General features: G+C 34.6%; 3 protein-coding genes across 6 annotated transcripts; 1 reads left to right on the top strand and 2 right to left on the bottom strand.

Moving 5' to 3' along the window:
* Positions 1 to 17821: 17821 nt before the first annotated feature.
* Positions 17822 to 19190, bottom strand: LOC149786173 (uncharacterized). The gene is made up of 2 exons (XM_089975899.1): positions 19014 to 19190; positions 17822 to 17965 (listed from the first exon to the last, which is right to left on the bottom strand). The coding sequence occupies exons 1-2, from the start codon at positions 19188 to 19190 to the stop codon at positions 17822 to 17824; spliced, it is 321 nt and encodes a 106-aa protein (XP_089832025.1).
* A 12484-nt stretch (positions 19191 to 31674) lies between these two features.
* Positions 31675 to 47310, top strand: LOC149786172 (uncharacterized). The gene is made up of 5 exons (XM_089975898.1): positions 31675 to 31808; positions 33052 to 33143; positions 40462 to 40685; positions 41407 to 41657; positions 47173 to 47310. Exons 2-5 carry the CDS (start codon positions 33127 to 33129, stop codon positions 47308 to 47310), a joined length of 630 nt encoding a protein of 209 aa, XP_089832024.1. The 5' UTR covers positions 31675 to 31808; positions 33052 to 33126.
* An 8530-nt stretch (positions 47311 to 55840) lies between these two features.
* Positions 55841 to 101113, bottom strand: LOC149786171 (uncharacterized). Of its 4 annotated transcripts, none has more exons than XM_089976525.1 (13): positions 101051 to 101113; positions 100161 to 100500; positions 97578 to 97737; positions 95999 to 96169; positions 78077 to 78168; positions 75841 to 76067; positions 72986 to 73236; positions 71688 to 71910; positions 70893 to 70982; positions 64648 to 64859; positions 61858 to 62058; positions 60793 to 60967; positions 55841 to 59982 (listed from the first exon to the last, which is right to left on the bottom strand). In XM_089976525.1, the coding sequence occupies exons 2-13, from the start codon at positions 100472 to 100474 to the stop codon at positions 59867 to 59869; spliced, it is 2232 nt and encodes a 743-aa protein (XP_089832651.1). In that variant the 5' UTR covers positions 100475 to 100500; positions 101051 to 101113; the 3' UTR covers positions 55841 to 59866. The 4 variants fall into 4 exon arrangements, with proteins under 4 accessions (XP_089832651.1, XP_089832652.1, XP_089832654.1 ...); XM_089976526.1 differs by having other exon boundaries at positions 100161 to 100495; positions 101051 to 101106; XM_089976528.1 differs by lacking the exons at positions 97578 to 97737; positions 100161 to 100500; positions 101051 to 101113 and adding exons at positions 96725 to 97189; positions 97230 to 97523.
* Between the last annotated feature and the right edge of the window lie 12999 nt (positions 101114 to 114112).

Genomic DNA, 114112 nt, shown 5'->3' with positions numbered 1-114112 from the left:
ACACATTAATTTTAGTCGTGAAAAAAGAATCGTTTATCTGAACCACTCTCACAATAGGTACTGATCATTTGAAACATGCTATTTTGAACATTTATAAATGGGTCATTTTTAGTTGAACATTTTAATTCTTGTGCCACTCGATGAAAGTGCACACAAAACAACAACTAAAGTTTATTTCACTTCTCCTTGCAAAAGGGATAGTAACTATAGTGTAATCAAAGATTAATCCTTGCAAAGGCGATGATAACTATAGTATAATCAAAGATTGCTCCTTGCAAAGGGGATAGTGTAATCAAACATTACTCTTTGGAAATGATATAGTAACCATAGTGTAATCAACTAATCAACGATTATTCCTTGCAAAGGGGATAGGAACCATAGTGTATTCAAGGATTATTCCTTGCAAAGAGGGCAGTAACCATAGCGTAATCAACGATTACTCCTTGCAATGGGGATAGTAACCATAGTGTTATCAACTAATCAACGATTACTTCTTGCAAAGGGAACAGGAACTATAGTGTATTAAAAATGACTCAAAGAGGACAGGAACAATAGTGTAGTCAAAGATTACTCCTTACAAAGGGGATAGTGTAGTCAAAGATTACTCCTTACAAAGGGGATAGGGTGATCAAAGGTTACTCTTTCAAATGATATAGTGACCATAGCGTAATAAAAGTTTTCTCATTGCAAAGGCGAATGGTAATCATAATGTAATCAAAGATTGCTCCTTGCAAAAGCGATAGTAACCACAGTGTAATCAACTTATCAACGATTATTCATTGCAAAGGAATAGTAACCATAGTATAACCAAAGAGTATTCCTTGCAAAGAGGACAGTAACCATAGTGTAATCAAAGATTACTCCTTGCAAAGGAGATAGTAGCCATCGTGTAATCAACTAATCAACTATTAGTCTTTGCAAAGGGGAAAAGAACCATAGTGTAATCAAGGAGATAGTAGCCATAGTGTAATCAACTAATTAACTATTAGTCTTTGCAAAGGGGAAAAGAACCATAGTGTAATCAAGGGGATAGTAAACATAATGTAATCAAAGATTACTCCTTGCAAAGGAGACAGCAGCCATAGTGTGGTCGACTAATCAACGATTACTCTTTGCAGAGGGGAAAATAACCATAGTGTAATCAAGGGTATAGTCACTATAATGTAATCAAATAATCAAAGATTACTCATAATGTAATCAACGATTACATATTAGACTTTCACTCGTCTCAGGTAGCCCCGATAGTTCAAGGGTTAGCGTGTCGGATTCACTACCCAAAAGATGCGGATGGGGAATTCTACCTTCGGACTAGCCTGGGTCAGCTACTGTGGTGTGTCCTGTTGGTTTTGCTATGCCGTAAAGCACCAAACCAAACCATGGCTAGTCTCCAGTAGCCATTTGAATTATTATCGTGCAGAAATACTTGCCGACTACGGTGATCTTAGCAACTTTTCTAGCAAGATTGTATTGCAGACTTTTGTCTATACATTTAAACTTCTAATAATTTTAATATTTAAAATTTTAACTTTTAATTGGCGCTATATAGCCAGCATTGTGTTGACATATAGTGAAACCATCTATCTACCCACCAATCCAACTACCTATCTACTTACCTTCCTACCCATCCAACTATATATATATATATATATATATATATATATATATATATATATATATATATATATATATATATATATATATATATATACACATACATACCGTGATAGGGCACAAAGACATAGAAATACTTTTAAAGAATATTTTCTATCATAATAAGACGTCACAAAACAAAACATTGTCTTGTTTTTGTATTTATTTTTAAAAATCATTATTCTTAAAATCTTAAAATATGTTTGGAAAGATATTACCAGTGTCCACCCCCAGAAGCCAGATTAAACCCCTAGAAGAATGTTTTTAACCCAAGAACGATTTTAACCCTAGACGCCATACTTTACCAGGAGAAAGAGATATCATCATTGTCCATCCCTAGAAACCCAATTTTACCCCTAGAAGCCATATTATTCTGGGTGAAAGATATCATCATTGTCCACCCCTAGAAGCCAGATTTTACCAAGTGGAAGTCGCAGGCTTTGAGTAACCCTGGAGTGACAACCCAGTACAGTCGACCTCAATAATTACCTTGATTAAACGTTACACGTGAGGCCTCACATGAAAAACACTAAGTTCATACACCTAATTCCTACATCTAATCCCATAAACAATACAAATTTAACCTGATGAGGGCAACACATCAGTATATACAAAGCATAGTCATTAATATGGAAAGTTTACCGTCGAATAAACATATTTATTTCTACTTACAACTTTACTTGTCAGAAAGAACGTTCTGTGTAGGCTAAAATGAACCAAGAACTATTAGTAATGTTAGACAATTACAATAACAATTTTTTTTTATCACACTCAGATTTTAATGCGCAACATATGAGGTAAAATATTTGTATCTCACATGTATTTGTGTACATCAGCCATAGACGATATTTTACATTGCATGCGTGTACATCAGCCATGGACGATATCTCACATTGCATGCGTGTACAACAGGCATGGACGATATCATTTTTTGACATTAATTGCTTAGATAAATAGCAATATCACAGTCAATATTCCAGTGGAATACGAGCATGTACAAACTTAAACACATGGATGTTGACAGAAATAGAAAGCCAGGATATAAATTACGATAAATAAAACACAAACTGATCTGTAATAAACTGGTGACTTTTACGATGATGAACCGATGGTAGTTTTCTCTTTCTGAAATAAAATGGAAAGAAAAACATGCACATCGTCTAAAGACAACTAGAAATGAATGAAAACGAGATAAAATAATATACATAATGTTACAAACTGTTATTAAAACATAAACTTTCTCATAGTATAATAGTTTAAACTTGGGAACATTTTGTCTCATGGAGGAGTGTTTGAGTAATAGTTGCTTTCTTCTTGTTTCTCTGAAATAGCTGCATTCAATAAGATAATGAAATTCATCACCCACACAGTTTACACGCCAAGTTTGCAGATATTTCATGTCTAGGCAATTTTTCACATCATCCCTTCTTTATAGGTCAAAGGTGATTGCATGTTCGAAATTTTATTATATTTGCACTATATTTATTGGATGGATCTTTTAATAAATAATGTTCTAATTTTGATATTGTTTTAATAATTATATATGTATGGGCTTGTGTCGAGTTAGTAATGAATGATTCCCATGTCTGTATAAATATCGTTTCATAAAGACTGCATCTAACCAGGATCGATTGGGAATATGTTGATTAAACAAAATAAAGTGAAACTTGGTTTACGATGAGATCTTATCAATGATCCCATTCTACTTACTTCTATCTGGGCTATTATTATAACCCTGCAATAGCCTCAGATCAAAGGATAGAAGATAGGTTAGTTTTTTCATTCATTAATGATGTTTACCCAATAGCCATTGTACATTTTATTTGTAAATGTAGACGAATTATATCCATCTCACAATAAATCATATAAGCGGGGGGTGGGGTGGATTTTCAACTTTTAGCACAGATTTCAGAAAGTCTAAATGAACCCGTTCGATAATCATTGATTTTTTAGATCCCCAGATCTCAGCTGCATGTGTAACAATTTGAATCATTGTAGTACCGAAAAGTTTAAGCTGAAATTCAACATACAAACTAAGACTTGATATTCTTTTAGTAAAAAGGGTTCAGAGCTTTCTTGGCTTCACCAATTAGAGCCTTAATTCCAAACAAATATCCATCATTCTTCTCAAGGATAATTTCTGACAATTTCAAGTTCTGAATCTTCTAACTTGAATTTCACATTTTGTCTATTTTTATATTTGGCAAAATAAAATCACAAAGTTTTTGTTATGCTTGTGTTAATTGCAAGTTTATATCAATCTGGCTCATATGGCTGGCTCCTCATTCATGGGCTGTTTTACCATCAGCATCAAGTCCAAACGGCTGGCTCCTCATTCATGGGCTGTTTTATCGCCAGTATCTAGCCCGTATAGGTGGCTCCTCGTTAATGGGCTGTTTTAGCGCCAGTATCTAGCCCGTATAGGTGGCTCCTCATTCATGGGCTGTTTTACCATCAGCATCAAGTCCATATGGCTGGCTCCTCATTCATGGGTTGTTTTACCATCAGCGTCAAGTCCATATGGCTGGCTCCTCATTTATGGGCTGTTTTACCATCAGCATCAAGTCCATATGCCTGGCTCCTCATTCATGGGTTGTTTTACCGTCAGTATCAAGCCCATGCGGCTGGCTCCTCATTTATGGGCTGTTTTACCATCTGCATCAAGTCCATATGGCTGGCTCCTCATTCATGGGTTGTTTTACCGTCAGTATCTAGCCCATGCGGCTGGCTCCTCATTTATGGGCTGTTTTACCATCTCAATCAAGTCCATATGGCTGGCTCCTTATTCATGGGTTGTTTTACCGTCAGTATCTAGCCCATGCGGCTGGCTCCTCATTTATGGGCTGTTTTACTGTCAATATCAAGCCCTTACGACTGGCTCCACATTCATGGGCTGTTTTACCGTCAGTATCTAACCCATACGGTTGGCTCTTTATTCATGGACTGTATTGCAGTTAGTATCTAGCCCGTATAGCTGACTCCTTATTCATGAGCAGTCACCGATTTGATTTTACAAGCTCTTCTGAAGGTGATGGAGTTATTAGTTTAGCACACCACTTATTTTTGTCTTGCACAAGTCATCTATTTTCCCTTTTCTATAAAATATGATTTCTACAAATATTTGTTCTGAAATTATATCAAATGTACACTGGTGTATGTGTATATCAATGATGGAGACGTGCTTATAATATTAATAATAGACATGGTTAACAATTCATGCACAATTAGTGATGATTGTTGTAAATTTTGTTTAAAGTACTTACAAGTATTGTATTACACTGGATTGAGATTAAAAATTTCTTAAAGTATCTAAAACTTTCAAAATACAATATTTCAATATATTTTAATGTTATATATTGCTCAAAATCAGCCTTCGTAAGCTTACTCAATAAACACTATCGCATTGAAATGGATGATTGTTGTAATATAAAATTATCTTTCATTTGCATTTTCACTTTGATTTTTGCACTGAATAATTTTTCTTACTTCAGATGAGACACTGGAAAATTAAGATTATTAATGTCTTAATTGTTTTCAATACACACTCCACCAACACAATTTTTTCTTTTTCAGTCCAATTTGCACACTTTGTTTTCTTTTCCTCCATTTCTTATAACACACACACATTACACACTTCTATTTCTTATAACACACACAATACAAACTTTCTTCTATTTCTTATATAACACACAACACACTTTCATCCATTTCTTTTTCAACACACAATACACTTTCATCCATTGCTTTTTCAACATGCAATATACTTTCATCCATTGCTTATAGAATACACACTACACTTTCATCCATTGTTTATACAACACACAATACACTTTCATCCATTTCTTATTCAACACACAATACACTTTCATCCATTTCTTATTCAACACACAACAAACTTTCATCCATTTCTTTTACAACACACAATACACTTTCATCCATTTCGTATTCAACACACAATACACTTTCATCCATTGCTTATGGAACACACAACACACTTTCATCCATTTCTTATTTAACACACAATACACTTTCATCCGTTTCTTATGGAACACACAATACACTTTCATCCATTTCTTTCTCAACACACAATACACTTTCATCCATTTCTTTTTCAACACACAATACACTTTCATCCATTTCTTTTTCAACACACAATATACTTTCATACATTTCTTATTCAACACACAATACACTTTCATCCATTTCTTTTTCAACACAATACACTTTCATCCATTGCTTATATAACACACAATACACTTTCATCCATTTCTTATTTAACACACAATACACTTTCATCCATTTCTTATTTAACACACAATACACTTTCATCCATTTCTTATGGAACACAAAATACTTTCATCCATTTGTTGTACAATGCAACTACACTTTCATTCATTGCTCATATAACACACAATACACTTTTGTCCATTGCTTATATAACATAAAATACTTTCATCCATTTCTTTTTTAACACACAATACACTTTCATCCATTTCTTATGGAACACACAATACACCTTCATCCATTTTTTGTACAACACACAATACACTTTCATCCATTTCTTATTTAACACACAATACACTTTCATCCATTTCTTATGGAACAGACAATACACTTTCATTCACTGCTTATATAACACACAATACACTTTCATCCATTGCTTATATAACATAAAATACTTTCATCCATTTTTTATTTAACGCACAACATACTTTCATCCATTTCTTATTTAACAAACAATACACTTTCATCCATTTCTTATGGAACACACAATACATTTTCATCCATTGCTTGTACAACACACAATACATTTTCATCCATTGCTTGTACAACACACAATACACTTTCATCCATTGCTTATAAAACACACAATACTCTTTTCCATTTCTTATAAAACACAAATTCGGAAATGGCCCGAGGATGTGCAGGGCCCAAGGCAGCAAGCGATGAGTGGGGCCCCAAGCAAAAAAATTGCATTCCAGAGTTAATTTAAGTCAGCAGCACAGGGCTCCTGAAAGCGCAGATCCCAAGGCGGTTGCCTCGTTCGTCTTGTTCTAGGGCCGGGCCTGCACACAACACACACTATTCAAAACCATATTCAGATTATAGTTGCTATGGAAGCTTGTGAGGTTCTCCTTAGCAATAATCATCTTTCAAACTCTCATTATTGAAGATCTTGATAAACAACTTAATAATTTGAGTATTACACCATCCCCATTGAAATTAACTCAGATCTGATTATAATAGTGTTCATAAAAAATACATTGATTGGACACTCACATGAAGGATAAACTTAAACTTGGGTATTTGGAATCAAGTTTCTCACTCAGCTTGAGAAGTTTCATAAATATAGATCCTGGTCTTAGAGAAATCACAGCTGAGAAGGAATTCCTGTGTGGTCTCCAGTTAGCAAAAAGGAGAAACCAGAGAGGGCATAAGTATAGTCTTCTTTCGGGAACCAAGCTGCCATGGAGTTCAAGGACCCTATGAGAGGTAAAGGCAATCCACCAAGGTCTTGGCTGGAGGAGCTGCAAAAGAGCCAGGATCCAGGTTTAATATCCTGTCCAGTGAAACATGAACTTGCCCTGAAACATAAACTTGCCCTGAATTGGTGAGGAAGTTCATCCCCACATAAATGAAATCCTGGATAAGGATTAGCTCAATTTCTTTTCATTGGAATAAGTCCTAGCTGGGTAACTATGGACCAGCAGCAGGACAGAACTTGCAAAAGGGACTCTTTGAGACTCTTGTGTAAAAAGCAGTCACTGAAATACTGGAGGATGAGGAATTCCATAACCTCCAGTTGAGTGGCAACTACAACATCCACTCTGAGAGTGCAGGCTAGACAGAACAACTGGGTTTTAAATAAGAAAACCTCATCCAAAACAAAACTTGACCTACCTACAGACAGGCACTGAGTACTTGCGTCACACATCAAGGGAGAAATGTGGTACACTTTTTTATCAAAAGACCAGAACTCTTCCTCATCTGCCACCTGAAATGACAAGTGGCAGGAGGAAGGGAACCTGAATGGAGAGGATCCTGTTCTTTGGCAAACTCACTCGAGTCCATCAAGACTGACAGGACATACTCATCCTGGTCTCATTCATGAGAAGCAGGACTATCAAACCCCATGTCTGTCTCTTGAAGGGGATACCTGTATGAAAAGGTATGATCTTGCTACTTTTTCTGAAGAGTGATGGTAACCAAGTTTGCAGGTGGGGTATGTATCCATGGGTCCTTTGGCGCCCACAATAACATTAATTCTTGCAAGGGAAATTGTTAAAACACAAAGTAATAAAAAAAAGTACTGATGTTCATAACAAATGGTCCAAGATCTCCATTAAAGAAAATGATCATGAGGGGTGTGAAACCTCTTTGGTGTGTTTTATAGATTCATCACATCATATCTGTCAGGGAGTGGTGTGAGACCTACAAAACACAATTTTATGATAATGAATTGTGTGATACCTCCCATAATCATCGTATAGATTTATCATGTATTAGTTAATGAGTGGTGTGAGACCTCCAAAATACACTACTGATGATAAATAATGATGTGAGACCTCCCATAAGCATTCATTTATATTAGTGAATGAGTGGTGTGAGACCTAAAAAAAACCCAACAACTATTGATAATTATGAATGGTGAGACCTCCTAGGACTATCTAATAGATTCATAGTATAATATTTGTTATTGTTGTTGCTGTGGGGTTTAACGCCATTTTGCAGCACACAATAGGCTATGCATTGCGGCCAGTATTAATGGTAGAGGAAGAACCCAGGAAAACCCCGCGAAGAACCATTGACCCACGAGAAGCTACTGGCAAGCTTTCTCACATACCCACAGTGGCCGAATCCTAGACTCGAACCCACACAGACAGAGGTGAGATGGCAATGATCCATAACGGAGAGCACTTTAGACCACTCGGCCACTCGGGGCCCCTTTATATTTGTCAAAGTACCACTTCAATGTATAGAGTCAAAATATATAGGTAAAAAAAGATTAAGCACATGAATGAGAAAATTACCCTAGAATTCTGGTATTACAGATGCCTTAGAAGGGTCCTAAGACCCTGATTAGGTTCTAGCGACCTTGAACAAATTTTTAAGATCACAAGATGACAATTTATACTAGAAGAGGATATTCACTTATAAGCAAGACTTATTGGAATTCCTTGATCAAACGTGACTGAATTTGACATGACAATTTGCCAAGATGGTTTCTGGACCTGATTAGGTGACTTTGACCTAAGATGTCTAATCTGATATTAACAATAATTTGCTCATCAGCTGATGTCCTTCATTAAAAGTCACCCATATCCTTGAAAACTGGATCAATTTCACTATAACCTACAACATTTGCATATTATATTAAGTCAGGTTTGTTGCTATGATACAGATACTATCTTGCTTTAAAAGCTCACATTCTTTTCTTGACATATAATGTCACCATTTGACCTTGAAACGTTTTGTGGTCATCTGAAGGCATACACATATCCAATTAGGTTTGTTTTGGCTGAATAGCAACAGACAGAAAAATTGACATACAGCATGAAAACATGTCTCCTGCCCTTATATGGGGATTACAAACTTATCATTACAATCTACCAACATACATGTACCATCTACATGTATACAGTGACCATACATATCTATGTGGGGTTAATATAGACCAAAAAGGACTCACTGTCTCTTAATGTTTTAATACAAAAGCCACACAAAGGTAATCAAAAAATACATGTATAAAAATGTAAATACATGTACATAATATAAAAAAGCTATAGTAATAAGATCTGAGAGAAGATACATCATTTTAAAACACATCAGAGTAATTTCAATAGCATTATGCTGGAAAGAAAAAGTACAAGACTTCTTCAACTCTCTCTGTATAACTCTAGCTCTTTCTCTGTCTTTCATTCAAAGTGATTTCTGTACATGGATTTTAGAGTGCAAATTCACTAGGAATTCATGCACTATTAAGCTTCTCATCAAAGTATTGCAACTGATGACTAAAATACATACAAATGACTTGTAAATAAAGACCTATTGAAGACGAAACACTGTCCAAAGACCTACTGAAGACAAACCATTGTCCAAAGACCTACTGAAGACAAACCATTGTCCAAAGACCTACTGAAGACAAACCACTATCCAAAGACCTACTGAAGACAAACCACTGTCCAAAGACCTAATGAAGACAAACCACTGACTGAACATTTATTGAAGACAAACCACTGACCAAAGACCTATTGAAGACAAACCACTGTCCAAAGAGTTCCAAAGACCAATACATCATTAAGAGCAATTAAAATCAACTACACGCAATTAAAAAACCAATTAAAATCAACTACAAGCAACTAAAAACCAATTAAAATCAACTACATGCAACTAGAAAACCAACTAAAATCAACTACATACAACTACCAACCAATTAAAATCAACTACATGCAACTACCAAACCAATTAAACTCAACTACATCCAACTACAAAACCAATTAAAATTAACCAACTACCAAACGATTAAAATCAACTACATGCAACTACCAAACCAATTAAAATCAACTACATACAACCACCAAACCAATTAATCTCAAGTACATGCAACTACCAAACCAATTAAACTCAACTACATGCAACTAGAAAACCAATCAAAATCAACTACATGCAACTACAAAACCAACCAAAATCAACTACTTGCAACTACAAAACCAACTGAACTCAACTAAAAAACCAATTAAAATCAACTAGATATGTGTCTGTAAGACAAATATGCCTCCAATGCAGACCAAAGACAAAAAGTGCAAAAACTTAAATAACTTTTTTAGAACAATTTGAAAAATAGATATAATGGCCTAAAAATTTACATAGGTAACATCAACATACAAATATGCATACCAAATTTCATTTGTCTGCCTCAGTTAGTTTGGTCTAATCTTACTAACATGATATTTTAGCTCACCTCTATTAAATAAAGGATGTAAATGCCCCATTATCAGTGTTGAAATCTGCTTCGGTGTCCGCTCACTTCCAAATAAGTCTTTTGTACCCTGTGGACAGTTCTGTCTAGAATCATGAAACTCGGTTAAGGGATACATTTTGATTAGTACCAGCTCATCACAAAAATAGGTAAATGTGACCCATACATTTGAAACTTCAATGACACTGGTTTATGTGTGTGTTTTAAGTTTATTTCTCATGAGTTATTCATCTTCTGATCATCAACCCAGATGATTCTATGTATCTCTATGGAACCACACCTTTACAACAAAAGACCAATGTGACCTACAGTTTACATTTTAGTAATTCAAATGATGCTTTTGTGCTTAGCTCATTACCAAATAGATTTGTGTGCATCCTGAATACGTATATTAAGGTCATTACCAAACAGATTTGTGCGCATCTTGAATACATGTATTAAAGTCATGACCAAATAGATTTGTGTCCATCTTGAATACATGTATTAAGGTCATGACCAAATAGATTTGTGTGCATCTTGAATACATGTATTAAGGTCATGACCAAATAGATTTGTGTGCGTCTTGAATACATGTATTAAGGTCATGACCAAATAGATTTGTGTGCATCCTGAATACATGTATTAAGGTCATGACCAAATAGATTTGTGTGCATCTTGAATACATGTAGTAAGATCATGACCAAATAGATTTGTGTGCATCCTGAATACATGTATTAAGGTCATGACCAAATAGATTTGTGTGCATCCTGAATACATGTATTAAGGTCATGACCAAATAGATTTGTGTGCATCTTGAATACATGTAGTAAGATCATGACCAAATAGATTTGTGTGCATCTTGAATACATGTAGTAAGATCATGACCAAATAGATTTGTGTGCATCCTGAATACATTTATTAAGATCATGACCACATTCACATTTTGTATCCTGTAAAACTTGGTTAAAGAATGCATCTAGTTGAGTAATATATCTTAATCATAAAAATAGGTCAATGTGAGCCATATTTCATGCTTCACAAGCTTGGGTTCAATTTTGTGTTTTAACTTTTCATGATTCAGTCTTTAAAATGGTTCATACAATATTGTAAAAGCCTTGAATGTGATGGGTTGTCTTGAAAATTCTTGTAAAACTGAATTTTGCCATAAAAGCCTAGAATTTATTTGTGGGAATACAAAATGTTTAGATGTTTTGTTTTATCTTTTGTCAACAATATTAAATAAACAAAATAAAACAGGGAGTAACATCTGACAGATCAAAGACAAGACTAGCAGATTACAATGTAATTTATGGAGAAAAGTCAAAACACTAATTGAAAACTTCAAAATTCTAATAGAAAACTTGAAAAATCCTTAAAAATGGCTTGACAAAAATTCTCCCTGACTGTGTGAACCATGATCAAATTAGATAACTATATACATCTCTATTAGTACAACTCCATTGCCAAAAAATGTCATGGTGTCTTAAATTTCATAATTTTGCATCATTAGGTCAAGATTTTGTTATTATCTGATGACCAAACCAGATTTCTATTTGCTTAGGTGGAATTTTTATATATTATATCTTGACCTTAGGACTTTTACACGCTATGTATACTGCACAGAGTACATTTTAATATGCACGACTTTTAACTAATTTTTGGGGGTTCTTGTGCACTATAGCTTTCCAAGTCTGTGTAATCAGAGGTCATTGTAGTCAATACTGTACACTTCATTGGACTGGGTTTGAAACACTACTGTAATGGCATGAAAATCTACTCAGCTCATCTACATAACAAAAATAAGCTAATGAAATATCATTTCTGTATGCTGAGTGGTCTTGCCGCACTCTAAACAGCAAGCTGCTTGGGGTTGATAGCTGAATGGACAGAAGCAAATTAAGATGAATGAGTGGGAACATAAACACAAAGACAAGCAACCAAAAGCATGCATAATACACAACTTAGGTATAATAGAGATATTAATTATTACATCTATTTACATACAAAAATTATACACTTTTGCCAAGTGTCATATTGTTATAAAGACAACAATAGTTAGCAAAGAGTTTATAAATTAGTGAATCAAAAATATACCTGTAAACTCATCTATTTTCACTAACTTCTAACAACCGTTACTGTGAATGTTAAAGTAATATACACAAATTAGCCAAAATTGGCCAAAAGATCACAAGTGAAAGATGAATGATAAAAGTCATGCCATTCATTGCCAATGTAGGTGATATGTACATTACAGGTGTGAACGGGAATGTTACACAAAAAATGTTTTAAGAAAAACTCTAAATAGGAATGTTACAAAAAAGTTGTTTAATCCAAGCTGTAGATGTAAAAAGGAATGTTACAGAAGATATGTTTAATAAAAGCTGCACTGCAACATTACATGAAGCATAGGATGTCAAATCTCTTCTTGACTGCACTCACAAATATCTAACATTTTGAATGGCTTTCTTGATTTGCAATTTGGTATTCTTGACTTGCAATTTGGTTTTCTTGATCTGCAATTATACAGTTAAACATATTGCTTGAAAACCAATCATACTTTTGAATCAGCAGCCATAAAATGATCCCAACATGTGTAACAGGCAGCCAAATACAACAGCAGCAATTCAGATCTGATGTAGGATAATGCGGCAGCATCTGGGTACCTGCTATCCATGTGAAATCGGCAGCAGACTAAACAGTGTGTATTTTGATTTACCAGATCATTATGCAATTGTAGCCTTGTTCTCTGTTTGAAGCTGGATGTAAGGTAAATACAACATATGTCAGATTAACAATAATGTCTGCAAGATCAGCTAATACCAGCATTTAATTTTTTCTATTTTTATCAAAAACCATAATTATCGTTTGAAAATAAAATTGTACTAATCATCAATTTTAATATTTTCCAATATAATCATTGCTATAAGAGATCATATCCATACTCTGAATAAATCCATTCTGCAAACTATTGGGGCATTTGAAATTTCCAGCATGAAAATGCCAACCAGTTCAGAGAATAACTTCCACCTGCATGGGTAGTCCCTGTAGGTAGCAAGACCAAGAACATAACACATGCATGCAACCAGTACACCCGTTACAGTGAAGCATGAATGAAATTCATCATCATTTTTCTCGCAGACTCTAAGAAATATTATGTAGCTTGACCAAGCCTAGCATTTCCAAGTTATTATTTGAGAGTAGATTCTATAAGTGATGTTATTTAGGTATGCCATCTTTATTACTAAAATACCATCTTATATACATAATTACTGCATAACAACACAGTATCAGACTATTTTCTACCAACTAAGGATTGTACATTTGCTCTTGATAATCAGGTCTCTCCTCAAAACCTGCTCAGCACTTTCGAACCTCTGATGACAAACTCGCCTGTGATGACATTAGATGGGACTGTTTTCTTCTGTCCAGGTTGTTGACCACCTACAGACAAACCTATCCTACCTGTAGAGATAAGAAACAAATAATTCATGTATAAAGCTGATAACATTAAAACTTTTTATAGATGAAGTCAAGCACCATTTACCAAGTATTTGCTGATCTAAGGCTATAATATGATACCATGGGTGATGATCTAAGGCTATGATATGATGCAATGGGTGGTGATCTAAGGCTATAATATGACACAGTGGGTGATGATCCAAAGTATGATATGATACAGTGGGTGATGATCTAAGGCTATGATAAAATGCAATGGGTTATGATCTAAGGCTATGATATAATGCAATGGGTGGTGATCTAAGGCTATGAAATGATGCAATGGGTAGTGATCCAAAGCTATAATATGATGCAATGGGTAGTGATCCACAGCTATGACATCATGTGATGGGTGATGATCTAAGGCTATATGATGTGATGGGTGATGATCAAAGGCTACGATACAATGCAATGGGTTATGATCAAATACTATGATACAATGCAATGGGTTATGATCTATGGCTATGATATGATGTGATGGGTGATGATCTAAGGCTATGATACAATGTAATGGGTTATGATCTAATACTATGATACAATGCAATGGGTTATGATCTATGGCTATGATATGATCTGATGGGTGATGATCTAAGTCTATGATACAATGCAATGGGTGATGATCTAAGGCTATGATATTGTTGTTGTTGTTGTTGTTGTGGGGTTTAATGCCATTTTTCAGCACACAATAGGCTATACATGGCAGCCAGTATTAATGGTGGAGGAAGAACCAGGGAAAACCCCGGAAAGAACCACTGACCCATGAGAAGCTACTGGCAAGCTTTCTCACATACCCACATTCGCTGAATCCGAGACTCGAACCGGCACAGACAGAGGTGAGATGGCAGTGATCCGTAACAGACAGCGCTTTAGACCACTCGGGGCCCCCCTATGATATTGTAATATCTAACTCAACATACCAGAATACTAGGCACAATCAAGAACTAAAATCATGTTCCAATGATTATAATAATAATAATAATAATAATAATAATAATAATAATAATAATGCAAAAACATGAAACAAAGTCAGAAAAACATGATGCAGTTCTCTATATAGTGTAATTCTTTAATGGTATTGCAAATGGAGTTTTGCATGCACAAACATTTTCCACTTAATGTGCCAAGATTATTTGATGTTGAATGTTGAGATGTGAGATGAAGTTTGACCTAAAAGACTGGCATATTTGATCACGTCATGTTTATCCATCGCTGAAAACATCTACCACATGTGCATTGTTTCTTCCATTCCTGAACATATGCCACCCACCCAGTGTTCTTTAGATTGCTGTCTGCATCTCATATAAATGTGTACTCTGTGTTTTATACTAAATGTGAGTATAACACCTTGCTCTGGTCCTCTTAATGTCATGCTGTTGTCATGAGTATTAATGAATTCATCAAGGAATTCATCTAAAGACATTGACAGTTCTACAAGCCCTGGAACATCAGCATTAAGTGGAAAGAAGTTTGCATGTTAGTGGTTATTTTGCCCTATTCATTTCCATGTTGGCCCATGCGTGTGCTGTGCTGGAAATTCTCATCAATAGTTTAGGAAGTGAATTAACTTACCTTTCTGAAATTTGGAATATCAGAGCCAGAAATATGAGTACAGTCCATAAATTAGTGACTTCAACCATCCAGTGGAGTTTGTTACCAAAACAGCGGAGACGCAGGATAGTGACTGAATCAATGTGCCCAGCCGAAGAATCACATTTCTCTTGTCAGACTTTTGTTGAACGATAAGTTAGAACTAATGTAAATGTTCATTATTGTAATTTCTTGGCTATGTAGAACATATTTTACTTTAATGTGCACAATAGTATGCATTTGATAGATAGCCCGGCTATTTCTAACTGTATTACGACTCATTGCATCATTGGTACATTGCACTCTTGCTCGATTTGCATTGAAATTCACTTGTCCATTTTATTCAGTTCTACGTAATCATAGGTATGAATATATAGATCAGATTACAAGTAAGAACACACACCACAGACACAGAGAGGAAAACTTAATTCTGTCTAAATTTTGTGTTCAGAGTGATTTTCCCATACAGTCTGAACTGTTGACTTGGTTATCACCATGGCTAGCCCTGAGAAGGATAAACAATGACTGGCTAACTAAGGTCATGTGATGTGAATAGGAGTCTATAAATATGAGTGCAGACAGTGCACCAGCAGATAGCTGTCAGAGTGGCAAAGTATGAACATATAAGTAGAAAAGAATTTGGCCATAAATTCTAAATCCAATCAAAAAACATAAATTATATTTTTTTTTACATAACGAACATTAACTTTGATACTATAGAATCTCAAAATTGAATCAAATTGTTATATAAAATTTTAAGTAGATTTATTACATCATTGCTATAGAGTTTAAATGCTTTATAATTATCATATAATTCTTTATAAAGCCACTGTTATCTCCCACCACACTGCTCAAGTACACAAGTACTAAAATTATCTTTTTCATTGAGATACTATATCAGAAAGTGCTACAGTCAATCTAATAAATTTATCTGTTAATATGCACAGGAATTTTTGGTATTTAGACAAACCAGACTGCTCTATATTATCACACGTTGATAGTGTTGTGACAAACACTGTGTTGATGTAAAGCCACTATGCAATATTGAAAGGCATGTTCTTTCTCACCTTTATTATTTATAAAAAGTATTTTTAAGTCCTGAACTCTGGTCTATTCGATATATAACACATGGGGTGTTACAATATAATGCAATGGGTAATGATCCATGGCTATGATGTAATGCAATGTGTGGTGATCCAAGGCTATGATATGATGTGATGGGTGGTGATTAAAAGCTATGATATAATGCAATCAATAGGCAATAATCTAGGGCTATGATATGATGTGATGGGTAATGATCTAAGGCTAATGATACAGTGCAATCGGTTATGATCTAAGGCTAATGGTACAATGCAATCAGTTATGATCTAAGGCAATGCAATGGGTGGTGATCCAAGGCTATGACATGATGCAATGGGTGGTGATTAAAAGCTATGATATAATGCAATAGGCAATAATCTAGGGATATGATGTGATGGGTAATGATCTAAGGCTATGATACAATGCAATGGGTTATGATCTATGGCTATGATACAAAGCAATGGGTAATTATCTAAGGCTATGATACAATACAATGAGAATGATCTAAGGCTATGATATGATGCAATGGGTTATGATCTAAGGCTATGATACAATGCAATGGGTGATGATCTAAGGCTATGATACAATGCAATGAGTGATGATCTAAGGCTATGATACAATGCAATGGGTTATGATCTAAGGCTATGATACAATGCAATGGGTGATGATCTAAGGCTATGATACAATACAATAGGTGATGATCTAAGGCTATGATACAATGCAATGGGTGATGATCTAAGGCTATGATACAATGCAGTGGGTGATGATCTAAGGCTATGTTACAATGCAATGGGTGATGATCTAAGGCTATGATACAATGCAATGGGTTATGATCTAAGGCTATGTTACAATGCAATGGGTGATGATCTAAGGCTATGTTACAATACAATGGGTGATGATCTAAGGCTATGATACAATGGAAATGCAATAATTTTGAGTTGGATTAATAAGAGTACTGATATTTGTGTGAATTGTGGACTAGTACTGAAGACACATGTATGTAAATTTGAACTGTATACCTGGTTGAATTACAAATCCCTTGTCATCTGTTTAGACAGCCATAGTTTCTGGTTGAATGGTAAATTTAAACTGTAGTGAGGAGAATCTAGGGATAAAAAATCTGTCAAACGCAGCCAGTTGTCTTTGAGGCATCTGCTCTCGGGTGTCTGGCCACCAAATGTACACCTGTACCACCTGGTGAGAAGAAATAAAAATACAGCCATCTGCTTACTCCCTCCATCAATAATTAATGTCTTAAATTTCCAATCTCTAACCTCTAAGTCATATAATGTATGCTAAGCAATATTTGTCCTTTTGGGAATACTCAATGAAAAATTGCCATGGCCATTATTCAATCAAATTACAGTAGCATACACAATATATTCTAAGTAAATCTGAGTTCAGATGCTATCATTTGCATTACCTGGAAATACCCAAATCGGCTTGGTTTTAAGATAAAAATTTGTCAGAAATCTGGAGTAAGAGAGAGAAATTATATAAGCTGGATGAAAACCTTGAAACTGAACTTACACCAAGTAACCTACAAGAATATGGTTTTTTGTAATGGTATGTGTACACTTTCCTTGGGATTTACCTAGTGTTTACATAATCAATAATACAATAACAGCAAAGCAGCTCTCACCAACACAATATAGTGTTAATAAAAATTCATACTGTTTCATATTGTTAATAAGGAGAGTGACTACAAAGATAAAACTCTAACAAGAAAACATACATCATTGGAGCCTGAATCCATTATACAAATTATTATATCCCTTGCAGTATATATTATGATTTTTTTTTATTGTATGCTAGTCTGTCAATTAGTGAATTTTCCAAGAGAAATAATTCTTTACTAGAGTAAATTTTTTATTTTTTTTTCACTCCAGTCAATAGACATTCATATAAATTCCATCTATGTGTGACTAATCCTCGTTGAAAGTACCTTCCCTGGGTCCAAAACATGGTTACTGGAATAACCATTTGTTTGAACAAAAGAGAAGAAAATCGGAGTTTTATATGTGAATAATGGATATATTTCCTCAAGTGGGTGAAAAACTCGAGTATTTTCACCCATTCAATGAAATTTGTTATTCACTCGATACAAGTAATATTCTCTATATAATTCAATACAATATCAATATTTTAGTCATCTCCAAAGTGAAGATACTAATATGTTTTGATAGGTACCTGATGTGGTCAACTTCAATCAAACAATTAAAAATCAATCAATTTCACAGACCTCCTCCCCATCAATTCCTGCTAAATTGGTAATTTCTCCATTCACTACTAGGGATTCTCCAGCCTGTATAGAACCCACAAAGCTGATGGAATCATAGTGGAATTCTGTGTAGGACAGTCCATAGCCAAAAGGATAGAGTGGGTCTCCTTTGAAGTACCTATATGTTCGGCCTGTCATGGAGTAATCAGTTATGTTGGGAATCTAAAACAAATTTTAGGACAAAATAAAGTTGATGAAATGTTCTCAACTGATAGATTATTAATATTAAATGATGATGATGATCGTTATTATTATTATTATTATTATTATTATTATTATTATTATTATTAAATACAATTATATCTTTGAGTACATGGTCAGTTGGTCATTAGGATAACAAAATATCCTAACTTAGTGCAAGTCTGATATTGTGATGGGTTCTTTTGTGTTTTTTCCTAATCTCGCTACAGACCCTAAATGAGAGGCCACATGATAACTGATTTTTTTTCTGATTAAATACCAAAAAAACATAACTTTCCCCCAAACCATGAGAATTCAAACCCATAAAAACCATAAATTCACATTAATAAATATATAAATATATATTACTGCTGTGCTCTGACATCTTAAATAAAGCCACTGTGAGATTAAAATTAAAAAAGCCATACAAATACATGTATGTACAAACACTCACATGATCACAACCATACTGACATCAAAAACATACACAACGTTTCTATCCTTAAAGATGATTGGATGGCAAAATATAGGCTTAATAAGATGCTGTCTTTGCTGCTGTCAATAGCTCAATAAGGGGTTTGATGGTAAAGAAAGTGTCATTTGAGTTCATCACTACACTCACTAGAGACTGGATGAATGATGTTGAAACTTCTCTGCTGGATTCTCTGAATCATGGTCAGAACAGAGTTGTTTTGCATGAACATAATTTTTGCAATGTGAAAACTATCTGATGCAGTCTGATCACAGATATGCTTGTCTTTACAGAAAAATGAATAGACATCACATAATCCAAGTGTTTAATTCAGCATGTCAAATATGTTACATACAGGTGGTACTCCTATTTCAACAGATATGTTACACACATGAATGATATATGTTGATATTTTGTTTTGCAGGATGTGCAAAGAATGAAATTCCTCCTCTTACTGGTGTGCTTCATAAAGTAAAACTCCATCATAGCTGATAGCTAATTGCTTCCTGAATCGCCTTCAAAAATGAATCACATTTGAACACTATTCTGTCTTCTGAAATAATCATGCTTTGTACTTTATATGGAGTAAAATCTGACTTCAATGAAATGTTGCCACTGTTCACAAACTTGTCAATAATATTTAATAAAAATGGCTTAAAAATTCTCATTCAAGGCAATGATATGTAACAACTTGTGTTCTTCAACACACATCTAGCATCTCTTTGATTTACCTATACTGACTTGTTTCACTTTGTGAACTTTACCTATGCAAATTAGCAAAATGGGCTCAACCACACAAGTCTTCAAAGTACTTAATAAATCACACTAGCTATTGTCAGCCAATTAAGTAATACATGAAATGTTGTTTTATACCAGACCTCTTTGCCTTTTAATTGCTGCTATTTAAACTGCCCCAATGATAGTTTTACTTCAGCTCCAATCATGACTGCTGTTTATGACTGCTGTTTATATATGCTATCGGTACTTACTGAAGTTTATATATGCTATCGGTACTTACTGAAGTGGTGGCTTTTTTCTTTTACTGAAGATTAATGACAATCATGTTTTTAGCATGACAAGTCTTATGGCAATCATGTTTTTAGCATGACAAGTGTTATGGCAATCATGTTTTTAGCATGACAAGTGTTATGACAATCATGTTTTTAGCATGACAAGTGTTATGACAATCATGTTTTTAGCATAACAAGTGTTATGGCAGGTAAGCAATTCATAACGTGGAGTTTCACTCATACAACACACATGCTACAGTTCAGAAAATAAGTATGTATTAAAACACGATATGAACGTTAGAACATCTTGAAATAACAGGGGGTATTATAAATACTGACCTAATTATTATGGCAGTCATGTGATAAACATACTTTCTTTAATGGCATGTGAAACTCAGTTCCAATTTACAATTAAACAATTTTGAAATTTAAATCATATAAAAATTATACAAAAACTGTTGAGAAGCCAATTATAGAATTAAGACCCCATTTATCTAAATTATTTGCTATTTGATTTGCCGATCACTATTTCCTAGCTGGCATGGAATGATAACTAATTATCATATATACACAGGTATGATGTATAGAAAAATCTTACTTGAGTGCTTATTTCCATCTAAAATTTTGAAACTTTCAAAAATATTTCATTCTTATTGGAGTCTTTGCGAGCTAAGACTGCAAATATTCAATGAGTGCTATATATATATATATATATATATATATATATATATATATATATATATATATATATATATATATATATATATATATATATAATAAGACTGCAATTATTTAATAAGTACTATACATGTCATAGGAATGCAATTATTCAATGAGTGCTATACATGTCAGAGGACTGCGATTATTCAATGTGTGCTATACATGTCACAGGACTGTAGTTATTCAATGAGTGCTATACATGTATTATAAGACAGCAATTATTCAATTAGTGCTATAAATGTCATAGGAATGCTATTATTCAATGTAATGTTGGAGGAAGAACCCGGGAAAACACCAGAAAGAACCACTGACCCACAAAAAGCTACTGGCAAGCTTTCTCATGTACCCACATTGGCTGAATCCGAGACTCGAACCCATGCAGACAGAGGTGAGATGGCAGTGATCCATAGCGGAGAGTGCTTTAAACCACTCGGCCACTCGGGGCCTCCCAGGTTATTCAATGAGTGCTATACATGTATTATAAGACAGCAATTATTCAATTAGTGGTATATATGTCATAGGACTGCAAATATTCAATGAGTACTGTAAATGTCATAGGACTGCAATTATTCAATCAGTGTTGTAAATGTCACAGGACTGCAATTATTCAATAAGTGCTGTAAATATCATAGGACTGAAATTATTCAGTGAGTGCTATAAATGGCATAGGACTGAAATTATTTAGTAAGTGCAATAAATATCATAGGACATTTATTATGCTGGTTGTGTTGTCATCATTACTGCTAGAGGAATAAATACATCTACACTGATCTGAAAATGACATGTTTAGATATAATTCTTGGAATACTTGATGGTAATAACCGGCAATTGTCTCATCATGTAAATTATATTTCAAAGAAAATAAACACTTATCTTTGGCTCCTTCATTCTATTATATTACAGAGTAACATTTTACAAAAGTTACATTCAACCACATCTTGACTACTGTAATATAATTTGGGGGAACAGAACTGCTAGAAATATGAGAAAAATTTCCAGACTCCAGGAAAGGGCATGTAAAAAACTTGCAAATATTCAAAGTGTTACCAATACATGAACAAATATATTTTTGAAAAAGGCCAAAATAATGTACAAGGGTTTTACAAATCTGTCCCCACTTACCTAAACACCATTTTCCAGGAAAGAGATCTACTGGCACCCCAAATCTAAGGTCATTAAAAGAGCAAAATTTCAAAATACTGAAGCCAAAAAAGAAGCTATTCAAAAAGGGTTTTCAATTTTCAAAAGTAAAAATAACTTGCTGGAAAACTCCAGACATAAAATTTGACCCTTGATCAGAATGGACAGATTGAGAAGGCCAAACTGAGTGAAAAACTTTATCAAAGCTTTTACAATTGTTTTAGTTTTAATATTCCTCAGAGGAATTGCCTCTGGGAATCTTGTTGATGCACACATTATAGTCAACAAGTATTGGTTATCTGACTTGGTCTTAGGTTGTTGTTGTTGTTGTTGTTGTGGGGTTTAACGCCATTTTTCAGCACGGTAGGCTATACATGGCAGCCAGTATTAATGGTGGAGGAAGAACCCGGAAAACCCCGGAAAGAACCACCGACCCAAGAGAACCTACTGGCAAGCTTTCTCACATGCCCACATTGGCTGAATCTTAGACTCGAACCGCCGCAGACAGAGGTTTGGTCTTAGGTAAGGGACCAACACAATCTACTATAATTCTACTAAATGGTTTGTCAAATGCAGGAACAGGTTACAGATGAGCCTTAGGTATCTTCTGAATGGGTTCTCCTACCATTTGACAAGTATGACAAGATCTACTATATTTACAAACATCACCTTTAATTTCTGGCCGATAGAAGTTATTCAAGATCTTGTAATAAGTCTTAATAATCCCTAAATGACCAGCCAAATGAGTTTCATGGTCGAGATTAAGTATTTCCTGTCTGTATGATTTTGGAACTACAATTTGATAGCTCACTGACCACTCATCACCAGCTGGTACCTCGGCACGTCTCCATTTTCTCATAAGAATCCCATTTTTAATGAAATAACAAACAGGTACTTATGTGGCTTCAGTTTCACTAATTGCCCTTTGAAACAAACAGGTGGTCTCACGATCTTTTTCTTGTTCAATGACAAGTGATTGTTGTTTGTCACCCTGATTAGAATAAAGAGAATGAGTAGTTAAAAGAGGATCCCTGTGATCAATACCCTTTGACTGATCTAAACAAGGAGTGAAAATTACCTCATCAAAAGTCTGACCAATACATGTGTCAGCTAAAGGAATACTTTTCTTATCAACATCACTGTCAAGAGCTTTCTTTGCCATAGCTCTAGTAACTGCACAAGCTGAGTATAAATCAGGGAATTCTTTTTCAATAGGATCGACTTCTTTCTGATCCAAACAAGGCTTGTCAGTTACAAATGGATTAACCACAACCTTATCTCCAGCTAGGTCATTGCCTAGTAATAAATGAATTGCCATCCATGGGTACAGAAAACTCTGTTCCGACTGTCATGGGTCCTGAGACTAAGTCTGATGATAAATTTTCACAATGGAGAAGAACATTAACAAAGCCACACTCTACTCCCTGAATAAGAACACTCTCATTAGAAGAAGACTTCTCAGAAAAAAACAAAGTACCTGATAATAAAAGACTCTAAGAAGCTCCTGTGTCCCTTAAAATTTTAATAGGGATGGGAATGGCTGAATCATCCAAGAGTGATATAGAACCCTTCCACATAAATGGTTAATAATTCTCCATAATAAAATCAGACTGGGACTTATTAAACCCAACAAATGTATTGCTTTCAATACATGACTGTGACCTTGACCTCTTAGAAATAAGAACATTAGGAATAGGTCTGTCTTGATTCTGTTGCTTATTTTTCAATTTGTAGCAATCAGAAATAATGTGTCCTTTCTTCTTACAATAAGTACACATAGGAAGAAATAAGGATTTCTGATCATTGTTATCAGAAACTTGATTTACAAAAATTGTACCAGATTAAAATTTAGAAGGGCTAGTATTTGGCTGAAATTTTTCTTTACCAGAAGACTGCTGAGTGGAAGACTTGCTTACAAAAGAAACTTTATGAGCTAAGGAATACTCATCAGCAGCACAAGCAGGATTTTCCAAGGTTTCAACCTTATGCTCATCAAGATAAGTCTTAATGTAACTCACTATGGACACATTTATTGAACTCTTCAAGTTATACAAGTTGTCTTAGATTTTTGTAATCTTGATCAACTTTCTTGGCTAAGCACCACCTATCACATAGCTGCTCTTTTTCTCTTGCAAATTTGACACGAGTTTGTCAAGTTTCTTTTTCATAGTTCCTGAATTTTTGCTGATAAGAATCTGGGACTAACTCATAACCCATTAAGATGCATTTCTTAACCAGATCATAGTTAGCACTCTGCTGTACTGAAAGCGATGCACAAATGTCTCAGGCTTTGCCAAAAAGTGCACTCTGTAATAATTGAGTCCAATGTTCCCTTGGCCATTTCGAATTTTCAGCAATTTTTTCAAAATGAGGAAAATATTTGTCTAATTTATTTTCTCTTAAAAGGGGCACTAACCTAATATTCTTTGTAACATCAAAATTTGAATTATATGTAAAGTGGGAGTGTGCTTTTCACTTGCCATCTCTAATTCTCTTAATCTAAATTGATATTCCCTTTCTTCCTTCTCTCTTTCTCTCTGCAATTCTAGTTGCATTTGCATTTGTTCCTCTTCTTTCTGTAACTGCATTTATTTCTCTATCTCCTCTTTCTCCAATAGCATTTGTTTTTCTTCTTTCTGTAACTGCATTTGTTTCTCTCTCTCCCCTTTCTTCAACAGCATTTTCCTCTCTCTTTCCTCCTTATTTAATTGCATTTGCATTTGTTTCTCCTCTTTCTCCAGTTGCATTTTTTTCCTATTTATCTTTCTAAAGTTCAAGCTTTCTTAACTCGAATTCCATCTTGTATCTTAATTTTAATTCCTTTATTGTTATGTTAGAGTCTGATACAGACTTACTGAACAAAACCAAAGCACTTTTATCCAAAAAAAATTTTTTCCACCAAATACTGGATCAAAATGTTTTTTATTTCTTGCTTTGTTAAAGAAGCATTAGCCTCAGAAAGATCATATTTTCTGGCAAGCTGAATTAATTCATCTTTTTTCAAGAAGTCTAACTGTCCCTGGGTAGGAATTGAAATAATGATCTCCACTTTTGATGGCACTGTAAAAAGCTTCCTGATTTCACTAAAGATTTCTAAAATGTGAAATAATATTTTGAATTTTAAAATTCTGAAACTAGAGGCATTTAAATTTCAAAAGCAAAGTTTTCAGAAATATTTTAGCAAAATTTGTATCCCAAGGATGAGCGCCCAATTTTCTGTTATGAGGATATGCTCCTAATATAAGAAACAGAAAAGAGTGAAGACAACAAGCATTGTAAAATTTAACAAATAATTTATTTCCCTACAATAGAAAGTGAAAAATGAGAAGAAAAAAAAATTATGGTATTGCAAATTAAATCACAAAAAAATCCAAGAATTAAAAACACAAGACCTAGTAATAAAAAGTCCTGAATGAAACTCAGTTCAAGTCCCGAATAGATCTGAAATTGAAGGTGATGATGTCTGTAATAATTTACGAAGTGCAGATGTGTCAACAGTCTCTTGTTGAATCACAGAAAATATTATTCCACTTATGACTTCAGTATAAATTCCAGTGAATGTCTTTGTCCAAGAATTTTGTCAGAACACTTGTATTTCCAGGGAAGAAAACAAAACCTGAATTCAATAATCTGAATAAAATAAAATTCAGCCCAAACTGGTCCCAACATAATACAACTTAATGTGTCAAGTGTTTTAAGCCCAACAAAATGTATCAAAATATCAGTTATACAACTAAGATGCAAAACAGATTCCTGGATGAGGTTCAAAAGTTCATTCTTCTGGAAAAAATAGAAGTTTGTTACCAATTTGCACACAATAAATATCATGTAGTCCTGATATGACCTTGACTCAACTTAATGATTCTTACTCTGAGAAAGATTAAATGAATATTTAAAAAAAGTTGTTTATCAAAACCGTCACTAATTTTGGAACAATTCAGCAAATAGATACAATGTTTCATTACCCATAGTACACTACTCCCTCGATAACTCGCGTACATCGGGGTCCAGAAACATCGACCGCACTATAAGTGAGGCGCGAGTTATCGAGGGACCTATAACATAAGCCCAAAACCAATAAAGTGATTGACGACATAACGGAGAAATAAGGCGGGTGGGTAGGCAGATTATACTGTTGAATACTCACTTTATAATCGTTCTGAGATTAACTGTTAATAAATATCTCTTCATAACGGTGTACTTTATTATTTCCTCATAGTTCAACATTAATTCCAGGATGAATTACAGTATATTGAGGCGATCATCGAAAACATTATTCCACGTGGTTTCCGTTCGCTTAACATGTGTACCACTTCACACATTGTGTACTACGTCACTAATTTTTATGCTGAATTGGATACATTCTAGTTTTATTGTTTGATCCAAATTAGACGTTTTTTATATACAAAAGGTCGACTCTTTTCGAGAAACAGTGTCGATCGAACGATAGATAGATAGATAGATAGATTTGAATGTGATAGAAGTAAAATGAAAACAAAAAAAAAACACAAGGGTTAATCAGTACTAACATATTTAATTGGTCTACAAATTTAAAACAATGTAAATTAGAACAAGTTAATACTTGCTGTTTGTACCAAGCTTGACAAATATCAATTCACTTTTTGAAAAAATCAGTTATTTTTTCTGTGTGTGTTACTCCTTGGTTTCTCTGCCGCCGAGCAAAATCCCTCAGATTTCTCAACTGCATAAGCCTTACGTAGTCAACATTTTGGGTATCCAGCCACCTTATGGCAATATCAAAATATTTGATTACTTCCTTTGCAGAGGGGTGGGGGGTGCAACATCTGTGTCTGCATCACTTTCAACACTTGTGTTACTCCAGTTAGAATCGTCTTCTGCTGCAAATTTGTTCGCTATAGAAATAATTATAGTTTCATCTGACATGTATTCGGCTGTGGGGCAATCATTGTCAGCACAAATTCACTCCTCCATATCATCAAGAGAAACGCCCATCTCAGGACCATGAGTATGTACGAATTTCTCTCAAACAGCCTTGGCATTAATGACATCAGTTTCACTGAAACATTCGAAGTCACTATTATCGTCATTGTCTCTGTTACTGTTTTGCTTTATGTCAAAGGCAGCTCCAAGACCCTTAATCCAGCACCTGAGGTCTCTTGTAGTCGATTTTTTTTAATGCAACAAACACTTCCCTAAGTTGTTGATCAAAACAAAGCTGGCATGTACATGTAATTAGGTTCTTACAGAAGTACTCACAGGTTTCGATGTGACGGTCAATTGACTCTTTTCATGTTTTCAATGAACAGAATATGTTGTGATTATAATGTTTACACTGAAACGGAATTAAAGGATTAGAACGTGACTTTCACACAGGAAGACGTTTAATTGGTGTTTATTTCATTCTCTGCTGCCACCTGTTAGCATTTACCAGAAGTTTTCATTGATCGCTATTTCACCAGACTGTTTATTTACAGTATACTGACAACTATTTATCATAAAAACTTACATAATATATGATATCTTTAAACAGAGGTCTCGCTAGGTTTTAAAACTGGGTCTTTCTGCCTCTGAATTCAATCACTAAATATCAGTACATTTTCTCACTCGGCCGCCAGTCAAAGCCTTTGAACTAGCCGCCTAGCTGTATATAACAAAAATAATATTAAAAACAAATTAAATTAAATTAAATATTCATAATATGTATCATATGTATATTTGACTAATATGCAAAATAAAGCTTTTATTTTATGAAATCTTTTTCTTTATAAGGGTAGGTAGGTGTTATGTAAATTTATTTATATTGTATGCTTCACCTTTTCCATGACTGAGGATAGTTTTTTTGTGTATCTGAGTTGTCAAGTTTGTACATTATAAGTAAGTTGTTTACTGACATCTGAGTTCAAAGTCTTCTTTTTAAAATTAGAATGTTCCGGAAGTGCATTTGCAACTGACATCATGCACATTGTATTGTCTTAGGTCTAATCAAATTATTATATACAGGATAAGGTAAGCAAAATTATTCATTCTGTTTCAAGTTCATTTTATGGAATCAGTTACTGTTGCATTCAGATATAAATTGAGAGGAATCATTTATTTAAATTATCGACTGGAATTACAAATTGCTCATTGACTTTGAGGACTAAAACATTATTTGGGATAATTGTGAATTCATTCAAAGACATTCTGGATTATATCATCATGATACATCAAGACTATTGGTGCTTTTGTTTGTCATCACATTATGTTGAGCACTGTATAATAAATCAACTGTAGGTCACTGTGACATCCATTCCATGCATTAATGAATTTGATTAAGTTATTCTATCAGGTTGGTTTCTCGTGCACTGTTACTTATTGGGTTATGAACTTATGTGTGTATGACATCATCTTTCCAAAAATAGGTAACTGTGATCATTATTTCACACTACATTAGTTTCACTTAGTTTTTTTAAATCAGTGTCTTGTGCACTATTGTATGTATGTATGTATGTATGTATGTATGTATGTATGTATGTATCTATGTATGTATGTATGTATGTATGTATGTATGTATGTGTGCATGTATGTATGTATGTATGTATTCATTTCTTCCTCACTAAAATTGTCTTCATGGTATCCATATCAAATGTGTCACCTTATAGATAAGGTTGTCATATACTGAAGTATTTTGTACATAAATTTCATTATTGAATATCATAGTATGATCCATGCCTTATAAAGGGTTCACCTTGCATTGAGATGTCTTATAGTGAGGGAGTATTGTACTGTACAGTGAGTTACACTAGGGTACATCGTACATATTATTAATATTACCTGATTTAAGGTATCCGTGACTACCTACCTTATAATGGGTTTGCTTTATACTGAGGTACTTTTAGTGAATGAGTACTGTACTGTACAATGAGTTATCTAGAATATATTATACACAGTATTACTATTACCTGATATAGTGGGATTTATACCTTTACCTGCCTTATTACAGTTCATGTCATGCTGAGGTATCTTATATCGATGGAGTATTTTCTCAGAGGAAATGAGCTAGGTTGGTATTTTTTAGGTCAGTGTAACAGTTTTAATTGATGTTCATGATTTACATTACATGCACCTTGAAACTACACTGTCATAAAAAAATGACTGAGTTCAAAATTTTTGCAATCTATATTCAGAGCCTCTCTTTAGCATAAATGATCTCTGAACTTGCTGATGCATTTGGATTGCATGTAATATCCAATATGCAATGAAAATATTGTATGCTAGATGATTTTTAACAATATTCATATTATTTATTTGTGTGTATCAGTTGCAAACTAGAACAAAATCATACACTGCCAGAAGAAAAAGTAGAGTAACTCCTGAGACAAGTGGCTTTTTAACACAAATAATTTCCTGCAATACACTCAAGCCTCATTTTTCAGCATGTTTATTTGACAGTAACTTTTATACGTTACCACAAATGGGAATGATTTTATTTAAAGGTCATTCAAAATTTGATTCTTGTATCAAACAAGCAGGAGTTAACTACAAATTAAATACAACCAGTGATGTATGTTTGACCAATGATGGGAATTTTGGCAGATGTTGTGATATAATAAAACTATACCTTTGATTTTTTTAATATTGTGATTGGGGCCCATTTACTTTAGGATTATGGTGTATATTTTGTCTCTGAGGACCCTTGAAATATCCCAGAAGAGTGCTGTGGTTTTTGTTTTGTCTGATGGAAATTAATATTCCCAGCTTTGATTGAATGCACTATTACTTTGTTCAGTAACCTTTGCCTTCATTTAGTATGGATTGTTTTGATACATTTTGCATTTCTGGATTGTTGAAGTACATAGTGTTACAGGTCAATGCTCTTACAATAAGTAACAGAAAAGAATGAAAGACAGCAAGCTTTGTACTGTTTAACAAAGTATTTATTTCCTTAGAATACAAAGTGAAAATGAGAAAAAAGAACTTATAATATGGTATTGCAAATTAAATCCCCAAATAATCCAAGAAATACAGACACAAGTCCTAGTAATATTAATTTCTGAATATAATTCACTAAAAGTCCCGAATAAATAAAAAAAACTGATGGTGATGACATGTCTGTTATAGCTCCTTGTGTGTTGATGTGCCTGCAGTCTTTTGTGGAATCACATAAATATAATTACAGGTTTGAATACACTATAAATTTCAGTGAATGTCTCTATCCAATAATTTTATCAGAGCACTTTTGTATTTCCAGAGAAAATAATCACTTGATTTCAATCATTTGAACAAAAAAGATTCCAGCCCAAAACTACTGGTCACAACATATAATATACAACTTGAAATTGATAGATGTTAAAGCACTAATGATAAAATCCTTTCAGTTACAATATTCATATATAGTTCTCTACTTGACCTCAGGTCACAATTAGCATTATCTAAAAAATCATTACCTAATGGAACATAACCTTCTAGAATGATCCTGATGTTTACAAAACAATAGCCTCAGTTATATATAATTCACTTAGGAAATTCCAAATAAACATATTTACTTCTATTAATATTAATACTTATTTTAAACCCATACATATAGAAACTAATTTAGCTATGTATTAGCTGTTTACAATGAATAAAATAAAAATAAATCAACTTGGGTCAAGCAGAAATAAACAAAATTTTGGACAAGGTCAAGTCCAAAAGACAATGTTTCATTATAATAGCATGTAATAAATAAAATTAGAATATAACTAACTAACAAACAATTAAATAAAATATACATAACAACAGTAAGAATTCCATTCCAAAATATGTTCTCAAACTTTGTCATTACTTTAGGGGACATTGAATTTTAACATTAGTTCACTGATGGATTATAATTTGATAATACTTAGATTTAATTATCTGCCTTTTGTTCATTCAGAAGGTGCATGGTGAGGACCCCTGCATGTTTTTAGATTTAATTACCTGCTTCTTGTTCATTCAGGAGTTGTATGGTGAGGACTTCTACATGTACTTAGATTTAATTACCAGCCTCTTGTTCATTCAGGACGTGTATGGTGGGGACCACTACATGTACTTAGATTAAATTACCTGCCTCTTGTTCATTCAGGAGGTGTATGGTGAGGACCCCAACATGACAGTGTGATTGCAACTAGCCATGTCCAGGGTCTTCAGGGAAATCATTCCCGGTACCTGCTGACCAGCTCTGGATGTAAAGTCATTGCTGTCCATGGTGGCCCTGATACCATTCCTGTCTCCAGATTCACCTTTGATGCCAAAGTAATTGTTTAACTTTTTGCATGTCCACCAAAATGTGAACCATACTGTATATTATGTTATGATGTTTGTCCTTCCTTCTGCCAATTACCACTTTTGTTTTCACACAATAACTCAATTTGTCCAACATTTACAAGTATCAAATTTTGTGGCTGGCTTACACTTGGAGTATGGAAGAACCCTATCTATTTCAGGGTCAAAAGATCAACTGTCATAACTTTGTAATCCACTATGTACCTTCATGATTGTTTGCTCATGACTTACACATTTGGTAGAAAAGAAACCTATTGATTTTGAGTCAAAAACTAAAAGTCATTGTGACTGAAAGAGAAAAAAATGATGTTTTGCATTGTAACTTTAATTGTAGACCATACATTGACCACGGTTTGTGGAGGGCTTGAACATAAAATATGGATGAAGCTTGCTGATTTTGGAGTCAAAAGGTGAAGGTCATGGTGCCAAACAATGGGTTTAGCAGAATAAATTTTGTTCTAGAGTAATTTCCTTGACCAAACTCTGTGGCTGGCTTGTACTTATGGTAGTAATGTATTCAAAAGGTTTCAGAATCTGAAGGATAGAGATCAGTGTGATGGTAAGTTTGTTAAGTAAATAATAGTTTCAGAACATTAAGTTTATTTCAAAACCCATACCTTTACTGAATTCATTTAATTGATAGTAGACCCAATGCAGTATTAGACTTGTGGCTCAGTCAAATATTGCGGGGGCCCCGAGTGGCCGAGTGGTCTAAAGCGCTCTCCGTTACGGATCACTGCCATCTCACTAATGTCTGTGTGGGTTCGAGTCTAAGATTCAGCTAACATGGGTATCTGAGAAAGCTCGCCAGTAGCTTCTCGTGGGTCTGTGGTTCTTCCCCGGGTTTTCCCGGGTTCTTCCTCCACCATTAATACTGGCCGCCATGCATAGCCTGTCGTGTGCTGAAATATGGCATTAAACCCCACAACAACAACAACATTCATATATTGTAATAGGATTTTCATCCTCAGTTACTCATTCAAATGCAGTAAACTATCCTTGGTCATGTGGATACTGTCCTGGTCTCATTCAGTAGAGCTATTACTGCCATTGTTAAAGACAAATAATGTTCAATTTAGTGCAAAGTTCATTTTTGATGTAAATTGCTTTTATGATCAATTTTGGAATATTTTCAACTATTTTTCTGAGGAATAATTTGAAGAAATATAACATTACTAAAGTACAAAAATATTTTAATATTACTCTTCTCAAGGTAACAGAGAGAGACCTCAGACTGACTTACCTACCTGCTCATCGAGCATGTGTTAAAGCAGGAACGTACAGCTTCATGTGCAGTTATAACAGGTAAGAGTTGAGATGTATCAGAATACAGGACATCAGATCATATGTTATGTTTTTAACTCATCAAAACCACATAATTCTGATGTATTTTACATTTGATCTTGCCTCCCATTAGTATTATGTGCTTTCTGTATAAGACCCCTCCCTCCAATATTTGTGTTTCCTATTGCACTGCTTTTATATTATAATAATTAGCATATATAATGTACTAAGCACCTCAACTTGAGTCAAGTACTGGGCTAAACCAGCTCAATTAGATGCACAAATCAATTTTGGGAAATTGTTTTGTAAATTTTCTTTTTAACCCCAAGGAAGGGCAGGGGGAGTGATAGGGTTAGTAACAAAAAACAAGGACAGTCAGCTGACCGGGAACACACATTTTTGTTTCGGTCTTATTATGTTGGCTCATGTATAACGTCAAAGAAACTGCAAACGTTATTGACCTAGATCTGTAGTAACATAATGTGGTGGCTAGTTTGGGTCTATTTTATTGTTTAATGAATTATTTTAAGTGACTTCCAGTACTTGATGTGGAAATTGTACTATTTTGGCAAAATCCTCGTTTAGGACACTTTTGCCAAAAACACAAAAAAACATTTGAGGTATAAATACTTATACATTGTGTATAGGCATATCAGCACACTCCTGGTTATTTAGTGGCAAATAAAGGTTAGTAAGCAAAAATGGTGTAAACAAAAACTGTAGCAAAATGCTATTTTTGACTTATAGATTTAACGACAAAACCTTGTTTTCAGTTTTGAGAAAACCATTTGAGGTATGTATTTGTGTGTGTGTGTGTGTGTGTGTGTGTGTGTGTGTGTGTTGTTATGACTCTATGGTCTTAAACTAACTAATAAAAAAAGCAAAACAAACAAGTTTAAGTAAAATTCTATAAATATTTTTTTCTTCCTTTAATACAAAGTGAACATTTACAAGGAACTTACAGTATTGCGAATCAAAATAAAATATCCTAAAAGTTCTATTATCACAAGTCCAAAGTATTGAGTGTTCAGAATTAATTCCAGGCCTTGAAAGTCCTGACTTACCAATAGTTTTGAATATGCTGATATACTAATAGTCTTTATTATCACAGTGATATAATCCAGAATCTCTTGGAATAAATACACAATAATCCCCAAATAGAATTTTAGTCCAAAATGTCAATGAGCACTTTGTAATTACAATGAATAATTTAAATAAATAATTCCTCTCAAATTACATAAAGAGCACATCTAAAATTGATTCTAGAAGGACTGATATTAAAATAGAAATGAATAATTGTCGCTTGGTCTTCTTCATAAACAGACTGTCACCTGACTTATGACACAACACTTAAGTCATTTCTAGTGGAAATCTCCATCAATTTCAAATGGTCAGGTCTGTTTACTTACATTTTAGCAACCAACCTAACAAACATCTTGTGCACCAGGGTTTTTACAAGGGAACTCGGATCCAAGTAAATATGTTGTTTACAAACGATCATGTTAAATTATAATCTACAATCATGGATAAAAGTTGACTACATAATATGCTGTTTACAAATGACCCATATAGTCTGTAATCGTGGATAAAATTTAAATACAATATATATATATATATATATATATATATATATATATATATATATATATATATATATATATATATATATATATATATATATATATATATATATATATATATATATATATATATATATATATACATAACAATGTATGTATGTGTAGATGTGTAGGCACATCACCAGTCTTGGCTAATTAGTGCCAAACAAAAGCTAGGTGAGTAAAAACCTTGCCAAAATCCTTAGGAAGTTAAACCCATCCAACCAGGACTAAATATATACCATAAGGCAAAAGACAAAGTATGAAAGTCTGCAAATACTCTCAAAAAGGCAAAAAAATGAAAATAAAGACAAAAAACACAAACAAAATGCTTAAAATACAGTCATATTTTTTGGTATATTCACCACACTTTAAAAAGTCTAAGATCTCAGACCGAAAATTATCGCAGGACACATTGCATCGTAAATAGGTTGCCATCATTATAGTTGCCTCTTGCCATTTCTGTATCTCTGTACCTCCATTTGAGATAGACAATTCACATTAAAGCTTGTAGGATGACTTGGTTAGTTTTTCATGCCGTTTTGGTAATAAGGCCATGTGAGCGCATGGTATGACAACGTGTTCAACAAACATCCATGAACAACTGCTTGTTAGCACTTTGGAAGGGATGTTTTTCAAACTTGAAAAATGAGCCTGGTTCATAAGATCTTGTACAAGTTCAATAACGAGCAAAGTCTGTGCATATTAAGGATGTGATCTTGCATCTGATTAACTGAGTTTGTTACAATCCTGGAAGCTGTATTTTTCATCTGATTTGGATCAAACTTGAAATATTGGTTTATGTCATCAAGATCATGGTCTAGCTCGATAATATGTAAGATTTATGCATATTAACGAGATAATCTTCTAGCGGATATGCAGGGTTTGCCACCACTGGCTTCATTGCTTGAATTTTGTGGAGTTGGATTATACTGCATGTGAACAGTAAAAATTTGAAAGAATTAAAGACCTTAATTGATTATGGTTGGTTACTAAAGAGCTCTATCAGCATAACAATTAGCATTAGTTTGATTATATCTGTGAGGTATGTTCTGCTTCGGTACTTAAAGTTGTCACGATGGGTAAGCGTCTATCCTATGCATGATCAAAAGTAATTTGAACAGGATTAAAGATGTCAATTGATTTTAGTTGGATTACTCATGGTCTAAAGTGGCATAGGACCGGGTCAGTTTGATTTAATTGTTTACAGTTTGTCAAGATGTTGAGCATAACAATGTCAAAATAACAAAAACCAAGCAACCAAAATATCACAAAATCAAATAATAGTTGGAAATGGGAATTTCAGTGGTTGCAATCACATTCAAAGGGACATGAATATGTAATCTGCTCTTCATATTAAAAAGATTGTAAAGTCTGTTATGGTGACAAGAATGACATCAAACATGTTGCAGAATTTGAATTGCTTTTAATCACATAAAAGTAAATTAAGTGCAACAAATATACCATCGCTGAAATCTTTGTTATGGAATCTGCATCAACTGTGGATAACATAAGACATGCAAAGACATGCCAATTTTATAGCCAAATGTATTACCTCATGAGTGACCATCTTCTAAATGCAATCAGCAATCACGATTTTTAGGCAAATCTGAGTTTGACACTATTATGAATGACCACATTGCAAAAACTGATATAAACATCACTGAACCTAGTTAAATCCTTCATAAACAGGAATCTAAACCAAGCTAAAGTAGGTGTCACTAACTGCCATTGTAATATGTAATGCCTGGGATAACAAAGGTGTCTGCAAATTAGGCTTAAAGTTACAAATAGTGTGATGATACAATGTTTTGTGCTTCATGTGGAGAATCTTACTGATATTAAAACAGCATTAGACCCAGAGAGTACCAGTCTTGAGCAGTTCTGGCTGGCAATCTGCAATCTGAATCTACCCATATTCACAAAGAGGTTGAAACTTCTTGGTGCAAACAGTAAAGTTGTCTTGATATTGTCACATTCCAATGCAGACACTGAAAGGACATTTTCCATTCTGAGGAAAATTCAGACTAACTCCAGAGGAAACCTGGATCTAGTAACAGTGTATCATCTCCTAAGTGTTAAGATTAACGTTGATGAAGTCTACCACCTTTATAATCCATTAATATTCCAAGGAATGCTAAAACTGCTTGTGATACATGCAGGGAGAGTATGAATGACAACAAGTTACTGTGAAAGGACTTACTTGGTGAGATGATGTGTGTATTTTAATATTATAAATGTAAATTTGTATAATAAATGCAATTTTTGTCCATTTGCAATGCTAAATATTGGGTCAATGAAAATCCTTCTTCTTTTGAGGTAAAAACTCCTGACTTGACCTGTCTTTTGTAATACATGACTTATGTGTGGTATCAATTTCTCAGACAGGTTTGATAATAGGTAATATCCATACATGTGACTGAAATAATGCTACATATGATTGGCAGAAATTTTTACTGCTGTGGAGACCATATTTATTCATTCTTGGATCAGCTTAGTGATGAGCAAGATTATTATCTTGCACACGATTGACTGACTCTCTGGAAGCCATATAGTATGATTCAGTTTTTATCAAACTTGGTATATGAGTTTATGTCATCAAGACCTCAGAAGAATGCAATGAGATGATGTGTGTATTTTAATATTATAAATGTAAATTTGTATAATAGTTGTATTTTTTTTTCATTTGCATGCTAAATATTGGGTCAATGAAAATTCTTTCTTTTGAGGTCCTTTGTAATACATGACTTTTGTGTGGTATCAGTTTCTCAGACAGGTTTGATATTAGGTAATGTCCATACATGTGACTGAAATAATGCTACATATGATTGGCAGAAATTTTTACTGCTGTGGAGACCATATTTATTCTTTCTTGGATCAGCTTATTGATGAGCAAGATTTGCTTGTATATTATGTGGTGATCTTGCACACGATTGACTGAACTATTGTTACTTCTCTGGAAGCCATATAGTATGATTCAGTTTTGATCAAACTTGGTATATGAGTTCATGTCATCAAGATCTCAGAAGAATGCAATAAGGAGAGCTCCATATTATTAATGAGGTGATTTTCAATATGAGTAGCTGATCTCATCTCTTCAGCAACTCTGTGTGATCATATTTTTATAAGACTAAGTAAATGGGCTACATAATCAAGATATCCGATCATTTGTTATAGGACTGAGATCTTTGCATACTTATGATGTGATATTGCATTTGATTGGCTGATGGTTTTGCAGCTTTAGAGAATGTTCAGGATTCAAAGTTGCAACTACATGTATTATTGTTGCATTTGTGACTTGACATTCAGAATTGGTGGGTGAAAATATTCAAATGGTCATCCTCTGGAAGACATCCGAATCATAATTTGTTGTATAGAAAATGACATGAATACATTCTTATATCAAATATAGGCCACTTTTTCTGCATTTAAAACACCTGAAGTTTGCAATATAAATTGCAACATAATTCCATTTTGATTTTGAGACTGTACATTCCTATATTAAGTTGCCATCTTTTCAGGTACAAGGTCAGGCTTATTATGTTATTACTTGTATATGCATTATTTTGACATTTGCATAGAGCCAGTGCCATTAGTCACAAGTTATTTGAAACATATATTTGTTTTTGTTATATTTTAATATGGTTTAAAAAATAACCCAGTTTGCTTTTCTCCCAGAACTTTTAAATTTTTTAATTACTTAGAGCTAATAAATGCATTGTCTTTCAAAACAATCCTGAGAAATTCAGTAGCCAATCCAGATCAATCATTGGTGGAAATTGAATTCACATCCTTCTGGCAATGGATCTGTTTCCTTAACCACTGAATCACTATGGCTACTGTGGGTGGGGATGTCAGCAATTTTCAAATAATGACTTCTTGGGGATAATACCTGAACCAGGAATCCATGCTGACTGCATGAATTAGCTCCCTTTGTAGTCCAAAGTAAGTGTATATATTCTTTAAAAGGGTGGGATGATAAACAGTTTGTAAGCTATGAACTGGAGCATGTCCTCAGTAAGTAGAGGGGAGATCCAGAGCCCCATGCCTGTTGTATGAATGATGGCCTTTTCATGCCAAGAAAGTGTATTTAATATTTTTTGCATGTTTTTGGTCAGCAAAAAAATCTCTCATGGTTAAATGCACATTAATGAATAAAAATTAAAATTATTTGCCATGTTGTGTCTGTTGTATTTTTTTCCACAAGAAAATACAAGCAAATTAAAAACATAACTTCTATATTTTAATCTCCTTTATATCTGTTCTAGCAATACCAATAGACAGTGTAACAATTAAGTTCTCCAGACATTTCCTTTTCCACTCAACATTTTCATTAATGTATGAATTAGCATTCGAAAATTAACATTGTCACTAGGTGTGCAATATGAGACCCATTTCTTTAGGCCTCTTGTTTGATAATATAAAAAATTTATGTATGAAAAATTTTGTTAAAAAAGAATTTATGATTTGTATGTATTCACTTATAGGAATATTTACATGAATTACGGTGGTTGGTAATTTGTTCATATTGTGCAAGAGGTTGACAGAAGTTGCAATTGACTGGAATCATAATATGCTGTTAATTACATAATTATAGCTGTTACAGGTTAGCAATTTATTGTACTTTATGCTGTTACAGGTTAGCAATTTATTGTACTTTATGCTGACACCTATGTTAATTACATAATTATAGCTGTTACAGGTTAGCAATTTATTGTACTTTATGCTGACACCTATGTTTTACACCTACTGCTAAATCCAAAGAAGCCTTTTCAATTTGCTTATATTCATCCTTCAGTCTTTGCTCCCACAGAGTTATGCAAACATATTATTAGCATGTCAGATTTTGTATATCCAGATATCTAATGAGATTGTTTGGCATCTTATGTAAATGCTGTCGTCATTATGTATCATTATGTACAGTTGTAATCTTGAAACACTAATGCTTTCCTGTGCTAGCTTATTGGCATTATTGTAGAAAACCACTGGACATTATCCCTTTTTGACCATGAAAAATATTTCTTTCACACTAAGCTTGTTAGCATTATAGCATTATTTTAGAAAACTGATGGGCATTAATTTTCTTTTTGACCATTAAAAAGTAGTATTTTCTGCTGTTATCTTGTTGGAATTATTGCAGGAAACTGCTGGACATTACATCCCTTGTTGAACATGGAACAGTAATGCTTTCCTCAGATAGTTTGTTGGCATCATCACTAGAAAATGCTGGATGTTATATCCCTTGTTGAACATGGAACAGTAATGCTTTCCTCGGATAGTTTGTTGGCATCATCACAAGAAATTGCTGGACGTTATATCCCTTGTTGAACATGGAACAGTAATGCTTTCCTCAGATAGTTTGTTGGCATTGTCACAAGAAAATGCTGGTCGTTATATACCTTGTTGAACATGGAACAGTAATGCTTTCCTCAGATAGTTTGTTGGCATCGTCACAAGAAAATGCTGGACGTTATATTCATTTTTTACTATGAAACAGGCATGCTTTCTTTATGTCAGATGCCATTCAGGCGTAATTTTTCAAACAAAATTTTTCCAGCAATGCAGTGCTGTATGATTTTAGAAGGAAATTTATTATTCGTTGTTTAGTACTTACACAATGTTATATACTAATTTTTTGGAAAGTCAGTTTATAAACAATTGTCCTCACTCATACCAAATATTGATATTGTTTCATTTTCTCTATTCAATCAATAACTCAGCATCAATGGAATTCCCGCATGTGCTAATGATAGGATTCTGACAGACATTCTTCGAAATGAATGGAATTTCACAGGTTATGTTGTAAGTGACCTGGGGGCTGTCGAGTTAATTATTACAGCACACAAGTACCTCAAGACGCCTATCGACACAGCAGTAGCCTGTCTCAAAGCAGGAACAAACCTTGATTTCTCAGGTGAACAGAAATCAGTGTATGATTATATTGGTGAGTTCATTTTCATAGTGGAGATAAGGGGAGATAAGATTGCATTAACCTAATCTTAGGTCAGTTTCAGCATGGTGTAATAGGTACACCCATCAAAAGTTCTGCAAAAATACTTCACTAAATTATAAAGTATAACTATAAACTATAACAGCATGAAAGCTGTTATTTTAAGCAAACAAATGAATTTTGCACTTGATGATGGTTAATGCTAAAGCTTCTGCACAAATGAGCTATGTTGAAGGTCATGATGGTTACCTTTCTGCAAGGTATTGTGGGTAAAACTGCTACTAAAGCATACAGGCATGCACTAAAGCACATAGGCATGTAATAAAGCACACAGGCATGCACATATGGAGAGTGCTATAATTCCCTTGACTATTTTAATGCGATGTATGGTGACGTTATATGGCAGTGATTCATTGTAAAACTGATATTTTCTAAAAGTATTGTACAAGACTATTTAAAGGAGGAATCTATAGTTGTCCTTTTTCTTGCAATTTAGGTTTATCAGATATATATATATATATATATATATATATATATATATATATATATATATATATATATATATATATATATATATATATATATATATATATATACATATATATATAGCTTTATTCAACATAAATGTATACTTTCAAATTCAATTTCATAAAGCCAAAAAAAAGCTGTTGCATATATATGTTACATGAAAAGGATATTTTTTGTTGTTGCTAAGTTGATGCTGTCAAGCAAGGGAAGGTTTCAGAGGAACTGGTCAGAGAAAGTGTAAAGCCTCTTTTCTATACTAGAATGAGGCTGGGAGAGTTCGACCCACCATCCATGAACCCATACTCGCAGTTAAACCTTCCTGTTGTCCAGAGCCTTGAGCATAAAAAACTTGCACTTACAGCAGCCATGAAATCTTATGTCCTGCTGAAAAATGATTACAACATTCTACCTTTGCCAAAATATTTCAGCACAATTGCGGTAGGTACCGGTATATAGGCTTTTGTTCCAAGAATTTACATTTAAGTGCATTCATAAGGACCCTCAGACAGTTTTATGCTTGTATCCATAATACAGATAAAACCCATTATAACGCGATTCATTATAATGCAGTTCTGCTTATGATGCAATGGCAGCATGGCTTCCATTTGTTTTTTAAGGTGACCTCGTTTTTAACATCCTTAATACATGCTCTCGGAAAAGCCGATTATTCATTTCCCTAACATTTTTATTCCCAGAACTATATTTAATGTTGCCTTAACTTCCGAATTTTTCTAAAACATGTTGTGATATATGATCAAGAGGTTAGTTAAAACTGATGACATCAAAATTTCAATGCACATTTTCTATGGGGAAGTTTTTTGAAAAATTTTAATAATGCAATCCCGCTTATATAGCGATGTTATTCTTTGGACCCCAAGCATCACATTATAACTGGTTTTGCCTATATAGGTGCAGTGACTATATACAGGTTCTGGTTGAGAAAACCACAGAGAGTTGTATGGTGTTTTTTATATTTGTTATTGGTTCTGCTTATCAGACAATCAAATTCCAAGTGAGAAATTCCATTGTGATACGCCACTCATGCATATGTACACTTACTGACATTACTCTTATCATCACGGACTGCTTTGGAGGCCTAAGTGGTTTGAGCATCTGCCTTGAATGCAAAAGGACACAAGTTTGAACCCTGGCCAAGTCATACCAAAGACTTATAAAAATGGTTTTAGCAGGATAATGAGACTGGATGCTACATGTCTGCGGCATAATGCCCCCGTGCTAGACATCACTATAAAGTGCCACACTGCAGACATTGCAGCAATATGACTGAATTTGTTTTAAAGCTTTGTTAAAAATCTGAATCACACACACACACACACACACACACACACACACACACATGCAAATGATGGGAATGACATGCAAGACATTGTTATTTATTTTCTGATGGCATTGTCATTAGTGTAGATGTCAACAATAAGTTTTTGAAGACACTTTATAATAAAGTATTTCGTGGTATCAAACATACGCTTATACTTAATCAAGCTGAAAAAATGATTGATGCGAGCTGGTGCTGATGCCAATCCAAATTACCAGTTTGTAATTTCACGACTAGTCCTGTGGATTCCACGAATCGTTCCATCTATCGATAAAGCAATCGAACTTGAAGCGATGTTGACAACATTTATGAAAAATATATACTTTGAACAAAACAAAATTTATCAATTGCAATACCAAATTCGACTGATAACACGAAGAGAATAACAACAACACCATGTAAAAATATCCGGATGCTGATAGTGGATCTAAAATTTCAATCGAAGAGTTAAGAACACTTTATCTGATATTTCACTTTGATAAGCAGTAAGCATAGGAAACGAGCTATTGAATCATATTGTGATGTTGAAGTTACATTGACACGTATTGTGTCTGATAGATTCTACAAAGGACAGGATGACCGTCCAAGTCTGAAGTGCTCTACACAATACATTTGGTATGTGCGGTATAACATTATCAAACAAGCGGCGGAATGTATTGATTTTCTTGCTAGGAAGAGATTGACTACCAGGTGTAAGGTCCTCTGCACTTGAAATGTACAGCATTTTACAGCAGACGTGGATTGATCCACTAACAAGCGGCGGAATGACCGCGGTATAAATTGTATCAGACGAAAGGAAAAAATTGAAATGAAATAAAATATATATGAAGTGAATTTATCGCCGAGACAAGTTAAAACATTTACACAAGCTATTGTTAAACGACAGTCTGTTTCGCTGAGGATAGATTTTGGAACCCCGAGTGCTGGCCAAACTAATGCTAACACAGCGGCAAATCAGTAAAATACGACTGGAAACACCTTTTATCATAAAGTATCAGTAGCGCAAGTTGCTGAAATATCCAGATCGCATGCGATCCTTGGAGGATTTCTGGGAGCTGTATTAGCAATTGTTGCAAAAACGGTACAACCCCAATTATTAGCAGCACTAGGTACCCTGTGGATAGCTGCTGCCTGGGGGAGGCGATATCCGGGGCGACCAAAAGGATGCTTCCGGTGACGGTATCAAACAGTTAATAATCTAGTTATTTTTTCTAACGATTAAAAATAAAATATGCCCAAAACACAAAGTGTTTAGAAACGTAAAACAGCACCAAAAAACGTGAAACAACTAAAGCAAATAGAGAACCGCAAAGACGAACCGGAAAGCAGTCCAAGGTGGATTCATAGCAGGAAGTCTACTTCCCAATCTGCTTGGGATAGGATGTGGGAGAGGATTAATGCTACTTGGTACCAGGCGTTGAAAGCGTCCCCGTTGAACAACTTTGAGATTCTAGATAAACTTAACGATGTTAGCGGATTTCAAGGAATAATTTTAAAACATGAATTCGCAATTCGAAGAATCCTACAGCTGGCGATCCATTCACCACCTAGAGCTCTCTACAGACAAATCAAAGTTATGTTATAAATATTCGAACTTTCAACGAAGGATCTGGCACTCACTGCATAGCTCTTTATAAAAAGAACTATTTTGATTCGTTTGGGTTGCCGCGAAGTGATATTATCGAACAGTACGTGCTATCGTCCAAGTATATATAATCAAAATTACTCTGATCATTTTCAGCCAGTTGGAACTGCAGTTTGTGGATATTATTGTGCTATTTTTATAAAACAAATGCAAACCACTCCGATAGTGATTTTCTGAAAACAAATGCAAACCACTCCGATAGTGATTTTCTGAAAATTATATTACAATTTACACCTAAACCGGGCTTGGAAAACGAGAAAATTGCAATTTTATCTAACAAGCAAATATAAAAATTGCCACGTATTGCTTGAAGTGCAGACGTTAAACGGAAAATACAGACGAAACCATGAAACTACTAGCAATAACAGACTAATGCTGTAAAGTATATGTGCTGCCTGTGGCAAGAAAAAGAGTATGTTTCTCAAACGTGACTCACTATTACCTGGAGATCAAGGAATGCCAAGAATTACTAATACTGTTTTAGTCGACAATTAAATTATACCAAAATGCAAATCCATTTTGCACGCAAATTGTGTACCTGTAAAGCTGACCACGATCTCTGTATAGAGCAGGATAAAATAGTAACTTATTGCCAGTGTTATAATCACCGAGCTGTAATCGGATCTGGCTTCGATATTGACAAGTTAATTGGTAAATTACCGAAACCCAGCAATGGATTGACCCTGCAATTTCACAAGTACACTGGACCCTGGAATCCGTTCTACAAGCAACTTGATGAAAATGGTAATTCATTAAAAGGTCAAGAGTCATACAATCAGGTCGACGAAATTGCAATGCGTCTTGACATATGTTACCGTGACAACGAAAACGATAAATCTGGTTGCGACCGTATTATGCTTGACGGGCTAAGTAATATGAAACCTAGTGGAATAAGAGAACGAACTGATCGTAAGCTAGTACGAAGTGAAATATAAACTTGGGCTTGGTAAAAATGAAATGTATGACAATGGAGTGCGTGCGGTGCGCTCTAACACATGAACTTCACAAACAAAACAAAAATGTTTCCTCGACGAACGGTTGTCGCAAATTCATTTGATGACATATGGGCAATAGATCTCTATGATATGTCGAACACAGCTAAGTACAATGATAATAAAGGGTACATGATGGATGTAGTTTACATTTTTAGTAAATACGCGTTTAGCATACCTGTCACAGATAAAACAGGACAAACCGTAACTGATGCGTTGAGAGAGGTTATAATCAGCAAAGAAAGAAGGCCTAATAAGACGTGAACCTATCAAGGAGCAGATTTTTTTAAATAAGCAATTCAAGCAGTTTCTGGAACAAAATGACATAACCAAATATATAACCGAAAATGAAGGGAAACATGTCAATGTCTAGATATTTGATCGCACGCTAAAATAAAAGATCTACAAGCAACTCACTGTCAAAGCCATTAACTTGTACACAAAACATCAAACACTAGGAATGTCTCCCAACGAAGCAATAATCCAGTACTAGCGAATGAGGATATGTACCAAAGACACAGGTTTAGTGTGGATGATAGAGTTGTAAGTTCACTAGCGAAAAAAAAAACGTTTGAAAAAGGATTCACTCCGAAATGGTCCGAGGAAGTATTCTTTGTGGATAAAATTTTAGCAAAAATACCTGTGACGTTTAAGCTGAAACACTCAGCAGGGGAGGAAATTACTGGAAGTTTCTACAAACAGTAACTAAAAAAGACGGATCAGGATATATTTGTCATCGAGCGAGTATTAGCAAGGAAAGGTAAGAAAAGTTTGGTCAAATGGAGAGGCTACGGCGACAGTTTTAATAGCTGGATACCAGCAAGTGAAATAAAAGCTCTTTGATCAGATGGCTAGCGATCCAATCGTGTGATACATAACATCCGACGATCAAATCCAGTCACAGCAAATTTTCTCGTATTTGAAAATGACAGACTTACATTTCACTGGCCTGTATAATGACATTAAATATTCTCATCGTGTTGTTGCTAGTGCGCTCTCTCCCATCAAGCTAAAAATCTTAACAAACAGAAAATCAAATTGTATCCTTTTCGACGGCCATAAACTTCTAAATGTCCAAGATTCATAAATGGCTTTAACAAACTCCAAGAATATCTGATATTCAGGGACAGTAAAATTAAACATTTTAATCCTTTTTAGCGAGGTATATTTTACATTATACTATTGACTTCGCTGCGATATAAATTTGTTCATCTTCTATACCTGGCTCATCTGCATATTTGTCCTCAATAACAGGGAGCAAATATATTTTTAGATGTTTTGCGTGCTGACTGTTAATAGTATTGGAATCCTTCGAATTCTGATGCGCTGCAGTATTTAGATTTCTAACAACACGGCGATGTTTTTCATGACTATCAGTATTGGAATTCGAAGAATTCTGATACGCTGGCTGATGCATTGTATCACGATCGATATCACAGTAAACCTCTTACATTCTGATCGTGAAATTTGTATGAGACATCTTATACATAAGACTTTTATCTAATTTACTGTAATAAAATGCCGGACAAAATAAGAAGAATCGTCAGACCTAAAATCTTAAACATGAACTTCTTATTCGACGCTGTCACGCTGTTTATGAGCTATCAAACAAAAGAAAAAAGTATGTGAATGTTGTCTTGGAATACGATCCTTACTCTGAGTTTGGTGTGTTACTGACAGATTCTGAGGTATCAGAACTTGAAAAATAAATAAATAAATATATATATATATATATATATATATATATATATATATATATATATATATATATATATATATATATATATATATATATATATATATATATATATATATATTGTTAGATATGATAGGGACACCATCATGAAATGGGTTCACTGCTGTTTGACAAGGGAAGATCTAACAAATATTCTGAAAATGGATCTGTAAGCTACAGTTTTGTGTTAATTATGAAATATGGATATTTTTGTTACTCGTGCTAATGTTATAAATGCTCATCAGCTGGAAGAGGCTGTAAGAAATATGTTCCGTGGTGACAACAACGTGTCAGTCTGTTTTGAAGTAGAAAGAGAAAAACATAATTTGATCTTACGCAGCAGCATAGACCTTGATCTCATACTTCGACATGGAAAATCCTAGTCGAATACGACAAGGAAACCTGAAACAAATATCTCAATTTCTGCTTGACAAATAGTGAAGTCGCTAATATTTTAAATAGCTGGTGATTCATATTGAAAGAAGATTCTATCAAAGGTAATAATGAGAACGGCGGATTTTGTAATACCGTCTGTAACACGTTTGACAGATTTGTAACGCGTCTGTAACACGTTTGATAGATGCTGCACAAATATCAAAATATTTTGCAGCTGCTGAAATACAAGGAAATATTTTTTCTTCTTTTGTCTCCAAGCTAGTTGGTATCACTGGACAAGCTTATTTAAAATTAATCCTAACTCCCTTACCTCGTCATACGTTTCCATTCTGTGAAATAAGATTAAGTTTCTGAAGTCTGTTATCAGTTTTGATTCCGTTTCTGTGATCAATCACAAATCCATTAGGAATCTGACCATGAAATGTCTCAAGCAAAAGACGATGAGATAGTTAATATAACCGGTGTTAATATCTCTGACCATAACCATTAAATAATCAAATTTATTATATGCTCATTTTTTCCCCGTTAACTTTACATTTTCAGAATCGTGCAATATTACCCGATACTGAACTCGCGCATCAATACACATATAACATTCACATGCGTAAAGGAACTACTTTCTATTGTAAACAAACAATGGACGCAGACGCCAGCACTTTTGATTTATTTTATTTGTCTGTGGATGAAGTAAACCAGCCGTTTGAGCCATTTGAAAGTAGAGATGCTAAAGTTGACAATGTGGATGAATTCATGGAATCACAAAACAAAATTTCAACAAAGCAGGAGACTGAACGTGATATCCGAAATGTGCATCGATGGCTGTATGACAACAAACGTGAGACACACTGCATTGAAAATATAATTCCGGATCATTTAAACACGTATTTAGCCGTTACGTTTATAAGGATTTGCAAAGCCAATGGTTCTGAGTATGAGCCATGCTCTTTAGATTCCATAAGAAATAGCACAGAATGACATGTTAAGGCTAAAGGGTACCCAGTATCTCTTAGAGACCGTCCATTTCAGAAATTAATCGAAACACTAAATTCTAACAAAAATGCAACTGAAGAAGGTTGTTTTTGGAAGAAAAGCAAGAGCATCAGAGCCGATAAGCCATAATGACAAAGAAGTTTTATTTTCAGCTGGTGAAATGGGCTCTCACACGCCAGCTGCTTTGCAATTATCCCTCGTCTACTTTTTTGCAAAAATGTTTGGATTTAGAGGCCGAGACGAGCACAGAAAAATTTGTTCAATTGCGCAGTCATTCATAATATGACTTTAAATTTCAATTTCAGATAGAGCAAAATGGTATTTATTTTTCAAATGAGTGACTGAGCGCACGGAGCGCTATGAAGTTAAAAGGTCGGTGGGCGGACCTATGTGCTCATGAATACTGTTATTGTGTATTGAAGAATCTACGGTTGTGAATTTGTTTTGGAATAAAGCATAAATCAGACACACTGTTTCTTGTAATGTATGCCATTATTAAGCCTTAAGTAGTTAAACAAAAACGAGCATATAATAAAATGGTTACTGCATTTGTATGGGAAAATATGAACTCGTTTTGTCGGATGTATATACTCCCAAGGTTCTGCAGTATTTCCATCCAAAAAAACTCGTTCATATTTTCCCATACAAATACAGTAACCTATAATTATTATAGGCTCATTTTTTCTCCGTTAACTTTATATTGTCAAAATCGTTCAGTATTTCACGATACTGCACTCGCGCTCACTTCATATTGCACTCACTTTGCCCAGAAGTGTATTAGGAACTATTTTATAAACAAATCATGTGCACTCACGTAGTATGCGCTTTACATTTTGGTTGATTAAATTTGTTTCTGAATGAACAAAAGCAGATGTTTCGTGGGCTGCCACATGCCAACTGCTTTGACACATTCCGCGTTAACTTTCTCGTTACAATGTTTCGTATTTAGGAGAGATAGACACCATAATTAATTTAATTACTGGGTCCCTACAAAACACATGCAAGTGACAAGGCATATACTGTCTTCTTTAGCTAGTAATAAGAATGGCAAAACAATACTTACAGTTTTACATCCTGAATTTCCTCGAAAAATCCTTTTTTAGTTCTGCAAATCCGAATGAAATGAGCCATGTCTAGGGTTCTCAAGCTTGATTACACATTTCGAAATTGTACTGTAATTTCGACTATATCCCAAGTGCAATTAAATCACCCTTACTGCACTCAAAATGAAATAAACATTATATTCCATAGCGTCTTTTTTAAACTTTCAATTAAAAGACCTCATATTTTTCCCACATTATGATTTCGAACATTAACTGACAGAACAGAAACACACTTGCAGATGTCAACACGCTGCTGAAATCCGAGATACTTTATTGACACAGATAAATCCAGTCCATAATCACGTCATTTTGTAGAATCGACAAAAATACCAAAATTTATTCATTCCAGATCAAATGGAAAAGTTGTTTTAATGCGCATTTATTCACAATATGACTCCAAATTTAAATTTTAAGTAGACCAAGCCGCCATTTTCTCACAAAGTTGTGTCTAGCGCGCGACTAAGTTCAAATGTATCTGGGCGGAGTTATCTGCGCATTAATAATGTTGTTGTGTAATGATGAATCTGCGCTTGTGTATTTAGTTTGGAATACGGCATACATTCAGTTACTTTGTTTCTTGTAGTGTATTTTTGTTTATATAATTAAGCCTTAGTTAGAATAAGAAAATGATCATATAATAACAAGGTTACTGCGTTTGTATGGGAAAATATGAACTCATTTCGTCGGATAGATATACTGCATTCCCAAGGCCGTGCAATATTTCCATCCGAAAAACTCGTTCATATTTTCCCATACAAATGCAGTAACCTATAATTTGCCTCGTAAAAATCATAGACCGAATGTGGATGAAATTCATCTTGCAAAGATAAGTTTGGGATGTTATTATCAGTTACCTGATCATTTACCTGATACACTCTCATCCCCGTTGGAATCTCATCACAAAACAACGAATAAATGAAGTCCTTGATTAACATTTCAGTATATTTATCATCATTCTCCGATTTTACTTTTATCTTATAACCATCCGGAATTCTAATCCCAAACGAAGATTTAGTTTTAAGATTAGTCACCACTCCAAGCATATTTCCTGCATAAAAGTTGTACTTCTGATGAATGTAGAATATCTCCTGCTCACTAACCGTTGTTTCAAGTTCACTAAGCATAGATCTGCTAATGTTCTAATAATTGCAATTTTGTTTCTCTAATTAATATTTTCGTATCGTACGATTAGAGAAATGTAAAAGAGTAGATATAGCGATGTTGAATCTTGCCGATATAGCAAAGAAAATTCTATTCTCGACGGAATGATATCAACTTAGAAAAATTGCAACCGCATTTGCTGGGTTTGATAACAGTTGGCGATTTTATAAGTGTTTACTAGCAAATTTCTCTGCCAAAAAGTTATATCATCTGCTTCTGCCAACAATTAAATCCAAACTTGCCACGCACAAGGGTCTAAAGATTATAGTTCAGTTTTTTATTAAGCTTTCTAAGCTACATATATCTCTGGAATCCCAACAGCAAGCCAATGATATGATTATCTATCAAGCTGCTCAGCAACGTGAGGAATTTTTCGATCCTTATATTACATCAAAATCTAGTCGAATTCTAACAGGGACAGATTTAATATCGTTGTCAGATAATGTATTTCAGGAGATATGGAAGAAAATCGATGAGTACACTGCATCTGGTTCTGGTTGGAAATTTGATGAAATAACAGAAAGAGTTTCACACTATGAATTATAATCCACTGCGAGGTAACTCGTATGTCGAATTGCCAATTAAAATATAAAAAATTCGAAATGTTGTATTAATGTCAAATATTATGGCGATAAAAAATGTTTCCAACTGGCAGTATTATCAGCGTTATTTCCTGCACGAGATCATCCATATCGAGTATCGAATAAATTTGTCATGTTAACAATCTAAACTTTAGCGGGATTGTCTTTCCTGTTTCTGAATATCAAATTCCAAACTTCGAAAAGCAAAATAAACAGCTGTTGCCTGCAGGTGTTAATGTATCTGGTGGTGATGATTAACAAAAGATATATCCAAGATACATGAACAATCGAACATCACAAACAACAGTCAATTTATTGTTTTATCAAAATCATTACGTGTGAGTGAAAACTTTAACGGGCTGGTCGGAGGTCAATATAACAAGCATAAGGAAAAAGGCCTGGTGAGACAAAAAGATATTTCAATTTACAAATTACAGCAATAAGATGAACGTGCCTTTTATAATATATGCAGATTTCGAGTCTATTTTACTTCCAGTGCATGGAGCAGAAAAATAACCCTGATAAATCATCGATATGAAAAATACAAGAGTATATTTCTTGCGGAGTAGAGTATAAAGTCGTTTGTGCTGTTGATAGATCTTTATCAAAACCAATAAATATTTATAGAGGTAAAGATCCTGCTGTCTGGTTGATAAGAAACCGTATCAACGAAATTGATCTCATCATGATGTTACTCACTAAGACAAAAAAAATGAAACCTCTAACAGTAAAACAGGAAGCTTAATTTAATACAGCAGAAATATGTCATATTTGTGAGGGGGCGCTTTTGCCTCAAGATCGTGTAAAAGATCACTGTCATATTATTGGAAAGTATCGAGGTCCATCACATGATAAATGTAATTTAAAATATAGCACACCGGACTACGTTCCTTTTGTCTTTCACAGGGTAATCTGACGGGGTAATCATGCTGACGTCCTAATACAAAATAGGGTTTTGGCTGAGAAACCCCATTACATCACACTACTCATGGGGAAGATTTTCGGTATTGACCTGGTGCGATATGATACGTATGGTCGATTCCGATCGCGTCTGAACAGGGACATTTTGTATCCTCCAAACTGTTATTCATTATGGCACTGTCATGTCTAGAGTGAGCTCCGAGAGTGCATGTACACTGATATTGGGTCGGCTTGCGAGATATGTTGATCAACCTAAGCGGGCCAATAATTCAACATTAAAGGTTTTGTTATTGACCTCGCGCAGTTAGATTTCGATGACAGAGTCCGATAGTAACGTATCAAGACCATCGTATCCTCAATAACTGCGTCAAATAACCTTATGTTGGATCGGTGATGGAATATGAAAACTACAAAGCCAGCCCCTACTTGCACCGTGCAGGACGGCATCTGCTACGTTTACTGACGTGGGCTTTGCTATTAACATGGCCGCTATCTCACTACGATGCTCTCCGAGTCAGCCACTGTACTCGACAGCGATGATAATTGAACACCAGTTGTTTTTGTAGATGAGCATGTCGATAAGTGTTGTAAGTCTGGACCAAGCTGTTGACGAAGAAGGAGAAGAACAACTTTGTGGCAACAAGCGAAAGACTTTTTCGAGTCCACTATTGTCATAGTGAATTCTAGCACAGAAGATGGGGCTTGTGAGCATACTTTGTTATCTGTAGGTGAACGGAGTGACGCTGCTGACGCCTCCTGTTTAGTCTGAGATGAAGCTAGAGAACATTATCCAAGGAGGTGGCAAACCATGCTCGCAGAACGCCCTGATTGGGATATTTATTACTGACTGTATTCTCTCTGGAAAGTTGTAATCCAGTTTAATATTTAATTTATGGTGTCATGTCCAGTTTATAAAGTAGTATCAAAAGCGTTATTGAAGTCAAGACGTATTATAACAGATTAATGGCCGTGTGGAAGGTTTCTTGCTAATTCTCCAACAAATTATATATACTGACCTTAATTTTTCACGAAATCCATGCTTTAAGAAAAATACAGTAAATTATGCTTCCTTAACTCATTCGGCCTCAGAGATTTTTGTCGTTTTCGCCTGAAATGTGGGTAGGAAAGACATTTGGAGGGCTATTTCAGAATACATCGTAATACATCGGCTTTCAACAGATTTTCCATGAGATTAATGCCTAGTTGTATAAGAAACATCATTATCCATTGGTTATTTTGCTTGCGCATGAAAAAAAGGGTAAAAGTTGGATTTTTTTTTTTTTTTTTTTTTTTTTTTTTGCTTAATGAACCCATCATTTTTGTATGGAGACCGCTCTTTATTCCAAATGCCCACCTTATCCTAGTTTTTGCAAAGGATCACCTGTCTCTGTGCAGTTCAGACCGGTCTGCCTGAGACCAAAAGGTCTAAAATCCGGATACAAAATCGCATTCCGACCACGAGCGAATTTTGGATGAAAAAAAAAACCGGGTCCAATTTTGTAGTGCAACTAGAACTTCCAGATTATCTGGTATCATTTTAGAGATATATCTGTCTGCTTTTTGTAATACCACCCACTTTGGTGTATCTTCAATGACCTTGATGCTGCAGAGCTCGGAAATAGGGTACAACCTCATCACGCCTACAGACGGGATCGGGGCCGAATCGGTTAAATGCTTTGTTAATTTATTCGTTAGATATAACTACATTATCCAAATCTTCACATAAAATGCATATGAGTCAAATAGGTATGTAGTTTGATGTATCACTTTCATTACTTTTTATCGTTATTAAGTTAGCAAAACACATTTGTTCTAAACCAATTTGTAGGAATTTGAGTTAAGTTAAGGATTTGTGGTAGATAATCCTTAGAATATATAATATTTCATCATGAAGTAACTTTGCTCATGAAGAGTGTAATTGGTGTGAAGGCTGATAGAAACGTTTTGTTCAAAAGTTCTATTTTTTCTGATTTTCTGTTATGTAATTTTCACTTTGTGCCTTTTTTTCAGAGGAACAACAAAATGAGAGTACTGGCCAGCATTATTTATGAGAAAAATAAGTTTCTTTACTGGAAATTTTAATATTTTTCTCCTTAATGAAAGCTTCTCCACTGGAAATTTTTGTATTTTTTCTCCTGAAAGGATGTTTTGATATTAGTTCTTTAAAAAATAACTATTTGAAGTGGATGTTCTTTGTCCATATCATTACCCTCATCTGATACGAGTTAACAACCTGTATGATTTTAGGCCTAAAACTGTTGGCAATAAGCATATCAATAATGGGCCAACGAACAATGTGTATACGAGACAACAGTCTAGGTATACATTTTATGTTTGTAATGAACGAGTTAAAACATCGGGCGGAATAACTTAAAAGAACAGCAACTAAATATAGCCTGTCAATGATATGTCCGGAGGAGAAAGAGATGCTGAGGGTCGTTATCCTAATCTTGTAAGAAAAGCAAATTTACAGTCCACAGACGGGGTTTGGGAAGAAAAGACACCACCACCACCCCAATCCGGGCCTGCAACAAAAGACAACATATTAATATTTAGGTATCAGTCAAAGATGGTTTCTTTACACGAATAGTTTGTTCTAGTTACCTCGAGGATTTCAATTATTTAAAGAAAATTAATTTCTCAAAGTGTCGTAGACACTAACTAAATAAACTCGTGCACAAAAGCGGAATTTCGGAGCGTGAACATAACGACAATATTAACGTTAGGAAATGCATGACAATTTCATCCTCACCATTTATCAAAACTAGCCATTGATGGATTTAATGGAAAGTCCAAAGCTAGCCATATACGGATTTAAGTGAAAATCCAAAGCTAGCCATAATGGATTTAACAGAGGGTCCAATCTAGTGGTGATGAATTTAAAGGAAAGTCCAAAGCTAGCCAGTGATCGCTCTCTCTCCCTCTCTCTCTCTCATATATATATATATATATATATATATATATATATATATATATATATATATATATATATATATAGATATAGATATATATTAATGCAGGGAATCACGCGGCACAGGGCGAAAGGAACAGCCACTTGACATATGAACTTCACACTTAAATTGAAGGAAATTTGTATTCAAGATCAAGGTCGCAAAAATGTATTAGTGGCTGTGCAGCCTCAACTTCAGGCCTCATTCAAAACGTTTCCTAACTGTGTGAATTCGATGTACTTTATTACGTCCTGGTTATTGTCGAACTCGCTTTGGAGGACAGCTATCTCTTTATCCGTTTGCGCGTCCGACCGTACGTAAGACTAAAGACTTGATTAATGTCAATGTCAGAGGGTTTGAACATTCCTTTTAATTTTAACAAAATGTATTGCACCCTCTTTGGATTTCGAGTATCGGTTCAGTATGCATTTACCGCTATCAAACTATGTAAATACCGTCATTATCGAAGCTCTGGAGGGCTAGACGTACATCCCCTCATATATACATATCTTAATAATTAAATTCAATTGAGAAGTCTAGAAGAATCAAGCGCGTTGACCATGATAGAGTGTAAAACATTAAAATCATCGGACTATGACAATGACTATCTGGATTATATTGTTTTGTTCTTGTATTTGTTTTCTATTTAAAGCAATCAAAGACCGCAATGCTCTTCTTGTCTTGACTGCAAACAAATTATTACATAAGGCACGATTTGAGTTTTAACTGATTAATCGATTTAGATGAAATATTCAATCGTCACTTTGGTTTTGTCACACGGATGGAATGAAATAAATCAATATGTGGGAATAAGAAAAAAATAATTTTATTGAGCAAAGATGATATTTATAACTTACTGCATTTGTATGGGAAAATATGAACAAGTTTTTTCGGATTAATACTGCATGACCTGTGGGAATGGAGTATTTATATGAGAAAACTACTTTATATTTTCCCATACAAATGCAGTAATATTTTTGTTATATACTCATTTTCTTATTCTACCTAAGGCTTAATAATAAAAAATACACTACAAGAAACAAAGTAATTTAATCTATGCTGTATTCGAAAATATAAACACAATCATAGATTCGTCAATACACAATAGCAATATTAATGCGTGCATAGCACCGCCCAGTGACCTTTGAATACAGTCTCGAGCTCGACATCAGTTTAAAAAAAAAAGAGAATTGTCGTTTTGGTCTACGTACAATTGATATTTAGAGTCAACAGGCCCGGCCCTAGGATGTGCGGGGCCCAAGGAAGCAAGCGATGAGCAGGGCCCCAATCAAAAAGTCTGTTCAATCTCACCACAATGATAAAAAGTGTATAGCCAGCAGCGCGGGGCCCCTGAAAGCGCAGGGCCCAGGGCGGTTGCCTCGTTCGCGTTGGCCTAGGGCCGGGCCTGAGAGTCAAATTATAAATGAATATGCATTGCAACAGCTTTTCCAGTTCGTCTGAAATTAACAGATTGTTTTTTCTCGATTATGTTGGAAAACTATGAAGTCTTTCAATTGAAATGATCAAAAAACACGCAGTGGAATATCACATTTATTTCATTTTGATGCTGTAAGGTGAAAGTTACTGCACTTGGAATGTAGTCGAAATTACAGTACAATTTCGAAATGTGTATTCAAGGATTAGAACCTTGACATCGCTCATCTAATTCTGATGTGCAGAGCTAAGAAAGTACATTTTGAGAAAATTCAAGACGCCAAAATATAAGCACATTTTTTTTATAATTCTTCTTACCAGGTAAAGAAGACATGTTTATGCCTTTTCACTTCCATGCTATTTGTACTAACCCCAGCTATGTTATCACCTAGAAGGCATCTATCGCTAGCCTAAATCCGAAACATCGTATCAACAGAGTTAACTCAGAAAATTGCAAAGTAGCTGGTATGTGACAGTCCTTTAAGCCAGCAGAAATAAGAATTCTTCGTTATTTTGGCTTAATGACTCTGAGGCCCTTACTTTTCTACTAAATCCTTCAGTTACAATTTTTCCCCATGACTCTAGTACTTTCACTTATAAAACAGTAAGTCTCTGATAGATATAATATAGCCTTTGCCCTCAGTATGCTTTTCTATGCTATTTTTATATGCCCCAGAGAGCACTGTTCATAGTTTGAACAATCCCGTTAACGAAAAATTACGAACATTTCTCCTAAGTAACTGTTTAAATACTCAGAATGGTATTTCAATACTGCGTCTCTCATGTTTGTTGTGGACATTGCGAATATCACGTTCATTCATTTGCTTGTTTGAAAGTTTCATTTGTGACTCAGTAAACTGAACCACATGATTCACTTTATCATCTCTACTTTCAAATAAACGAATGAGCTGTTTTAGTTCTCTACCCACAAACAAATCTAATAAACTAAAACCTAAATCATCTGCTACATGAGTGTATATGGTTTGTTTACAAAATAGTTCCTAATATAATATAGTATACTATTTTTAGATACATGTGTCGTGTACGTGTGTGCAATAATCAGGGTGTTCAGTATACTAAAATAATGCAAGAGTCTGACAATATAAAATTGACTGAGAAAAAGGAGTATATAATAATAAGCGATATGTATAAATTCCAGCTTCATGTCCGTCACTGAATAAAGGAAAAGTCTATCACAATTTTCAATCTATTATATGATATCAAATAACTATATACACAAAATATAAATGAAGTTCAGATACACTATTGCTCATGAAAATATTTTATATCAAACTATTTTTAATTGCAGCGAGTATACCGTGTGTTTGTTACATCCATATTGCAGAGGACAGTATATGAATGGCAATAAAAACATTAGCGGTTGTATGCATCAAAGTTAAGAAAGTTGTTAGAGTTTAAAATTAAAATAAAAAACACTACACTCAACCGCGAGTTTCGGTTACTGTTAAATCGACTGTGCCTGTTTTGCCAACTAGAACTTGAACATTTGTGATGATCCCCGAGTTAAAGTATAAAAAGATGATGTTGTGATCGCTAGAACTGTGACAATAGATCAATCATGTGATCGCTAGAACTGTGACAATAGATAAATCATGTGATCGCTACAACTGTGAAAATAGATCATGTGATCGTTAGATCTGTGACAATATATCAATCATGTGATCGCTTGAACTATGACAACAATTACATTGTGTGATCGCTAGATCTGTAATAATATATAAATCATGTGATCACTAGATCTGTAACAATAGATAAATCATGTGATCGCTAGATCTGTAACAATAGATACATCATGTGATCGCTAGATCTGTGGCAATATATAAATCATGTGAATGCAATAACTATGATAACATATACATCATGTGATTGATAGAACTATAACAATAGATAAATCATCCCTTACAAAGGCAGAACATTAAAACATCAGTTCCTTTTTTAGCTTCAGCATCATGAATGCCTGACTATCATGTGTTTGATATGTTAGGCATGGAAGTTATATAACCACAGCTGTGTAGTACATGTAGCCATTGTAAAGCACAAACCAATTTTGAGACATGTCTCTAATGGTGACCGATATTTTATTTCGCAGAAATGCAAAAAAAATAATTCCCTTCTGGTGTAAAGATTATTTAAACGATATTTCATACAGACTATATGTAATAAATAAAATGCAGCATGTACTTTCCTTTTAAGACCTTGATGATGTGGTGTGCTCTGATACCATATCATGATAAAACATAAAAATTCGCACATACGGATTACGCTGGCAGGAACCCTATACATCAGGCATGCGCATCCTGCGACCCACAGGCCCGCGACCTGGTTTTATCCGCTTATTTGCATCATTAGTTTTGGCTTTACAAAATAAAAAGCTTTTCAGGCCAGCGTCTTAGAAGAAGTTACACGTGTCTGCTTTGCACTTTGACAGGTTATCTCAAGACATGAATACCGGAATAGTATACACCCTCCGTGTGATCAATATTATTAATATACATTTTATTATGTACAACTCACTTTCATTGGTCATATAGTTGACCTTTTGAATCCAGAATCAACAGGTGTCGTCCTCGTCTTAAACGTAAGCAATCCACAAAAATTAGTAAAAGACATATAACTCAAGTGATTTTGCGGAACCCACATTACTTCTTTCATCTTATTGGCCATGACCATTCAACTTCTGAACCCCGAACCTATAAATCGATGCGATTTTTATTTCAGATTTAAACCATCCGAAGAATTTGGTAATGGTTTTTGGCATATGACTTAAGTTATTTTGTTCAAATCTTTTTTTCTTCTTGGAGTCCTTCTGACCATGACCTTTAACCCTGTCTCTAATGCAAGCCATCTACATAGTGTCCTCAAAACACGTGGTACAGAACTAACGTAGGTTTTGTCGAAATTTTATTTCCTTTTTCTATGGTCTGGAAACTCGTGTTTTTATTAGAGTAACTGTGACCTTAATATTTGACCTTTGATCACAAAATCAATAGATATCTTTCTTACCTTAATTGCAAGCAACTCACAAGGTTTGGTCAAGAAAATTACTAATCAAGTCATTTTGTAGAAATCGTTTTCTTTATTTCAGTCCTGGACATAAACCTTTGAGACTAACATCAGCAGATTTCTTCCTTGCCCAAAAACGCAAACCCTTTACAACATTTAATAACAGCAGATGGTAAGGAAATCTAGTTTTTATTGTGCGGAATCCAAATTAGGAACAGACATACGGACAAACAGATGGTCGGACAACATTATAACGTGATACTCTTTGTCTGGTGGTATTCACATCATTAATTTCCAATTTCGTCAATGGTTATTTGTTTGTAAATACTTAAGGAACAGGATGGATAAATTGTCTTGAATCTGTGGGTCTTCACCAAGCTATATTCTCCCTAACACCTCCGTTCCTGCAATTGTGAATTGCCCTTCCATGACGTTAGAAGGAACCGACCGCTTTTGATTGGGTTGCTGTCCACCCACGTACACGTTGATGTTACCTATAAAACATAAGAATCGGTTAGTACACTTAATACCTGGACAATGGAGCACTTAAAAGCAATTTTTGTAGCGAAAAGTTTCATACATGTTGTTTCTCTTAGGAATAACATAATGTGTCGCTAACAAAAGTTTCAGAATTACGTAAATAATAGAATCAGACATTGAAGAATTAGACTGTTTGCATTCCCAAATATTCTAATGTATATCGGGATATTTAGTGAGTGTGCAGGAATCTGACCAAGTGGCCGCGAGAATGTGCAAATAAAGGTTTTAAGTACGAACAGCTTTGGTCAGGTGGATCATAGACCTTTCGTATTCATGTATGTTCAAGTGATAACCGCTCCATACTTCAACTAAGAGTACTGGCTACACTAAAATTGGGACAGAAAGCCAGTCTAGTTTGAACGAAATTATTTTTGCATAGCTCTGGTGCCCGGCCTAAATTGGCAATAGTCCCGTAACTAGTAAAACCTGTCTCCTGCTTTAGTTATTTAGTTATACGAAACAGGGAAGCAGACTAATGGGCGCAGTGCATAATGGGGAAAAAAGTACAGAGATTCAGTATTTTTACTAAGATGGAGGATGCAGATTCCATGTAGTCTCAGTCACCGAAAATGTAATGCCGTTGTCGGGGAAGTTTCAGTGCGGTTAATAATATGCGCCTGATTATGTAAGAAGATTAAACAATGAAACGAACAAAGTAACCATAGCAACAGTGGTTAGGACGAAACTAGACACCTGATGCATAAATAGTGAATATGTAGAAAACTTTTACAAATAAAAGGTTTATCGAAACTTAATTAAGGTACCTGGGCCTACAATAAATCCCTTATCATCTGTCCACACAGCCATAGAATGAGGTTGTACGACAAACTTGAACTCGATGGAACTCTTCTTCGGAACGTAAATTCTCTGAAAGCCCGCCAGTTGAAGTCTGGGCATCACCTCTTTTGTGTCTGCCCAGGAGATATACAGTTGTACCACCTGCAATCATTGATATATAAAATTGCATGGATGTCAAGAACTTAAATAGACAACCACCGCCCCTACAACAACAACAAAAACAGCAAAACATTATGTACGAATTATAGCTACTGCTTCGGCGAGAGAAGGAAAAATTATGATGAATGTAAACTTGTTATGCAACAAACTTCAGCGTAATCGAATTCTCATCAAAGGTTTTGCTCTTTTGTTTTGATTTTTAAGCTTTGCTCGTTGTTTGGAAAGCTGTACAAATGTACTTTGTACTGGCCTGCTGAAACAACTATTGTTGTCCTGTGTATATGTTACTGTCAACGCTGTATGCTGTGTTTATGGAAAGTATCTTTTGCTGTATACTTTCTATAGTTAATATTCCAAGTCCTTACAACTAAAAGGCTTGAGATTTATTGATTTAAAGTTAATATTCCAGGTCCTTACAACCAAAAGGCTTGAGATTTATTGATTTAAAGTTAATATTCCGGGTACTTACAACTAAAAGGCTTGAGATTTATTGATTTAAAGTTAATATTCCAGGTCCTTACAACCAAAAGGCTTGAGATTTATTGATTTAAAGTTAATATTCCAGGTCCTTGCAATCAAAAGGCTTGAGATTTATTGAATTAAAGTTAATATTCCAGGTCCTTACAACCAAAAGACTTGAGATTTATTGATCTAAAGTTAATATTCCGGGTCCTTACAACTAAAAGGCTTGAGATTTATTGAATTAAAGTTAATATTCCAGGTTCTTACAACTAAAAGGCTTGAGATTTATTGATTTAAAGTTAATATTCCGGGTCCTTACAACTAAAAGGCTTGAGATTTATTGATTTAAAGTTAATATTCCAGGTCCTTACAACCAAAAGGCTCGGGGTTTGCTTGGTACATCCACTTACCTCCTCTCCGTCCACATCTCCCATGTTCTCTACTTGACCGAACAAAAAGAGAGGGTCTCCGGCCACAATCACCGAGTCGAATGTCATCTTGAGGTACTGGAATGTGCTATACGACAACCCGTAGCCGAACGGATACAGCGCATCGCCTTGAAAATAACGGTACGTTCGTCCTTCCATCGAGTAACTTGTCATTGACGGAATCTGTAACGATAAGTCAAAAGTCTTTCAGCGATTGTTGTATTTAAAACTCTCATTATTTCAAGAAGAAAAAATCATTAGGCTTTTAGCAGCTATGGGTGGATAAAAATCGAATGTCAATTCTCCCATTGCAGTTGTAAAATGGGCATACTATTGATTATGCATAGGACATACTTTTGTCTGCCATGAGCATGGCAAAAGGTTTTCCTTTCGCTCAAATACAATTATAAATTTATAGTAAAGCGGACTGATCAGTGGCTAACATTCCGTTTTCAAGAAGATATACACACTAATGGTGACGGGGCGGAAGCTATATTCCACTTAATGTTGCAATTATAATAAATTTTATATTCTAATGTTTGTTTGATTTTTGATAATAAGTCAAACTTTTACTATTCATCTCAATTGTCAAGTGACAAATTTTTCTCATTTCATATGCGGATTCATTTTTTACAGCTCCTATAATACTCCTAATACGATACACACATACAACACACACACACACACACACACACACACGAATAAAGTGAACTCAGCATATACAATGACGTTTCAAGTTTAAATAACGTTTTTTCTATTAGTATTTGCTCTAAATGCTCTATTTTTGACACTGGGCCAATAAGAAGCAATAGTTTTTTAATAACTCTTGCAATATTATTGTCAAATCACACCAAAACTGTTAAATTAAATTATATGGCCGTCACAAACAGCATGACATGGTGTGACCCTTCCTCCCGACGATATGAGTTACTGTCACATCTCACGTTCTATGCGAATACCGTGGTCTTGAAGATAATATTTCCTCAATTCTTACACCACTTAAAATTCAGCATCCTTTGTTGTCAAGTGGTCAATCTGGGGCATATGAATGGTGATTCACGCTGACTGGAAACTGTTATTTTCAACAACAAAAATTCGTGTCAGAAACTAAAACTATCAAGGGTTAGAGTCCAATCAAGGTCAAATAATTCTGAAACTTAATCATAAGCACAGCAGATGGGCATTCCAATAAAATCCCCAATATGACGTTAAGAAATTTTGGAGGGTCCATTGTACGAAACTAATCCATGCTTCAACAAATTGGATATTCTGCATTATAACACACCCTCCTAGCAATTGGCTAACTACTCCGCTTGATACCTATCTACCAAAGAGCGACTTCCCATAATCAAACAAATAAAAGGTAATAAAGTTATGAGTGGAGACAAAAATATAAATTGCACATACCGCAGGTATGTTACAATATTTATACATCTTTATAAGACAGCCATCTTTTACAATATGCCATATATATAGGCTGCCTTTTGAAGTGTCGGCCATATTTGGCTTTGCTTTTAGAATGGGGCCCCGAGTGGTCTAAAGCGTTCTCCGTTACGGATCACTGCCATCTCACCTCTGTCTGCGTGGGTTCGAGTCTAGGATTCGGCCAATGTGGGTATGTGAGAAAGCTTGCCAGTAGCTTCTTGTGGGTCAGTGGTTCTTCCCAGAATTTTCCCAGGTTCTTCCTCCACCATCAATACTGACCATCATGTATAGCCTATCGTGTGCTGAAAAATAGCGTTAAACCCCACAACATAAACAACAATAACTTTTAGAATGTCATACTGTCTTAATTGTGGAGTTAATTTTCATTTCCTATACTTTTTCTATTGCTAAACTGGACAAATGTAAAGCTGAATAATTCGTGTTAAAATATTTCTTAAATTTCTATACTATCATAAAATGCTGTTATCTTGATACTGTTGTAAGCATGCTATACGTGCACTTTATTTATTCTGTATTAAACTTTTCAAATTTAGTTTCTACTTGGTTTATAATTATATTCTACTTACAAAGCAATTTTATGAGATAATGAAGAGGTACTTTGTAAGACTTCACTTCCTCTCAGTGGCGTCACTAGGGGGGGGTGCGGACCGCACCGGGTGACACCATCAGAGGGGTTGACACCAAAAAAGACTATCCATAACATTTTTGAATGTTGTGAGGTCAATGGGGGTGACATCACGAGTTGCCGCACTGGGTGGCACCAACCCTAGTGACGCCACTGCTTCATATCTTTGTTGTTGTTATTGTTGTTGTTGTAGGGTTTAACGCCCTTTTTCAGCACAAGATAGGCTATACATGGCGGCCAGTATTAATGGTGGAGGAAGAACCCGGGAAAACTCCGGAAAGAACCACCGACCCACGACAAGCTACTGGCAAGCTTTCTCACATACCCACATTAGCCGCACCCGTCCTATCTTTGTACAAATATATTACTTTATGTCACTAACTCAGGAAAGCATATAAACTCCCGATTCAGTGGAATTCATTATGTTCGAAGTTCCTCACAATGTATTGAAATTTTGATTTCTGACGAAAGAATCCTCGATTTGTCTTAGAATGCCTCTAACCCATTTCATATTTACCACTTAGCACGGACATCTTCTTAAGCGGTAAAATAGCACCCGTACGGTCACATTTTTTATAGAGTTCTTGTGGCCAGTAAGTCACAGTTCGGTTACCAGAAGAAAAAGAAACGTCTGCAAGGGATTGACATTGTATCGATATGATTTCTTATTGCTAATGGTATTTCCTTAATTAGCATTTTACCTGATCTGCAGTGCGGTACCAGGTATACGGAAGTCGTCCTGCAGGATTAGATCCTGGTACCGACATTGTCAGGACATTATATAGGGCTTCACCTGTAGCCTGGGCGGGATAAAAACACTCCAAGATGGCGGGAACTCTTGGCTCAGCATCAAACATTGTGATATTCACCGGACCCGCATTGAATAACAATAGTATAACTGGAGCCCCATTACCTGTGTAAGTGGTAAAATTAAATTAAACTATGAAAACAGTGTTATAATTTGTGAAAATGTCACTCGTTTCTTCAAGCAACATTTCTTAAAAATAAAATCGTTATGCGTGATAATGACATGACAAGATTGCGTATCTCAAATGAAGAATATGTGAGAGAAAAAAAATAGTTTCCAAATGTGTATCGGGATAGGATAGTGCTCAATACATTCTCGTCACACATCCCAATGTAAGCAAACTGTCCAAAAAAATATCAGTGACATGTGCAACACAGAACATTTAAACCATACTTAACTTGAGGGTTGACAAAGTAAAGTGCTGTATACTTTTCTCACTGTCCCTGTGTTGCTCTCAGACGATTAATACAGGTCTAAAACCTGTTCTACCTTTAAAAAATGCAATAATGAAACTACTCATCTAAAAACATCACATGTGCGAGGGAATGCTCGTTTTGTTTACATGGTCTCCACGCATGTGCCCTTCGCTTATATGGTCTCCACGCATGTGCGAGGGAATGCCAGTCTCGTTTACATAGTATGCTAGTCTCGTTTACATGGTCTCCATGCATGTGCGAGGGAATGCCAGTTTCATTCACAGAGTATTCTAGTCTCGTTTACATGGTCTCCACGCATGTGCGAAGGAATACTATTCTCATTTACATGTTTTCCACACATGTGTGAAGGAATGCTAGTCTCATATAGAAGGTCTCCATGCATGTGCAATGAATGTAGGTCTCGTTTACACAGTCTCCACGCATTTGCGAAGAATGCTAGTCTCGTTTACATGGTATCCACGCATGTGCGAAGGAATGCTAGTCTCCTTTACATGGTCTCCACGCATGTACGAAGGAGTACTTATATTGTTTACATGGTCTCCTCTCATGTGCGAAGGACAGCAAGTATCGTTTTCACGGTCTGTACAACGCATGTACGAAGGAATGCTAGTATCGTTTACATGGTCTTATGTCATTTATTGTGATTAATAATTTATATTTATTTATATTTATTTTATCCCGCACGGTGGGGTGCCTCAAGTGTTTAAAAAAAACCCACAGAATTTGACAATCTGATAAAGTTTTTGCGGTAAGACAGTTGTTTTAAACGAGCTACGAAGAACATATTTTTAGTTTAAAGCTGGTTCTGGAAGGAAACTGAGCTTTAAGGATGGCCGCTGTTGTAAAATCAACACTTATTACACAACTAGAATCGACTTAATTATTTGATTTTAACGCCATCGAAATGATGTCACTTTTTCCTAGGTATATCGCAACGCAGTGAACTCTGAGATAGTACATACAATTACTTTTTGCGACTTCTTTTTCTTATTAAGTAATAAAACGAAAACTGCTCATACGATTTTACTAATCGCAATGACAGTCCTGCGAATGAAACTGATAAAGTCATCAAATATAGACGAGACCATGGGAAATATTTATCACTATACTACTAGACATAACTTGGTTGCGCAGGCAATGCGCATGCATTTGGTTGCGGAAAATCGATGTCATGCCAATAATTGTCTCATAGGTACATCCGTTGCTTATGTATTTTATAAGAATATATAGTTTTGAACCTGTGCAAATTTGATACATTTTTAAATGCTTCTTCGGCATTTTTTATGTTATGAACCATAAGTGACAGCGTACTTTTTTCTCGCATTTTTCCGTGTAGTGTCCCTTACATGGAGATAGTCATCCAACTAAGTACGGCACAATAAATAAAAGGCTCACCAACATGTATACTTTGCATTGACTTTGGATCTATTGGATCTTATATATATAAAGATATCAGCTTTTCACAAACGATCTGCCTTAAATCAACAACCAATGAAGTCAAGTAAATCGGCAATGTTCACCGGCCTTGCTACTACCGGTACAAATACTAAAAAGGTAAACTCAATCGGCAATGCTCACCGGCCTTGCTATTGTCGATATAAATACTAAAAATATCAAGTAAATCGGCAATGCTCACCGGCCTTGCTACTGTCGGTACAAATACTAACCATATCAAGTAAATCGGCAATGCTCACCGGCCTTGCTATTGTCGGTACAAATACTAAATAGGTAAACTAAATCGGCAATGCTCACCGGCCTTGCTATTGTCGGTACAAATACTAAATAGGTAAACTAAATCGGCAATGCTCACCGGCCTTGCTATTGTCGATACAAATACTAAAAATATCAAGTAAATCGGCAATGCTGACAATCCTTGCTTTTGCCTGATGTAAAAACTACATATGTTAGGTAATCGACAATGTTCATCGGCTTTGCTATTGCCGATATAAAAGCTAAAGATGCCAGGTAAATTGGCAATGCTCACCAACTTTTCTATTGCCAACGTAAGCTTTAAAATGCCTGTTAAATCGGCATTGCTCACGGGTCTTGCTATTCCCTGATGTAAAAACTAAAGATGCCAGGTAAATCGGCATTGCTTATCGGCCTTGCTATTGCCGATGAGCATTGCCGATGTAAAAACTAAAAATACCAGGTAAATTGGCAGTGCTAACCAACCTTCCTACTGCCGATGTAAAAGAAAGTCATAGCGTTTTTCAATTATGACATGTAGAGTCATACCAAATTGGAGTTGGATGCGTGTGGCAATCTACACTACAATGCGATTATCTGGACTAGATTTGGGGGATGCGCCCCAGTTAGAAATAAGGTACAAGCTGCTGCCTATCAGGTGCATGACGGTGGTTTTTGGAATCCTTTCCAGTTCAACTTTTGAATAATCTGTGTTCTGTTTTTTTAAATGTCTATCATATCTATTTTAATTATATGTACTAAAAATATTTCAAAATAAAAAGAATGGTCGAAAATGTACACCTGTCTTGAGCAATCCCCTAACAAATTCCGTTTCGGCAGCACCTTTGAGAAAGCAATTCGTAATCGGTAAAAGCAGTGATCTTACTGTGTATAGCAAGTTAGCATATATCTAAAATATATACTGTTAGTTTTTCTACTTTGAATTTTCAAGACACATAGTGTGTCAGTGAGACTTTCGAACCTGTTTCATTTCTTTTGGGATATGCTGCAATTTTTAGCTGTACCCCACGATGTTTACGATATCACGACCCAGTTTGACATATATTGGGATATGCTGCACCTTTTTAGCTGTACCCCACGATCATTATAATATCACGACCCTATTTGATTTCTATCGGGATATGCATCACTTTTGTAACTGTACCCCACGATGTTTAAAATATCAAGGTATGAGCGATTCAAATTCATGCTATTTATGAAAGGATATGCCTAAAAAAAAGCAAACATTATATTTTCTAAGGGTTATATTCCCAGATATATAAAGGATATACCTAAAAATGCGAGCATTTTATATTTACAGTTTCTAAGGTTTATATATCCAAATTTATAAATGAAATGTTTAGTAGAAGGACACAGTACTAGTACTGATTTCCAATACTAGGTTCTATGTCGTCTAATAACTTTCTTTTTGCTGAAACAAATTGTATTGTTTTCTAAAATATTGTGAATTTGGTCCAATCATCTGGAACTATGTACCTAATTGTGTGACTTTGGTCCACTCATGTGAAACTATGTACCTAATTGTGTGACTTTAGTTCAATCATATTGAAATGTACCTAATTGTGTGACTTTGTCTGTTTCAATCATTTGGAATGATGTATCTAAATGTGTGATTTTCTGGTCCAGTGATATGAAAATATATGCCTAATTGTGTGACTTTGTCTGGCAATATCATATGTAAATGTGTACATAATAGTGTGACTTTGGTCCACTTATATGAATCTATGTACCTAACTGTGTGACTTTGGTCCAGTCATATGGAATTATGTACCTAATTGTGTGGCTTTGGTTCAATCATATTGAAATATGTACCTAATTGTGTGACTTTGTCTGTCTCAGTCATTTGGAAATATGTATCTAACTGTGTGATTGTCTGGTCCAATCATATGAAAATGTATGCATAATTGTGTGACTTGGTAATGTCATATGTAAATGTGTACATAATAGTGTGACTTTGGTCCACTTATATGAAACTATATACCTAACTGTGTGACTTTGGTTCAATCATATGGAAGTATGTACCTAATTGTGTGGTTTTGGTTCAGTCATATTGAAATATATATCTAATTGTGTGATTGTCTGGTCCAATAATATGAAAATGTATGCATAATTGTGTCACTTTGTCTGGTAATGTCATATGGAAATGTATAGCTAATAGTGACTTTGTCTGGTCCAGTCATATGAAATTATGTACCTAAGATTTAAATCTGTCTGATGCATTCATATTGAAATATGCACCTAATAGTGTGACCTTTCTGGTGCAATCCTATCAAAATACATACCTGATACTGTAACTTTCTCTAGCCCAATATTATAGAAATAGGTACTTAATTGTTTGACCTAGTCCGGTCCAGTCATGTGGAAATATGTACCTAAACGTGTGACTCGTCTGGACCACTCATATTTAAATATGTACATAATAGTGTGGCCTGTCTGGTCCAATCATATAAAAATAGGTACGTAAACGTGTGACTTTGTCTGACCTAGTCATATAGAAATATGTACCAAACTGTGTGACTTTGTCTGGTCTCGTCGTATGGAAATATGTGCCTAATAGTTTGACTCGTCTGATCCAATCATATAGAAATATGTACCTAAGAGCATGACCTGTCTGGTCTAATCATATAAAAATATGTACCTAATGGTGTGAATTTATGTGGTCAAATCATATGGAAATATGTACCTAACAGTGTCACCTGTCTGGTCAAATCATATAAAAATATGTATCTTACAGTATGACTTTGTCTGGTCCAATGATGTGAAAAGATATACCTAATAATGTGATTTCGGATTAATCATACAGAAATATGTACCTAACAATGTGATTTCGGTCTAATCATATAGAAATATATACCTAACAGTGTGACTTATGTCAAATTATATCGACATATGCACCTATTAGTGTGATTTTTCTGATCTAATCATATATAGATATGTATCTAACCGTGTAAATTTGGTCTAATCATATGAAAATATGTACATAAAAGTGTGACTTTTTCTGGTCTGTCATGTAGAAATATGTACCTTGTCATGTGACTTGTCTGGTCTAATCTTATAGAAATATGTACCTAATTGTGTGACTTGTCTGATCTAATCATATAGAAATATGTACCTAACTGTGTGATTTGTCTGGTCTAATCTTACAGAAAAGTGTATCTAACTGTGTGTCTTTGTCTGATTCAATCATATAGAAATATGTACATAACACTGTGACTTTCTCTGGTCTAATCTCATAGAAATATGTACCTAGTTGTGTGACTTTGCCTGGTACAATCATATAGAAATAGGTACCTAACATTGTGACTTTTTCTGGTCTAATCTTATCGAAATATGTACCTAATTGTGTGACTTTGTCTGGTTCAATCATATAGAAATATGTACCTAACATTGTGACTTTTTCTGGTCTAATCTTATTGAAATATATAGCTAAAGATGTTATAGATGTATCATCAGTACCTTACTTTTAACATATAAATTGCAATGGATGCATTCCAGATGATATCTAAAACAGGATTTGTGTGTTTGTGTGTGTATTTGAAAGAAACATATTTTTAATCATGCATATTATGTGCACATTTCTTTTTGTATCGAATCCATAAATGCAGCATCTTACACGAGGGCTCCTTTGAAATGAAATGTATGAAATGAGTTGAATGTTATTTTTAACCAAGGCGATCAAAGATCAAAATTATTCAACGGTTTCATAGATTCTATTTGAAAGGAGCACAAGTGTAGGATTCTATTTATCGCATTCCAAAAATACTGAGTTTATGTAACTAAATTGTTGAATAGTGTAGCTAACTGATTTTGAAATGCACTGGGATACATAGGTGCACATATGACGTCAATTGCATTTTATATATTTGTTTACACAATGGGAAATTAATATTGGTACCAATTGTGTAACGACCCTAAAATAAGGACTTTATTATTATTATTATTATTATTAAGTTATACATTTTTTCTAACACTGAGAGTGCTATAATCTTACCGAAATTAATGGCATCCTGAAGTAGTTGTGATTGGTTACCAGGTAACTCCATGCTGGATCTATCGTTGTCCTCAGACTCCAGTTCAAGACCTTCAATTGTATTTAATAGTGTCACTTTCACTTTGTAGAGTGAGGATTCATTCTTTGTGAGCGAAATATATATTTTTAAAACAATAAATCAGAATTAACTTGAAGTGAAAATCTTGCAATCCCGCTATACGTCTTGTGTTTCATGTATCAACATATACTCAGTAGTTTGGAATATATATATATATATATATATATATATATATATATATATATATATATATATATATATATATATATATATATATATCAGACAACAACGAAATCATAAGAATCGTGCATGCTAATACAAGAATTGCTTAATAACTGTTTCGTTTGTTCTTTGGAGCATAAGAATAGCATGAACCAAAAGAAAAGAGAAGCCAATAAGACCAACATTTTTTCATTCTTTGCTATAAATGACCTTTTATACTGGCAATGGATAGTAATAAATAAATAAATAAATAAATGAATAAATAAATAAATAAATAAAACGATTTCCAAGGCAGGGGAAATTCGGTCTCGGAATGATTTCGGGATTCCCACTGGACTGAAAATGAGGTTAATTTTTTATTCATGTTTCTAAACATTTTTGAGTGAACATCATCTTGACTAGAAATTATACATTTACACAGTCGTTCGAGGTAAATATGACTTGATACTTGCTGACAAGTAGCATACTATTGGTATAATAATAGTAACCTAAGATAGACTTGAAATACTATTGACCTATTCCCAGGCATACGATCACGAGCTGTGTCCCTTGCACGGCCTTCTTGATGGCATCAGTTGAGTAATTGGTGCACCTGTTGTCAGGGCAACCAGCCGCATAGTTTACCTGGCCTGCCAGCTTCTGCAGACCTTGTAATGGGGTCATAGAATACTTTGGGTCAGGGTCTGGATTGTAGTTTCCAAACAACTGCACGAGATTGTCTGCCATTGGCCCAACGATCTAGTTGAGAAAACGTAAATAGAGATACAGAAATCGCCTAGTCCTCAAAACCAAAAACAAAAGAAGTGATATTTCGATGACAACCTAAAATTACTATGAATTCAAGCATACTAGAAGAGATTAATAACATGCCTCAGCCATAAAAAAAGTCAGAAAGGACAAGTGTTGTTCGGGCCTGAAAAAAAATGCCTCTTTACGAGAGATACACCCCAGCGACAGAGGTGTTGCTTGGAACAGCTTGATTCATTTATGCTCATAATTCAAGCAAGGAAATACAAAAACTGTTCGGATTTTAATCGATGTCGTCACAATTCTTGATACAAATTGAGAACAAAAATAGAAAACAAGATTACATGGTTAGAAGAAAAGAATGGGCAAAGGTAAATGAACATACTTCTATCCAATATATTTTGCAGACAGTGCTTCTGTCTGCGAATTCTTGGTAGTAGCAGTCTTTACATACAAACATCGCTTCTATTTGAAACTTCATGATAATAGCATGTCCATACTTACATACACGTGTTTCTATTTGAAACTTCATGATTATAGCAAGTCCATGCTTAGATACACGTGTTTCTATACGAAAATTCATGATAATAGCAAGTCCATACTTACATACACGTGTTTCTATATGAAAATTCATGATAACAGAATAGAAAGTCCATTCATACATACATGTGTTTCTATATGAAAATTCGTTGTCGTAGCGAATCCTAATTTAAAGACAGTTTTTCCATTTCAATATTCATGGTAGTAGCGAGTCCTCACTTACAGACAATGCTTCCATCTCAAAATCCATGGTAGTAGCGAGTCCTTACATACAGACAATGCTTCCATCTCAAACTCCATGGTAGTAGCGAGTCCTTAGTTACAGATAATGCTTCCATCTCAAAACCCATGGTAGTTTCAAGTCCTCACTTACAGACAATGCTTCCATCTCAAAACCCATGGTAATAGCGAGTCCTTACTTACAGACAATGCTTATATTTTTAAACATTGGTGGCAGTAACTAGTCCTTACTTTTAGACAATGCTTCTTTCTACAAAATTCATGATAATAGCAAGTCCATACTTACAGCAATATTGCTAAAATTCTTCCTGATTGGCAATAGGTTATTATCGTTCTTGAGAAGGACGAATGTCTGCATGGCGGCTTTAATGGCCAGCTCACGATGTGCGGGGCTCTGGATGTAGGACAGGTTGTACTGTGTGTATGGATTCATGGCCGAAGGGTCGAACTCCCCAAGCCTCATTCTGGTATAAAAGAGGGGCTTGGCACGCTCTCTGACTGTGTCCTCGCTCAGTACACCTTTATTCACTGCATCCACTGGAGAGAAAGAAAAAAAAACATTCCTGATGCAAACTGGTTTTCGACACAGTGATTGGGCCTGAAATCTCCCGTTTCACCCATATCAAAAAACGAATTTGCGCTACTAGCAGCATTTTCAACAGAACTGATCATAGGCAGCATAAATTTCCTTTAGAAACTTCGTAGGTTAGATACATTTAAACAGAAGTAAACTTTGCTTATGTGAAACTAACATTATGTCCACTAGCCGATACTTTCTGTCTCTACTAAATCTATTGATGAGGGCTTAGGTCATGTTGTTCCTAGGAAGATTTTTGTATTTCACGGATTCTATAAGAACAGTATTCTACTTAAATAAAAAAATATAAAATGAGATACACCTTTAAACAAATTCGCATGGTCAGGCTAGCAAGGGTTTCATAATTATAGAAGAAACTCCATTGTTAAACGACACACTTAAAACCTTTATGCACAAGACTGAGTCTGCCAGTTAATACAGTACTCCATCACCATTAGAACCTTCGCTATAACACAGTTGCTGCAACAAAGCAAGTATGGTCAAGGAAGTCAATTTATTAAATTGTAGTAAAGTGAATGGCATATTATTAGGATAGAATTTGTCAGTAAAATTATTAGAATTACAATTTTCTCTATATTGTATTAAAAGTAATCTTTCATATAATTGTATTGAGAGTAATTTTTCACTAAATTATATTGAAATTATAATAAAAATTAATTTTAATTATTTCTGTACTACAACTGTACAACTGTATATTATTTTAATAAAGATTGTGCTTTTACGAGAAATTGCCAAACCCGTTTGTACTATAAAACGCATTTCCTTTCTTTCCTAAAAGTCAAACAATTTTAGACTAGGTTGTAAGTTGTGCTGAATAAGCGAAATTCCTTTTTGCTGAGTATACCAGAATGATTCCACGTGTTTCTTAAAACAAATAAACTGATGTAGCAGATTGTCTGTCTGATGACGTATTCAGACACAGATAATATTAGTGAGGACGACGTGAGCATCGTTCTGACTCGAAACGAATGAATACAAAAAGTAGCTAGACGAATGTCCATATTTGACTCAAAGGATACGTCCAACATTGCGTATAAATTGAGAACAAGCTTTGCACAAAATCAGTTAATTCATCGAGAATCAGACAGCTCTGTCTTCCTTACAGGTAATCATTGTCTGTGTTCGTAGACTTCTTTAAGGTGTCTAGACTAGACATTTTTGCAACCTTTTTGTGAGTTCTTTTCTATTTTATATTATAATATATCGGAATGTTTAATTGTTTAAAGAATATTCATTTGCATTTATAGTATTGATTATTGTATTTTAAAAAAAACGAATTCGCTACCAACTTCATGTTTAGTAAAACGTAATTTGGAAATAAAATATTCTTTAAGTAACAAAGAATAATGTTTTAGCATCCTATTCCAAATTAGTATTCTATTTTAAATTCAGTAAAATGCATTTCTTCAAAATGATTAGTACACTAATCGCAACTGTTGAATTTTATACTCTTTGGCTATCATTAATTTAGTCGATATTTAATTGTGTATATATATATATATATATATATATATATATATATATATATATATATATATATATATATATATATATATATATATATGTATATATATATATATATAAAGTTAGTTCATTCATCGATAATCCGAAAGCTTTGTCTTCCTTCCACTCGTTCCCGCTACCTCTCGTTCAGCCTCCCCAAGACTAAAGACGTATATACACAGTTACAAATGACACCTCTTGTTAAGGGAGCCTGAACTCTCGAACTCTCTCTCTCTCTCTTTCCATGAACAAAGACATTTCTTAAGTTTTGAGTATTTCATTCTCATAGCAAGAAGTGAGAAGAAGGTTATGATAAAAATCTCATCATAACAAAAGTATGCTCCACTATAAGATGGCCTCACTTTACGACAGCATACTCTTCCCTTACAATGGAGAACGTTATAATGAGGGAGTAATGTAATGTACAATTTGATGACAACTTCACAACCGCAAGAAAAATAAATTGGGGGGGGGGGGGCAGGGGTGTTGGGTGGGGAGATCGGCACATTCTTTTAAACAAAAATAGCTTTATTAGATTATTTTGGCCTGGATATCACCGATAGAACTTGACGTTGGACTTCAAAATTCAAGCACTCTGCTAACGTGAATCAAAGGTCAGATTTAAGTTTCCCAAAAAAATATCTGTAGTAAAAATCTCAGTTGGAGAACATTTTTGTGAAAATAGTGCCTGGTTTATACACATCACCAACAAAAAGAACCTAGGACCATGTATTCCATAGAGTGATTGACTGACGAAACTTAAAGTAACTGTAATACATCTCAGAAGATGTGCAAAATCACCAGGAAAAAGGAAGGCACTCAAGTTTCACGCTAAAAGCAGAATCTGGATTGAGCAGACTCTGATGGGATCTAATTTATCAGTTGGAGGGATCGGTGGTCTGAGTCAACGGGTTACACGTTTAATATTGCACCTAGTCCTTACCACCGGTTGAATCCAAATGAACCCTGTTAGAGGCAACGAGATTTTACATCATTTTATTGAATACCATGTGAACCACTGTTACTACAGTTCAACATACCCATGGAGAAGTATGCCGGAGTTGGGTTGCTTGTCGTCACTTCTAGATTACATCCCGCCTTCACACAGGCTGCAACAGCATCTATGGAATTGTTGAAATATTTGTGGTAAGTTATCATGTTCTCTATGGCGTCTTCGTCGCTGATCACGTAACCTTGGAAACCCCATTCCTGTCTGAGAATATTCCACAGTAGCTTATCATTAACACAGGCGGGGACTCCGTTTATTCTGAAAAGGCAAAAAGACTTGAGGAAAAGAAACTGAATTGCAAAATCAACATAAAAGAAATACAGATCGTGTCGAAAACACATTAAGGACAAACAGTAGTTGCACTTTTATACAGTGACACTAAAAGGTGTGATTTTTTGTAGACAGTCCATGCAGAGCAAACTTAACGTTTCCACGGGTAAAGTTGTCATTTGCAAACACGGCCATCGAAATCAAATATGTCACCAAACCTTTCAGGAGAAACCGTGTTGTAATTTATCAGAAGGTAATTAATGACGATAGTTTCAAAACACAGAAGTTGATTTTAAACATTGAAATACCATAATCGGAACTACTCAATACTTTTTCAAGCTACCGAATGTTAATAGGAAATAGTGTATAAATTTAATATTAAATGTTCTTTTATTTTCGAGATGACCTGGATACCACGTTTGTGTGTGTCTGGAAATATTACGTCTGATCTGTTCTTTTAAAGATGCTGAGTGAAACACTGTTTCATTTGTTTTAAATAAAAGAAACCATTAGACGGTGGAGACATAATAATGGTATTTATATATATATAAAATAACAAAGTTTATGTTTCACTGAATCATGCCAAAAGGCCCTTGAAAGAGTTTTTGAAAAAAGATGGCACTAACCACCTTTTGAATCCATGTACAGTGTAATCATACCATTAATTCTAAATTCTCTAACTTCATTGCCATGAGATTTATAGAATTTGTTGTACATGTGATTTAGAGCATTCAGGATGACGTTGTACAGATTCCTACGTGTGAATTACAGCATTCAACGTAATGTCCTCCCGATTCCTACATGAGAATTATAGCATTCGGTGTGATGTCATACGGATTCCTAGCTGAGAATTATAGCATTTGTTGTATGTCCTACTCATTCCTACTTGAGAATTTTAGCATTTGGTGTGATGTCCTACTGATTCCTATATGAGAATTATAGCATTCGGTGTGATGTACTCATTCTTACGTGAGAATTATAGCATTTGGTGTTGATGTTCTCATTCCTATTTGAGAATTATAGCATTTGGTGTGATGTACTCATTCTTACTAATGAGAATTATAGCATTTGGTGTGATGTACTCATTCCTATTTGAGAATTATATCATTCGGTGTTGATGTACTCATTCCTATTTGAGAATTATAGCATTCGGTGTGATGTCCTACTGATTTATACATGAGAGTTATATCATTCTGAGTGAAGTCATACTGTTTCTTACTTGAGAATTGTAGCATTCAGTATGATGTCATATTGCTTCCTCCAAGTGAATTATTGTATTCTGTGTGAGAATTATAGCAATCGGTGTAATGTCCTGCTGATTCCTACATGAAAAATAGCATGCGGTGCGATTTTATACTGATTCCTACATGAAAAAATAGCATTTGGTGTGATATCGTACTGATTCCTATACGAGATTTACTGGATTAGGTGTGATGTCCTACTGATTCCTACATAAGAATTACATGATTCGGTGTGATGTCGTCCTGATTGTTATATGAGATTTAATGGATTCGGTGTAATGTCGTACTGATTCCTACGAGATAGCATTCATTGTGACAACGTACTGATTCCTATACGAAATTTAATGGATTCGTTGTTACGTCTAATTCGTACATGAGATTTATAGAATTCGTTGTGATGCTGTACTGATTCCTACAAGAGAGTTACAGCATTCGTTGTGATGTCGTACTGATTCCTACATGAGAGTTACAGCATTTTTTGTGATGTCGTACTGATTGCTCTATGAGATTTAATGGATTATATGTGGTGTACTGATTCTTTTGGAGTTTGTCATTTAAGTCACACGTTTCAAACCTATATTTTATCGTTGATATAGGTCATATTTATGCAATGTTGACATGAGGACTGGTACATGCTAAATTAATCGCTTGATTGACATGGATTTCAAGGTCTTCTCAGTAGAATGGGAATGTCAAAAGATCAGTTGAATTAGGACTTATTTATTGAAGCTAAAGGGCAGTTAAATTAGGACTTACTTATTGAAACTGCACATGAGGCTGTAAGATCCGGCCATTACACACTCCTTGAAGGCGGGAAGGAACGTTAGTCTCCAATCTCGCTCGCTTACCTACAAAAAAAGCCGAACAGAAAGTGTAAACCAGCAATCAAGGTCTTTAAATCAATATTCAAGGCCAGAAGTTGAACTCATTGGAGATCTCAGCAGGAAGTAAATAATAAAAAATGTATCTGGCCTCATCAAGGTCTTGAAGTCAATACCCAAGGCCAGAATCTGAACTCACTGGAAGGAAGTGAATAATAAAAATGTATCTGGCCTAATAGTCACCTAAATGCCCGAGCATACAAACTCAACTCAGACTCCGAACTCCAAGGTTTAAAACCACACTCGTAACACTGCATTGAAATTGACTATGTATGAAATAACGCAAACAAAAAGATAAACCTGACTTAAAGCCTTGCTGAACGATACTAAAAGTGAGCGTGAATATAGAAGTACAACCAAATAGACAAAACTAACTTAGAGTCTGACAATACCATTGAAACTGTGCATGTTTGCATAACACAAACAACACGATAAAATTGACATAAGAATCATGTAATGCAATATTCATACTGAGCATTCGGGTAACGATACAAGCAAACGAGATAATACTGGCTTAGAGTCTCCCAATACTACTGAAAAAACATGTCTGTACACACACAAACAAAAGGGCATAAAACTGACTCCCAATACTACTGAAAAAGCATGTCTGTAGGCATACAGAAAAAAGGGAATAAACATTACACCCAATGTAAAATAATTGAAGACCAAACGTCTATGAAATAGTTTTACGCCACTTCAGCACAATTGTAGCTGTAAGGTGATAGCTAAACTTAAAGTTTGAAACTTGAAAAAGTAGATTGAACAAATATTTTGGAATAGATACCCTTCCCTTATAAATTTAAACTTGATATACAAGATAACATAACATAAGTGTTAAAATTCTTTAAAAGGTATATAAAATAAAAGATATCGGTAATAAACATAAAATCGTTTTTATAGATCAACCCCAAAATACTAGGTATTTACGTTTAGAGGCTCAGAAATGCAATATTTTAACGTTCAGGAGGACAAGAAATGATACGTTTGTAGCTGATTGCACCTCCCCAATTATATATTTAACATTTTAGAGGGCCTATGATTTACATTTTATATCGCTTAAAAGCTTACAAATTAATTTTTTTAGCTGAGCGCACTTCTACAATAGTATGTTTATAGTTTTCGTCGCCCGTAGACCACCAGTCCTTTTTCTGTGAGTAGGGCATTGTGTCAGTGCGGCATCATGGTGCCAATTTAGATATTATCTCCCTATTAATATACTGGTAAAATTGCATTGCCAACAGTAAATTATAGGGTTACAAGATGTATTTAGAAATTTTGTAGCATTAAATGTATCTTTTAAAATAGCATTGATAACAAGACATTAACGGAGATTAATCACTTGGCTGGTTGGTGTCTTCTTAGTCCAGACTCTCCATCAGACGCAGCATCTGCACGTTCTATTCCTGCAAGGCATAGCGGCGTCTGGATTTATCAGTTTATGTGCTAGTTTTGTAAGAGAGAGATGGAATCGTGGTTTATTTATAATTTGTGCGTTGCAATATCGGAGTGAAAAACATGCATTCTACAGTTTAAAGTACTTTGTGGATTATGCGAAGTCATTCAAGGTCTTGAACTTTTAAACAGTTATGTCGGATTACGTGAAAATTTCAAAGAACTTTATAGTGATATTCTATTTTCATGAAATTTACTTTGAACTCAAAACGTTTAGATAACAGAATTGTTGCTTCAGTTCTGCTATCACATAAGCAAACCATAACTTTCATTCGGAATACATTTTGGATAGTTTCCGGATTAATGTGAAACTGATAGCCCATTTAGGATAATATTCTTCATATTCATATACTTTAAGTTAGTTTTAATTCTTTCACTTTGGTTGATTTTTTTTATTTTAGCGGAATAAATTTATATTTTGGAAAAGTAATGCTTGTTGGGTTTTACCTTGTCTTGTTACATAGATTAACATGCTAAAAGCAACGTTTCAGTGGACACATGGCGCTTTTAAATAACCTCGCGAAGAATGAATAAAGTGCTCGATAACTATTACAACGTAGAAAATAAAACGCTGATCTAGGTGGAAAATTATACAAACCTGAACAAAAATGAAATAAAAGAGATGAGCCATGAAATATTAGTTTGCATTATAAAACAATATATGACTAGAACGCAAACCGCGGCTAGAGGCTGTCAGCATTAAGAGAGTGGGCCTCAATATGAAAAATCGAGGATTCTGGATACAGTCAATTGTACATTCAAACAATCAGATCTCACGGCGCTGAGGTATATCACTAGCACCATTATGTTCGCCGTCACAATCAAAACCACCGTCTCAGAGTCATATCCCTGACATCGGCCCTTTTGGTTTCCAAGAGCGCAATAGAATGGGTAAAAAAGCAGCGGGAGCGATTGAACAGGGTGATAGAAACGCTTGAAGAAAAGTCTTTGGCGGTACTTTCTGATTACATTGGTACTGTTGTGTCATTCTTTCTTTCTTTCTAAAAACAGGTGCAGTATCATTGGCTGGCTGGCTGGCTGGCTGGCCTAGAATCTGGTGATTTGTCCTTTCAATAACGGTGCGGTTTTTTTTTTTTGGTTTTTTTGTTTGTTTTTTTTTGTTTTTTTTTTTGCCGTTCTACGTTTTCACAAGAGCACCCGCAGATAGCAGAATGAACGGAAAGACCAGAGAGCTGCAAGCCAGCCACGACTGCTGTCGTTTTGGTGGCATAGTGACCTTCGGTGCTACCTGCAAGTTTTGCATAGCAGCACTTTGCACTTGTACTATTCTTGAAACAGATAAGTGTTTATGTGGGAGGCTCGAAGCCGATCTCTACACGCTTTGTTCACTGCGGCCGTTGTGGTGTGTTTTTCACATGTGCGGACAACCTTAACAAATTAACATCAACGTTGGCACCTTAATCCGACTTAAAACTCCATATCGCCTGGTATCATGTAGAAGCGGCCCCAAAGAAAGAAATCTAGCTTGCTTCAGTGGTATTTGGGCAGTTTCATGTACTTTTTATCTTTTTTTTTATTTTTTTTTATTTTGCTGACATTAGGGCGTCTTCTTTGTAGGCTGCCACATCTCCAACACTGGGGGGAAAAAAAACCCGATATTCTTTTTACACCAAACGCCTTCTCGATTTCACTGTCATATTGAGCGTCCTAGTTTGCGCACCCAGAATTTCTCAGAATGTACGTGCGAACGCTATCATTGACACGCTCTACCCGGTCTGAGTAAAGCATGACGAGTTGACCAGCATGAAATATACAATGTCGTCTTTAGCCCTATTGTCCTTTGCAATATGTCCAACGTACCATGCTTCGTCGGTTGTTGGTAAAGAACACGTTTAATGAATTACGTCTCACGTAGCGGTGATAAGTTCATACAAGCCCATATTGCTGCCATAACCATACATCGTGCCTAGACCTTTGTTTTGACCGTACTTCTCTCGCCAGTCCGTCTTTTTATCCTATTAAACTCCTTGCAAACGTGCTCATGACCATGATGATGTAGTTTTCAAATGCGTTCCACCCTCTTTGCACTGGAATAGGACATCTAATATGAATGAGGAACATTTTACCTACTAGTGAAAATGGAACTAGTAAAAGCTGCGTACCATCTCTCACATCCCTGTCCCTGCTGTTTCAGTAAGCAACGGATGTTTGCGGAAGCTGGCGCTACAACCGGTGGTCTCGCACTAGAAAGCAAAGATTATGTGATATTGCAGAAACTTCGTATTAATGTATGCCATTCCAGAGTTCCAGTTATTCACGGCGTCTTCGACTTCACTAATGGTAGCACGAAAATATCGGATATGATATCAAATCTGGTCCGGAACGAACTGCCATCCTCAACGTACACGTCAAAAATGAGCAACAGCTCTACTCCCCCTCTCGTTAAATATCCCACACACACTATATTAAAGCGATGCCCTTGTGTAAATACTGTCGCTTCCGCACTATAGTCTGAATATACCTCCCCGTTTGTTTGTAATCCCCTATCGATTTAAAATAAGAAAAGCACAAATGAGATAAAAGATGCACTGAACTTAGTTCATTTATTGATTATAATTTCAAACTGATTATGCCCAGGTGGGATCAAAACACCTTATCATCTGCGCGTTTCATTCCAAACGGACGTTTCCATTGTAAAAGACGACCTGTTCGCCAGTCATTTCCAATTGCCAGACAAGTCCATTTTCAGCAAAGGGGTGTGTTCACAACTATTCATGTATGTCCATAGAAGGAAAACACTAAGTCGTCTGCTTCCGATATTTACAATGTCAACTCAAGCAAAGGACAAGAATGACCATTACAAATTTGCCTTTCACGTTGATTTAACAAGCGGTGTACTTTATATGTACATGTGTGCAAAGGATGTAACTCTAAATCCTCAACATAATGGTAATTTACGGAATTATCCGGCAGTTACCGAATAAGATGAACTACGTCACAATATTGTCCGAGGAAATCAACTTGCCCATAGTGTACGCAACATGGCGCCGTGTTAGTATGGAAAATCCGTTATGCATGAGAGGCGCAGAGGATGCCAGTGTTAGGCCCACTCTGGTCAAATACAGGTTAGAAATTATACGTCAGTGAATGAATTAACTATGTTCTGTGCACTTTTATGACATTAAAGATAGCCGTTAATGGAATCGGCAGAGGGGTAAAAGCAAACATGGAGGTATGAACAGACTATAGTGTTGGTTCTGACAATCATCAAAGTTTTATTGCCTAATAGTTTAGTTGGACCTTTGCAAAATTACATTCGGCCCAAGGTAGTACGACGTTTCGGCTACGTTTGGTAACAAGAACTTTGACGTGTTCGATTTCCAAGCTCATAAGATCAGGATAGCTATCACCTTTTCTGATGGGTATAGCAACATAAATATGCTCAATAAAGTAATATATACTGTGGATTATAAGGTGGTGACCGGGTGGGTAAACATCATACTTACTGAACCAAACTGGACGCTCCATCTCGAACCGCTCACCTCCATCTTTTTGACTACCCAAAATGAGATTTTCGGAGTTGGCACACACACATTAGCTAATCCCCTATCGTTTTTCAACATCCCGCGGCATTATGTCCATCTCGAACACAAAACTCAGGTAGGAATAGTGACGATAGAAAAACAGCACCTGCTACTAGTTATTTGTGTGGGTGGTTAGTCTTTTATGGAAACACATATTGTGTCTATGGTATGCCACGTTGCTGTATATTGCGTAACGGCGGTATCCAGGGGTGTATCATCACCCATGATATTAAATAAAAGTACCTGACAATTACTAATACACTAGGAGTCTACCTGGCCCTGGCTACATTAGTAACAACACTGCAAGCACCTTCAGACCATATCCCCTTTAATGTCGTTCCAGATGCTGAAAATCTCGGCCACGGGGCAGACTGTGCTACCAAGGCCAGCAAAAGCGTAGCCTTTCTGTCGCGTACTTAAAAGCCTGACGTATCACGTCGGTTAGAAGAATTACCGCAATAAATGTGTCTGGCTACTATTAAAGGGATTCAACGCAAAACGTAAAACGTCGGTTGTCTCACCCTCGGCAATAGCAAAGACATTATCAACATCCACGGAGTCGACTTTTACTTTGTTAAATTCATATGGACATCGTGGTAACGGAAAGTAGGCAACCCTTTTCATTAATGTAAATGTAATCGTACACGGACAACACGAAAACAGTAATCAGTCTGTCATTCTCGCAACGTCTCACACGAAAGTTTACAAGTATCCTTGCTTCTACGTTTGCCACTGGAGACACCATCGGGTGCGAAGGTGTCAACGTCAACGCACCAGCTTCGGGATGTTTAGTAATAGAAAAGAGTGAGAGCTACAAGCTTTCTAAAATTCAACAAATAATCTATTTCTCGAGAATGCAAAGTGAAAAATGTAAAACGAACTGACGGTATTGCGAATTAAATCCCAAATAATTATTGAATTTCTAAAACGAATTCAAATATTTAAAGTTCTGAATAAACTTTATTGGCATTCCAAAATAAGTAATTTAATGCTGAAAATGTTGATGTTCTTGTGGCAGCCCGTGTTGTGGTGATATGCCAACAGTCTTTGTTGGATCACAATAATACAATCAAGAATATATCCTTATTTGAAATTTCATTATAAATCCAAGTCTCTATTTCCAAGAATGCTATTTTTGAGCACTTTGTATTTCAAGAGACTAATCATTCGAATTAAATAATTTGAATAAATTAATCCCAAGCCAAATGAAACACTGAACGCAACCATAATGCAACTGATTTCTGCTCAAATCTTACACCGCGAAGAAATAATTTCTAGATAAACAAGATTGTTTAGTACCCTACTTGACCCCTGGTCACAATTAATATTTTCTACAAAAAAACTATTAAGTAATGAAAAATTTCACTCTGGTAGGTTCCAAATGTTAACTAGATAATAAAAAAAATCATAGTTAGAAGGTCTGTGTCTAAAGTTATATCATAAAATGTCCTAAACAACAGGTAGACCCGGCATTTCATGTAGAATTTCTAATATTCTTGACTCAGATTGAGATAAAAATATTGTTCACTAAACCAAAAATCGCTGATTCAGGTCAGGTAGAAAAAGAACTTGATTTTGGATAAGGTCAGATCTAAAATACAATTATCCATAGCGTATAGTGACAGAAGAAAACTAACAAACAATGCAAATTAAATATAGATAACAAGCCACTCTCTCTTCGACTTTCCCAAAAGGAACTCGCGCTATGCTTAAAGTCATAGTAATATCACCATAGAGGAGCAACAATACATAGGCAATGCAAACGAATCATTGTTGTCCCCTACCAATCCTGCGGTTGAGGAAGAGGACGGGGTAGTGGTGCAGCTCACACGTATATCTTCGCCTCCTAGGGATTCACAGGCAACAGTTGAGATTGGAGGATGCAAGCAGATGAACATCAATCACTGGAGCTACCCTGTGCATCCTAACACAACCTAAGAACACTGAAGGTTAATTGATATGTCTGCTTTGGAAAAATAGCCAAAAGTACTGCCCTAGGGGGTGGGGTTCAATGGCTCAATCGCTATCACAATGACAAGGTGGTATTCAGCGAAACGTCCTCAGCGATGACTTTTCGTTTGCTATGTAAGGCCTTGTATCACTTGTCTCGCCGGTAGAAGAAACAGAGTTATATTCGAAACATATGCATTCTTCTGTATCACTGTTATCGACCAGAAACAGATGTAGAACCTGCGAACAAACGATTTGGCATGTGTGACACTTGGTGGGTTTGCTTGCTGATGTGTTGAGGACCTTGTTATTCCCAGATCTGGTGACATCAGATAAACGAACGCCTTCTTTTGACATCACCTCCATCTTACCAGTACACCACGATAACATGTTAGATGTGCATCTTCACATGGGAGCCAACCCACCCAATCCTCTAGGTCAATTAAAGCTTCATATCACGCTGTTTAAAGCGGAATTATAACCTCGCCTTACACAAAAGTCCAACACAAACAAGAATTTCGCCTGAAATAGATCTGCGAGGCGGAAGCCAACTTACTGTCAGAGGTTGAATAGCGGTGCAAGCGCGCAGTAAACACGGTGGATAGTGTTGACACCACACTGACGGTTGTTCCTCTGGGCACCAGTGTGACGGGGATTGAAATATTTTCAACTATCACTTCTACTCCCAATGTGATTACTCTTGAGAATCACCGTTTTAAGCTTTCCTTGAGGCGTTGCAGCTGGTATTGTTTTCATCTAGTGACTATCCACGAAAGCCAACAACCATGATGAAATCTTCATCTTGCCCGAAACAAAGCTAACCGCAATCAGAGACCACATATCTTTAGTGCTACGCGACAAAACCATCTCCATTTGTGTCTTTTTTAAAATTAGGAAGAATGATAGCGCCTCACACACCATCCCCTCATCCGATATGACCTGCAGATCTGCAATTGCAAGTCGTAATCAACCAATGCCACTATCGACATTTGATGGAACAGCCATTTGATGAGCTAATTCCAAACACTACTACAACCAAAGCCATGGTCAAAGTCGCCAAATGCATAAAAGGTATATAGAAAAACGCAATGACGGCCTTTCTATATCCTTGTCTATACTCTTAGCAAAGTGAATAAAATACACCGAGCTCTTGCATAGCTATGCAGTGTGCTCACGTCAGGAAGAATTAGCAAAATCAATCTCGGATTGCTTGCTTGCTTGAATCAGGCCCTACCGAACCCATTGCGTATATGCCTTGAGAAACGTGCGAGAATCTGGCACAACTTTGTACCGCGCCCTACCTATGAAACTAGACGAGTGCTTTTAATCACTTTTAATGATTTGTTAAACTCCCTCTCCTAACACATGTTTGTGGAGCCTAAATAGGTTTGAATGATATGCTAAGACAACCTCTTCAATGACATGTTCATGGTGTTTTTAATAGGTTTGAATGATCTGCTTAAATAACTTCTCTGGTGATATATTTACAGTGTTTAAATGGGTTTTAATGACACGCTTAAACAGACTCCCGGTGATACGTTTACAATATTTAAATGGGTTTTAATGACATTCTTAAACAGACTTTCGTGATATGATTACAATATGAAAATGGGATTTTAATATATGCTAAAACAGCCTCTCCAACGAGACTTTCTAGTACTTTAATGGTGTTTTAATGACATGTTTTAATAGCCTCTCCAAATATATGTTGATACAAATGGATTCAAAATATAGCTAATATAAATAGATTCAAAATATAGTTCAAATAAAAGATTTCATGTATAGTTAATTTAAATTATATAATATAGTAATTGAAATTGCTTATAATAATATAATTAAATTCATATATATATATATATATATATATATATATATATATATATATATATATATATATATATATAAGAATTTTAAGTTCTATAATATTGCAATTATAATTGTTCATGTTAGCTATGATCAAAGTCCAATTTAACGGAATAGGTATCCTTTAGTAGATAATTAAATATTATTAATACAAAATACAACAAAGAAGTCATTTCTTTATTAATCAAACTCTACTTTAAATATAATGTATTATAGAAAGACATTCAAATAATGTTTATAAAATGTAGATGTCAATTGGTCTTCTATAGCACTGATTTTCTAAATTTAATTTAAGATTTGCTTTTATTACATTTTATTTAATTCCTCTTACTTCTATGGTAAGCAAAATAATCGTAGAAGATAAATGTGTATTAGATTATCATTTATTGCCATAGCCATCTTTTCTGATGTATTTTTTGTATTCAGAGGTGACATACGCTTAATCATTTTACAAAAATGCATAATCATTCTTTGTAAATGCATACTTTGTTAATCATTCTTTGTAAATGCAAACTTTGTTCATCATTTTACTTAAATGCATACTTTGTTCATGATTTTTGTAAATGCATATTTTGTTAATCATTTTATATAAATCCATACTTTGTTAATCATTTTATATAAATCCATACTTTGTTAATCATTTTATATCCATACTTTGCTAATCATTTTATATAAATGCATACTTTGTTAATCATGTAATAGAAATGCATACTTTGTTAATCATTTTATATAAATGAATACTTTGTTAATGATTTTATATAAATTCATACTTTGTAAATCATTTTATATAAATGCATACTTTGTTAATCACTGTTTATAAATCCATACTTTGTTAATCATTTTATATAAATCGATACTTTGTTAATCATTTTATATAAATCCATACTTTGTTAATCATTTTATATAAGTTCATACTTTGTTAATCATTTTATATAAATGCATACTTTGTTAACCATTTTTTATAAATCTATACTTTGTTAATCATTTTATATAAATGCATACTTTGTGAATCATTTTATATCAATCCATACTTTTTTAATCATTTTATATAAATTCATACTTCGCTAATCATTTTATACAAATCCATACTTTGTTAATCATTATATATAAATATATACTTTGTTCATCATTTTATATAAATCCATACTTTTTTAATCATTTTATATAAATCCATACTCTGTTAATCATTTCATATAAATGCATACTTTGTTAATCATTTTATATAAATTCATACTTTGTTTTTCATTTTATATAAATGCATACTTTGTTAATCATTTTATATAAATATATACTTTGTTCATTTTATATAAATCCATACTTTTTTAATCATTTTGTATAAATGCATACTTTGTTAATCATTTTATATAAATCCATACTTTGCTAATCATTTTATATCCATACTTTGTTATTCATTTTATATCAATATTTTGTTAATCATTTTATATAAATGCATACTTTGTTAATCATTTTATATAAATTCATACATTGCTAATCATTTTATATAAATCCATACTTTGTTAATCATTTTATATAAATCCATACTTTGTTAATCATTTTATATCCATACTTTGCTAATCATTTTATATAAATGCATACTTTGTTAATCATTTTATACAAATGCATACTTTGTAAATCATTTTATATCTATACTTTGCTAATCATTTTTTATAAATTCATATTTTGTTAATCATTTTATATAAATTCATACTTTGTTAATCATTTTATATAAATATATACTTTGTTAATCATTTTATATAAATTCATACTTTGCTAATCATTTTATATAAATGCATATTTTGTTAATCATTTTATATAAATCCGTACTTTGTTAATCATTTTATACAAATGCATACTTTGTTAAACATTTCATATAAATGCATACTTTGTGAATCATTTTACATCAATCCATACTTTGATCATTTTATATAAATCCATACTTTGTTAATCATTTAATATAAATGCATTCTTTGTTAATAATTTTATATAAATCGATACTTTGTTAATCATTTTATATAAATGCATATTTTGTTAATCATTTTATATAAATCCGTACTTTGTTAATCATTTTATATAAATGCATACTTTGTTAATTATTTTATATAAATGCATACTTTGTGAATCATTTTATATCAATCCATACTTTTTTAACCATTTTATATAAATTCATACTTTGCTAATCATTTTATACAAATGCATAATTTGTTAATCATTTTATATAAATATATACTTTGTTCATCATTTTATATAAATCCATGCTTTTTAAATCATTTTATATAAATGTATACTTTGATAATCATTTTATATAAGTCCATACTTTGTTAATCATTTTATATAAATCCATACTTTGCTAATCATTTTATATCCATACTTTGTTATTCATTTTATATCCATATTTTGTTAATCATTTTATATAAATGCACACTTTGCTAATCATTTCATATAAATGCATACTTTGTAAATCATTTTATATAAACACATACATTGCTAATCATTTTATATAAAACCATACTTTGTTAATCATTTTATATAAATCCATACTTTGTTAATCTTTTTATATCCATACTGTGTTAATCATTTTATATAAATGCGTCCTTTGTTAATCATTTTATATAAATGCATACTTTGTTAATCATTTTATATCCATACTTTGCTAATCATTTTATATAAATTCATATTTTGTTAATCATTTTATATAAATTCATACTTTGTTAATCATTTTTATAAATATATACTTTGTTAATCATTTTATATAAATTCATACTTTGCTAATCATTTTATATAAATTCATATTTTGTTAATCATTTTATATAAATTCATAATTTGTTAATCATTTTATATAAATTCATACTTTGATCATTTTATTTATATCCATACTTTGTTAATCATTTAATATAAATGCATTCTTTGTTACTCATTTTATATAAAACCATACTTTGTTAATCATTTTATATAAATCCATACTTTGTTAATCATTTTATATAAATCCATACTTTGTTAATCATTTTATATAAATGCATACTTTGTTAATCATTTTATATAAATTCATCCTTTGTTAATCATTTTATATAAATTCATACTTTGTTAATCATTTTATATAAATGCATACTTCGTTAATCATTTTATATAAATTCATACTTTGCTAATCATTCTATATAAATGCATACTTTGTTAATCATTTTATATATAAGTTCATACTTTGCTAATCGTTTTATATAAATCCATACTTTTTTAATCATTTTATATAAATCCATACTTTTTTAATCATTTTATATTAATGCATAATTTGTTAATCATTTTATGTAAATTCATACTTTGTTAATCATTTTTTATAAATTCATACTTTGTTAATTATTTTATGTCCATACTTTGATAATCATTTTATATAAATGCATACTTTGTTAATCATTTTATATAAATATATACTTTGTTCATCATTTTATATAAATCCATACTTTTTTAATCATTTTATATAAATCCATACTTTGTTAATTATTTTATATATATCCATACTTTGCTAATCATTTTATATCTATACTTTGTTATTCATTTTATATCCATACTCTGTTAATCATTTTATATAAATGCATACTTTGTTAATCATTTTCTATAAGTTCATACTTTGTTAATCATTTTATATAAATGCATACTTTATTAACACATTTTTTAAAAATCTATACTTTGTTAATCATTTTATATAAATGCATACTTTGTGAATCATTTTATATCAATCCATACTTTTTTAACCATTTTATATAAATTCATACTTTGCTAATCATTTTATACAAATGCATATTTTGTTAATCATTTTATATAAATATATACTTTGTTCATCATTTTATATAAATCCATACTTCTTTAATCATTTTATATAAATCCATACTTTGTTAATCATTTCATATAAAGGCATACTTTGTTAATCATTTTATATAAATTGATACTTTGTGTATCATTTTATATAAATGCATACTTTGTTAATCATTTTACATAAATCTATGCTTTGTTCATCATTGTATATAAATCCTTACTTTTTTAATCAATTTATATAAATACATACTTTGTTAATCATTTTATATAAATCCGTACTTTGTTAATCATTTTATATAAATCCATACTTTGTTAATCATTTTATATCCATACTTTGTTATTCATTTTATATCCATACTTTGTTAATCATTTTATATAAATGCATACTTTGCTAATCATTTTATATAAATGCATACTTTGTTAATCAATTATATAAATTCATACATTGCTAATCATTTTATATAAATCCATACTTTGTTAATCATTTTATATCCATACTTTGCTTATCATTTTAAATAAATGCAGACTTTGTTAATCATTTTATATAAATGCATACTTTGCTAATCATTTTATATAAATTCATACTTTGTTAATCATTTTATATAAATTCATACTTTGCTAATCATTTTGTATAAATGCATACTTTGTTAATCATTTTATATAAATCCATACTTTGATCATTTTATATAAATCCATACTTTGTTAATCATTTAATATAAATGCATTCTTTGTTAATCATTTTATATAAATCCATACTTTGTTAATCATTTTATATAAAAGCATACTTTGTTAATCATTTTATGTAAATCCATACTTTGTTAATCATTTTATTTAAATGCATACGTTGTTAATCATTTTATATAAGTGCATACTTTGTGAATCATTTTATATAAATCCATACTTTGTTAATCATTTTATATAAATTCATACTTTGTTAATCATTTTATATAAATGCATACTTTGTTAATCATTTTATATAAATATATACTTTGTTAATCATTTTATATAAATTCATACTTTGCTAATCATTTTATATAAATACATACTTTGTTAATCATTTTATATAAATCCATACTTTGATCATTTTGTATAAATCCATACTTGGTTAATCATTTTATATAAATGCATGCTTTGTTAATCATTTTATATAAATTCATAGTTTGTTAATCATTTTATATAAATATATTCTTTGCTAATCATTTTATATAAATACATACTTTGTTAATCATTTTATATACATCCATACTTTGATCATTTTATATAAATCCATACTTTGTTAATCAGTTTATATAAATTCATACTTTGTTAATCATTTTATATAGATGCATACTTTGTTAATCATTTTATATAAATGCATACTTTGTTAATCATTTTATATAAATGCATACTTTGTTAATCATTTTATATAAATTCATACTTTGTTCATCGTTTTATATAAATGCATACTTTGTGAATCATTTTATATAAATCCATACTTAGTTAATCATTTTATATAAATCCATACTTTGTGAATCATTTTATGTAAATGCATACTTTGTTCATCATTTTATGTAAATGCATATTTTGTTCAGCCTTTTTTATAAATGTATATTTTGTTCATACTTTTTTATAAATGCATATTTTGTTGATCATTTTATATAAATACATACTTTGTTAATCATTTTATATAAATTCATACTTTGTTAATCATTTGATATAAATTCATACTTTGTTAATCTTTTATATAAATGCATAATTTTTTCATCATTTTATGTAAATGCATATTTTGTTAATATTTCGTTGTAAATATATACTTTGTTATTCTTTCGATGTAAATCCACACTATGGTGTTTGCTTATTATATTGCATTTCTAGTTGTTAAAATAATGATTTAGCACATGATTTAATTCCTCTTCAGCAACTGAATTTTTTTGGAGTTACGTCCCTTTATAACGCTTGCTCTTTTAAATTTCTTCAATTATTTTAAAAAATATTAAAACTAAACATGGCAAATATTGAACGCACACGCGGTTTTTCGTTACCTTCTACGTATGTGTAGAGCAAGGAACCTCGCTCATTCAAGGAAAAAATTAATTTTCCAAGAACCGGAAAAGGACAGTGTGCATGCAGTTCTTTTTTTTTTATTCGTTTCCTTCACATTGAAAAAGTTAGAGACTCCTTGTCGATGATCAGTTTAGAAATTATAAATTGATGCAATGACTATGTGTTGTGCATTTTTTACATCCTTCAAACCTTTCTTTTTAAAATTGGCAGGGGGTGGGTCGGCGGGATACATGCTACCTGGAGGGTAAGCAAATACTATAAAGAAATTGTAGTAGGTCGATCCTAAATATCATATATTTGTTATACGGTAATTGGTATGCATATTATTTAGCCATCAAAGCTAAGAACTTTAGTTATATATGTTATCATGTTACGTGATACAGAACAGAATCTGTTTTTAAAAAAAAGACACATCTAGATTCGCCAGTAATATGCAATTATCTCCACGTACTGACCTCTAGATTGACCAGTATTGTGGCAATTATCTATATGACAGAACTCTAGATTCATCGGTAATATGCAATTATCTCTACGTACAGACCTCTAGATTCAACTAATTATCTGTATGTACAGACCTCTGCATTCGCCAGTATTATGGCAATTATCTGTATGTACAGACCTCTGCATTCGCCAGTATTATGGCAATTATCTGTATGTACAGCACATCTTGGTTCATCAGTAACATGGCAGTTGTCTCTATGCACAGCACATTTAGACTCATCAGCATTATGGCAATCGTCTGTATGTACAGTATCCCTAGATTCACCAATAATATGACCATCATCTATATTTACAGAAAGTAGAGTACTAACCGGGGATGGATGGGCGCCAGAGATTTTGGGGCGTTAAAACAGCTGATAAAGAGCGGGAAACACCACCAAATGGCATTAAATTGCAGGACAATGGGGGGGGGGCTAAAGAGAGAGTACTAATCCCCTCCATGAACTTTCCCACGGATTCGGCCCTTCGGGTCTCGTATTCTGGTCCTTTGGGGCCTCATAGTCGCCCTGGGCACCATTTACTCCAGTGGCCCAGGTGCCATTTATTCTTGGTAAGCCACTGTACAGAGACTTCTAGATTTTCCAGTAATATGCAATTATTTATATGCACAGCACCTCTAGATTTATCCACTGCACCTCTAGACTCACCAGTAATATGACAATTATTGCTACGTACAACGCTTCTAGATTCACCAGTAATATGGCAATTATCTATATGTACAGCACCTGTAGACTCACCGGTAATGTGGGAATTATCCCTACGTACAACACTTATAAATTCACCAGTAATATTGCAATTATCTATATGTACAGCACCTGTATACTCACCAGTAATATGGCAATTATCTCTATGTATACCACTTGTAGACTCACCAGTAATACGGCAATTATCTCTATTTACAACACTTATAGATTCACCAATTATATGACAGTTATCTCTATGTACAACACTTCTCGATTCACCAGTAATATGGCAATTATCTCTAAGTACAGCACCTGTAGATTCACCAGTAATATGCGGATATCTCTAGCGTTATCACAAATATGGCAAAAGATGCATTTTTAAATTTAGTTTTATCATAATCAGTGATTATCGTTCTTGTTAGCTGTCTTGAAAATATCCCTGATATTTGTTTTCCGTTTCTACGCTTAAACTAATAATAAATATTTTATTTACTCCATTCTAACCCTACTTACTTTACCAAATGGCCATCACATCTGATAAGAAAATATTAAGAACTACATGTGAGCTGCTCAGCAATTTGTTTTGTAATTTTAAGGCTTTTAAAAACTGGTTTAGTAGCATTAAATCGGTCGTATTATTTCCATAAAATATGAAGAAATAATTTCTATACTATCAACTTTCTTATTTATTGTTTCAAAATCAGTATATATTAAAAAATAGAATTGCGCAGTATTATCCGTATACTGGTTTACCGCTGTATTTTATCCGGTGGTAGTTACCACGGTACTTCCTCACTGCGCCGGTACTTCGCTAATTGCGGTCAATAAGGAATGTACGGAAATTCCAGAGCAATCTTGTTATAAATTTAATGATAGTAGTAGCATGTTTTCATTTGATTGAAGTAACAAAACAATTAAAAGTTATTTTTTTTTTTTAAAAAAATAATTATATTTGGCACAATTAAATTTGAATATTACAAATATAATTATATTTATGAACCTTTAATCACATATTGGACACGTGTTATATTAATTGAGTAGTTAGTACATTGTAATCTTCAGTGTCAACACCTCCTATTTTTATCAACAAATTCTCCAATGTCAGTACAATGACTTTCCTAGGATGTCTGCTATAGCGTAAGCTTAATCATTCTACTTAAGTTACAGTTTTTAGATCACAACTTACACAACACTTAAAATAGCATGTAATATATTTGCTGTAAGGTACTGAAAATGTAATTTTCGGGGGGGGGGTGCGATTTTCTTTTGACCTGAGATATTTTTATTTTTTTTAATCTTAATATAGTTTTCTTCAAAATGATAAAATATATACGGTCTGGTGGGTTTGGGGGCTGTAAATCAAAGAAAGCTTTTTCTTAAAGCTATTGATAGCCGGATTTTTCTTTTGAAGTGTCTGGCCCATCTCTCAGGACATTAAATTGTTGATCACTAATACAATTTAAGTATACGTTAGTACGTAACACGGTATGTTCACAAATATCGCTGTATACCGCGCTACAAAATTATTCGTGGCACCCATCTGTATTACAAATGGCACCTTAATCTTCATTTTATAATTGTTGTACATTAAAATAGTTTTGCCTTTCACATGTCATACACTTTGTACTTCTAAGTCAAGCCCGTGGCAATCTGTGTCAAGCCTCTGGCTATCAACACACTTTTTTTTCTAAGAGTTAGCCACTATAAAACTATGCAGGTATCTTCTACATGCATATTTATATGCTCATATTTACTGTAATTATATACAACTTTCGAAATAGTTTTCATTCATTCCTAATGATGGTGCTCATTTGCATTTATTAATAACAGATGACGTTATAATAAAATTGTGATCAATGAACATAGTCTCAAGCGATATGTTACGTTATATAGCAAGCGCGAAAAAGATTTAACTTTTGTAAACTTGGGTAGTGAATAATCTATAGATACAATTACCTGAGCATCAAAAGTGAAGCGTGATGCCGGTATGTTCTCTGGTCCCCCGTGAACATCAAAGTGTTTACATCCAGCATTTGCCCGCAGGTAGCGTGGGTGATTCCCTTGTAACCCCTGAACAAAACTGGCGGCGTAAGTTCCACTTAGGTAAGGATCCTCTCCGTATGTTTCCTGAATTAGAACACAGAAAGGCAAAACCAAACTATGTTGACAAAACATCATTGTCTGACATCCTATAACTTCTTTTTAGCGAGCGTAATTAACGTAATTAGTCATTTCTCATGTAAATACCAATCGTGAACGGTTTACTGTGTATCAACAATTCCCGGAGATGCTTGGTAATATAAAACACTTAAACTTTGCCATGAAGCTCTGACTTTTCTTCCATATTTCGGACAAGATTAGCGTGTACAGTAAATCGTGTGTGATTTATATGTAGTTATAAAATTATACGCACATATTTTGTTTTCAGATATTTCAAGCCAGGGCTAAGAATCCTTTCCCTGATAAAAATGAGGTAATTCGGAAAAGTTGAACTCTTAAATATTTGCCATTTGTTTTACCCAGTTTCTATACAAAAGAAAATGGTGTCTCGTGATGTTTTACCTGGTGTCTGCCCCAAAGAGGGTGTCTCGTAGTGTTTTACCTGGTTTCTGCCCAAAAGAGGGTGTCTTGTAATGTTTTACCTGGTTTCTACCCTAAAGAAGGTGTCTCATGATTTTGTACCTGGTTTCTGCCCCAAAGAGGGTGTCTCATAATATTTTACCTGGTTTCTACCCCAAAGAGGGTGTCTCATGATGTTTTACCTTGTGTGCCCCAAAGAGGGCGTCTCACAATGTTTTACCTGGTGTCTGCCCTAAAGTTGATGTCTCATAATGTTTTATCTGGTGTCTGTTCCAAAGAGGGTCTTATAATGTTACCTGATGACTGTTGTCACAAAGAGGGTGTCTCGTAATATTTTACCTGGTTTCTGCCCCAAAGAGGGTGTCTGATGATGTTTAACCTGGTGTACCCCAAAGAACGAGTCTCACGATGTTTTACCTCCTGTGCCCCAAAGAAGGTGTCTCATGATGTTTTACTTCTTGTGCCCCAAAGACGGTGTCTCATGATGTTTTAGTTGGTGTGCCCCACAGAGGGAGGCTCATGTTTTACCTGGTGTGCCCCAAAGAGGGTGTCTCTTGAATGTTTTACCTCGTGTCTGCCCCAAAGTTGGTGTGTCTTGATATTTTACCTGGTGTCCTCCCCAAAGAGGGTCTCATGATGTTTTACCTGGTGTGTCCCTAAGAGGGTGTATCATGGTGTTTTACCTGGTGTCTATCCCAAAGAGGGTCTCATAATATTACCTGGTGTCTGCACGAAAGAGTGTGTCTCATAATGTTTTACCTGGTGTCTGTCCCAAAGAGGGTCTCATAATATTACCTGGTGCCTGCCCCAAAGAAGGTGTGTGGTAATGGTTTACCTGGTTTTTGCCTCAAAGAGGGTGTATTGTGATATTTTACCTGGTGTCTGTCCCAAAGAAGGTGGCTCGTGATGTTTTACCTGGTTCTTACCCTAAAGATGGTGTCTCATGATGTTTTACCTGGTTTCTGCCCCAAAGAGGGTGTCTCATGATGTTTATAACGGGGCTGAAGCAACTGATGCCTTTATGATCACCATAGATGCCCTGACTAGAGAAGTCTGTGTATTTAGCTCGGACCTCTATACCTGTAGCCTGGGCGACCTCAAATATAATTGATGGACTGAAGGGAAAAAAAAATTCGTGTCATCGTAGAGGAAATACGAGGTTTTATGATGATAATGTATGTATGAGCAATAAGGGAAACTCAGTAAAAAGGATGATAGCGTTCGTGAGGCATTGTGTTGTTTTCAAGTTCAATTTTTAATTAAAATTCTCCACAATATGGACAAATTTCCATTCAGAGTGAAACTGAGATATGTATCAATATGACTTTATGTTTCTGAAAAGTTATCAAATAACATGTACCCTATAGTTACGACGATAGACTGATTAAAGCCACTGCCCTGGCAAACGGGTATGCGTTTTAAAAAATGTCAAGTTATACGAGCTTTTTTCAATAATGCCCTGAGCCTCCCTTCCACCAATCCCTGTTCCCCCCACCCCTCGTTGCATTGGATAAAATTACATGTTGAAGTAAACTATATATCGATGTAAACTGTCTAATACTTAGTCTTATATAGTCTGTAATAATTATACACATATCAAGGGCATTTTACGGGCTGCTCTCAGGCTGTATTTTTGCATCTAAAAGCTCCCCACCCCAGTAGTAAGTGCCCAGTACCCCACCACCACCCCGCCAGTCCTTAATCTAGCGCTGCATGTGACACTGGTGTTTAGTCACCAGAAACACGCGCAACTCTTAGAAAATAAAAACGCAAATACACTAGTGTCCGTATAAAAAAAAGAAAATTAAACAAACAATCTGATAACTATACATAATGAAAGGGAATAAGCATTGCTAGCAGTGCATGTAAACAATCACACACCACCGTCATAGTTCAGATCCATTTTCTACACAAATTACATACGAGTTATTTTTATATGGATAATATTGTGATTTATGTGTTTAATGCTTGTACGTGATATTGGTAACTAAATACCAATATCATATTGTCCAAAATAATTTGTAAAGGAGCACAAAAACGGTGTTAAAAGAAAGACCATGTCAATAATATATTTTTTTATATATTTCTTTATATTTAGATATGTTCGAATGTCCGTCCATCCTTTCTGACAAGTTTATTGACACTGTTGTACAAACCGTACTTTATTTGCACATTAAATTGGTGGAAAATTTCATTGCTCTACTTGTAAATGACCTGATTAGGTGTTCGTGCCACAAAAACAACTTCATCATTGTAATATTTTTTATTTTAAAAAAAAACGGGTTTGAACATATACATTTTGTTGAAAACTTTGCTAGCACTATCGCACAAAAACCACTTGACGTTGACAAATTACATTTTGGTAGGCATGTTTGTAATCATGTGTAAAGTGTCTGTTTCGATTATTGTGCAAAAATAACATTACTTTTTAAGTTGCCGCTTAATAATTTCATAACTTGGACCTTCTTGGTGAAAAATGTTAGCACATTTACACAAAACCCACTTGACACGGACCACTGAAATTAGGTAGGAATGTTTGCATGCACATGTAGATGACATTGCAAACCATTAAAATAAATCTTTTAATTTATTACACATTTTCAGCTCTTTTGGATGGACTTCGACCATTCCTTTGCTACACTAGGGACATACGTAACATAAGCCTAGTTTGACTGTTTGAAGTTTGAAGATCACAAGTACGTAGCCGTGCGGGGCCCCGACTGGCCCAGTGGTCTAAAGCGCTCTCCGTCACGGATAACTGCCATCTCACCTCTGTCTGCGTGGGTTCGAGTCTCGGGCTCGGCCAATGTTGATATGTGAGAAAGCTTGCCGGTAGCTTCTCGTGGGTCGGTGGTTCTTTCCGGGGTTTTCCGGGTTTTTCTTTTACCATTAATACTGGCCGCCATGTATAGCCTATATTGTGCTGAATAAATGGCGTTAAACCCTATAATAACAATAACAACGTAGCCGTGCCAAGTATCTATTTACACTATTGAGCCTCATAAAATTTTTCAGGTAATAGACGTACTGCAATGAAGTTTCTTTAGCTTATGCTCATCACACTCAATATCTGAGAGGTGTAGTTTTGCATGAGTGAACCAAACCACATAAAATAGATCATCATATGAAAATAACAAAATAACAGTGGAGAATTAGACATTTTCGTATTCAATTCACTTGGGGAAACCCTGAATAGTAAATATAGAGGACTATGTTCAAAAACCACTTTACGTAAGCATGTACCATGTAAGTAGGGATGTGTATATATCAGCATGTACTATGTAAGTAGGGACGAGTATCTCTGTATGATAATATATTTGCTACAAGTTCGGTAGTGTATGTCTTGATAGGAAAACTGAATGTACAGTTGATGCAATCTGTATCCGTATGCGTCACGATAGTTACACAATATAAAACCCTTGTTTTCACAGTTTTGAGAAAACCATTTGATGTATGTATGTGCATAAGCAAGTGCGTACATAATGCGTTAATGATTGTCTGTTTGTTTGTTTGTCTGTCTGTATTAATGTATGTTTACCTGAACGACGCCGCCAGCCCCAAAGACTGGGGAAATGACGTAGCAGGCCCGGCCGAGGCGTCGCCCCTCAGACACTCCGTATTCCAAGAGTATGGTTTGATTCCTAATCTATTAATGGCTGGTGCAGGGCCACCCTGAGGTCCGGCCCCACCCTTAGACATCTGTACCATCAGCTCCTCCAGTGTGAGTCTTTTTACCAGGTCATCCACTCTGACATCCCAGGGGAGGGAGACATTCAGGAAGGGATAGTCACCCAGTATTCCCGGTAAAGAGCTAAACATCAACGCTATAGCTACTGAACACATGCTCCACATTTCTCTTGTTGTCACTTTGATCTACACTTAGAATCATAAATAGTACATTGTATATGCATAAATGAACTGGTTTTAAAAAAAAAAATATAATGGTTTGTTTATAATTGCAACTGCAGTAAATCATAAGCGTTCATGTTACGAAAGCATTACACGTGACACTTTTACAAATACAGACGCTTCTTACGCCGAATGTAGCCTTCTGTGCTCATATGTATGTTATTTGACGTGTACGTTTTTATCAGGCAAGTCAATGCAGTGGAACATATGTTTTCTTTAGACTGCTTTCATCGGAGCTGTTAAACTGTTTGCAATCATTTTTAAGGCAACATGAAATTGAAAAGCATGATTTATGGGCAGTAACCCGATTATCATTTAGACACGTTAATAACGTTACACTTCGGTCAGAAAAAATACATAGAAGCTCACGGAAAATTAACAAGCACATAAATCAATATTTCGACATATGCATTACCTTATATATAAAACTTTATAAAACTCACAAGACGTGAATAATAATTAAGTTTCCAGGTCGCTAATTAGTGGCACGAACATGTAAAATGATTTTCTTTTTCTTACCTATATGTGTCCTGGCCGGTGATCCTAAATAGTACTATCAACTATCAAAGAGGTTGTGGTTTTATAGTCATAAAGTCACGTGATCTAAGGCTAATTGTCACATGAAAAGTCGGAATGTATGCAAATGTTAAGACAACATATTGCAAGTAAAATGACAAGCATTAGAGTATTAGCAATTCAAATCAAAATAATAGAGATCAGACGTGGTAATACATTTGCATTTTCTATTTACACATCACTCAATTTTGTAAAATTTAAAAAAATAGTTTTATCATTTATGTCTCCGACATTTCGTTTGTTTAAAAATGGTAATACTTTACAAATTATTTAGACATGACCCTTGGTAAAATTTAGTATGAGAAGTCAAATAGCGAAGGTCACATAAACAGGATTTAGGTCACGACCTTACATAGCAACTCTACATACCTACAAACACGATTTCTGAGTTACACAGATCCCCCGAAACAGTCGTGTTTTAGAAAAAAAGATTTTCAGAAATCTTTGCAGAGAAAAGGAGGGACAGAGGTCTTACCATACACCAGGATATATACCCGTAATATATGGCCTGTATTATACAGAGGCGGCGTTAGGAGTCCGCGGGGCCTAGGGCCGACCATGACCGCGCGGACTAGAGTACCGGTATCTCGATTGGTATGCTACTGCAAACACTGATTATGTCTAGGCTAGATCAGCTTTCGCGATTTGCGTGCATTACGTGCGGCTTGCATCAGCATTTCCAATTTACCGGAGAATATAGTTTGACAAACTCATGAGGACGATCTCAGGCCTGAAGCACGGGGCCCCCTCAAGAGCGGGGCCTGGAGCGGTCGCCATATTTGCCAACCCCAAACACCGGTCCTGCCTGTATAAGAGTTAGACAGTCGTGTATAATGCTCATCAAAAACTATCACCTCGGGGCATAAGATATATTTGAGTGTCACAGAGGTGATATAAAGGGAAGCGGTCAGATGGAAACCATCTTCACGAGCCCAGGGTCGTCGATCCACTTTTAAACCTAGATTAAATGACGTAATTTGAAATTGTTCCATGAAGGAATCGAGTAAATTATTCCTCTCTAATGGGCATCATCCTCCATTGCACATATTACTTAATTCACTTGACTGAATAAAACAAAATCTTAATTTGGTATCTCAGATCATACATAGGCGGCATAGGAGAACAACGTAATGCTTATATATATATATATATATATATATATATATATATATATATATATATATATATATATATATATATATATGTGTGTGTGTGTGTGTGTGTGTGTGTGTGTGTGTGTGTGTGTGGCAGTGAGCGTGAGGGTAATTAAGCGTTTTCTGGTAGGTACAAACATACACATGAGAAAAGGGGGTGTCGTATCCATTACTACCGAATGGTGTACAACAACGTAAAGCTGTACATTATGAAAAATAATTTTTGTATCGTATAAGACACAAATATACAATCACAGGTACATACACATACTGTATACTGTAAGCCGCATGATATCATGAATACGTACACCAGTACTTACATGCATACATATACCTATTTATACTTACATACACAAATATACGAATCCGAATACATGCATACATGTATATGCACATACACATACATACACAGTGATGTATTTATGTATTCGTACATACAAGTGCATACAGCTATAAACATGTGTACATCCAGACGATGATGCTTTGCTGGACATTACGTAATTATGTCCACAATTTAGCAAGACATGTAAATGATGAACAATTTCTTAAGGAAAAGAGTTTACCAAACATTGAATATACTAATAAGATTATACGAATTTATATCCTTTTCTTGAGAAAATAGGGACAGTCAAGTTGTGAAATTCGTCACCAATGTCATCCCTATCACATACAGTGCATGTTCTGTCTTGGTGTGATGTGATGTGATTTGGATTTTTAACGTAGCTTTAACGATTTTTCAGTCATGTCGCTACGATGTCTGCAATGTGGCAGTTTATAGTGATGTCTAGCACTGGGGTATCATGCCGCAGATATGTAGCATGATGTCCCACCCAGTCACATTATCCTGACACCAGGCCGACCAGTCATAACACTAACTTCTTAATGCTGAGTGCCAAGCGAGGCAGCTGTTAGTACCATTTTTGTAAGTCTTTGGTATGACTCGGCCGGTGATCGAACCCACGACCTCCCACATCCGAGGCGGACGCTCCAAACCACTAGGCCACCGGCGCGGTCAATGTTCTGTCTTGGAATGTGCAGATTGTTTATTCTCCTATAGAGAAGATGCGTGGCTTTTTGCTCATGCAACACAGAGTTACAGATTTTAAAATGGTCGATTTTTAGAAAAGATAATACCTAGGTATTTAAATTCACTTCAAGTAGTAATGATATTTCCACCCAGTACTCAGTTTTAATTCAAAATTGAATACCATTCCTTTATCTAAAAATGAATATTTTTGTTTTTGTTAAATGGGATTTTTTTAAAATTGTAGCGTACTCAAAGAAAATATTAGAGCTTGTGTTTCTTTTCGCACTTCACTGGAAGAGCCCATTCGCTTAATTTACATAAATGTAAAGTATTCAAAATGGAAAACCAACTTCACTTTATGAAAGGAAAGTCAAAAGGTGCGTTTTAGCAGAACAAAATCTACTACTTCGTTGCATTCAATGATAATATTCAAGTTATCGTAAATTAAAAGATTATGGCTACTTCGTGAACAGTAGCAACGTTCCTTTGAAGCCTGAGCTGATTCCATGTTGAAGAATGGTTCAATTTTTAAGGTAAAAAGTCAAAACGCCGCTGTGATTCATGGAAGGGGGAGCCATCGGCAAAGCGAGCAAAGATAAATTTGAGAACTCTTGATTGAAGGAGCATCAAAACATTGCACGAATGCAGAGCTCAAATCAATACAGTTTAACTATTTTAGCTAGTGTAGCCATTGCATGTTTGACAATCCGTCAGAGAAACGCAGATGCATTAAGATCATTATCTGTACTGAGAAAAATATAACAAGATCTTCAGTGAAAGTTTTAACAAGACAACCATTTAATCTATGATGAGAAAAAAAGTTGAACTCTGTTGACAATTGCATCTCTTTTACATCTCCCAATTTCAGAACCATTGTGAGCAAAGTTAGCATCCAGTTAAAACTGTAATTCAATGCCCAATAGACATACATCTGGTGCATTTTATTTATTTGTGTTGTGATCATGTAAGAGTGCACATGTGTGTGTATGTGTGTGTGTGTGTGTGTGTGTGTGTGTGTTTTCTTGTTTGAAAGAATAGTACTAAATTTGCAAAGAAAACATTTTCTTTTATACGAGTAGATAACTTATTTTCATTGTACGTTTTCGCTTTATTGAGTCGCACCCAATGACCTTTCTGCCACCTCAAAACACTTTCTATGAAACTAACACACACACCCTACACACGCGCGCACGGAAATTATGCCTCACTTATAACTCACCAGGTCGTAAAATAGTGGGAGGAAAATCTAGGATTATTTCCTCCTAATATACTTAAGCGCCAATATCAATGAAGAAACAAAATGCTTTATTTTCAATGAACAAACAGGTTATTTGTTTTTTTTTATTCATAAAGTCACAGCAGCTTATTAGAATAATGGCAATTAAAGTCAAAATACTTGGAGTTTGTACGTAGTAATACATCTACTTTTCTATCTTCGCATCTAAATATTTGAATAGTTAGATTTATTTAAACTAGTTTTATTTTTATGACTCGGACATTTCTTTTTGTTACAGAAACTATTAAATTAAAAGTTATTTTCTTATTGTATATCCTCGCGTATAAGCTGATTACTCTGGGAAAAACAAAAATAGAAGAATGAAGGTCGGTTTATAAGTGGGACAAGGTCTATATTGTTATTGCAGCTCCCCGAAGACGAGATCACCTGTTTAACCAGACACCCCACCCCACCCCCAACCTCCTGTACTGAAACCCTACGTGAAGATGACCATCCATTCAGAAGGAGTTGCAATAACAAGATTTATAAATAAGGCTGTACTTATGGGTCGTCTTAAGCGCGGGTCATGCAAGTTTTAAAGTTTTACCTTTTCGTTTTCGTGGGTTCGGCTTATACACCAACGAGCTTATACGCAAGTACATAAGGTATAGTGTGAGATCTTTCTTAAGTATTTTGTCTCCGAATTTGAAAATAAGTTGAGACCATGCAGACAGGATACTTACAAAAATTATGGCTTGAAAAAAGTGAAGAAAGGTCGTGCTCTGACTTTTGGAAGCATCATTGTTACAATGTCGTGTCAGTTTTTGCTAATCTTTATAATCATGTCGGAACCTATCTCGGATGTTTTTTTAATCTCCAAGAAATACGTCGTAGAGATGAAAAATAGAATTGCAGACTAAAAACGTTCATATATACATGTCTTCTGAAGACAAGGCTGACATTTCTACGGGGAATGTGGTTTGGGTGCAGTCACAAATATTAACCTATCATGAGGAAAGGATTGTAATGTTGTTGTGCGTAACGCCATTTATCAGCACATGACTGGCATGCCGGCCAGTGTAACTGGTGGGGGAAACTACTGGCAAGCTTTCTCACATACCCAAATTAGCCGAGTCTGAGATTCGAACCCACGCAGACAGAGGTGAGATGGCAGTGATCGGCAAAGGCGAGTGCTTTAGACCACTCGGCCACCCGATGCGAAAGGTATGAAGAATTCAGCAACCATAAATGATTTTAAAAAATATTAACACATTAATTTTAGTCGTGAAAAAAGAATCGTTTATCTGAACCACTCTCACATTAGGTACTGATCATTTGAAACATGCTATTTTGAACATTTATAAATGGGTCATTTTTAGTTGAACATTTTAATTCTTGTGCCACTCGATGAAAGTGCACACAAAACAACAACTAAAGTTTATTTCACTTCTCCTTGCAAAAGGGATAGTAACTATAGTATAATCAAAGATTACTCCTTGCAAAGGGGATAGTGTAATCAAACATTACTCTTTGGAAATTATATAGTAACCATAGTGTAATCAACTAATCAACGATTATTCCTTGCAAAGGGGATAGGAACCATAGTGTATTCAAGGATTATTCCTTGCAAAGAGGGCAGTAACCATAGCGTAATCAACGATTACTCCTTGCAATGGGGATAGTAACCATGGTGTAATCAACGATTACTTCTTGCAAAGGGAACAGGAACTATAGTGTACTAAAAATGACTCAAAGAGGACAGGAACAATAGTGTAGTCAAAGATTACTCCTTACAAAGGGGATAGTGTAATCAAAGGTTACTCTTTCAAATGATATAATAACCATAGCGTAATAAAAGTTTTTTCATTGCAAAGGCGAATGGTAATCATAATGTAATCAAAGATTGCTCCTTGCAAAAGCGATAGTAACCACAGTGTAATCAACTTATCAACGATTATTCATTGCAAAGGAATAGTAACCATAGTGTAACCAAAGAGTATTCCTTGCAAAGAGGACAGTAACCATAGTGTAATCAAAGATTACTCCTTGCAAAGGAGATAGTAGCCATAGTGTAATCAACTAATCAACTATTAGTCTTTGCAAAGGGGAAAAGAACCATAGTGTAATCAAGAGGATAGTAACCATAATGTAATCAAAGATTACTCCTTGCAAAGGAGATAGTAGCCATAGTGTGGTCGACTAATCAACGATTACTCTTTGCAGAGGGGAAAATAACCATAGTGTAATCAAGGGTATAGTCACCATAATGTAATCAAATAATCAAAGATTACTCATACTGTAATCAACGATTACATATTAAACTTTCACTCGTCTCAGGGAGCCCCGATAGTTCAAGGGTTAGCGTGTCGGATTCACTACCCAAAAGATGCGGATGGGGAATTCTACCTTCGGACTAGCCTGGGTCAGCTACTGTGGTGTGTCCTGTTGGTTTTGCTATGCCGTAAAGCACCAAACCAAACCATGGCTAGTCTCCAGTAGCCATTTGAATTATTATCGTGCAGAAATACTTGCCGACTACGGTGATCTTAGCAACTTTTCTAGCAAGATTGTATTGCAGTCTTATGTCTTTACATTTGAACTTCTAATAATTTTAATATTTAAAACTTTAACTTTTAATTGGCGCTATATAGCCAGCATTGTGTTGACATATAGTGAAACCATCTATCTACCCACCAATCCAACTACCTATCTACTTACCTACCTACCCATCCAACTATATATATATATATATATATATATATATATATATATATATATATACCGTGATAGGGCACAAAGACATAGAATATTTTTAAAGAATATTTTCTATCATAATAAGACGTCACAAAACAAAACATTGTCTTGTTTTTGTATTTATTTTTAAAAATCATTATTCTTAAAATCTTAAAATATGTTTGGAAAGATATCACCAGTGTCCACCCCTAGAAGCCAGATTAAACCCCTAGAAGAATGTTTTTAACCCAAGAACGATTTTAACCCTAGACGCCATACTTTACCAGGAGAAAGAGATATCATCATTGTCCATCCCTAGAAACCCGATTTTACCCCTAGAAGCCATATTATTCTGGGTGAAAGATATTATCATTGTCCACCCCTAGAAGCCAGATTTTACCAAGTGGAAGTCGCAGGCTTTGAGTAACCCTGGAGTGACAACCCAGTACAGTCAACCTCAATAATTACCTTGATTAAACGTTACACGTGAGGCATCACATGAAAAACACTAAGTTCATACACCTAATTCCTACATTTAATCCCATAAACAATACAAATTTAACCTGATGAGGGCAACACATCAGTATATACAAAGCATAGTCATTAATATGGAAAGTTTACCGTCGAATAAACATATTTATTTCTACTTCCAACTTTACTTGTCAGAAAGAACGTTCTGTGTAGGCTAAAATGAACCAAGACCTATTAGTAATGTTAGACAATTACAATAACAATTTTTTTTTATCACACTCAGATTTTAATGCGCAACATATGAGGTAAAATATTTGTATCTCACATGTATTTGTGTACATCAGCCATAGACGATATTTTACATTGCATGCGTGTACATCAGCCATGGACGATATCTCACATTGCATGCGTGTACAACAGGCATGGACGATATCATTTTTTGACATTAATTGCTTAGATAAATAGCAATATCACAGTCAATATTCCAGTGGAATACGAGCATGTACAAACTTAAACACATGGATGTTGACAGAAATAGAAAGCCAGGATAAAAATTACGATAAATAAAATACAGACTGATCTGTAATAAACTGGTGACTTTTACGATGATGAACCGATGGTAGTTTTCTCTTTCTGAAATAAAATGGAAAGAAAAACATGCACATCGACTAAAGACAACCAGAAATGAATGGAAACGAGATACAATAATATCCATAATGTTACAAACTGTTATTAAAACATAAACTTTCTCATAGTATAAGTTTAAACTTGGGAACATTTTGTCTCATGGAGTAGTAGTGTTTGAGTAGTAGTTGCTTTCTTCTTGTTTCTCTGAAATAGCTGCATTCAGTAAGATAATGAAATTCATCACCCACACAGTTTATACGCCAAGTTTGCAGATATTTCATGTCTAGGCAATTTTTCACATCATCCCTTCTTTATAGGTCAAAGGTGATTGCATGTTCGAAATTTTATTATATTTGCCCTATATTTATTGGATGGATCTTTTAATAAATAATGTTCTAATTTTGATATTGTTTTAATAATTATATATGTATGGGCTTGTGTCGAGTTAGTAATGAATGATTCCCATGTCTGTATAAATATCGTTTCATAAAGATTGCATCTAACCAGAATCGATTGGGAATATTTTGATTAAACAAAATAAAGTGAAACCTGGTTTACGATGAGATCTTATCAATGATCCCATTCTACTTACTTCTATCTGGGCTATTATTATAACCCTGCAATAGCCTCAGATCAAAGGATAGAAGATAGGTTAGTTTTCTCTATCATTAATGATGTTTACCCAATAGCCATTGTACATTTTATTTGTAAATGTAGACGAATTATATCCATCTCACAATAAATCATATTAGCGGGGGTGGGGTGAATTTTCAACTTCTAGCACAGATTACAGAAAGTCTAAATGAACCCGTTCGATAATCATTGATTTTTCAGATCCCCAGATCTCAGCTGCATGTGTAACAATTTGAATCATTGTAGTACCGAAAAGTTTAAGCTGAAATTCAACATACAAACTAAGACTTGATATTCTTTTAGTAAAAAGGGTTCAGAGCTTTCTTGGCTTGACCAATTAGAGCCTTAATTCCAAACAAATATCTATCATTCTTCTCAAGGATAATTTCTGACAATTTCAAGTTCTGAATCTTCTAACCTGAATTTCACATTTTGTCTATTTTTATATTTGGCAAAATAAAATCACAACGTTTTTGTTATGCTTGTGTTAATTGCAAGTTTATATCAATCTGGCTCATATGGCTGGCTCCTCATTCATGGGCTGTTTTACCATCAGCATCAAGTCCAAACGGCTGGCTCCTCGTTCATGGGCTGTTTTACCGCCATTATCTAGCCCGTATAGGTGGCTCCTCGTTAATGGGCTGTTTTACCGCCAGTATCTAGCCCGTATAGGTGGCTCCTCATTCATGGGCTGTTTTACCATCAGCATCAAGTCCATATGGCTGGCTCCTCATTCATGGGTTGTTTTACCATCAGCGTCAAGTCCATATGGCTGACTCATCATTTATGGGCTGTTTTACCATCAGCATCAAGTCCATATGCCTGGCTCCTCATTCATGGGTTGTTTTACCGTCAGTATCAAGCCCATGCGGCTGGCTCCTCATTTATGGGCTGTTTTACCATCAGCATCAAGTCCATATGCCTGGCTCCTCATTCATGGGTTGTTTTACCGTCAGTATCTAGCCCATGCGGCTGGCTCCTCATTTATGGGCTGTTTTACTGTCAATATCAAGCCCATACGACTGGCTCCACATTCATGGGCTGTTTTACCGTCAGTATCTAGCCCATACGGTTGGCTCCTTATTCATGGACTGTATTACAGTTAGTATCTAGCCCGTATAGCTGACTCCTTATTCGTGAGCAGTCACCGATTTGATTTTACAAGCTCTTCTGAAGATGATAGAGTTATTAGTTTAGCACACCACTTATTTTTGTCTTGCACAAGTCACCTATTTTCCCTTTTCTATAAAATATGATTTCTACAAATATTTGTTCTGAAAAACGGTTGACTCGTTCGCCTTGTTCTAGGGCCGGGCCTGCACACAACACACACTATTCAAAAGCATATTCAGATTATAGTTGCTATGGAAGCTCGTGAGGTTCTCCTTAGCAATAAGCATCTTTCAAACTTTCATTATTGAAGATCTTGATAAACAACTTAATAATTTGAGTATTACACCATCCCCGTTGAAATTAACTCAGATCTGATTATAATAGTGTTCATAAAAAATACATTGATTGGACACTCACATGAAGGATAAACTTAAACTTGGGTATTTGGAATCAAGTTTCTCACTCAGCTTGAGAAGTTTCATGAATATAGATCCTGGTCTTAGAGAAATCACAGCTGAAAAGGAATTTCTGTGTGGTCTCCAGTTAGCAAAAAGGAGAAACCAGAGAAGGCATAAGTATAGTCTTCTTTCGGGAACCAAGCTGCCATGGAGTTCAAGGACCTATGACAGGTAAAGGCGATCCACCAAGGTCTTGGCTGGAGGAGCTGCAAAACAGCCAGGATCCAGGTTTAATATCCTGTCCAGTGAAACATGAACTTGCCCTGAAACATAAACTTGCCCTGAATTGGTGAGGAAGTTCATCCCCACATAAACGAAATCCTGGATAAGGATTAGCTCAATTTCTTTTCATTGGAATAAGTCCTAGCTGGGTAACTATGGACCAGCAGCAGGACAGAACTTGCAAAAGGGACTCTTTGAGGCTCTTGTGTAAAAAGCAGTCACTGAAATACTGGAGGATGAGGAATTCCATAACCCCCAGTTGAGTGGCAACTACAACATCCACTCTGAGAGTGCAGGCTAGACAGAACAACTGGGTTTTAAATAAGAAAACCTCATCCAAACAAAACTTGACCTACCTACAGACAGGCACCGAGTACTTGCGTCACAAATCAAGGGAGAAATGTGGTACACTTTTTTATCAAAAGACCAGAACTCTTCCTCATCTGCCACCTGAAATGACAAGTGGCAGGAGGAAGGGAACCTGAATGGAGAGGATCCTGTTCTTTGGCAAACTCACTCGAGTCCATCAAGACTGACAGGACATACTCATCCTGGTCTCATTCATGAGAAGCAGGACTATCAAACCCCATGTCTGTCTCTTGAAGGGGATACCTGTATGAAAAGGTATCATCTTGCTACTTTTTCTGAAGAGTGATGGTAACCAAGTTTGCAGGTGGGGTATGTATCCATGGGTCCTTTGGCGCCCACAATAACATTAATTCTTGCAAGAGAAATTGTTAAAACACAAAGTAATAAAAAAAAAGTACTTATGTTCATAACAAATGGTCCAAGATCTCCATTAAAGAAAATGATCATGAGGGGTGTGAAACCTCTTGGGTGTGTTTTATAGATTCATCAATTCATATCTGTCAGGGAGTGGTGTGAGACCTACAAAACACAATTTTATGATAATGAATTGTGTGATACCTCCCATAATCATCGTATAGATTTATCATGTATTAGTCAATGAGTGGTGTGAGACCTCCAAAATACACTACTGATGATAAATAATGATGTGAGACCTCCCATAAGCATTCATTTATATTAGTGAATGAGTGGTGTGAGACCTAAAAAAACCCCAACAACTATTGATAATTATGAATGGTGAGACCTCCTAGGACTATCTAATAGATTCATAGTATAATATTTGTTGTTGTTGTTGCTGTGGGGTTTAACGCCATTTTGCAGCACACAATAGGCTATGCATTGCGGCCAGTATTAATGGTAGAGGAAGAACCCAGGAAAACCCCGCGAAGAACCACTGACCCATGAGAAGCTACTGGCAAGCTTTCTCACATACCCACAGTGGCCGAATCCTAGACTCGAACCCACACAGACAGAGATGAGATGGCAATGATCCATAACGCAGAGCACTTTAGACCACTCGGCCACTCGGGGCCCCTTTATATTTGTCAAAGTACCACTTCCATGTATAGAGTCAAAATATATAGGTAAAAAAGATTAAGCACATGAATGAGAAAATTACCCTAGAATTCTGGTATTACAGATGCCTTAGAAGGGTCCTAAGACCCTGATTAGGTTCTAGTGACCTTGAACAAATTTTTAAGATCACAAGATGACAATTTATGCTAGAAGAGGATATTCACTTATGAGCAAGACATATTGGAATTCCTTGATCAAACGTGACTGAATTTGACATGACAATTTGCCAAGATGGTTTCTGGACTTGATTAGGTGACTTTGACCTAAGACGTCTAATCTGATATTAACAATAATTTGCTCATTAGCTGATGTCCATCATTAAATGTCACCCATGTCCTTGAAAACTGGATCAATTTCACTATAACCTACAACATTTGCATATTATATTAAGTCAGGTTTGTTGCTATGATACAGATACTATCTTGCTTTAAAAGCTCACATTCTTTTCTTGATATATAATGTCACCATTTGACCTTGAAACGTTTCGTGGTCATCTCAAGGCATGCACATATCCAATTAGGTTTGTTTTGGCTGAATAGCAACAGACAGAAAAATTGACATACAGCATGAAAACATGTCTCCTGCCCTTATATGGGGATTACAAACTTATCATTACAATCTACCAACATACATGTACCATCTACATGTATACAGTGACCATACATATCTCTGAGGGGTAAATATAGACCAAAAAGGACTCACTGTCTCTTAATGTTTTAACACAAAAGCCACACAAAGGTAATCAAAAAATACATGTATAAAAATGTAAATACATGTACATAATATAAAAAATCTATAGTAATAAGATCTGAGAGAAGATACATCATTTTAAAATACATCAGAGTAATCTCAATAACATTATGCTGGAAAGAAAAAGTACAAGACTTCTTCAACTCTCTCTGTATAACTCTATCTCTTCTCTGTCTTTCATTCAAAGTGATTTCTGTACATGGATTTTAGAGTGCAAATTCACTAGAAATTCATGCACCATTAAGCTTCTCATCAAAGTATTGCAACTGATGACTAAAATACATACAGATGACCTGTAAATAAAGACCTATTGAAGACGAAACACTGTCCAAAGACCTATTAAAGACAAACCACTGTCCAAAGACCTACTGAAGACAAACCACTGTCCAAAGACCTACTGAAAACAAACCACTGTCCAAAAACCTACTGAAGACAAACCACTGTCCAAAGACATATTGAAGACAAACCAGTCCGAAGACCTACTGAAGACAAACCACTGTCCAAAGACCTATTGAAGACAAACCACTGACTGAAGACCTATTGAAGACAAACCACTGTCCAAAGACCTATTGAAGACAAACCACTGACCAAAGACCTATTGAAGACAAAAAACTGTCCAAAGACCTACTGAAGACAAACCACTGTCCAAAGACCTTCTGAAGACAAACCACTGTCCAAAGACCTAATGAAGACAAACCACTGACTGAACATTTATTGAAGACAAACCACTGTCCAAAGAGTTCTAAAGACCAATACATCATTAAGAGCAATTAACATCAACTACATGCAATTAAAAAACCAATTAAAATCAACTACATGCAACTACAAACCAATTAAACTCAACTACATCCAACTACAAAACCAATTAAAATTAACCAACTACCAAATGATTAAAATCAACTACATGCAACTACCAAACCAATTAAAATCAACTACATGCAACCACCAAACCAATTAATCTCAAGTACATGCAACTACCAAACCAATTAATCTCAACTACATGCAACTAGAAAACCAATCAAAATCAACTACATGCAACTACAAAACCAACCAAAATCAACTACTTGCAACTACAAAACCAACTAAAATCAACTACTTGCAACTACAAAACCAACTGAACTCAACTACAAAACCAACTGAACTCGACTACAAAACCAA

Source organism: Sinohyriopsis cumingii, chromosome 12 (genome assembly GCF_028554795.1).
Source record: "Sinohyriopsis cumingii isolate HCF-2022 chromosome 12, ASM2855479v2, whole genome shotgun sequence".
NCBI lineage: Eukaryota > Metazoa > Mollusca > Bivalvia > Unionida > Unionidae > Sinohyriopsis > Sinohyriopsis cumingii.
The sequence above is the reverse complement of the archived record's forward strand: the minus strand, read 5'-3'. Positions and strand labels throughout refer to the sequence as shown.

Coding starts and splice junctions, on each gene's coding strand:
- LOC149786172 (XM_089975898.1), top strand. Junction 40,686..41,406: donor ATCAGTGTATGATTATATTG/GTGAGTTCATTT, acceptor GTTGTTGCTAAG/TTGATGCTGTCAAGCAAGGG. Junction 41,658..47,172: donor AATATTTCAGCACAATTGCG/GTAGGTACCGGT, acceptor AATGCTCATCAG/CTGGAAGAGGCTGTAAGAAA.
- LOC149786171 (XM_089976525.1), bottom strand. CDS start 100,474: ATGTGGAGCATGTGTTCAGTAGCTATAGCGTTGATGTTTAGCTCTTTA. Junction 71,911..72,985: donor AGAATTTTAGCAATATTGCT/GTAAGTATGGAC, acceptor TTTCTCAACTAG/ATCGTTGGGCCAATGGCAGA. Junction 60,968..61,857: donor GAGATGTGGACGGAGAGGAG/GTAAGTGGATGT, acceptor CAATGATTGCAG/GTGGTACAACTGTATATCTC.
- LOC149786173 (XM_089975899.1), bottom strand. CDS start 19,190: ATGACAGGCCGAACATATAGGTACTTCAAAGGAGACCCACTCTATCCT. Junction 17,966..19,013: donor CAGGAATTGATGGGGAGGAG/GTCTGTGAAATT, acceptor TCTTCTCACCAG/GTGGTACAGGTGTACATTTG.